General features: G+C 45.6%; 1 protein-coding gene across 1 annotated transcript; it reads right to left on the bottom strand.

Moving 5' to 3' along the window:
• Window positions 1–557: 557 nt before the first annotated feature.
• MYOCD (myocardin) lies at window positions 558–82,990 on the bottom strand. Its single transcript, XM_036342133.1, has 14 exons — window positions 82,659–82,990; window positions 51,246–51,311; window positions 41,793–41,848; window positions 40,363–40,438; window positions 37,727–37,888; window positions 26,382–26,557; window positions 24,468–24,593; window positions 19,622–19,866; window positions 18,083–18,236; window positions 9,548–10,474; window positions 7,128–7,271; window positions 6,008–6,136; window positions 3,847–3,904; window positions 558–1,284 (listed from the first exon to the last, which is right to left on the bottom strand). The coding sequence occupies exons 1-14, from the start codon at window positions 82,711–82,713 to the stop codon at window positions 713–715; spliced, it is 2,946 nt and encodes a 981-aa protein (XP_036198026.1). The 5' UTR covers window positions 82,714–82,990; the 3' UTR covers window positions 558–712.
• Between the last annotated feature and the right edge of the window lie 38,906 nt (window positions 82,991–121,896).

Raw genomic sequence — 121,896 nt, 5'->3', positions numbered from 1 at the left:
TGCAACAATGGCGGGTCAGTTTTTATCAGTGACCACACAGACTCCTGGGTAGGAGATTGGAGATCGTTCCAATGGAGCAGCTTTGTGGCCAAGGGACACTGAGTTGATTTTTCTCCCCTGGGAATGAATTGGTTCTGCCCCTCTATTCTGCCTCAAGAACTCTGTAACTGAAACTGGGCCTTACTTGTATTTTGAAAGACAGGAATGGAGCTATGAGAATCAGCCTCCATCACAGGTGTGTCTTCTATAACCTTTGATGGACTGACTTCCCTGAACTCCCAAGTTTACATTTTCTTTCCAATAAATTCACGAGAAAAGCTTACAAAGTGAGATTATGCCCCAACAATGTCTTAATTAAAAATGGGCTAGAAAATATATTGGTGTTTGAAAAGGTAGTGAAAGATTTTTTTTGGCATTCTTGATCTGAGAAAGCACATTTTAAGTGCATTGCTAAAATCAGTAACAGTCATTGAATGTTGGTAAGTATTACTATATATATATATATATATATATATATATATATATATATATATATATATATATATAAAGGACTCCTATTTGTGCTGTTGATAGTCATAGAAATCTCCACTGCTTCTTTTAAATTTCTTCCTCCTCTGCCTCCCCGTCTTCCTGCTCCTCCTTTTGGGTAATACAAGTATTTGTGGTTGTAGAATTCCTATTGGCCTTCCTTAGCATTTTTGCATCAGGCATTCTACCACTGCTGTAAGTGCAGGTCCATGGGGGAATTCAAATTCAGATCTGTGACATCCAGAAAATCGATGTTGAAGATGCTAGGCCCGCTGGTGCTGAGTGAGCTGAAGCTTGGTGTGGAACTTGGGGGAGTGAGGTCCAGCCACTCCATGGTTTCCCAGGGAGATTCAGTGAAGCTTAACTGCAGCCCACTGCTGTCCACAGAAGAAGGTGAAAACTGAGTGTGTATCGGGGAGAGGGGACCTGGCAAGATCTCGTGCGCATTGAAGAGGTCTTCTGCAGCCTTCCCAGAGAATCCATCCATTATGCCATCGAAAGAGGGCTCCTCACTCCCAATTTTTAGAAGGGCAACATCGCTCACCTTTCCCAAGGGGCTGTGGGAATTTAATAAGACTTCAAGGTGCTCATCACTGTCTGTGCCGTAGTGATCAAATGAGAGCTGGCCTCCTGAAGACGCTTGTTCAAAGGGAGCAGAAGGCTTGGGGAGGGCAGCAGTGGGGCTTCGGGAAGACCTAGGCATCTTTGGGACCTTTTGAAGACACGAATGATCCTCTCTGGCATCAGCTGGCATTTCTGTTGGTAAAACACAATGGGAACTGTCAAATCACCTCAAACAGAGCATGCCACACAACGCGAATGTTTGGAGTGAACGAGTTACACTCAGATGCAGGAGGTGGCTATGCTTCTCTGGTCGCTGCTCACTACCCTCTCTCATCCATAGGTGGCTCTATGCATCCCTATCCCCCTGACCCCGCCGGGTCTCTCCTCACATCCTTTCTTTCTGGAAATTTCACTTTGTGTTTATCAAATTCTCAAAGCGGGTTCCTTTATCTGCTCCTTCACTGACACCTGTCTGTCCCCTGAGGACAGTGCATCCTCTGTTACATCCTCAGTGTGGGCTCCTGTACTTCAGAGCAGAAGGTGAGTCTTCCTGCTGCCACTCTCTGATTGTTACTCCCCCACATTATAACTCCTGGCTTTCAGGGTCATGCTGCTCTCCCCACCATCCTACCCCACACAGGCCTCCTCATCTTCTGAAAACTCTATTCCCTAGTTCCGTGGTCGGCAAACTGTGGCTCGCGAGCCACATGCGGCTCTTTGGCCCCTAGAGTGTGGCTCTTCCACAAAATACCACATGCAGGCGTGCATACAGTGTGATTGAAACTTCATGGCCCATGCGCAGAAGTCAGTTTTTGGCCTGGGCGAGTCTATTTTGAAGAAGTACTGTTTATATTTGGCTCTGTTGACTAATGAGTTTGCTGACCACTGCCCTAGTTCATTGCTTTCCCCCCACTTTAACTCCTGTCATTCTCTGTAATTTCAGCATCCTCAGAAGTCACCCATTGTCCAGCTGACCTCTCAGTTCCTTGACATCGCCATCACCCTCAACTTCAGTGATTCCTTCATTTTCACTCTTTGGACACACCCTGGACCTTATCATTTCCAAAAACTTTATCCCTCTGAAAGCTCAATATCAAGCAAAATTTCCCACTCTCAATGCATCCCCTCCTAGTCCTCTAACTTACCCAACAACAACAATTTCTCAGCCACAAGGAGTCACTCTAATCTACACACATCACTATTTTATCACCATCCATCCACCCCTTCTAGTTTTCATTTCTTTTCTTTCCAATCCATATTATCTGGTCCACCATTATATATATGGCGGAACAACTGAACAACCGGTCACTATGATGTGCGCTGACCACCAGGGAGCACGCGCAGAACATGGTGGGTGTCGGCTGTGGTGGGATGGTGGAGCGGGGGTGCCAGACCAAGGTGGGGTGCCAGGCACTGTCATTGGGGTGAGCCTCTGGTGGTTACTGAAAATTCTTTGCTCCCATGTGCTGTGGTCACGCTCGGTGCTTGCACCTGCTGCTGGCGCCAGCCCCACTCGCGCCCGCTGCTGGAGCTGCCGTTCACACCTGCTGCTCATCTTTTCCTTCTCTCTTGCTACAATGGAGGAATTGCCTGTTCTCTTGCTTGTCAATCTCCCTCACCAGACTGCAAACTTCCCAAAGGTGGGGACTTGGTCCAGTGTAGCCTTGAGCCTGGACCCTCTTTCTCAAGTGTTGTTACTTGAGGGTTTTTTCTTTCTTTCTATCTACACTTTCTCCTATGTGACCTTATTCATTTGTATGGTTTCAAATTCTAAGTACATATTGTATAATTAAAAAAATAAATACATGACTTAAAAGGGGCAAAAAGAATATGTCGATAATTTTTATTGCTAGCTTGAAAAACATTCAAGCATGAATGGACCATCTAATGGGAGATTAATAATTGGATATCATTTTGAGTAGGTAGCACAAAACTTGTTTTATCTGCTCCATCCTTCTCACAGTGAAGATAGGGACATTGGGATTAGAACGGTAGAGAGAAATAGTATGAAACGAGGAAAGTTAGGGAACAGTTGGAACATGAAAACTGTTAAAATGATTGGCGGAAATGTTCCAAGGACAAAGGGACAATGGTGGAGAGCAGTCATCCACAATCCTTCCTTTGTCTGCTCCAAAGTGGACAGGAAGCTCGGATGGAGTGACCACTGTACCCATAGACCAATGGTTCTCAACCTTCCTCATGCCGCGACCCTTTAATACAGTTCCTCATGTTGTGGTGACCCCCAATTTCATTGTTACAAATTGAACATATTAAAGCATAGTGATTAATCAGAAAAGCAACATGTAATTATATATGTGTCTTCTGATGGTCTTAGGCGACCCCTGTGAAAGGGTCGTTCAACACCCAAAGGGGTCGCGACCCACAGGTTGAGAACCGCTGCCATAGACTTTTCAGTCCCATTTACAGTGAGCACCTGGGTTTATCTCCTAGGCAGTGGTCGGCAAACTGCGGCTTGGCAAACCGTGGCTCGCGAGCCACATGTGGCTCTTTGGCCCCTTGAGTGTGGCTCTTCCACAAAATACCGGCTCTTCCACAAAATACCAACCTCTGCGCATGGGCCACGAAGTTTCAGTCGCATTGTATGTGCATGCCCACACGTGGTATTTTGTGGAAGAGCTGCACTGAAGGACCCAAAGAGCCGCATGTGGCTCGCGAGCCACGGTTTTCCGACCACGGCCCTAGAGTACATGCAAGTGCAGAGTATCCTGATGGGCGGAACACGGGCAGTCTTACCTCCACTTTCAATGAGGACATCCAGGAGTTCGTCCATCTGCTGACTGCGAGTCATTTGCTATTATGAATTAACCAAAGGAGGACAGAGAAGTCAGAAGGAAATCATTAGAAGCAGCACCACATCTTTTTGAACTAGGTTTGACTAGTTATATTTTTAATTGTGGTAAAATACACAAAACATAAAATTTATCATCTTAACCATTCCTAAGTGTACAGTTCAGTGATATTTAGTACATTCACATTGTTGTGCAACGATCACCACTTTCCATCTCCAGAACTGCTCTCATCTTGCAAAAGTGAAACTCTGTCCCCATTAATCAACGACTCCCCATTCCATTCTCCTCCCTGGCCCTGGCAACCACCATTCTACTTTCTGTCCCTATGAATCTGACTACTCTAGATAGCTTCTATGGTGGATTCATATATAGTATTTTTCCTTTTGTGACTGGCTTATTTCACTTAGCGTAATGTCTTCAAGGCTCATCCATGTCAGAATTTCCCTCCTCATTAAGGCTGAATAATATTCATTGTATGTATATACCACATTTTATTTATCCATTCATCTATTGATGGACATCTTTTGGCTTTTGTGAATAATGCTACTATAAATATAGGTGTAACTGGTTTTTGGCCCCTTATCTCACTTTGAAGTGAATATGGCCTAAGAATGTGGCTCATATTTTCCTAGTTCCTCATTGCAATAGTCTGTGGAACTTGTCAACACTTGTAGGGACTGGACCCCTCCCTCTGGCTCATCGGCATTAAGTAGAGTCTTATTAATGGAAATCCACTTTGCTTGGCCTTTTTCTTTTCTTTCAAAACTGTGATATTTGCCGAAACTGGTTTGGCTCGGTGGATAGAGCATCGGCCTGCGGACTGAAGGGTCCCAGGTTCGATTCCGGTCAAGGGCATGTACCTCGGTTGCGGGCACATCCCCAGTGGGAGATGTGCAGGAGGCAGCTGATCGATGTTTCTCTCTCATCGATGTTTCTAACTCTCTATCTCTCTCCCTTCCTCTCTGTAAAAAATCAATAAAATATATTAAAAAAAAACTGTGATATTTACAGATACCAGGTTGATATTTACAGATACCAGGGAAAGGAAATGGGGAGAACTAAGACATCTATTGATCTCACTCCTCTGAGAGTCCAGTCCCAATAAACACAGGTGTCAATAATCAATACAAATGGGAGCACTGTTCCAAGAATGAGCCATTCTCCAGGCCAGGAGGCATTAGATGCCTACAGGATCTGGCAGGTAATGCAAATGGTCCCAGTGTGAAACAGGAGAGAAGGGTGGAGTGTTGAACCCATGCTATGGTTCAAGAAGGCAGTGGATACTGTGCCTCAGGTGACTGTTTTCTGAAAGAAATGGGGCCTCAGTATAGACACATCCCCTAATTTTTCCGAAATGAGAAAGCCTAGTTTTGCATAAAATCTCCTACATATTTAAAAAACTCTCTGAGCCAAGTAAAACCTAACTGTAGGCTGATGTGGATCTGTGAAATCCAGTATGCAGGAAGCGATGTAGATCTTTTCTGGATTGAGCACATATGAAGGGCTAGCTGATACTTCATCCAAACTCAAACCATTTGGAAAATAAGACCATTAATTGCTTTTCTTTTTGTACCTTTTCTTTTGAAAAATTTCAAACACAAATGAACCTCTGTTATTATCCAGCTCCATAACCATCAATATATTTGCAGGAATAGTGAATTTTGAAGCTAGGAAGAACCCTAGGAAGTGTCACACTGACCATTGCTCTCAGATATTGGAGGACCTATCTGCTGCCTGGACATTTGGTATTAGAACAGTAGAGGTAAGTGTTATATCATTTGGAATCATTACAAAGGAGATATTGGCCCTGTTTCATATAAGAGAAGTTGAGTACTTGCCCAGTCTTAGTGGCAGTGCAGCTGTCTGGTGGCCGAGCTGGCACTAAACCCAGTCATCTGGGTACCCAGACAAACCTCTTCTCTCTCTTGGCCTCACACAGCTTACATACACATCAGCACCTTTCTATAGTTAGCATCTAGACACTGTCCTTTCTGGTGGGAGGTACCAGATGCACTCAATACCAGAATCCACATGCATGAACCCATGTAAAACAAAGTGCAATTCAGCCAGCCTATTCTTCGATAAAGAACAAATCATGTGCTTACCTGCTTTACTGCATCTTCATAGGATGGAGGCTGTGTTATCTCTGCAACTGTTGAAGTTGACTTAGGAAATGTTGGGGATGGAATTGAAAACTTTGGTCCTGCTTTATCAGAAGACTGCAAACCAGCCATCTGTGTGAGTCAAATGCAGAAACAGACAATTCATGTGTCAGATCTGGTACTGATTCTGTAATGGAAACTACGGGCTAAATTTTGGAAAAATAGACTTAAGGGAAAGAAGAGAGTGAGGGCTAGGAAAACAAACCGAGTAGATTAACAATAGTATATATCACTATGGACTTATTGCTGGAGGCATTTTAGAATGGGAACCTCACAGATTCATTTCTCACTCCAAGGTGCACCCTCTTCTGTTAGGAGAAAGCAAGATGAGAAAAGGAAATAAAGTGAAAGAGTACAGTCCAATCCTAAGAAGTCCACCACCCCAGGAGTTTCCAGAGTAACTTATCCCCCAGCTGTTCCATTCATGGCTGGTGCCTTTGCAGAGAGCTGCAGGCACGACTGGGAGAATCTCTTGGAGACCAGCCTCGTGCACCGAGTGTGTCCTGTGGATAGGCCATTCCAGGGTCTCCGTCTCCAGGGCCCTGGCCCCAGCAGGCGGTACGCAGCACTTCTGTGTTGGCCATCACACTTGCTCCTTATCACCTCCCCCCTGCCCTTGGACTCCCCACATCCTGGGCCCTTCACATCCCTGACTCTTCCACCTGCTGGAATGCATCATCTCTTCCCTTTTTTGCAGGGCTATTGTACTGTGACCCCAACTTTCTGGATCCCTCTGATCCTTTCCACAGATCCATGTATTTCACTTTCTCCACCAGTATGTCCCACACTCCCCTATTTCAGCTTCACTGAAACCGGTTTGTTCACCACGGTGTCTCACAAACATACCAGGGTCATGTTATTCACCATGACTTCTGGAATAACGCTGGGAAATGACTTCTTGAAGTGCCTCCTAACTTGTATCAGTACATCCATTTCAGGCCTGTTTCTACCTAAAATGTCATTTATTTCTGCCATTGAACCTCATCATTGGGATGAAAAGGATCCACAGAAGAAAGAAGAGGCAAAGTCAATCCCAAGTCTAAACCTTTTCCCAGATGCCTACCTTTTGCTGTACACCTGGGCTTTGGGGACAAGGATTGCCCATAGCACCATGACTGCTGTCTGCCTGGGCTCCAGAGAAAGGGGGGTGGAGGCCAGAAGGCTGGGGGGAGAAGCTTGCAGGATGGCCCTCGTGTGCCCCTGAGTTCTGTAGAAAGAAAGAAGCACAAGTCAAGCGACCATCAGTGGCGTTCTTGAGAGCAGCCCTTGTTAACACCTGGCCCTGGTAAATTCCATTACCAAAGTCTCAGTTCTGGCTTTTATGTATCACCTACTGCTCAATACGTTCAGGGGCTCCTACAGATCAACAGCATAGGGTTCCACTTCTCCCCAACATTAGTGTTCAAGACTTTAGTCAAGTACTAGTTCCTTCTGCAAGTTTAAGTTCCACTAATCCCTTTATGAGCTCCCCTCAGCATGCCCTGTACATGCTACCTCCCTATTGTTTTTTTTTCCCGCTCATGGAATGCCTTTTTGCAAACTCTCCTTTTTGAATGCTATACAGTGGGACCTTGACTTACGAGTTTAATTTGTTCAGAGACCGAGCTCGTTGAGGAGCTCGTTAACTCAAATTACTCTGTCAACTCAATGCAAAAAATCAGCGGAGAGACAGCTGGTATCTCAAAAAACTCGTTAGTCGGGACACTCGTAAGTCAAGGCCCCACTGTACTTCCTTTTAAGTCTACCCCCTTCTCAAAGCCTTGCTGGACTTTTCTAGCCCTTCATGATCAATCTGCCACCCCTACCCCCACCGCAATGTCATAGACACAAGTCAGTAATGTTATTCTAGATTGCTCAATATCTTTTTATCAAGCAATCACTCATGCCTTCAAAGGGTGCTTTGGAAACTGTAAATCACTGTACAAATGTTGGTTCTTCTGGAGAGTATCGATATCGTTAGAACTGAATGTGCAGAGCTATGTAAAAAGAGCTGTGTTTACCATTGTTGCCCAGGACACTATGCATTCAATAAATCTTGTCATTGATGATGATAATGCATTTAAGTCCCAACTCCTCCCAAATGGGTGGGTATCATTGCTCCACTGGGTTTGCAAACATGTCTTCTCCTTACCCATGGCCACACCTCACACTCCCGGGGTAGAGAACAGTCAGTGTGAAAGGAGAATGTGCTTTAGAATCAGATAATCCCAGGTTCACCTCCCGGAGCCACACTCTCCCCAGCGGCAAATAAAGAATAACGAACCGGAGCCCAAAAGGTTGTTGTGACAATGAACAAGATTACTCATATACATATACATGTACATGTACGTGGCAGGAGTGCAATTAACGCCAGTTTTCTTCCTACTCCCTTTCTAACGCCAAAGTGCTCAGAATCTTTTCATGTGATCCAAGCATGTCAAACTTGCAGCCTGCCAGCCAGGAGTTTGACATGCTTGATGGAACCTTTTCTCAGATAGACTTAAAGCGATGTTCCTAATAATTCTTTGTCTTCATAGACAAAGTAAAGTCTTTGATGATCACCTTGGTCTAGCCTTTGAAACAGTTACTCTTCTGAGCTGTCTCCTATAATTCTGCTCTCATTCTACCCCAGGCACACTGGCTTTCCACCTGATGCTTGAACATTCCATGCACACTCGCTCCTCAGGGCCTTGGCACTTGCTGTTTCTCTTTTGTCTAGAATGCCTGCACCCCAAATATTCACAAGACTTTCTCCTTCACTTCTTGAAAGCTTTGCTCAAATGTCCCTGGCCCTTTTACTTAAGGTTGCAAGTTTCCAAACTCCTCACCCCCCCTTTTCTGCTTTCTCTCTATAAGATGTATCATCTTCTAATACATTATATATTTTATATATTTTTTAAATTTACTGTCTCCCCATGAGAATAGGGATTTTTTTTTTCTTTTTTTGGTTAGTTCAGCATTAGTCCCAGGAGACTGGAAGAGGGTCTGGGCTGGCACACAGTAAGTGCTCAGTAAATATTTGCACTCTGCAGACCAACCACAAAGAGACCAGTAAGGTCTGGTAACTTCCCTTTCGGCTCTTGGAATGAATTGGTTGGGCCTATGCTGAGGCGTGGTGCCAAGGAATCCTAAAACAGAGTTTGGCAATGTACAGCCCTGGAGCCAAACCTGATTTTGTAAATAAAGCTTTATTGGAACGCAGCCACGTGCACTTGTTTATACGTTGTCTGCAGCTGTTTTCAGGCTACAGGGGAGAGTTGAGTAGTTGTGACAGAGACCATAATGCCCCCAAAGCCAAACATATTTCTGATCCAGCGTTTTACAGAACCCGTGTGCCAGCCTCCGTCCCAGAGAAGCAAGTCCGCCTATTCTGAAGGCCCCAGAATCTTCGTGGCCGGGAGGTGCTGTTGGACTTGGAAAGTTCCAACACCAGCTCTTAGCTCTGCAAATCCACACCCCGCTTCCAGGAAGGGGGTGCAGCGGGCGTGGCCAAGGAGCTCTTACCTGTGCAGTACACACCTGGGTGCTGGCAGGTGAGGAGGCCCCGTGCCCTTCTCCCTGAGCACCAGCGGACGAAGGTAGGAAGTAATGGTTGTTCGGCGATGGGGGCAAGCTGATGTGCTGCGGGCTTTTCACGGCCCCGAGCGGCGAGTGCTGCGGCGAGCACTGCGGGCTGAGGAAGGTGGAGGGAAGCGCGGGGGCTTGGGCCGCGGGCTCCAGGCCGAGGCTGCCGCCCGGGGGCAGCAGGAGCGCAGCAGCGCCGTCCGCGCCGCCGGGTCTGTGCGCAGAGACCTGCCGGGCGGCGAAGGGGCAGCTGGAGGCCGCGTCCTCCTGCTTGATGGGCGCCCCCAGGAAGGGCGGCGGCTCCTGCTCGGCGGCGCCCTTGCTCCGCTTCTGCTTCTGCAGCTGCAGGCGCAGCTCCTCCACGTGCCGCTGCTCCTGCTGCAGCTTCCAGGTGAGCTCGTTGATCACCTTCTGCTTCTCCACCAGCATCTTGTCCTTCTCGGAGTCCAGGCCGTCCAGCTCGGGAGGGACGCTGCCGCCGCCGCTCAGGCTGCCCACCAGGCTGTCGTCGGGGCCCAGGCGCCCGGGGGACGGGTGCAGGCCGAAGGAGGGCGACGCGTCCTGGAAGGTGTCGGGCAGGGACCCGGCCAGCGACAGGTCGGAGGAGGCGGGCGAGATGGGGGGGCTGGAGCTGGTGCTGCCGAAGTGGTAGAAGCCGTTGGACAAGGCGCCGGCGGACGGGGAGGACTGGTAATGGGGCAGGGCGCCGGTGGGCGTGACGGGAAAGGTGACGGTGGTGATGTCCCCGAAGCTGGGCACGGGGCTCCCCGCGCAGTCCTGGAAGGGCCGCAGCCGGTCCATGAGCGCCGTCTTGGTGCCTGACACCGGCAGGCCTCGGAGCCGAAGCTGCTGTCTTAACTCCGACACCTGAAGAGAGCGGGGCCCGTTACTGTGCTGTTCATGACAGTGTTTTAAACGTGTATTATTATTACATTAACTTCAAACGATCACAAATGCAGTCTCACAGTGTCCACTTCTCGTTTTATTATTTCCGTCTCACTTCCTCCCCTGCACCCAATATACATCAGTTTTGCACAATTTTATTAATGCTCTTACAATGTGTCCTATCCCATGTTTTCATGGCTCCTGAATCATAGACCTATCCTGGAAATGTAGAGCCCACACGAACGACAGAGGCACCTCTGTGCTGCCCGCCAATCCCATCCTGGTCCTGTCCCCATTTTACAGATGAGAAGACTGAAACCTGCCCAAGTTCTGGCAACCAGTCATCCTGCAGCATGCTCACACTCCAGTGTGCGGCCTCCCACCTCCCCACCCGTCCTTGTGGGCGATTCTCAAACCTGAGCAGGTGCTAGAGCAGGGGTGGGCAAACTTTTTGACTCGAGGGCCACAATGGGTTCTTAAACTGGACCGGAGGGCCGGAACAAAAGCATGGATGGAGTGTTTGTGTGAACTAATATAAATTCAAAGTAAACATCATTACATAAAAGGGTACGGTCTTTTTTTTTTTAGTTTTATTCATTTCAAACGGGCCAGATCCGGCCCGCGGGCCATAGTTTGCCCACGGCTGTGCTAGAACCCAGATCTGTGGGTTCTTACACAGGTAGCTGGGCCCCTACACCAGTTTCTGGGTTCAGTGGCTCAGGGGTGGGGGCTGAGAGGTGCCTTTCTGACAAGTTCCCGGGACGCTGATGCCGCTGGTCCCGGCCCAGTGCTGGAGAACCGCGGCTGTACATTACACCCTGTCCTGAGTTTAACAGCTGGCGGATAGCAGTGCTCTACTGAGAGAGAGAGGTGTGGCAATAAGACCCCCAATTCAAATGCTGGCCCTGCTCTTCCTAGTTCAGTGGTCACCCTGTGCCCCAGCTCGCTCCGGCACAACAGAGACAATCCTACCACTTTATAGTCTCTCATGGGGACTGAGGTACCTTAAACAGTGGAAAGCACTGGGAAGAGTACTTTGCTCATGGCCAGGCATGTAGGGGCTGTTATTGTTATGTTGCCGCACATATAATTATTTCATCCCTGCACTTTTTCATGTTCATGAATTTTAACCATCAGATATCTAAAAAAATAGAAACTAAATAAATAATAATGAATGCAAATGATGGAATACTTTAGATCTATTAAAACTGATGCTATAAATATTTGTTGATATAAAAATAATTATTTATGGTATAGTATTACATTTAAAAGGTTTCAATTACTTCATTCTATTTTCTAAGAATTACATATATATACAGTATATATATATACTGTATATATATATATACATACACACATATATAATGTATATGAATATATATTTAAGCCTATGCTTGCAGATTATAATATCTGGATAAAGATGTGCTAAAATGTTAGCGATGGTTCTCTTTATCTGCATTTCCTAAGTAGTTCCCATAAGCATATTACTTTTATAAGTAAAACAGGAACCATATTAAATACCTAAATGTCAGTAATTCCATAAACAGCTAGAAGAATATGTACGAAAATATCCTTCTGATATTCTTTAGGGGAAGACCTTTTGAGCATAAAACCAAAGAAGCTAATCATAAAAAGTTGACCAAAAAAATTTGAAAACTCCTATCAGTCACTAAATGAAGATGCAAATGCAAATAGAATTTTAAGAAAAAATAGTTGCAGGAAAAATAATAAAGCATTAGTATGCTCTATGTGCCAAGTGTGTTTAACAACCCGAAGAGAAAGATGGACACCCAACATACAAATGGGCAATGGACATCATCCAACTCTTCACAAAAGAGAACATTTTTAAATGGCCAATAATGTATGCGTACCGTCATTAGTAGTCCAAGATTTGCAAACAAAATATACATATTTTTGTATTCATCTAATTGACAAAGAAATTTGCAATAGCAATTTGTGTTACTTAAATAGCGGCAAATATAAATGAATAAAATTTTTAAATTGGTGAGAGACATTATATGAGAGGCAATCAATAGGTTGCCTCCTGATTGGAGATTGAACCCACAACTTGGGTGTGTGCCCTGACCAGGAATCGAACCTACTACCTTTTGGTGTATGGGATGATGCTCCAACCAACTGAGCCACACTGGCCAAGGCTAAAAATGTTTTTTGGTTTGTGTTTGTTTATTTTGTTTTTAAGCTATTTTATACTTAACTAGATGCCCGATGCACGTGCATGGGAGCGGGGGGGGGCCCTTAGCCTGGCCTGCACCCTCTCACAATCCAGAACCACTGGCTCCTAACCACTCACCTGCCTGCCTGCCTGATCACCCCTAACCACTCACCTGCCTGCCTGCCTGATCACCCCTAACCACTCTGCCTGCCTGCCTCATCACCTCTAACCACTCATCTGCCTGCCTGATTGCCCCTAACCCACTCGCTGCCTACCTGATCGCTCCTAACTGCTCGCCTGCCTGCCTGATCAACCCTAACCACTCACCTGCCTGCCTTCCTGATCACCCCTAACCATTCTGCCTGCCTGCCTGATTGTCCCTAACTGCTCACCTGCTTGCCTGATTACCCCTAACTGCCTCCGCCTCGGTCCCCACCACTGTGGATTTGTTCGTAAGGATGTCTAGAGTTATGTCCAGAAGGTCGTTTGGCTGTCCAGTCTAATTAGCATATTATGCTTTTATTAGTATAGAATAGAGACCTGGTGCACGGAATTTGTGCATGGGAGGGGGTGTCCCTCGGCCCAGCCTGCACTCTCTCCCAATCCGGGACCTCTCAGACATCCCTCTCGCAATCCAGGACCGCTGGCTCCTAACCACTTGCCTGCCTGCCTACCTGGTCTCCCCTAACCACTCACCTGCCTGCCTGATGGCCCCTAACCACTCTGCCTGATGGCCCCTAACCACTCTGCCTGATTGCCCCTAACCACTCTGCCTTGGACCCCAATGCCGCAGCTTCATCGGGAAGGTCGTCCGGAAGGATGTCTAGAAGGACGTCCTGAAGGTTGTTTGGCTGTTCGGTCTAATTAGCATAATACGCTTTTACTATTATAGATATTCAGCTATTCTGAGTGTGGTCTGTGGACCAGCAGCACTTGCAGCATTGGGGAACATGTTAGAAATTCAAAATCTCAGGCCCCTCCCAGACCTACTGAATCGAAAGCTGCGTTTTACCCAGAGCCCCCATGACTCGTGTGCACACCCATGTCTGAGAAGTGCTAACACTGCTTCTGGGACTAGCGAGGCACAGTTGTTCAGGACAGAAAGTGGGCAATATGTAGCAAGAACTTCTAAAAATGGTAATATGTTTTGGTTCAGAAATTCCATTCCTATGTATTTAGCCTGGGGAGATATTTAGGTAAATTAATAAGTGTATGTACAAGTTATATTTTTAACAGTAAACATTTGGAAGCAAGTTAAATGTTTAACAGAGGAATCTTAACTAGGTGGTGAAATAATATACTGCTATTAAAAATGAAAGGATTTTTGACCATTAAGAGTTATAAAAATGTTCATATGTTAAACAAAAATGCATGTCAGAAATTTATGCTCACATAGTTATTTTAAAGCAAAATATGTCCATATGCATTTCAAGACTAGAAGGAAATAGAATCTGTTATGTGAGTCAACTGCCTTTTAAAATACTCTTTACTTCTCTATACACAAATTTATTTCACTAGTGAATAATATTATTTTACACTCAGCTAAAAGGTATTTTAAAAGGATTAAGACAATTTACACTGCCCCAAGCAATACATATGCTCCCCCCCACCCCCAGTCTTGCTAGCATTGCTTTTATTATTTTCTTTTAGATTTGCTTGTTGGAAAAAGTGCAAAGTGCCAACTCATTGTTTTAATTTTGAATTACTTACAATTAATGAGTTCTGCATTTATTTTTGGAATCTGTTCTGACACTGAATAATTTAAAGTACATTATCAAATAATGTAGCTCATATTCTAAAGTGAACTGGATGCTGGGTGAGTTCAGTTTACCTTACATTTCAGAATATTATGCTGTGTGGGCTTGCTTGGAACAAAGTTTTGTATACACCTCCTTCCTGCATTGATTGGTGTTTCAATCATTGATAACGTAAACCATTTATTATGGAAAATTTCAAACATACATGAAAGTAATAGAAAAGTATAATGAACCCCATATAACCATCAACCACTTTCAATAATTATCAACTCATGCCCAATCTTGTTTCATTTATACCCAAACCACTTCTTCCCCTATGTTTTCTGAATTATGTTGCAGGAAATCATATAATTTAATCTGTAAGAATTTGGTATCTATCTCTAAAGATAAGTACTTAAAAAAAACACAGATACAATACCATTATCACATCTAAAAAATATGAACCATTATTTCTTAGTCTCTATCAAATATTGCCCCAGTTTTTAAATTTCCCATTCACCTTCACATTCTTATTCTCTCTCTCTCTCCCACTAGTTTGTTAGAAACTGGATACAAAACAAACACAAAAAATGGACTGTGATATTACCTCTTGTAAGTTTTTAATGAGAAACTAAACTCTATTCTCTGCACTTTCCCCCTTAATTTCTATGTAGCAAAACATGAGCATTTATGGAAAATATCACCTCATTGCCTTACCTTTTCTGGTTATTTTAAAAAAAATGTTGGTATTGGTTTTAGAGAGGAGAGATAGGGAGAGGGAAAGAGAGAGAAAGAAACATCAATGTGAGAGAGAAACATCAATTGGTTGCCTCCAGTATGCCCCCGACTGGGCATCAAACCTGCAACCTAGGTAAGTGCCCTGACCGTGAATCAAACCAGTGACCTTTTGGTGCACAGGACAACACTCAGCCAACTGAGCTACACTGGCCAGGTTCTGATTACTTTTTTGGAGGGTCACCTTCATGAATTCCTCTTATTTCTTCCTTTCCCAAAGTGTGATTATATCATTTGCTTCCCTTATTCCTCTTCTCTCCTTCCTTTCTCCCTGTTCCATTCTCCTCGCCACTCTTTCCATTTTGCTCTCCTTCTATCTCATCCACTCTTCCAGTTTCAACCCTCCCCACTATGAAAACAATCCCCAAATTTCTGTCCCTATGCCCAACAACACAGCTGAACCCAACCAACTTGGTATATTTCTAACAGAAACTGCCGGTACCGGAGACTCAGCTTTCCCAGACTGAATAAACTTGCCCATGTCCCCTCATATCACCTCCCCAAACTAACTTCCCAGTTTGCCACCTGTGCAAATTCTCCCATTCACCCAGTTAAGTTTTCTTTCTCTCCTCTCTCCCACACCCCATGGTCAAGTCCAGTCTTCTGTCTGTCCCTTCCTTTCTTTCCATGCTCATCTGAAGTGGCAAAGCCTTTGAAATCAGTCCCTTAAGTTCAGATCCCAGTTTTGTCATCCATTATTTAATCTCTTCAAGATTTTGATTTTTACATTCCCATTTAAAATGTATGTCGTGGGGTAAAATTTAAAGCAAATCTACGTAGCATGGCTGACTGACAGCTTATATTAAAAAATGCTAGTCGCCACTGTCATCGCCATCATCTCCTAATGCCTGTGCTAATTACTGGGACTGTGACCAGCCGGTGACCCTGAGAACAGAGCTTGGGGGCCCCGAGGGCTGGCACGTCATGTATGGACCATCTTTCTCTGGCCCAGGCATCTCTAGTCCTACCTGACCAGGCTCCCATCCAGTGCGAGACTCCTTTCAAAAGGAATCTTTGTTATTGTGGTAGAAAACATGTAATATAAAACTCACTATTCAGTCACTTCTCAGTGGCACCAGTACATCGACAATGTTGTGCAAATATCAGCAGGATCATCTCCAGAACCTTTCCGGGATCTCCAATTGAACCTCTGTCCCAGTGAAACCCTAACTCCCCATTCTCACCTGCTCCAGCCCCCAGTAACCCGCATCTACTTGCTGTCTCTATGAAGTTGACTACGTGAGGTACCTCATATACGTGGACTCATACAATATTTGTCTCTGTGTCTGGCTTATTTCACGGTGTAATGTTTCCCAGGTGAGGAAGCCTGCTTTGATCTCGATGGGTTTATGATCTGGGGAGTGGAAGGTGGTACCCTACGGCTCCGGAGAGCATTGTCATGCGCTTGGCATCCCCATCTAGGTTTATGGATGCCAAGTCCAAACCTGAGCACTTGTATTCCAAGTGGGAGGAATAGAGAACCTTTGATAGTAGGACTCAAGATACACATTATTTACTGGTGTTGGCACTTGGGGCAGCCATGGAATTTCCTTTAATTTGAAATAATCCCAATCCTATCTCGCCTCAAAGAAGATAATGACCAAGTACTGAACATGGGAATGAGGGTGGCAATGAGGACTGAGACAGGGCTGTGGCACTGGCCCAGTGAAGACTAGGGGACTTTTATGAATTTAGTCTTTTGGGAACCATGCTAAGTAAGATCCTTTGTGGGTAAACAGGTGTCATCATTGAGAGTGAGGAGGTGCTGCAGACAGCAGGTGTGCTGGCACAGCAGAGCAGCAAGGCACTGCACTCACCCTTTTCAGTTCTGTGTGAATCCCGGGTGAATGCATGTGCCGTGCTGAGGGTTCCTCTGAACCACACCAGGCTCAGCTCAAAGCTCAGGGGCATCTCAGTAACTGAGGGTCTGTGGTCAGTGACCAGAGCAAACTGCTAGCACATACATATCATGTCACGAATTGCTGCTACATTTCAGAAGGTCTCTGACTGGATTTCATAGACTAGTACATTGCTTTAAATTATATAATAGACATAGAGTTACCACCATTTTATCTTGTTAAATAAGGATTAGTATCCTTATTTAATAACTAGAAGCCCTCTCGCTTCTAGGGTCCCTTGGCGTGGCCTGCACCCTCTCGCAATCCAGTTTCAGCCTGATCCCCTCAGGCCTGATCCCCACAGGCCCGATCCAGACAGGAGGGAGCCCGATCCTGTGCATTGAGCATCTGTCCCCTGGTGGTCAGTGCATGCCATAGTGACCCGTCAACTGGTCATTCAGTTACTTAGGCTTTTATATATATAGATATTTCTTTTAATAAAAAGAAACAAAACTTTCTCAGAAACACTCAGCTTTCATCTACTACCATCATTTCCTACTGGAAAGTATCTTTCAGCATTCAAAACATTTGGAGAAAATAAGTACTTTGAATAAATATTAGTCAGATCTGTTGAACATGCATAGATTTATGAAAAGCCCTTTATATGGTTTTTATTTTCCTCATTTTACCAGAGATTGGTAAGAGATCATCATGGAATTGACCACTGGCTCAGAGCTCATATCAATCCCATAGCTACTCTTTGTGCTACGTTCTATCATGTATATACGATTCCATTGGATTTTCAGGATAAACCATTTATGCAAATGAGGAATTTGAGGTGCTAAAAATTAAGAAACTAACCCAAGGTTGCATAGCCAGTCAAGGTTGGGTATTTAACCATAGCAGTTAATACTCTGTCACCTACTGAGTCTCTCCCATATTCTTCTTCATCATGTTCTATACAAGAAATCAGTTGGTGAAAATGTTATTTTAAATGCACTGATGTATTTGTTTAAAAAAAGAAAAGAAAATCATGCCCTTCAGATACCTTCAGATCATCCAGGTTTGATGGAAGTGGGCCTGGCTTGAGAGAAGAGACACCGGTTTGTCCAGAAAAGCTGTTTTTGACAGGAGACAAAGGGGTACTGCTCAGTGGTGTTGAAGAAGAGTTTGGATTTCTGACCATCTGCTCATTTGGTTCCCTGAAAACAAACAAAAAAGAGGGACTTGAAATACAGTCAGGTCTATATATTGTGATATATAATAAATATATATTTGGTGTTCATACAATTTCTGGCTCATGGCTAAAACGCTTGGGATTTCCCAAGTGAGGAGAGTCACAGAGGTGTCTCTTGTTATGTTAATGAGGTGGCTTTTGGACTCTAAGGAGGGATGCTGGCTGCCAGGAGAATTCATCCTGTGATTAGAGGGTAGAAACTTTTGGTCCCACCACCTTCTCATTCCCTGACCTCCAGGCAGGGTGAGGGAATGGAGAGTGAATTCACTAATGGCCAATGATGTAATCAGCCCTGGCTTTGCCATGAAGCTTCCGTAAAAACCCAAAAGGTTGGGGGCCAGAATGTTTCTGGGTTGGTGACAATGTGGAGGTACTGGCAGAATAGCCGGCTTGGAGAGGGTTTGGAAGCTCTATGCCCCTCCCCACACCTTGCCCTATGCATCTCTTCCATCTGGCTGTTCCTCAGTTGTATTCTTTCATAATAAACCAGTGATCGAGTAAGTAAAATGTTTCTCTGAGTTCCATGAGCTGCTCTAGCATATTAATCAAACCCAAGGAGTAGGTTGTGGGAATCTCGGATCTATGGTTGGTTGACCAGAAGCCCATGTAACAACTTCTGGACAATTTCTGGCATCTTAAGAAGGTGAGAGCACCAGTCTTGGGGGCTGAGCCCTTACCTGTGGAATCTGATGCTATTTCCAGGTAGCTAGTGTCAGAATGAATGGGAATTGTTGGACACCCTGCTGGTGTTGGGTGATGTGGGGAAAACATCCCCCACGTACTAGAATTGGGTGACCAGAACCCTTAGGGGGTGACTTCTATTTAGATGAGATCACAAGTTAATTGTCTACAAGGATCAGGCAGGGTGAGGAAAACCACAGCAGGCTAGCTGGCAAGTGGCAAGTGACACTCAGGCTGAGTCTGGGGGAGACCGGAGGGAATGGTGGAGACTTTGGCATATGGGTGGGGCATATCCATGTGCGATTTAGCTGATGCAGTCCTGGGGAACAGAAGCAAGCCTGTGGAGCTTGGCTGTACTCAGCATAATGGCCAGCGTCATCCAAGGCCAAACAGGGAGACAGCTGAACGCCCACCCCAACTGCAGAGAAACCTCTCTGTTCCACTTGCAGTCTCACAGTGGTCACACCACCCTTTTCCCAGGGAGGCCTCTTATCAGGGGCATTGATGTCCTTGCTCCCTCCCGGCCTATGTTCCTGAAAAGGCGTGCCCAGTTTCCAAACATAACAGGTGAGGCACGATGCAGCATGGGCCTTGGCTGCGGGTGCTGGCCCCGTGCCCGGGCAGAGAGGAGCCACCCACCCTGTGCGCAGCCCGGGCTCTGGGACTCACTTGAGCTGAGTGGGGTGGATGCTGGTGTAGCCGAAGCGCTGCTGCTGCTGCTGGCTGAGGATCTGCAGCTGCAGGAACAGCTGCTGCTGCTGTAACAGCCGCGCATAGGCCGAGTCCATGGGCGGCGGCGACTTCTCCGCCTTCTGGTCCGGGGGGATGTACTGGTGGTACTTGAGCTTCTTCACCTTTGGCTTGGGGTCCTTGGGCTTCTTGTGGCGGTTCTTACTGTCGCTCAAGGACTTGGACTGCAAGAGGATGGAGACGAACATAGCTTTAGGTGATGGAGAGAATGACCGGTGTCATGGGAACACGTGAGGAGGTTCTGTCCAATAGATGTTCTCGAATCTCGGACATACAGACAGCAAAGCACGATGTGCAAAGAGACCCTGGGACACGGAGATGTCTAATGGACTGGAAGCACACCCCTCAGGTGGGAATCTTGAACCTTAGAAGTGGCTCCTGGAGCTTTTCCCTCCCACAGTAGAGTGAGAACACTTTCCTCATCTCAGACCAACTGCCGTCTAACACATTCTGATCTTGGGGCTGATTCATAGGAAAGTACTCTCCTATGTATATGTGGAATCACTGCTGGTTAAGCACCTAGCAAATTCACGTAGTAATGCCATACATGTAAGATGAAATTAACCTTGACTTTGAAAATCCAGAATGTGAAGTTTTGCTGCTTCAGGCTGAAAAGTAATATAGACTGTCCCTCCCACCACCATCCCTAATCCTGATATAAAATCAGGAAGTGGTACCCTCGGAATACTGTACTTACTATGGGGAGGGTTAGCCACGCCCTGGGACCCCCCAGAAGTTACCCTTTATAGAGCGTGATTTGGACACATAAAGAGAAGTTAAGCATACAGGCTAGGGAGTGAAGAGAAATTTCTGAAGGTGGTACAAGTACCTTACTACATCTTAGTTACCTCACCTCCAAGTTGGGGAAAATAGCCTCTATTTCCTGTTTCAGTGACCAATGTAAGGGTGATGAAAGACAATACTGAAGTAACAACAGGGCTAGAGGGCAGTGTGATTAGATCTATAATCTAAAATCAAAGGCCTCCAGGAAGCAATAGGTTCATACTGTGATCAGTTGAAAAATATAAATTTCAAACCTTGACTTTTTCCAGAAGGTTGAAGTGAAGAACATGGATATCATGACGGAAGATTCTTGAGAATTTGGGGAAAAGGTGGAGGGAACGTGTGGTACCAGCAGTGCCCAGAAGAGGGGGCTCCTGCATAGCTGGCAGGCCTGTTCTGAAGGGCAGCATCACCACTTTAACCACAAAACACACATCTGAAGGTGACCTACCCAGGGGAGCTGCCCACTTGCCTTCCTTTGACCAGCGCATCCCACCACCGAAGCCTCTGTTTTTTCAAGGAGGCATCTGGGAGACTAATGAATAATGAGCACGCGTCCTTCCCTGCTCGTTAATTGATTAGCATTCCAGTTAATGAATCAGTCTCACACTTGGAGGACTTCTCCGGGCCCCGCGGTCAGCTCTGCGCTGCTTGGCAGCTTCTGTTCCCACCTCAACTGAGACTTGCCTTGTCCCGGGAGCTTCAGCCCTGAGTCTTGCTAAGGATTTTCTCTCCAAGTTGCCTTACTTAGCACAGGGTCTGGGCCATCCAGAAGGTTCTAAAACCGAGCCATTTTCTCACTGAGCCACTGCACAGTGAGGGCAAAGACTACTGAGCACATGGAGCTCTGAATTCATGGACCTGTGCCGTTTCACACTCTTTCTGAGGCCAGGGGCTATTACAGCTGTGGGTTTGTTTTGCTGTTTCCTACCCAGAACTGCATGGCCAACCTAAGGGGAGAACAACCTAAGGCAGTGGTGCATCCAAGGTCCAGGGGCTTAAGACCCAGGCGCGAAGGTGTAAGGCAGGTGAGTGCAATGCGATAGGGAACAGTGTACCCTGTGGCCTGGAGCTTCCTCACTCAACCTGCACGCACACAGTGGGGCTGCCACACAACACAGCAGCCCCTGCCTGCGAGATGAAGTCAAACTCGGCAGCCACAGCAGGCTGGTGCCAACCTGCCTAGACCTGCCCTCTGCAGCAGCTCACCTGCCTCTTTTCCTTGTAATTTTCTGCTGTTTTGGAACTCTCTCCTCCACTTGCTGTATGACTCCAGTTCATCCTCTGAGTCCAGCCCAAACCTTAACTCACTGGGGAAGCTTTTCCTAACTCACAGCCATGTCTCCTATCTGTGAGTTTCATATGGCATGGCCACACCCCTGCTGAGGGGAGGGGACTGAAATCCAGCCCTCAGTCTGCTTCAGAGGTTGCTGGTCCTGAGGCGGGACTGTGGCTTCCTGGGGAAGGGGAACCTCTGCTTATCTATATATATAAAAGCCTAAGCGACCAAACGACCAAACAACCAGTTGACCGGTCGCTATGACGCGCACTGACCACCAGGGGACACTCAACACACAGGATCGGGCTCCCTCCTGTCTGGATTGGGCCTGCAGGGATGGAGCCAAAACTGGCTATCTGATGTCTTCCGAGGGGTCCCGGATTGCAAGAGGGCACAGACCAGGCCAAGGGACCCCACCGGGGCCTCTAGTATTGTGATAAAATACAAGTAACACAAAATCACCAAAGTCACCATTTGAAAATACACAATTCAGTGGCACTTAATACATTCACAATGTTGTGTGTGTCATCACTATCTAGCTCCAGAACATTTTCATTGCCCCCAAAGAAAGCCATACATACCACTGAGCATCACTCCCACCCCTCCCTCCTTCCTGCAGCCCCCGGGAGCCACTTCTGCTGTCTGTCTCTATGGCTTTGGCTATTCAGGATGTTTCATAGAAATGAAATCATACAATATGTAGTCTTTTGTGTTGGGCTTTTTCACTCAGAATAACACTTTCAAGGTTCATTCATGGTGTACCATGTATCAGCACTCATTTCTCTTGATGGCTGAATAATATTCCATTGTGTGGATATGCCACATGCTTGTCCATTCTTCAGCTGATGGACCTTTGGGTTAGTTTTAACTTTTCGCTATTGTGAGGAGTGTGCTATGAATATTCGTGTACAAGTTTTTGTTTGAACACCTACTTTCAGTTCTCTTGGGCAAATACCTAGCAGTGGAATTACTGGGTCACACAATAACTCAACCCTTAACTTATTGAGGGGCCACCACTGCTTTCCATAGTGGGTGGAAACCATTTTACATTATATAAATGTAATTTTCCACTGGCAACATATGAGAGTACCAGTCTCTACATCCTCACCAGCAGTTGCTTTTTTTCCGTTTTTACTATAGCATTCTGGTGGGCATGCTGCAGTATTTTGTTGTGGTTTTGGTTTGCATTTTTCTGATGACTAATGACATGTAACGCCTTTAATGTGATTATTGGCAATTTCCTTATCTTTGGAGAAATGTCTGGTCAAGTTCTTAGGGGCACATTTTCCTTACTTGCTCAAAGCACTGTGTTAGTGGTGCTGTGATACCCAACAGGCTCCTGGAGAGCAGGAACCCTGTGACTGCGCCCCCAGGGCCTGCGTGGAAAACACCTTCCTCTCCATAGGAGACTTTCCACTTCAGAGCAGTGCTGTGCATTCACATTGGCCTCCCAGGAGCCTTTCACAGTCAGCAGGGCAGAGGGGGTTCCCAGCGGGGTTGCCTCCTTCTTTGAGAAGCCCTCTAGGATCCTCTTAATTTAGAGATGATGAATATTCAACAAGGAGAAGTCACAGGCATTGACCAGTCAGAAGGGATGTGGGCTCTTATGTAAACCACAGGTGCAGTGCTGCCTGATCTGCTGGCTCTCAGTCCTGCTCTTTATTGAAATGGACCCGTCCTCCCTCAGGGCAACCTTCTCAGAGTGCACAGGCCTGAAGCTTTGCTAATTTGAACTATGGAATTTAAAATACTTTGGTGGAAATGTTCATACAATTTCTTTGTACACAACTTTGGAAATAATGTGAATCATTTCCTCCTTCCACCTGCGGTGAACACACTTCAGCAGCAGTCACATGACTGCAAAGCTGTTGAGCTGAGTGAATTGGAAGCGAGGTTTAAGTGCTGGGCAGCTGAAATGCCTGCCGTCCACTTCTGTGTACGCAGGGGTGGGGGCCACGGGCTGTTACTTTAACATGGATTCTAACTTGGTCTACAACCACTAGTAAAATAGTTCCTAAGAGTCATTTCAATATTCGTTAAGTGGCGGTCGCAGAGGTGAGAGACATGCTCCCAAAGCAATTAGGAGTTGCATGGGATAAACTGCTAGGAAGGCTAAATGACTCCCAGGTAGCTAAGGAGGAGAGCGCACTCTGGGAACGATGAGATACAACGCTGAGAACTGAAACCAACGATATGCTAAATGCTTGTAGTTCTTTGTCTACCATGAAGAACATCGCCCCTTTACCTGCACTTCCATAGGGAGCCTGGCTGGACCGAGGGAGGTCTTACTCGTGCAAGGCCTTCAGGTCGGCTTCCCTTGCATGAAGTTCAACGCCCCTCTGCTCATTTGATGGCGCTTACAAATTCTGTGTGTGTTACCACCAGCTGCGTCTACCTCTAGGATGAACTTAGGAAGTCTTTTAAGTCAGGAACAAACTAGTGGGCGCTGAGGCCAAAGAAATGCAAACGCATAGGATTCCCCTGCAGGGAAGCCCCACGCTGTGCTTGCGTAGAAAGCTGGATCTTGGTCCATGTACCCTGATGGCTCCACAGCTCACAGCTGTCATGCATGTGCCTAGCGGACTAAACCTATAACAGGGTCTGCATGGCTCTCCTCTTCCCAGACCTAGCTCAGAAAGCTCTGCTCAGCGCTGCTCTGTGAGCCAGAAGTCAGGGGGTTGCGTGGAGGCGGGCCCATCCTACCTTCACAGCAGCATGCCCGGGGTTGGTGGTGCTGAGGGTGCCGAGCCCCTGCTTCCCTGTGTCTGACTGGTTGCTGGGCTGTGAGACCGAGTCATTCATGTCATTTTCTGAGCCAGAAGTTAGATCCTGAAATCCAAATTGTAGCATTACTAGGATGTAAGGGTCAAAACTGTGACATAGACGTGTTAAAGTAGAGACCTGTCCCCTGTCCGTCCCCCCCACCCCCCACCCCCCGCCTCGCCCCACATAAACACACACATAGCTCTGCTGTGTGTTTTTTCAATCCTCACCTGAGGATATGTTTTTATTGATTTTAGAAAGAAAGGAAGGGAAAGAGAGATAGAGAGAAACATCTATGTAAGAGAAACATCAATCAGTTGCCTCCTGTACCCAACCTAGGTATGTGCCTTGACTGGGAATCAAACCCACAACCTTTTGGTGTACAGAACAATGCTCCAACTAACTGGGCCGCCCAGTCAGGGCTAGCTCTGCTGTTTTAATCCTAGCTTTATGTCCAAGTACACGTAAGACTACTTTCTCCAGGAGAAGAATATATGTATATTGCCAACCAATTGAGGATATTCTGAGGAGAGAAAAGGGTCATTATTAAGAATTATTCCACAAGACAGGTATAGAACCAGCCTAGTCTTGGCAAACTGGGATATCTGGTCACCCTGAGTGCGGGTTCCTCCTGCCTGTGACAAGGTCCACCTGTTGGGCTTGATAATGGGGTTGAAAAAGGGAGAGAGAGGATTGGGTGTAGCAACTGTGGGAGAGGCAGGACATAAATGAGATGACAGGGTGTTAGCAGATGGAGGAAAAGTGTGCGTGCATGTACGTATATGTGTGTATATTTATATCTGTGTGTATGTGTGCATATGTGTATGTGTTCTGGGTATAGCTGTATGTGTCTCTGTGTATACTTAGTGTACACATAGGTATATGTGTGTATATGCTTGGGTATGTATCTATGTGGATGTGTTCTGTGAATGTATATTTAATGTACATGTGTGTATGTGTCTGTGGTTGTCTGTATGCATATGTGCACTTGGTGTGTGTGTTTGTGTGGATACATCTGTGTGTTTATGTGTATTTGTGTGCATGTGTACATGTAGGGGTGCTGGGCGGGCTGAGGAAAATCCCACTAGGCCTGATGGCTTCTAGGGGTGGCAGCTGAGGGGCTGGAGGGTTGCAGTGTCCTGGAGACCACACACTGCTCAGCCCCAGAGCCTCAGCTCCTCCCCTGTGGGAGCAGCATCAGTGCTCCTGCCTGGGGGGCGGTGCTCCCTAACAGGCTACGCTCAGGAAGTGGCTGGAGTGGCCCTGGCGCAGTGAGTGCTTAATGGAATGCAGTGGCTGTTGTTAATAATCATCATTGTTCTTTATAAATGTGCTTTGAGCAGTATTTGCAATATACATTCTCCTCATGTTAAGAGCTTGTGGATTTGTCCAGAGGCGAGTGCTGTGCTTGGTTTGGGGCTGGAAGTGGCCTTGCAGCGGTTCTGCAGGTAGAAACCTGCTCAGGTAAAACCAACATGCCGCTCTGCTTTGTAACCGCAGCGCCGCCTCGTGGCTGCTCAGTGCATGGAAGGGCGACGTTGAAAGCAGCCCTGCTCTGGCACATTCTGTCCCTGCGACTGTGGTGGGTCATCTAATGGCAGAGAACCTCATTTTTACTTTGTGAAAATAGGGATAAAAGGTATCTACTTGGCAGAGCAGATGCTTTAAAAGCACGTCCCAGGGTACAGACCTCGGGTTCTCCTCCAGGTGTTCTGGAGGTTTCACCACCACACAGAGCGCTGGACCCGAGGGTGACACGCCATGCAGACGTGTCTCTGGACCTCGGAGGGGACCCACCTGGCAGTGTTATTTCCGGACTATGAAGAGACGACAGGCTGAGAAGCAGTTTGTTACCTGGATTGTCCCCGGAGGACCTGCCAAAGGGATCTCCGTAGCTTTGGTGTCTCGGGGGGATGCCGTTGGGCCCTGGGGGTCTTCGCTTCGAGTGTGGTCTGGAGAAAGCCCGTCACTGCTGCTGTCCTCGTCGAAGGCAAAGGCATCTGCGGATTTGGAGAAGTTCACCTGGTTCCCTGGGGCAGGGAAACCCAACACTGGTCAGAGGCGTGGGCACGTCACAGGGCTTGCTGCACCTGCTCAGTGTGTCACCCCATTAGGACTAGCGTCACCCCTTCAGGACTGTGTGCAGTTCAAGGTAATGGTGAAGGTACTTTCTACATGGTTTCATTTCCATCTATTGACTCAGTTGGGAACTTGTGTTTATAAAAGCAATGTGTTTGGCAGGGAAGAATGACTTGCATTATTGGTTAAACCTTATTTTCAGGTTTGTCCATTTCTGAACATTTTCTGTGGGAACCCATATCTTTTGAAATCGAATTAGGGGGGTGCTGAAGGAAAGAAAAGCAACCCCCCACCAGATGCAGCAGGAGGCCACTGGAGCGAGCAGGGAGAATGCCACCTCCCTGTCTCAAAATGAGAGACATGACTGAGACGACAGCGTGCCATCTGCATCCTCTTCAAATGTAACGCACAACACAGCACAGATGTTTAGCAAACTTCCTAACAGGACGAGCTAGAATAAGCTACTGAGTTTAAAGTCCAAATGTCAGAATTAGCTAATGTCCTGGGGTGGCCCACCCCACTAGTGCGTATCCATTTACAGAAGCATAAATGTGTCTCGGAAAAGTCGGGGTGATCCTTCCTTGTTTATTATTTGGATTTTCTTTTGACTCCTCATATCTCTGGGCCTATTTTGGAAAATCTCACGGGCTCACACAGGCAGAGCTGCCTCCTCCGCTGCCCACACGTCTCTGCGGGGCACAGGTACATTAGCTTGGGAAGAGGGTCTATCAGACCAGACGGCACTATAGCGACACCCTCACATGTCCCGCATGTCCCCGAATTGCTCAGTTTCATCTGGTTTACTATCCAGCTGCACAGTGTGGAATGCGCCGGGGCCACGTTGCCCATCTGACCCAAGTCCGGGCCAGCTCTTCCAAAGGAATTCGGGTTTATCTGGAAGTTGCCAGCCCGGCCTTCTGCAATCGCGCTGCCGAGAACTTTTGACTCCTGCTCCGCGCAGATAAGGGAGAGGAGCTCTCACCCACAGACGGGAAAGGCAATGAGGGGCTGGAAGTAATGGAACAAATGTGGCTTGGGGCTTGTCATCGCCACCACGGCTGGCATCTGTCACGGCCCCTCACTCAGACATCCTAGGGTCAAGTCAGGAAAGAGGCCAGACTAGGACAGGGCAGGTGGAAGCTGGCCTGTGGGGCCTGCCGGCCCGGCATGGCGTGGGGCCCATATGCTGCCCCAGGGAGTCGAGGAGCCTTCAGGAGAGTCATTATTGTTTTTCTACGGTTATAAAAGGAAGCTCTACTTATCATTGACATTCACACCGCAGGAAATGGCCACACTAATCCTACTTCCTATGAAGAACTCGTCTCTGCTTCTAGATTTAATCCTATATGTACAGCAGGATGTATATGCACAAATTTGAAACGCGTGTCATGCAGACAGGCCTGGGTGAACCATCTGCTCTGAAATTTGCTTTTCTCACCCCACACGTGTCCTGGAGACCCTTGCCTGTGAGCACAGACATCTTCCTCCATTAGAAATCAGTTTTTGTATCAGCTGCACAGTATCCCATTGTATTAATGGGAACCTTGATTTTTCAACTTTTATTTTCAAAAGTGCACTTTTTTAACTATAAAAAATTTGAAATTATAGGCAAGTACAGAGAATAATATAAAACATCTGTAGGTATCACCTGAAATAAATACATGCTATCATTTTCTCATATTTGCACTAAACAGGGGTATTTCATTGGGTGTTTGATAAACATCACCTTTTTCTTTGCGCCCAGGGGCCCACTGCCCCCTTTAGAACTCTGATCGCAAACACCTCCCTCTCTCTTTTAAGAGCTCAGAAGTAGCTCCGAGCCTTCCCGTCTTGGTCTTTCTCAGCGAACCCTGCACTCTGCACATGAAGCTGTGTTTGTCACTGTCATGTGATGTGAGAAAATGTTTCTACTCCTTTCTCAGGGGCCCATTGGCCTGAGCTCTTTCCAGGAAGGTCCTGCCACTTGTCTCCGGGAATCAGCTTCTAGACATTTCTTCACTTTAGAAACCACGTTTTCTTGGAAATTGCAAATGCTACTTATATTTGTGGAATTAGAAACTTTGAGGGAATTAGCCAAATTGCAAAGTTGTCCAAGTAGTGTCCCCTGTGGGTAGAAATGTTTTGAGAAAGGGGGTGGGGATAGAGAATGGTTCCTCTTCTTAGCCTCCGTCAACCTTACTTTTCAAGTGGAGTGATAGCAGGTGATAAGAAGAGTAGTTTGTATCAGTCATTCACTTGATAGTGCAGCAATAACAAAAACCATCAGCTTTCATTAGGCCGTGTGACGGGCCAGTAAGTCAGAGTAGGGGGCACATTTTCTCATCTCTGTTTTGAGGACCTTGCTAGGGCCAGTCTGTCCCAGTGTTTAGAGACCCACTGACTGGGGCCCAGCCAGCGTCTCTCCTCTCTCTGCAAACCTGGCCTGAGGACATCTCCATATTCCACAACATGTCGTACTTGAGTTTTTGAGACTTGAGGGGCCAATGTGACTTCTTGATTGTGAGAACGAAAAGGCGCCAGGTTCTGGGGAGGGTGCTCATGCTGGTTTCGTTGGGCCTGGTCTCAGAGAGGGCTGGAGGGCTGGAGGGGGCCCTGGGTTGCTACCAGTCAATCAGCATGGCCTTTGCATTCTAATGTGTACCATTTGGTGACCTCAGATTGAGGCACTAGAATGACATGGAAAAGTCTAGAAGTCAAGCATCTGGAATAAAGGAGTCAGTCACCTGTCCCATTCCCCCCAATTCCTCAGTTACTCTCTCCATTTCCAGGCTTCCCGCTTTAGGAGAAATCGGGAGAAAGAGAAGCATTCCCACACACGGTATGGTAGGGAGAAGGAGAGGCATGCGAAGGAGGTTATTCTTGTGTTGCCACGGGACACAGTGGAAATGTCAGGGACGAGACTGGGGAATGCTGGTGGGCAGAGGAAGGAGGGAGCAGTCCAAGACTCCCGGAGGAGGCAGGATTCAGCCAAGCCCGAATGACTGTCAGCTGTGGACAGGCCACAGAAAGGGGGTGGCGGCAATAAAGGGGAGCGAGGAAGGGAAGTGATGGGCAGAGATTCGCGGAGTCTGGTGGGAAGGGGAGGAAGACACTCTCCCAGCCAGGGGAGAGGCTTATTTGGGGACCAGTCCCTGGAGAGGCACAGCTTCTACGCATCTGCTTTACCAAGTGACAGGGATCACTACAGAGGTTCCTCCGCTTGCACCAGTGAATTCACCGTTAGCACACGCAACCACATGCAGGTACACCTGGATGCAAAACCAGGGTGAAGGCCAAGGCCGCAAATATGGCTCCTGTCTGGTATCTAAAAGCACAAAGTGCCGGCTTGGAATATGCCGACAGACACGTGAGGACCACTCAGGGGCCGTCAGGTCAGGAGACATGCATTGGCCCTGGCCCATCACCACCCCCGGCTACAGGTGGATGAAGTGGTGATGCCAGGGCAGACCACGAGAGAAAGGGCACAGAGCCCTCACACTGCACTCTCAGCTCGGACTCTGCGGATGAAGAAAACCTCGACAGCGGAGGGGCGGCGGAGAGCACAGGGCCGGCTGCCCCCCCAAGATGATGCACGAGGGGCTTGGCATGGTCCGTAGGAAGTGGGGCTCTGCGGTCAAACAGACTTGGTTTGTTTCTCGGTTCTACCACTTCAGTGGCAAAGTGACGGTTGGCGGTTATTTGACCCGGCGGAGCCTCCGTATCCCCATCTATAAAACGGGGATAATAACAATCGCTACCTTTCAGGGTTTTGAGGATGCAAATGGCACGGCATGTGTGGAGCACGTTGTGCGTTACTTGCATGGTCCCTGCAAGTGCTCAGTAGTTTCTAGCTAGCTGCTGTTACTGTTGGTGTTGTTTTTGTGAGGCGTCTCTCGTCTCAAGTTTACTATCATCCAAACAAGAGAGACCACCCAGGAGGCGGTGTCCCTGTGGTCAGCTTCGCAAGGGTCAGCGTAGCTCCAGGGAGAACTGGTGTGTCTGAGTGGATGGTCAGGCTGGGAAGGCAGAGCCAGGCCTTCCCCGGAGCAGGGTGTCGCAGGAAGGGGTGTCACATCACCCCTCTCCTTCCTGGTCAGGCCAGACTCCTGTGGAGCGGGACGGAGGTCGGCTTATCTGGCTGCCTCAGGAACAACCAAGTCTATCAGCTTCGTGCCGTGGCCCTGGGCCTCTGCGCCAGCCTCCCCCCTGCCCAGCTCCTGGAGTGCTGTGCACTGGCTATTGTCCCTGGACACACTTGGGACCAGCGATGACAAGGACCTGCTTTGGGAAGCCCTGATATCATTCCCCAGCTATGCCCTCGGGCTGGCTCTGGGCGCTGGCCCCTGGGGATCTTGGCCTGGTGACTCTTAGCTCTCCCTCCCCCTCTTGGAAGTGATTAGATGAATGAGTCAGTTGTACTTTCCTCCGCATAAACATTTAAAATTCCAAGATTAGAGTGAGATAATGGGAGTCCTAGTTACCTTTCTGCTGGGCCCACACGGAGGGCTGAGACCACGCAGTGGAATGTGAAAATGGGCCCAGCGTCTTATCTACTCGCAAAGCTGAGCGGGCACTGCCGGAGCTATTTTAATTCCCGACAGGCCATCTCCTAACCTCCTCCTGGAAGGGGCTCAAGCCAAATCCATTTCCCCAGGGAGCAGGCTGTGACGCGGAGGTAGATAGGGTTTCAATGTGGCTCTTGCCTGAGCTATTTCGATACTGGAGATACCGCGTCTGCAGAAGACGGAGCACAGTACATTGCCCAGCAGAGACAGACCACCTCTCGCTCTGGAAGGGGATCGGGTGCCCTTACTATGGAGATAGAGCCAGTGGATGTTTGAAGGAATAAGGCTTCCTTCCCTCAGATTCCTGGCTACAAATTTGCCGTGAGGTCTCCAGACATATACTGATCCAGGGCTACATGGATTGGGACAGTTAACTTGCTTTCAAGCACTTGACTGAGCTCTTAGGACTAATTCTCTAGAGACCAGATCACCAGGAGTATAGAGACCATATAGAGATCGTTAGCACTGTCTCTCCTTCCCCTGCTCAGGGCCCCACCCTTTCACACCTCTCTCTCTTCTAGAAACCTCCCTCCAGCTGCAGGGCATCTCCTGCCCACTGTCAAGGAGGCCTGTGGTCACTTCAGTGGGCGGCAAAGGCCAACACCAGGACAGCCGCCTTCTCTCAGTGCCAATAACTGTCCTTTTTGCCACTCCCACCCCTACCCCCTGCCATAGCTACTGGTCCCTGATTCTCCCTTCCCACCCTTTTCCCAGGATCTTCCTCAAAAGAGTCTTTTTCATGTGTGTCTCAGTGTGTTTCTTTCTTTTTTTAAAAAAATATGTTTTTTAATTGATTTCAGAGAGAGGAAGGGAGAGGGAGAGAGGGATAAAAACATCAATGATGAGAGAGACAGACTCTGTGGATGACCAGGAATCGAACTGTGACCTCCTGGTTCATAGGTCAATGCTTAAGCATTTAGCAACACCGGCTGGGCTCAGTGTGTTTCTCACCCCCCCCCCCCAAATAATTTTCCCTTTAAAAATTATTTCTCATTATGGAATGATAGAGTTTGCCCATGAGAAAGATATCCTAAAGCAAACCTTTCCTTTTCATGCCAAAGCAAATGACTGTCTATCTGTCTTATTGTCTATTTGCTTTACAAGTGAATGATAAGAGAGTGTCAAGACTTCCAGAGTCTCAGATGACTGGATACTTAGTAAATATGATTTTTCATTTTGTTTCACTATGAAGCCTGAGCCTTGGGGACACAGGTGAGTGAAGACTAGCATGGGGTCCTTTAGAAAAGTACGTGACAGTGTGAATGGGTGACTTCTGGACCAGCCCTGTGGACCAGGAGCGTTGCTTCCTGAGTTAAAGGGATATGGTGATAGAAAACAAAAAACAAAACTCATCAACCTTGGATAATGAGGCTGTAAATTCTGAACCCTGGGTTTGCTTTTTAAAGAAGAAGCTGAAAAGCTGATCAGGCATTCAGGCGGGAAGCCTGGCTTGGTCCAAGGACAAGGTGAGAGTCCTTGGGGAGGAGGCGTTTGTCTATTGGAGCAGAGCACCAGGGCCCTTCTGTCCTTGGGACAGCTGGGAAAGCAGCTGGGCTTCTGTTTCACTCAAGCAGAAACCAGGCCTTTGGACAATCAACAGCTTTCTTGGTAGCTAAGGCATGCTCCTGTCACGTGAGGAAAATACTCAGATGACTAGAGAGAGAATTAACAAGCTTGGAGTAAGCCTTCCCCGCCCCCCCCCCCCCACACACACACCCCACCCCTCCGGGCACTCCACACTGAGGGATCCCTGAGTAACAATGACCACGCATAAGCTGAACAAGGCCATGCTAAAATCCAGCATATAATTTCTGTTCTCAGAAACCATCACCCCTACGTAACATTATATTTGTGTTATTCAGTATTCTGGCCCGAGAGAGGGTGGCTCTTAGTGGTTTTCTCTGAAAGAAAAGCAGGGAGTCAGGTGTATGCTCTGAGATGTGGCCCCTCCTCCTGTGGAAGTCAAATCAGCAAGCTCCCTATTCCTCCTCCTCATGTCATTCTCCTCAGGCAAGCCTACCTTTCCTCCCGCTGGGACCTGTGAAATTCTACCTGACTCAGAAGATACACTTGCAGGCCGGAAGTGGGGTTGCTAGCTGGCTCCAGAAAGCAGAGGAAAGTGTTGGGGAAGACTCGCTGCTGTCATTCAGCTGACTGCAAGAGGGGTTGAAAACGGGGAGTGAGAAGACAGATCCCAGAGCGAGAACTGGTTCTCTGTTGGGAAAGGTTCTAGATGATTTTATCTTAGGGTTGGAGAATAGTTGGCCTTTAATAAAACCTGGAGGGAGTGAGAGAGTGACCGAGCATTTCGCTCAGAGCTTGGCAGAAACACAGAAACACAGCTGCAGAGAGAGCTGGAAAATGTAAACACATCCGGAAAGGCACGTGGAGGGGGGAAGTGGGGACACGGACACCAGGAGAACGATACACAGCAAACCTCAACCCCGAGTCACCGCTTTATCAGGGGAGATGATCTGATCGTGAGAAGTGACAGAAAGGTAGGTGGGCTGGACCATCATCACCATGAGAAGTGCTATTCAAAGTGTTGTCTCTGCAGCTGGTCTTGGAGCAACTCCCTCTCTTTATGACATGTCACCTGATGACATCACCTTGCTCACACGCACATTGAAAGGTACCACTAACGAGGCTGATGCCTGGTTGATAACAGGTGCTCAGTCCCCATCGCTTTCCCTGGATTAGGTCACACTAAATCCTCCACCTCTTTCTGTAGCCATTCCTCTCTTTACTCTTCAGAGAATCACTGCCTCTATCCCAAATATTGCACGAGGACCTCACCTGAGCCCTCTTCCTGTTTTATACACCATCCATACCCGCAACCACCCTCTACCGGGCACTCCTAATTCTTTGTACCCTGCACTACTTCTATTTTTTTTTGCAGCATTTATCATCTTTTATTGTGTTATGTAACTATTTCTTGTTTTTGTTTATTGTCTATGTCTCCCCACTAGACTATAAGCTGTTAGAGCAGAAGTCTGTATGTTTTGTTTACTGAGATACCCCAAGCACTTAGGATTGTGCCTGACACAAAGAAGATGCTCCATAAATATTAAGAAATAAGTGAATAAAAAGGCAATCTTATCTAGTCCATCTGTTTAAATTACCATATACACTAAAGTCTCCCAAGTCCATAGCTTTAGACTAGTGGTTGGCAAACTGTGGCCCCTTGAGTGTGGCTCTTCCACAAAATGCCACGTGCGGGCACGCACATACAGTGCGATCGAATCTTCATGGCCACACTCGAGGGGCCAAAGAGCCGCATGTGGCTCGCGAGCCGCAGTTTGCCGACCACTGCTCTAGACCAATACTTTCTTCTGAATTCTAGTTTGATAGCTCCCACTGCTTACGTAATCCCTGCCTATTGAGTTCTCCCGAGCCTTTCAAACCCAAGAATTCTTCATCCCTCCTCAAATCTGCTCTTCCACTCATGGTCCCCATCTTGATAAATGGCTGCCAGTTACCCAATTGACTAAAAGAGAAGCCTCGGTGTCATCTTTGACTCTTTCCTTTGTCCAAAGTGGTATCTTCTACTGACCATCTAATCATGCAAAACCAACGACCTCTCAGACCCTCTTTTCCAGCCCTGCAGCCATGACTCTTGTTCAGGCCCTCAGCTCCCATCCAACAAGCCAAACAGCCTCCTAATGGAGCTCTTTAACTCCATTTCACTTCTGCTGAGGCCCCTTCACTGCAAAGCTACTATCACAGACAGAGGCGGATGACTAGAGACATTCCCATTTATGATAGAAACAAACTAAAATGTTATCAACAACATAATAAAAAGCATAACATATAGGTAACAGTGTAATACTGCTATTGAAACACCGGCAATGCAGAAGTAATAATAATTTTCTACTATGTACTATAGTAATAATTATTAAATTATTTAATAAAAATATTTTTGTACAATATAGAGTAATATAAGTTATATGTGCTTTATATGATCATACATATAATTTTACAAATGATATGCATCTATATATGATGTAACTATTTTATATACAATAAAATACACTTAATTATAGAATATTATACTTTATAACATAAAATTTACACAAAATTCGTAATTTATAAATTTAAATATATAATATATAATTTCTAAATAAAACAAAAATTATATATAATTTATGTTATAAATATTCTGTACATAATTTTAACAATTATATTAATTACATAAGATATTAATAAAGCCAGAGTGTTGCTTTTCAAGTAGCAACCAGTGCATCAAGGCAGAAAAAAATGTGATTGTCTACTAGACAATCTAAAGTAAAATGAGAAACTATTCAAACTATTAAAAAAATCTTCAAAATTATAAAATAAATATGCAAAATCAATAGGTTTCTCATATGTCAGAAATAATTGACTTTACTTAAAGAAAAATATTTAGGAAAATAAAAGAAGACTTGAATAGGTAGAGAGAGACTGTATTTTTGCTTCAGAATTAATATATTTTAAACATATGAATTCACCAAAAATTAATCTATTAATTTACTGTAGTCCCAAATAAAATTCTAACAAGACTGAAGTTGGCATGTGATAAACTGATTGTAAATTGAACCCAGCATATACTTGTGAGAGTAGCCAAGAAAAATGAGAAAGATCAGACCAATGTAAAGAAACTTGTGAAGACAGATACTAAAGCAAATTGTAAAATATATCAATAAAACTGTGTAAAACTAAAGTTAGATCTTTCTCTTAAACCATGCACTTAAAATAATTTCATATGCACTAAGGATTGAAATTTAAAAATAAAGTACATAAATGTTAGAAGACAATAACTATATTCTTGAGCTAAAATGTTTTCAATAAATGCATTCAGAAACCATAAAGGAAAAGATTAATAAATCTAACTATATAGAAATTGAAAATTGCTATAGGTAAAATACACACACACACACACACACACACACACACACACACCAAGGACACACTGGTAGAGGATGTGCAATATCTATGACTGATGGGAGATTAGCATTTCCCCCTACTACATAAATAGCTTTTACATAGCAGTATGGGAAGAAAATGCCTGGTAGAAAAAAAGAGGAGTAACCATGAATTGACAATGACACAAAATCACGTAGAAAAATATAATCTCACCATAAACCAAAGAATGCAAGTTAAAATGAGATCTTTTGCCTGCCATATAAGAATCAATAATAAGTTTGCATGCATGGACTAGAATGTTCAAAGAAATGATAAGAGATGCCTGTTGGAGAACATTTCCTAGACCTTATCAGAATAAAGATGGAGAGAGTGTGTGGTTGAGTGGGCTAGTCCAAATTCAAAGGCACAGGATAATTAGCATGAAGGGAGCGAGGATAGATGATGGTAAATCGCAATGGTATGTTTAGGGGCACTGATAGGTTTGCATATTGTCTCTCCCAGAGTTGATATTTTCGTATTTACAGGTTCTAAATACAAAATTCATGTGGCCTTTGAATGGCTGGGTGAGAGCAAGATTTTAGAATGTGAGTAACAGAATGACCAGAATGGCAGAATGACCAGAATGACTGGTCAACCAGTCGCTATGACACACACTGACCACCTGGGGGCAGATGCTCAATGCAGGAGCTTTCCCCGGTGGTCAGTGTACTACCACAGTGGGAGCGCCACTCAGCTGACTGGGATGAGCGTCACTCCCACAGCGGACTGATCCCGCAGGCCATGCCTCCCACCAGTGCATGAATCCTGTGTACCAGGCCTCTAGTAAGTGTAATAATAGGCTTCATGTCTAATAAAATGTCTTTACACATACTTTTGACAAAGTGTGGAAACATTTAAATGTGTATTGCTTATTAAACATTTAATCCTTAGAGCTCTTGGTGGACATAATTGGAAGAAAGTAAATTACTCTAACTTTTCATGGTAAATGCTCCTTTCTTCCTTCTAGTTTTCCCAAGTTTCACCCCAACACCTCTATGAATGGGTTCAGTATCCTCAGGCTATTTGGGTCCATTTGCTCTAACTGGTTCAAAAAAATCTACAAAATGATTTTATACGGTTTATGATAGAATTAGAGTTTGTGTCTCCTCCTTAAGTTATTTGCACTTCAATTTTTTTTGGCACATGTGAGGGTTGTCAAAGAGTTTTCACATGCTTCTATGACCTGAACTTTGCTCCAAGGGCCTAGGAGTGGGGTGGGAATTGTGGTCTTCATCTGAGAGAGGTGAGGTAACTTAGGGAAACCCCAACACACAGCAGGCGAACTGGGCTTAGGACCGAGGCCTTCTCATTGGGGTCCAGTGCCCTTCCCACTCTACTGGTCCACTTTCCTCTACAAGAGGAGGCCAAAGATGGCCATGATGGAACCTTGTAGAGAAGATGTTTTGAGGATTACATCATGTCAGGTTCTCAACCTGCTCACCTAGAACAACATTCATCTATGTCTACCTCACCTTGGAAAGTGAGTGGATGGGAATTTGTTCCCCACTCTCAGCACCTCTGGTTATGGGGAACATTCTGGACAGCATCCCATGGCCCTCAACCCTGGGCCCAGCATGTCAGGGCCACGGCTCCCCCCGATCCTAGGGCACAGGGAAAGCATGACCGTTCTACTACCTTTGATGGCTTCTTTCACAGTAGAATCCACAGGGAGTATGTTCTTCTCCACCAGCTCCAGCGGCCCCGGCCGGAGAGCAATTTTTTCGTTGAGATCATCTGCAAGTCGGGCTCTTTTCAGCTTCATTTGAGCAGCGGGAAGGGACCTCTCTGCCGTGGAGGCTAAGCGGGGAAGGGAAGGAAAAGGATCAGCTCTCCAATGCCATGTTATTTTTGATTTGTTGCATTTGTAACCAAACATTGTGTCATCTGGTGCTCTACCATCCTAATAATTTTTTAATGCAGTTATCATTATTTCACATGGATTAGCAACAAAAACTAGCCACTTTCAAAGAAAGACAAATAGTGAGTCGGGCACACAGAAAAGTTAGAGAAACTTGCCTTGTAAGAATTTTTTTTAAAAATGTGCAGTTTGGTGATTCTGTAAGCAAGTAGTACATGGGTCTACATTGCTTACTGACCCTAAGCTACAACCTCTGGATGCACATCCTGTGTGTATGCTGGTACAGGCTGAGCCTGCAGAAAATGTTACCTATTCTTTTTTAAAAAAATATATGTATATTTATTGATTTCAGAGAGGAAGGGATAGGGAGAGAGAGATAGAAACATCAATGATGAGAGAGAATCATTGGTTGGCCGCCTCTTGCATGCCCCAGACTGGGGATCAAGCCCAAAACTCAGGCATGTGCCCTGACTGGGAATTGAACCGTGACCTCCTGGTTTATAGGTCAACGCTCAACCACTGAACCATGCCAGTCAGGCCATGACCTATTCTTATAATTATATATTCTTAAGACTTTTATACTTATCAGTTGTGATGTTAATTTAAATGTCCAGGTCAGTTGTAAAAGAAAAAAGATTCATTTAAAACAATTATCTAATTAAACATTTAGAGAGATCTTGACAATGGAATTTATCCAACAAGCAATTTGTGATCATTTGGAGGGTGAGAAAGGTCACTAACAGAGCCCTAAGCTACCCCATGTTCCCTTGTCAGTTAGGCCCTGACTTACTTCTGTGAACAAACTTGGAGGAGGATCTAGCCAGCCAGGTGTTGCTATAATGCTGAACTGTAAGCTAAGATTCCTTAAGACTTTACAACTTTACTCTCAACTTGGCACATTTAGAAGGTGAGATGTTTACAGACAAGCCTCAAGCCCATTGTTCTATTATTTCCATCCTACTAGGCCAGGCCGTGTCTGATCTAGCAATCTTCACCCAGCAGAGATGTCTAATTGTGGCAGCAGGCCAGGCTCATCGAAGCTCTACCTGCAAAGCCCTTGATGTGAGAGATGGAAACTCCCCAGTTAGAATCTTAGATTAACAACTGGGTGTCATTTTTAATTATTTATATTTATTGTTAGGGCTATATTTCCCCACCACAGTATCTGACTGTAAATACAGCTCATGTATATGGGTTTTCTTCCCTGAATTGGATTACAAATGTAGTTTTGTTTTTTGTTTTTCACTACACATCATCTTGTAGACCTTTTCTCCTTAGATCATTATCCTTTTAAAGCCTTCTTTGTGGTGGCTGCGCGGTATTTAATCATATGGCTGATGAGTAATTTATTCAGCCCCTCCTTCATTGTTATACAGTTCACCGTTTGCCATGTCTCACTCTCTGAAGTAATTCCACAGTGAACACCATTGTACATCAATCTCTGTATGTCCGGTTATTTTTTCTGGATAAATTACAGGCATACACGTTTTATTGTGCTTTGCTTATTGAACTTCACAGATGTTGCATTTTTACAAATTGAAGGAAAGACCTTCCACCACCAAAAAGCTTACAACTCACTTACTTTATTGTGGTACTTGCTTGACTGTGGTGGTCTGGAACCCCACCTGAAATATTGCTGAGGTATAACTGCACTAGAAACTTCCTACTGGGCTCAAGGGTAGACACATTGTAAAGGAACTTGATGTATGTATGTTAACATTCCCTATGTACTCAGAAGTGGCACAGCTAAGATTAGACCACAAGTGTGAGACCTTCCTAGCCATTATACGGCGTCCCCATTTGATTGTTTAAATGGCCTAGAGCTGTGGTCGGCAAACTGTGGCTCAGAAGCCACATGCGGCTCTTTGGCCCCTTGAGTGTGGCTCTTCCTAAGCCTTAGGAGTGCCCTAATTAAGTTAATAACAATGTACCTACCAATATAGTTTAAGTTTAAAAAATTTGGCTCTCAAAAGAAATTTCAATCGTTGTACTGTTGATATTTGGCTCTGTTGACTAATGAGTTTGCTGACCACTGGCCTAGAGCAGTGGTTCTCAACCTTGGCTGCACATTAGTATCAGCGGGGAATCTTTTTAAAATCCTGATTTCTGGGCCTCATCCTCCGGAAATTCTGTTTCTTTGTTATGGGGTGGGGCCACAACATTAGTAACAAAGAAACAGAATTTCCAGAGGATGAGGCCCAGAAATCAGGATTTTAAAAAGATTCCCAGCTGATTCTAATGTGCAGCCAAGGTTGAGAACCACTGACCTAGAGTGACTAGGTGACTTCTCAAAAGTATCAGTTTCCAATGTCAGGGGACACTTTCCACGAGGTCTTAGCAACCGTGCAGAGACAAAGGGCTCTGGCAGAATGGCCCGGCCCTGAGCGGGCATCTGGTCTTCGCGCAGCCTTACCCTGGAGTATGTGCATAGCAGCTGAGTGGGCGCGGTCGGGCCTGCTTCTGACCTTGCGCTGCAGGGCGTCTTCTGTCTGCAGGCACAAGCAAAACACACTGTCACCACCAAACAGGGCCCCGCCGCCTGGTTCTAACTGCAAAAGAAACCTGAGCTTCCTTAAAGGGGAGAGCAGTCTTTCTAGGACACATGGAACATGCAAATAGTCCTGGTCTACGTTTTCACACAAAAACACTTACAAAAGTCTCTTTAATGGATTTCAGGATGAAAGATAAAGAGGTAAAAAGCTTGAGTCCCCATCAGGGCTACACAGTGAAAGGCCAGGCAGGTACATGTTAATAAATATGAATGAAGCTGCACTGCTTCTATTATAGTGAACCCTGCACTCTTCCACTGCCTTGGAAACCGGCCACAACATTCATCAGGGTTAGAGTTGGCACCTAATCTGAGTCCACCCCCATGACAACAGATGCCCTCCTCCTGTTAGCCACCCAGCTTCTCTCTGAGGCCCAACCTGAGTTGGAAGGACACTTAGGAACAGACTATTTGCTGAGCCCTCGGTGATAGGCTGTCTGTGGGGTGGCGCGGGCTGTGGCAGGGCCACACTGGGCCTCGGCTCTGACTTCTAGCTCTTAGTTGTTAATCCCACTACATTGGATCTCCTATCTGGCCCCTGAGAGGCGTCTGAAGACAAGTTGAGTTCTGATTTTAAATACAAACAAAGCCTGGTTCCTCTCCAGAGAGTGGGGACCACCGCCTGTCACAAGCACCTTTGAGGGGTCACAGCTCGGCTCCTTTCTCCACCCAGACCAGCAGCCAGGCTGAGGCTCAGAGACGCCAGGAGACATCTCCCGGCAGTTCCTCCCCTGCAGAGCGCTGGCGCTTGCTAAGTTGTACTTACATTATCCATAAGTTCAGGTGGCAGAGATGTGCTATGAAGGTGCAGAATATACACAAATTTCCCCCCCAAATGCCACAAAACCCAGAAACAGAAATAAACTCAGTGCCCTTTGCCTTAAGTAACTGCAAATAAGGTCTGTGTCCACAGCCCGACCTCACCACTGAGCTGCCTTAAAAACACCTGATTGTTGCTGAGACAGGGCTATAATGAGAGGCACGGCCACGGCGAACCAACTCTGACTCCTACTGTAAAGTCTCTGACTTCTGCTGCAGCCTTTCAGTGATCCCCACATCAGAAAGACTGGGGGCATTTTTTCAAGCTAAAAAGTAACATTTTTAAAGCTGATGTAGCTGACCCCACTTCCAGTTTTCCGTTCATAACAGGAAGATTCCATATGGCATGCGGGCAGGGCGCTGGCAAACGGGCTGAGTTTCTTGGAGAAATTCTACCTGCTCTAGGCGAGGCTGAGCATTCAGAGACCCAGCCCTGGAGTCTAAGTTCAGGAAGAGGGCAGTTGGCAGGCAGTTACCTGGTCACTGTCCGAATGCTTTCTTTGTTCATGGAACACAGTTGGACCTCTCAGTGCTGAAACAGAAAGACGCAGACGTGAGCAGGGCGGCTTAGGGGCTCTGAGCATTTCTCAGGGTTGGCTGGTGCGCTGGCCGAGCTGTGCACAGTATGGACGTGGGCGCCTTACAGGCCACAAGCAATGGAGGAGGAAAGGCCTGAGGACACAGCTTCCCTAAAGCCACAGGACACAGAGGAAGGTGGGATTTCGGCCTAAAACAGTAGGAGCAGCACAGGCAGAGGCGACAGGAAGAGACATGGTGGCAACAGGGCATTCGGGTTCCTGAGGAAGTACAGGGGCCTATGGGAAGTTGGGGACAGGAGTCACGCTCTGGTTTGAGGGGCAGGAGGAGGCTGGGGTAAGTAACACCCTCTTTGACTTTGTTCTGCCCTTGACTGCAAAAGACTGGGCGGAAGCTGTGGTCTGTGGGAAGGGGTCCCATATCGTAAGAAGGGATGGGTACCTTGGATGTGGTGTGTGGCTCGTTGGTAGGAACATGCAACGAAGAGTGTTGATTTGAGAAGAACGGAATCAGACTTTGAGGGCTGGAAGGGATCTTGGAGATAATGAAACACAACTCCAACCCTGACCAGAGTGGGGAAACTGAGGCCCACAGAAATTGGTTGACTTGCCCTGGGTCACACTGTTCGGGCTAGAAGCCTAGGCCCTCTGACAACCTGACTTCTTTCAAGGTGTGTCAGATATTAGCAAGCAGTGGCACAGGCCAGTCACCGCACACAGCTGCTCTTGACGACCCGAGGGGACGCCAGCCTCCATCTCTCCACCTTGCCCTGGTTTTCCTACGATCTCACGGCTCCCCCTCCTGATGATTTGCCCAGGCCTTTCGACTCAGCACAGAAGTAGACCATCATTCGGCAGAATTCTCCATTTTTTCTTTTATTAGTTTTTCTAATCCCCTGGAATAACCTCCACCAGGAGCTACAAACAGCGCTTTTCATGCTAAGTGATGAGATTGGTCAGAGATTATAGAATTGCACTGAGTATCTTTGTGTGTAAGTCTGAACAAGTGGACTCACAGTTCTAATATTCCTTGCACAGGTGGCCACCATTAAGCTGCAGGCAATGACATATTCTCCCAAATTTTGGCCAGAAAAAACTTGGAAGAGCATACTAAATTTGAGCAATTTTCAAAAGGGTGTGCTGGACAGTAAGCCATCTCTTCGGAGTCCTGGTGGCTGGTGGACTGTGTTACCCTCTATTGAGGACACTGCTTGAAAGGTACTAAGCACACTCTCTCTAAACCCTGCTGTCTCACTCCAGCATTGACAATGTTATCCAAAGGAACATGCAGAATAGTCCCAGCTGTTTGCCTTGTGCCAAGTATACTGGACTAGCCCCTTCTCATACTTTGAGCAGATTAAGAGGCTTCCCTTCTTATAGAAAAAAATTAAATGTGTTGCTTGAATATCACTTTTCCTATTGCTCTAACACCAGTCTCTCTTGGCTGCTTTCACTCTTTCAATGGGCTTCTTCGCAAAACCTGCCATTTCAAATGCCCCTGCCCCTTCCCTCCTTTTGTGCCCACTCAGTGGCTCTGAGACATCATCTGGAGAAATGTGCTGCGATTCGTATTGATGGAGTTCTGAAAGCAACTCCCATTTCCCTAGGCAACCAGATCCTACACATCTGCTTAGAGTCCAGTGGACCCTGGTGGATCTCACAGTCTGAACTGATAGGTCTTCACCTGCATCCTACACGCTGGTGTTCACCGAAGTAGGTGTTATGTACTGTTGTGGTTTAGTCACTTCTGACCCAGAAGAGGAATCGATCTCAGTGTGGCCTGGTTAAGTGGTTGAAAAGAACAGCACCTCCTTTTCCTTAAGAAGCACCCCTAAGGGAACACTATGACTGCATCTTGAGATTGGTTGTAATTGGGCTTAAGACTTAGGAGGAATTTATCTGGTTCTCTTGTCCCTGAGGCTGTTCACATTCTAAGGGAGTTTATTCATTGTTCTAAGAAACATTGCGTTTCCTGTATCTTAGCTTGTCAAGCTATAATTCATTACTTCTTGGTGTTAACAGCTCCCCCGTGAAATGATTCATACAGTCCAGATCCGTTGCCAGGGGCACAAAAGTCTTCTGGAACCTTCTAACACAAGGTGAGAGAAGGTAAGTCCATTCAGCAAGGACTCAGGAGGAAGCCAAAGGGGTCGACACACTGCATTTTACAACATGCTCTTCTCCTCAGGGCTCAAGGCAAGCTACATGATGCATTGGCTTGAGGTCACACTGTGGACAGCCACCCTGCCATGGCCCTGCCGCAGACACTGGCCTATTCTGGGCTCCAGAGAATGTGGGTTTAGCCTCCTCCCCTGAGGGCCAGCAGAGGCCACAATGGACCCCCCACCCCAAGTTCAGTTTTTGGAAAACACACAGAGGACTCTGCTGCTGCCAACCCTGGGAGTGTCAAACAGCAACATTTTGTATCTAAGGGGCCCTGACATTTCAGATCGACGAGGAATTTTAATTTCTAAATTAAAAAAAGCAATCAAATTAAAATTCTTTGTAAATTCACTCATGCACTCATCACATTCCCCCCTAGAGGAAGATAATCGTTTCTCACAAGAGAATTCACATTCTCACCTCAGAGTCGGCTACAACTAGCCTGGGTCAGCTGTGTGCATAAACCCTGCTCTCTCAGGAAAAGATCCCAGGCCTCCTGGAGCCCTGCTCTGCACTCTAACCTCCTATCTTCATCGGGGGCCCGGTAAAAGCAGAAAATAGATCTTGGGGCACTTTAATCCATTGAGGAGAGGGGCCAGCACAGGGGAGGGGCCTGGTGTTGGTGGCAGCTCTGACAGCTGTGCCTGAAGCAGGACCTGCCTTCTCTCACCAGCCGCTCACTCCCCGGCTAAGGGGGAGAGAACACAGCTCTTTGCGTATTTCTGATAAAGATCAAGAGGCAGAATCAAAGAGCCAGAGACCTGGGGCAGCAACTGGAACTCCAAGTGGTTCTCAAAGTGTGGCCCCCCAGCCAGCATTCTCAGCATCACCTGGAAACTTGCCAAGAATGCCAATCCTTGGCCCCACCCGAGACCTCAGGACCCCAAATTCCAGAGGTTTGGGAGCAGGGGGCTGTGTTTTAACAAGCCCTGTGGGTGATTCCGATGCACACATTGAGAACGGCTGCTCTGGAGTTTATAAGGCAGTGGGTCCTGATCTAGGGTCCCTAGGAGTTCAGAAGGGAGTGATGGTTTCTAGGGGTGATGGTCAATATTTCAGAAAGCTGAAGGAGAAGGGTGTGTTGCCCAGAGGAAAAGCCTGCCCAAGCAAATGGAACTATCACTTTTCACTGCTGCTGCCTAGACTCACAGCAACTTGGTTCAGTAATGGGTGTCCTCATGGAAATCATTGGTTGGTAAGTTTATGTGACAGTAATTAATCAAAGACAGACATAAGGGTTAATTCATGTATGTAGAGTTCTTTGGGAGGAAGATGAAATGAATTCAAACATTTGATCTATGGTAGGGATAGGTTTGCTTAAAGAAGTCTGGATGACTAAATTATTAGAAACCATCAATTTAGGCTCTATCGGGGCTTTGCATCTATTTTTGATGTGGCTTTGAACAAGTTTATGGTCTTCCTGTGTTCTCAGTTTCCCATTTATAAAATGGGTTTAGTAATGTTCTCTTTGCCTCACTCTTAAAGACAAATTAGATCATGAGTATTTTTATTCCAAGTAGCTGTGTGTTATCACTATGCCATGCAGAGATGATAACACTTTGGAAATTATAGGCTCTCTTTAGGTTGGCAATATTGCCAATCCAGTACCCAAATGGGAGTCTCAGGGGTCTTCCCAGTGTAGCTTGGCTGTACTTAAGACCTGGCTCGAGCACCTGGACAAGTTGAAGGAGCATAGGTGGAAATTTTGGAATTTGTCAGGAGAAGGGTACAAAGACAAATTCAAACTTTGCCAGTAATTACTGGTTTACTTATTTCTAAGGATCAAGAAACCAGAAAATTGAAGGAAAAGGGGGGCGGGGGGCAGAAGGGATTTAGGATTGTTTACCCAAATGGGGTGGCCACGAAAATCCAGGGTGCCTTTTCCTATCTCTGCATTTGAGATGTTAGAAAGAAGGGAAGAGGCAGACAGACTGAAACCCTTGTGCCGTGTTCTGCTCAAACAGCCAACAGTGTGTGGTAGGTGCCGTGGGGATAAGCCAAGTCAAATGGATGCACTGAGAAAAGGAAGAAAGGCTTTGCCCACTCAACGTCTCAGAACTATCAGGAAGCTGCATGTGGTGCGGGCACAGGGACTGCCCAGTCATCCTTCTTGCTATGCAGGAGGAGTATCACAGAACTCAGGGATTTACCAAGGCTTTGCAGTAAGTATGTGGCTGCTGTGGCTTGGATTAGTCTGCAAAACAAATAAAGGCAGCACCATTCATAGACAGCTCATCGCATCTTTAAATTCATTTACATTGACCAGATCACGGAGCCAAGCTGCCCAGACATCTCGCTCCGAGCAGCGGCGGCTTGCTCGGAGTCTCCGTGGAGAGTCACAGCCGCTCTGGGCCCCAGCCCTCCACCATCCATCTCAGTTCTCTCATCTCCTTCTCTGTGTTCCAGGACAGTCAACTAAATGTTCTCTCCTCTCTCCCCGGGATTCATATAGATTAGCTCCACTTTTATAGCAGCGGGAAAGAGAAAGAGAAAGTAATTGATTTCCTTCAATCCTCCCAGATACCCACTCCCACGTAGTGACGTAATGTTGTCCAATATTGTTAATGGGGACAATTAAGTAGGGGTGATTTGGGGCCCCTTCTAGATTGTAAGCACTTAGAAACACAACTTATGTCGGACTCTTCTGGGCTCCACAGGGCCTTCCTCACAGCAGATAGTCAAAATATTTACAGACTTGGTCTTGATCCTTGATAGCACCTAATCCATATAGCTGATCACCCTTCTGCACCAAGGCTTCAGAAATGGTTGGAATAAAATTGTGTCATCCAAGATTCTACCCAGGAAGCAATGCTCAAGGAAAAAATAAATTGTAGCTAAGACAATGTGCACGAGAGATGATGCACAGGTCCCTAGGTCTACAAGGGAAGGAGGTGGGCTCTGTCCTACAGCCAAGAGATAGAGAACCTTGATGTCCTCTTGCAGCCCTGGGCCTGAACAGGAGGGGCAGTGGAGCCATCCCCTGTGAGTTCTAGTTGATAGCGACAAAGTCAGCAACTTGCAATCTCCATCTTGAGATGCAAAGATAAGATTTTGGAGATACATCCAAACAATAAATTCTTAAATATTTCTAAGTTAACTTCAAGAAGATTATTTCACTAAGATGTTATGTCTATTCTGAAAGTGTGAATTCCACAACTGAATATTTAATGTAAAAGCAATCTTAGGATCTGGCTTAGGTCCATGCTCCCGGCCTGAGAACCCTTTTCCTACTGTTTAAAGTTATTCTAGGGGCTCAGTGCTGGCCTCAGAACCCTGCCCTGCTTCACGGAAACTCAAGGAGCAATGCCTTTAAATCCATTCAAAGCACCTGAAAGGGAAAACCCTAACCCTATAATGCCCACAAGTAAGAAATACGTAAATGCTTAATGAAGTGATTAAGGGGGATCATACAAGAGGATTTGTTTCTAATTGATGTGGACTCTCTGTACTCCTAGGCAAACTCAAACCCTGCAAGACGCATGGCCAAGGACAAGGGAAAAATAAATTAAATCCATTTGGACTAGTCTCACTAGTCAACTGAAAATTACACATGGTCTGGTTCATTGGAGCCAGTAGGGGAGAAGCCTTACAATGTAACCGTCGGTTTGGCATGGAGTTGAAGTGAGACCTGCTACAGCTAAGGCAGTGGAATTTTTCACTCTGTCTTGGTCACGGGGAGGCAGAGATGATGATGTAGACCCTGGAGCCATTTCAAAAACCACCAGTTTGTCCTTGTCATATATACAGCCTCTGCCCCCAAATTTATACACACACTGTGAATAATTATAAAGGCAGTGTTTATTAAAATACATTTCATTTTCAAAATTGAGCTACCAGCTGTTAAAATGTGTATACATTTTGGGGATATATAGTATATATATGCAACTGCTTTATAGTAGACACTTAAATGCTCTAAAAGCTCAAGTGATTCCTTTTGAATAGTTGAAAACAAAGCCTCGTGTAGGGGTCAGAAGACACAGGTTCTGGCCTCAGTTCTGCCACAGTACACAATATGAGGGGTGCATTCTTCCACTGGACAAGCCCTTGAGATGTAACCTAATGTCAAACTCAAGACTCATTCTGCCAAAGGGTAGCAGATGTTTCTGTTGAGCAGCTAAAAGCAGTAGTGCCATATAATAACAATGTAGAATGATTAATTCATTTGGTCATCAGCTTTCTACTTAGGCAATTTGTGATGTTTTAAAATTGGGGGAAGATTGCAAATATTTAAATCTTTACTGATAAAGTAAAATTTTTATTAATAATTTTATTGTGCATGCACTTCAATTCTCACAATTCAAATTTGCAGAAATTAGAACCACTCTGGGACTGGATTTTGGGACATTTGAAAAATTTCTTAGGCCTCCTCAACCTCAGTTTTATGAATATTAAAGACAATGGGATGTGGACTAGGTCAGGGGTTTTAAACTGTTCTGAAGAGGATCAGCTCTCTGGGGAGGATGACCAGGGTGTCTAGAAGGGAAGGGGACGGCCGAGTAAATGGGGCAGAGGCCCCTATGCTGTTTCAGCCAGCACATACATACACAATTAAAAAAATTGGAGATCATAGAAACAGATAATCTCTAGGGATTATCAGCTTTTCTTCCCTCCATTCTCCCCCTTTCCTCCCACCTTTACTTTTTTGTTCTGTTTCAAAATTCAAAGAAAATAATGGAGAAATAAAAACCCTCTTGTGAGCGTAAGGAGTTCCACCTTGAACTATACCATGTGTATTTCTCCTCACTCTCTCCTAACATCTTGAGTTTCCCTGAGGACTGTCTTGCTCCCTGGTGTGCCCTGTGTGCCTGGCACAGCATCTGCATCGACTCATTAGAAATGTGTTGAATTTGATTAGATCGAAAAGCCCCTGGGACTGTGGGTCCTCTTTCCTTCACCCCACGGGTGGCTCACACACCTGCCCTCAGGTGCCTGAGTAAACACACTGCGTTAGGTGGCAGTTTAATCTCCAGGTGGGTGGAAGAGGCGGGCCCTCTCCTCCCTTCCCCAATCTCTGGGCAGGTGAAGATCCCTCCTGCCTGGGGTAGCTTTCTGAGAAGACCCAAGTGCTGATGGTTTCTCCGGGCTGGGCCTGCAGTATGCGCCTGCTGTGGGATGGGCATTGTCCACGGAGAATCCACACCCTTGGAAAGCAGGGTGGAGAGGAGGTGGCTGAAGACTAAGGAAAATGATGATGTTGCATTAACCTTCCTCATTTTGCTGAATTAAAAAGAAAACCATTTCTTTACTCATAGGACACATTCCAGTAATTATCTTAACGATGCGATGGACTATGGGCGCAATATTTCTGTCACACAGCATTTCCTAAATTTGTACACTATCTGATTCTGGACATCCTGGAGGACAATATGCTCTATCCATCCCCACTGGACCCTACTACAGTAATGACATTTGCTCTTCCCAATTTACATAGAGGCAGTATTTAAAAATGTAATATAGATGCCAAACCGGTTTGGTTCAGTGGATAGAGCATCAGCCTGCAGACTGAAGGGTCCCAGGTTAGATTCTGGTCAAGGGCATGTACCTTGGTTGCGGGCACATCCCCAGTAGGGGGCATGCAGGAGGCAGCTGATCGATCTCTCTCATCGATGTTTCTAACTCTCTATCCCTCTCCCTTCTTCTCTATAAAAATATCAATAAAATATTTTTAAAAAAGAAAAATAAAATTTAAAAAAATGTAATATAGGGTTTTTATTGATTCCCAGATATTTAATCCTATTAAACTAAAAATACAAAAAAAGAGAGTTTGTTCTCATCCAAAGGCGAGCTGTGAGACCCTGGCTCAGGGTTCAGCACATGGGTGGCTCTATCAGTCACTGTGGACAGCTGGAGCTGACCAATGGTGCGGGGTCCCTCCACTCCCGTGAGGGGAAGATTACTTCAACATGATTCAAATCGGTGGCTCCTCTTAGACGCAAGGGCCCCTGCTATATGTAGCCTGTGGTCCGCTGAAAGGGTCCTGGGGGACCTACACTTGTTTACAGTCTTAGGGAATAATTCTTTGAGATAATGTGAAACACATGAGCTTCTATACATTAGAGGCAGGATTCCTGGAAAGACAGGTCTAGTCAGCTGTGAGTGACGCTGGATTCCATGGCTCTGACCTAAAGTCCACAGGCCTTTGGTCTCTCCTGTCTTGAGCAGGCCCACAGGCGGTCTGGCCAACGCACAGGCCACACTCAGATTTGCTCCTTCAGTTTCTCATCACAATTGTCCATGTTGTGCAAGCAGCTTTTAAATGGGAGGCCGAGCTGTTTCTTTTGTGTTCAGAAAACTTCTAAAAATCTTGTTCTACGATAAGCTCACCTGCTGTGTACTGTTGGTGGGGTTTAGCCATCAACAAAGAGCTACGTTTGAAACACAAAGGAAAAGGCCTGGGAAACTCTTAGTTCTGTTTGGCTCTGAATCACAGAAATATACTTGCACATTGCAGACCTTCATCATAGGGCTGTGGTACTACTGACTGCCGCTCACTTCATTCAGGACAAACTTCCACAATTCTCAACTCAGCTCTGAAGTACTAGTCATGCTGGGGCCTGGGTTTCTGCAAGAGTGGTTATAAATCTCAATTTTTAAATTCGTTGGGGCAGGAAGTTAGAAACTATGACCTAAAGAAGCTTAAACTGTGATTTCCTTCATCCAGGGCACCCTTTCTGCCATTTCTATAGAAAACCAAAATTGGCTCTAATTGCAACATTGGTAGAAAATTTCAACTATGTTTTCTAAGAGATGAAAATCCTTTTTCTTTGACCTAAATCATGGCCAACAATTCAATATTATACTACTTATGCTAGACGGGTATGGCTACTCAGTAATTCAGAAAGAAAGCTCTTGACAATATTCAATTAATTGTGGATAAATGTATCCCAAACAGACGTGAACCCGAAGAGGTGAGAAAAAGATGATGTAATTAATGCTTCTGGGAGAATAGTGATCATACCCCTTTTAAAAGTAAGAAAAGGGTGAGGGATGCCCTTAGTGAATTGTGTTTACCCTAAAACCAAAACCACCACCATAACATTTTAGGGAACTACCCACCTTGTGGGTGAGTAGCATTTGGGGCAAAGCATCCAAAGTCTGTATTTCTGATGATTCAGATTCTACAAAGATCCATGGGCTTAGACTACATGCCTCTGAGGTGCTTTCCAGCTCCCACATCCCGTGGTCCCCTGGTAGTAAGTACATCAGTACCCCCGGGACGCGGCTACTCACGTGGTATGAAGCCCTGGCTAGCCAGTTGCTCCTGGGCCCTTCTCTGCTGAAGTCGTAACTGCAAAACTTAGAAAAGAAGCGTTAGTGTGTGAGTTGGGCCAATAACCACTTGTATGTACATCACAGCTCTCCTGTCTTGCATAGCTCTTCTCTCTGTTTCTAGAACAGTTGTGGAAATGTGTAAGGCCCATCAGAGAGAAGGGCAAGAGCCGCTGAGAGGGCTGCAGGGCCTTCCCATAAGTGGGCAACCACCTAGTGGTCGGCAAACTGTGGCTCGGAAGCCACATGCGGCTCTTTGGCCCCTTGAGTGTGGCTCTTCCTAAGTCTTAGGAGGACCCTAATTAAGTTAATAACAATGTACCTAGCTATATAGTTTAAGTTTAAAAAATTTGGCTCTCAAAAGAAATTTCAATTGTTGTACTGTTGATATTTGGCTCTGTTGACTAATGAGTTTGCCGACCACTGACCTAAGGTGAGAACACTCATCTCCTCTCTGAAGTGAGTGCTATTTTTACAGCACCATGTGCCCTTCTGTCCCTACTGTGCCACGTGGAAGACAAATACCATCGAATTCCTCTGGGAATTTTCCTATAATTTCAAGAGGAGGAGACAGTAAAGAAAGCATAGGCTTTGGAGTCTCAGTGGGTTAAATTCCACCTCTACCCCTGCGCAGGTGAGGGGCTCAGTCTAAAAGGCCTGTTAGTTGGGGTACCAAAGCAAGAGGCCAACCTCTACTGTGCCCTCCCCACCTGGGACCATCAGGTGGGAGCAGCACATATGGCCTCTTGGGCACCGCAGGAATCAGCTCTCAGATTGTTGGCAGTAACCAAGAGGGTTTAGGATCCTTCACTGTCATCCTGCGCCTCTCTCCCAACCCCTGGAATCAGATCCAAGCACAGTGTCAGCAACACGTCTTTTCCCTGCAGGCGAGGCTCACCTGTGCATCACACAGTCTAACAGGTCTCCACAAGGCACATTGCGAGGGCACCATTCAGAATTTCCTAACCTGGGAGGAATGTCAGCACCATGAAAGGCTCCAGACTTGAAGGTTAAAGTGTAAACGAATGCAACAGGTCTTTCTCGGAGACAGCAAGAGAGAATTGACTAACTAAAAAGAAACCAAACCACCTCACACACATTACGATGGATACTACATCGAAAAAAGATCAAAGTAAAACTTAGTTCACTAAAATAAACAAAGTCAAATGAATGGCTGAATATCAGGATTAATACAGTTAAAAACGAATTAGTAAGTCAGGATATTGAACTAAACTGTTCTCTTAGAATGCAACACAGAGGAATAAAGGGGCAGAGAGTAAAATCAATACCTACTCAATGTGAAACATTGCAAAATACAGAGAAGCTCCCAGGAAAAAATGCTTATTGCTGAACTAGAGAGAACTATTATTAACCTGGGATTTGTGTACTTGAGGCCCTTTTCTCTACATGTTTCTATGGAATCATATAAGTTTTCCCTCATTACTGCTTCCACTATTAGGGATATATCACAGACGTATTCCCATGTGATTCAATACCTTTCAAAACATACTATTTTGGTGGCTTCCTAGTATTTTATTTTATTTTTTAGTTATTTTACAATTATTAAACCAAATGCCCATTATTGGACATTTAGTTTGTTTCTAATATTTTAGCATGAAAAACAGCAGTGGACATTCTTTGTGGTTAATTCTGGCCCAGTCCTCAACATTACCAACAGATGCCCTCCTCCAAGTGGAATTGTCACACCTGAAGTGTCAGATTGAAGGCCTGTGGTCAGAAGGCAAACAGTTCTCTTCAAGGTTGTTCTGATTCTCTTCTCACTGTGAAGTGGCCGGCTGCCCACTGCCCTTGGCCTTGCTGATCTCATAGCCTGAAGGCTGCTGCACTGCTCTCCACTGGTGGCTCGGCTGCTAGTAGTGCAGTGCTGCATGCCTAAGGGAGGGGCCAGAGTGCAGTGGCCATTTGTGTCCCCAAACCCTGTTGGCAAAACTTCACTGATCCATTGTGGCTAAAAATAACTGAGCAGAGGGTTGCTTTTTGGCTCAGGCCTTCCTCCCACCCAGTTCTAACGACCTACAAATGGCAGGTGTTCCTGGAGCTTTCGCTTCACTTCCCTCGAGGCCATCTGGTCATCTCTGGGCAGGGAAGGAACGTGAGTGCTTGGTGCCTTTTCCACGTCATCCCAATATGTTCCTTCATGGACCTGACATTTGGGTGTCAATCTTTGTTAGCTTCTAGAACCAAGACTTTTTTTTCTAATCTATCTTTCCATTCTTTTGTCAGAGTTTTAAGTCATATGTTTGTGTTCGAGTTGCCTCTTTCCTCAGGATTCTGATTTTCTCACTGGCCTGGCTACCCTTGCTCAGTACTACATTAGCTCAGTTATTCTAGACTCGTGATAGATTTTCATGTCTGGTAGACAGAATCTCATATTAGCCTTTTTTATAGATGCTTCTTGTTTTTTTAAAAATATATTTTTATTGATTTCAGAGAGGAAGAGAAAGGGAGAGAAAGATAGAAATATCAATTATGAGAGATAATCATTGATTGGCTGCCTCCTGCATGCCCCCTCCTGGGGATCAAGCCTGCAACCCGGGCATGTGCCCTTGACTGGAATCGAACCGGGGACCATTCAGTCTGCGGGCCAATGCTCTACCCATTGAGCCAAACTGGCTAGGGTTCTATAGATGCTTCTTGACTACTCCAGCCTGCCACCCCCGCCTACCACCCCTCAAAGGAACTCAGGGCCAGCAGAGCAAGTTCCACCACCACCCCAAGCACTACCTCCCATAAGAAGAGGGGATATGTTCCTTTAACAATCATAAGTATAAACCCCATTAAGTCAGAGAAGCAGCCCCCTGCTTACTGATTATTAAAGAGTAAATAGAAACTTCTGGATCAACTATACTGAAGGGCCATGAACAGGTTCCCTGCATGCAGCCGGGGCTGGCACTGGGTGCCCAACTCAAGAATGGGCGTTAGAATGTCTACATCACTGGGTTGCAACTGGAACGTGCCACTTGCTGGTGCCCAGGAGAGGAAGAGCCACCGAAGTACCAGGGGCAACTGTGCGAGTCTCTAGAGTTTCAGGTTGAGGAGGGGGCAGATATCAGGATTGATGGACATTGTCCCATTTCCTTACCACACAGACAGCCCCTCTGCCACATGCCCGAGGGGGTGGCAGACCCTCCTGAGGCAGAAGGAAAGCAGCTTAATGAGGTGAAGGTGCTGGGGATGGACAGCGTAGACTCAACTTTGACTTCAAGCTGTATAACCTTTGCAAGCCACCATGTCTATAGTCCTAGCCTTCTTGTCTGTGCAGAGTAATGTTACTATTAATCATAAATCACAGTAACCATTTCGCAGGATTATTGGGAACCACTTTCCAAATTATGCAAGGCTAACAAATCCCTTTCTGTTTTATATCGATAATGGTTGCTTCGGGAGAAAGCCCACCCGTTTGATACTGGTTATAGAATCTGAAAAAGAAAAGGGGCTGCAGAGGGAGTAGCAACGTGTAACTTAAAAAGCCACTGCTGCCTTAACCATTAGCCACGGCCAGGACTTCTGTCCCTGGGGGGAGGTGCTGCAAATTGGGGAGGGACCCGTAGCAATCTTGTAGGAAGAGGCACTGAGGGCACAGTGACACGCGGTATGCAGAGGAGGCGGGAAAGGCAGGACAGAAACAGGAGCGGATGGAAGAAGCTGAGTCGGTCACTCATCCGGATGGCGTCTTTCATCTCCGGTTCACGTCTTTTACGTCTTCCCTCAGTCTCCGTGGCACTGACGGAGTTGAAAGTGCCAGTCTTTGGGTTACAGGTTTTCATACAAATCATCTCACTGAAACCTCTCACACGTCCCACAAAGTGTGTGAACTATTAGTCACCTTACAGCTCATCAGACCCAGAGGGTGTAAATAGCTCACAAGGCCCTAGAGTTAGAAGCGAGGGAAGCGAATTTCAAACCCATGACACTGGACTCTCAAATGCTGCCTCTGGGTGCAAATTCCAAATGGAACTATTTGATGATGAAAGGGTAACTTTGGCCATGGCATACCTTGTGTTTGAAAGGAACCCATTTAAGTGTGTGTGGGGGTCCCTTTCACGAAGAATCAGGAGTCACCGGGGCACGAGGAACACTTCAGGCTACCTCCCTCGTAGGTAACTCAATATAAGGGACACTCGGCTCAGCATCACTGCCCACAGTGTCTCCATAGCAACAGCCATGTCGGGTACCATTCTCTTTCTGGCAGCTGGGTGACTGTTAGTAAGTGACATAGGTTATAAGCCCAGTCGAGTATCTGGGCAGGAGGAGGCTCTGAATGCTCCCAGGCTCTGACGGTATCGCGGAGCTGTTGCCATGGTTTTGGTGAGAAGTATTGCTTTTCTGAGGATTGCAAAACACTTTATGTTCCAAACCCATGCTCGCTCATTCCTGACAGAGTGGAAAATGCGTCTTCTTGGCTGAAATGTTCCTCTTGAGTCCAGCCCAAAGATGACATTTTTAGGAAAGTTTGAGAGGAATCCTGTGGCTGTTACTGAGTCACGATAGAGTGGAAATGGATCTTTTCTATTTAAAGAGTTTGTGCTACTGTTTGAAAATGTCACATTGCTAGGGAACCATGGAAATGGAAAACTTTCCGTTTGCCATCCACAGAGAAAGATCATTACTGAATGTGAAACAGTGGCGTTGGAGAGAAGTCCTGTTACCTGTCTAACCGAAGCTGTAGGTTGATGGAATTTAATTTAAGGTTACTGGTCTGAATAAGCTTCGTTCTCTAAAAGGGGATGGCTCATCGGGAACACAGCACGTGTAGTTCTAGACCTCACTCTGCTCCTACATAGCTGTTACTTCAGACAGGTCCAGGAGCTCTCGACCTCAGTTTCAATAGAAACCCAAGAGATAGAGTAGATGAGGTTGATTGGATCAGTATTTCCCAGTTTGCCTGAGAGTCACCTGGGCCCCGAAAACCACCACCATCGTTTGGTCCCTTTCCTGGAGACCACAGTCCAGCCCATCTAGGGCGTATTGAACATATATTTTAACAAACATCCCAGGAAATTGTGAGGGAAATGTAGATTTCAGAAATAGAAACAAGCAAGGATATGATGTGCAGAATTGAGACCACATTTTACGACTGTGTTGTACCTTGCTTTTTTTATCGGCAACATATTATAACTTTTTGTGTGGGTGTGTATTTATAGACCCTCATTTTTAATGACTACCAAGTATTTCATCCTGTTCAAACATCTTTTTAACCAACCCCCTTTTGCTGTACATTTCATTTCTTGCGTCATTTTGTATTCCTACTATATGCCATTTCGCTTTACCCTATTACCAGATGATGCTGTTAAAGAAGAAAAAAGCTTTTCTAATTTAATAAGTAATAAAGGTATCTCATTGTATTAATCAAAGATGTTTTCATGGATTAATTGACTATCACTATCTTTTCTGTGTGAACTAACTGATAACATTGTTTTGAAAAAAATTTCCATTGAATTTTTTAGTATAGATTTGGGAGAGCTATTTTTATTTGAATTGTATTTAGTACAATCATCTATGTTGTAAATACCCTCTCATTTAGTTTGCCATTCAGTGTTGTTTGTGAGAATTTTTGGCACTTAACATTTTTATGTGCAATCCTTTAAAAAATTATTTTATTTCTATCTTTGGTGTATACTTGGGAGAAACCCATATCCAGATTATATATTCATTTAAATGTACTTATTATACTTTTATGTGTTTAGTTTCTTCATTTGACTTTGCAATACATCTGAAATTAATTTTATATATAGTATTAGAAAAGACTTTAATTATTTTTTAAAATTCTTAACTAATTATTCTAACAATTTCTATAGCAAATGGATTTTAGATATTATATGACATAAATATATCCTCATAATACTTTGAATCTGTTTTTACTTTTTCTTTAGATTCTGACCTTAATATTTATTTTGTCTAGTGGCAGGCTGGGTTGATACTTGACCTAAATATGTACTTTGTGAGACATGAGAGTCTAATTGGAATACTCTGAACCCCTCAGTTACACAATCTTAGTTTACACTCCCCAGACCAAGCCTTCAGGATGATTTCTAAATAATTCCCAAATTTCAAAGGAAAAAAAAGTAGAAAGTAGCTTTTACCCGACAGAGGCAACATGTCAAATTAAGATAGCACTTTGCCCTGGCCGGTGTGGCTCAGTTGGTTAGCGTATCATCCCATACACTGAAAGGCAGTAGGTTTGATTTCCAGTCAGGGTACAGACTGGTACCCTAGGTTTTGGGTTTGATCCCTGGTCAGGGTGCACATGGGAGGCAACTGATCTATATTTCTTTCATATTGATGTTTTTCTCTCTCTTCTTCTCTCTCTAAAATCAATAAACATATCCTTGGGTGAGGGGAGAGAGAGAGAGAGAGAGAGAGAGAGAGAGAGAGAGAGAGAGAGAGAATGGCGGAGAGGTAGAAAGAGGAAGTAAAGGGAACGAAACTAGGAAAAATGGTTTAATTTCCTTAGTGTGTGTGTGTGTATGTGTGTGTGTATGTGTGTGTGTGTGTGTGTGTGTGTGTGTGTGTGAATATCTACTTCAGAGATGGCTATTAACTCATATGTATTTAATAGGAAAGAAAAGATGCATTATTCCAGGTCCTGCCCCAGGAGGGAAGCAAGAAATAGGTCAATTGTTCTGGAAAAACTCTGAATTAATAAGGCGACACTTTGGCCCACATCATGAGCTGCCTCCCTGGACCCAGCATGGAGGTGATTATAATTCTAAAAAAGAAAGAAATAAGGAAAGGAGGAAAGAAAGAAAGAGAGAAAGGAAGGAAGGAAGGAAGGAAGGAAGGAAGGAAGGAAGGAAGGAAGGAAGGAAGAAAGGAAGGAAGAAAGGAAGAAAGGGGAAAGGAAAAGAAGAAAATAAGAGAAACCTACTTATACACGAAAGACTTGCTCTAAGAATTTCAGAATGAATCTGGCTATTTGGTCAACTGTTTAGATAATGTGGAAGTAGCATCTCCGGCAGAGGGGGTGGAGGCGGCAGGACTACTCAGCTGGGCTATCTGGCCTGCTCTATGAGCCTGGCTATCGCCCATCCACACCTCAGCTTGCGCTGTACAGATAAAGCCGGCAGGTCCAACGGAAACCCAGCAATCTCTCCTAGTGCTGCTCAAGGTGGAGAGGAACTGCCCTTCCTCCCTTTGCTGTAGGAGACTTTCCAATGCGTCTAGCAATATTATTGCCCCAAACAATAACACTGGGTATCTTAGTGGTCCCTGACTGTGGTAATTGTTAGTTCTTGTTTTTGTTTTTTTTTTAATCTAGACCACTACATGGGCCCATAAAGTTTTCTCATGCAAAGAATCTCAAAGAAGTTACTAGGATCTGTGTGTTAAGCTTCTATGGGTTCATCCAAATAAATTATCATTGCTAAGAGCATCATCCTTACCCATTACTTCTCCCATGTTGCCATAATACACTGCCTTCTTAAGACCAAATAAAAAGCTTCTGCACAGCAAAACAAACCATCAAAAAATAACAAGAATCCACTGCATGGGAGAACATATTTGCTAACGATACATCCAATAAGAAGTTAACCTCCAAAATTTACAGGGAACTCATACACCTTAACAAAAGGAAGACAAACAACCCAATTAAAAAATGGGCAAAGGACCTAAACAGACACTTCTCCAAAATGGACAAACAAAAGGCCAAGAGACATGAAAAAATGCTCAAAGTCACAAATCATCTGAGAGATACAAATCAAAATGACAATGAGATACCACCTCACACCTGTCAGAATGGCTATCATCAACAAATCAACAAATGACAAATGTTTGCAAAGATGTGGAGTTGAGGGAACCATACACTGCTGGTGGGAATGCAGACTGGTGCAGCCACTGTGGAAAATAGTATGGAGTTTGCTCAAAAAATTAAAAATGGAACTCCCATTTGACCCAGTGATCCCACTTCTAGGAATATATCCCAAGAAATCAGAAACATCCATCAGAAAGAATATATGCAGCACTATGTGCATAGCAGCACAATTTACAATAGCTAAGATTTGGGAACAGCCTAAGTGCCCATTAACAGATGAGTGGATTATAAAGCTGTGGTACATCTACACAGTGGAATACCACGCAGCTGTAAAAAAAGAAAACTCTTACCATTTGCAACAGCATGAATGGAACTAGAAAGCATTATGCTAAGTAAAGTCAGTCAGAGAAAGATAACTATCACATGATCTCACTCATATGTGGAATTTAATGAAAAACATAAACTAATGAACAAAAACAGACCCAGAGACATGGAGACATTGATCCGACTGTAAAATCTTAGAGGGAATGCAGAGGATGGAGGGAGGGAGGGAGCGGTCAACAATGAACTCATGTGCATAACCCATGGACACAGACAGTAGAGTCGTGAGGGCTTGGCGGGGGGGGGGGGGGGGGGGGGGGGAAGTAGGGTTGGAGAGGGCAATGGGGGAAAATAAGGGACATATGTAATACTTTCAACAATAAAGATTTATTTTACAAAAATAAAAAAGACCATATTATCCATATTTGATTAATTTTCTATTCTACCCTCCCTCCACTCAACTGTGTTTTTTGTTGTTGTTGTTTTTAATCCTTCATTTTTATTAAGTAAACTAGAGGCTGGGTGCTCAAAATTTGTTCATGGGTAGGGTCCCTAGGCCTGGTCGGCAATCAGGGCCGATCAGGTTCCCCGCCTCCCCACCTCCTCGCCTCCTCCTTCTCTCTCTCTATCAGTGCCCTTCCACCACCACTGGTTGCCCACCATGTTCTGTGCTGCCCTCTGGTGGTTAGTGCACATCATAGTGAGTGATCAAACTCCCATTCTCCCGGTCGAACTCCCGAGGGGACACTTTGCATATTAGCCATACACACACACACACACACACACACACACACACACACACACACACACTGAGTGGCCAGATTATTATGACCACCTGACGTTTGTAGGCAAATTAGCTATAATTTTGTGCTGAAGTTGCTAGAGGGCCAGACCATTATAAATAGGGAAGCAGGTTGTTTACCACTAAGTAGAGTGATTTTTTTTCTGAATATATAGGTAAACAGTACGATTTAATAGCCTTTGAATGTGGAATATATATATATATATATATATATATATATATATATATATATATTCCCCTTAGCCTTATTTGGCCTGCAGTCTGTATAACCTACTTGTCACAACCTCTATGGTCATACTTTCTAAAGGTCTAAAGATATTTTTTTCCTGAATTACAAATTAATGTGTACTTAAACTTTACCAAGGTCATAAAATAATTTATGTTCGCTATGTATGTAGTAAATCATATTCGGGGGGAATAAATGAATGTAAAATTATATAAAAGTAGTCATTGATAAAGCAAATAAACAATGTATCCTCATAGTAACCAACCATATATTCACCACCTATAGAGTCATCCTCCTCTCTTTCTTCTCAGGTTCCACGAATTCTAGTCCCTCCAGGAACAGCTCTGCCTTGATGACGTGGGAGGTGAAAATAACCTTCCTTGATTCTATGAAGTGAACCTAAATGTCATGTTCCAACAACACCACAAAAATAATAATACAAGGAATTCATCTCTCTGGGCTCCATCCCCCTTACCCATGAGGGAAGGACTAAGTTAGAATTAGATGCTTTCAAACTTTTTTTAAAAAGCACTGGAAATATTTTTTAACTGAAACTTTACATGGAAGGAAAAAGCAATAGCAAAGGGGTGAGTGATAAAAGCAGAACCTCTTATAAAATGTCAAAGCAGTGTTTGAAAATCATTAGGTTGGGTGGGCCCTAAATCCCTTCCAACTTAAGTATATTACTTTTATGCTTTAAATGTGAAAAAATCTCAAACTTCCTAAAAGATACTGTGTAGGAACAGACGGGGTGATTTTACCCAGGAGCAAGGGCTGGGCGTGGATTACAGTGCCATTGCACTAATGTGGCCCCGTTTTCCCAACTCATCCTGATCCTTTGAGCATTCCTTGTGGGAGTGCGAAGCTGTAAGAATGCAGCAAAGTTTCCAATTCCAGCAGAGGAATCAGCCCTTTAACAGCAGATGGTGGTGGGCTTTCACTACTGCTGCAGCACTTCTTTCAATGGACTCTCGGCTACTATGGAATCTTCTGTACTCTGCCTAGCAACCAGTACCCTTGGTAACTACAAGAGCAGTCATTCCATCAGACCCATAATGCTGCTTGTACTCTCATTGCTTTATACTTTTTCCATGTTCTGCCTATACACTAAGCTCTATGTCTACATGTAAAATTTTAATAATTTTTAAAATGTTGGATGATCAGACGCTAAAGTTCAGAATGTCATTGAAAGTCAAAGTGAATTGTATTTAAAAGTAACCCGCATCTGTATTCAATTTCTGCTTTGCACATAGGCAAAATCCTTAGATGCCTATACAAGGTCGGGAGACCTGGCCTTGCTCGCTCCTCTCACTAAATAGCTCTGTGATCTTGGTCCAGACATTTCACCCTTTCAGGCTTCAGTTTCCTCCTTCATAAAACAAGGAAGATGAACTGATGATCTTGGAGCTCCTTGGAGTGCTAACATTCCGTGACACTTGGCTGCGTTTTTAACCAAGGGCTTTCTTTGTACATCTCAAACTCAGGCCTCCGAGATTTTTCTGAATCTCTAGAGTTTTCCCCAAGAGATTGCAATATTTCTTGAAATACTTATTATTATGTTCAAAATGCTACAGGAAAAGGCTACAAGATTGCAAAGCAGGAGCCCACCAAGGGTTCTAAAAGTCAGTTATGAAATGTAGGGTCCAAAAATGACCCCCTAGAAGAAAATGTGAACTAGACTCGCTACTACTTTAGTGAATGACTCAGAAATCTTTAGAATGTTCATGGTCACCAGGCCAGTCAGGATCATGCATTTTTTGACCAGGTCAGCCTCTCAGAAAGCATCTAGCAGTTCCTCACTGCTTGCTGAGGCAACTCTAGATTGTGAGGCTGATACTGAGTAATTTAGGGTATGACTAATCCAGTGGGGGAAGAGAACACATACACATTTGAGTTAGATAAAAATGTTAGCAATCCGTGATGAAAGAATGCAGATACGTAGAAGGAGAACTGGACCTTTAAATCAAATTAAGAACTGGACCTTTAATCAAGTAGAAGAGCTGTGTCTTTAAACTTTCAAGTGAGAATCCTATGGTAGATAAAGGGCATTCTTGACCAAAGAAAGAACATGCATAAAAACCTGAAGATGCATAAACACCATCTGTCCCATGCGTGGTTGAACCCTGTCCTGTCACCATCTGAAATTTTAATCATTTCTGAACAAGCAGCCTGCATTGGCATTTTACATTGGGCCCCACAAAATATGTAAGGTCCCCCAGAATATTGTCTTGGTCAAAGAAAGGGATTCTATTGTGGAGTGGTAAGAGTTAATACTGGGAAAGAAGGTGGGGATTCAATGAGAAAAGGCCTTGAATGCCACGCTGAAGTGTTTTGGCCTTGAAAGAGGGCAGTTGGAGCATGTTTGAGCAGCAGAGTAATATGGTAACACTGAGATTTTAGGATGAATTCTTCATGTGCTAACATGAATGGGGATGACCTACTGGTTTGAAGACTCTTATCATGATCATGGATAAGACAAGAAAGTCCACTTGGACATAGTGGGAATAAAGAGGAGAGGGAAGATATGAGAAACAAGCGAGGAAAATCACTAGGTGTTGATAATAAATGAGAGAGAGAGAGAGAGAGAGAGAGAGAGAGAGAGAGAGAGAGAGAGAGAGAGAGAGAATGGAATGGAGCACGGATGAGAGCCAGGGAGAGTGGTCAAGTCCCCAATTCCAGCTTGTTTTCCTCCAGGCCCCAACCACATTCCTGTCACTGAGCTGCATGACACACCTGGTGTCTTTACAGTAAGTGCTCTTTTTCACTTATGCTTGTTCAAGATTTCTATTATTTGATTCTCTGTTACTTGCAAACACACAGGCTCCCTACTGATGGGCGTTGTGGAGGGGCATCCAGTGGAGGTGGAACGCTATTAGCCAAGGAAGCAAAGCCCTGAGATCTACGCTTAAATCCTGTTCTGCCGAAGACTCCTAGGTGTGTGGACTTCGAGTCTGGATGGCCGAAACATACACACCAGAGAAAGACATGGGCATACCCAGGGACCGTGTTAAGCACGTCATGGTAAGCATTGTGGATGGCTGTTTGTGTGGCCTCCTCTCTGTCGCGTGCCAGGGAAGCCACTAGTTCTGATCACAATGGTGTGTCAGCCAGCAGAAAGCTCTTCCTCAGAAAGGGCAGTAGTATCTGCACATCATTTAGTCCTTGAATTGCTTTTCATTGAATCCTACCCTGGGTTTAGCTGGATTGACCTTCACCTACAAACCCTGACCTTGACAGTATTGCCTCAAAGACCCTGTCAGCGACAGGCCGTTAAGAAGCGATTGGCCAGTGGATGATCTGGAAAGTAAAAGGCAGGACCATGATTGGAGGTTTTAGATCCTTCCCAGAATTGAAAGCCGATCCGTGGGACATGAATTTATAGCCATAACTCTCCTCTTCTTGCCCAAAGGGTGGCCGGCCCACAAAATTCTTTATCTGCCTGGCATTACCTGACTCCGGGAGAAAGCCACCCTGCATAGGAGTAGCCTGAGTCACTCATAGGTCTGACGTGTTTGTCCTTGGGGTCCACAGGCATCAAACCACCTGGGAAAGAGGAGCTAGGCCACCGCGGATACAAAGCTGGGAAGGTGGCCCATAGGCCTCGGCGTCTACACTGTTTCTGCCCCAGTCCTGGCCACGCTTCCCAAACAAGGCTGAGGACCAGGAGTTTTTCTGTGTGTAGCAATGGTGCCCGAGAACATGCTGCTCCTGGCCTCTGGGTCCAGGTACCAATAATAACCATTCCCCGGCCAGCCACTGCCCTCTACACCGACCACGGCCAAATGGCTGCAGTGACCAAGAATGACAGGCCCAACTATCTACCCATCTATTGCTGGGAACACCAGAGAAGAGGAAACGCAGATGATGATCAGCTCACAAAGAAGGATCGCTCGTGGTCTGCAGGCAGAGGAGCCGGAGAGGCCCTCACAGATGAGCAGGCAGGCGCGGAAGGGGCAGGGCCCAGGCACACACTGTTCTTTCTTCATCCTAAGGGATGCTCCGACTCAGCCTCCTTTAAGAAGACTGAGAAGCATTCATTCAGGCCGGCTTCTAGCACTGGGCATTTGGAGGGTAAAGTCCAGAGTATTCCAATCCAAAAGGCCCTAGCTCAGAATGACCGCGCGGCAGTTACTTCGATGACAAAGCTTCGTGCACGGCCCGAAGTTGTTTTAAAAAGATGTCTGTTCACACAAACACTGTGAAGCTATTCTTTCCCTAAGCACCACACTCTCAGTTTGTCAAAACATTTGAAGAAGACTAATTCATGCCTCAAAAGGAATTCTCTCTCACTCACAGCGCTTCCAGGTTTGTGAGCTGAAGGCTTTTCTATTACAGGATCTCAAGACACTAGGAAGAGGCACACGGACCTCAAGTGGAAATGCCTCGGGGCTTACCAGGTCACCACGGGTAGAATCAAGACTGATGTCTGTGCTCTCCGAGAGGACAGGATAGGAGGTGAGTCAGAGGGCTCCAGCCAGCTCCCACCAACCCAGGTGCCCACGAGAAGCAGGATAGGGTGATGGTTGAGAACATGGGTTCTCAAGCCAGAGGTTCATGAGTTCAAGCCCCAACTTTGCTGTTGATTAATCGTGAAATTCTCTTCACCACTGGATGCTTCGGTTTCTCCATCTAGGAGGGCCGGGGCAACAGTACCAGCCTTCAGGACTGTTGTGAGGATTCAATTAATTTCATGAGCTTAGAGTGCGCCCAGCCACACATAATTCTCAGGATGCTGGGGGCAGTGGCGCCCCTCCCAAGGCTGCCTGTGTGGGGGGCAGGGGGACAGGCGGCAGGCGGCCACCTTGTCATCAGAACCGCCCCAGGAGGGTAGCTGTTCAGCTGCAGAGATTTTTTCTTCCATCTCAAACAGGTCCCTGGAGTACAGAACAGAAACTCGGCAACTGACATAAACAGTTTCAAACACTAATCTCAGAAGACAAATCGCTCCATTTGGGCATTGAGATTCCTCTCCGAGGCTTCCCCGCTTGTTTATTGTTCCGTGGCGAGGAGCCACAAGTGAATTAAGAAGACAGCGCTCGCCCAGCGATGGCGGGAGGGGCCTTCGGGGAAGGAACCTACCATCTGACCTGCTTTCCTTGAAAGCTATTGCGGGGGGCGGTCCTTGAGGAAAGGGACTGATTTATGCCTCCTCGTGTCCAGCTGCTCACTGAGAGAGGTCAGCGGATCAGGGGCCAGGAGATCTAGGTTCTAGTCCTGCTCTGCCTGTGTGTGTGTGTGTGTGTGTGTGTGTGTGTGTGTGTCTGTCTGGTTAATTTCAGCCCTTTCTGAAGCTCAGTTTTTTATCCTTGTAAAAAAGGTATCATTATAAGGCACCATTATACTGGTACCCAAGTGGGTAATTGCAGAGATCAAACTAAGACTCCTCTAGCAGTGATAAATTGCTATACTAATATTAATGAAGTTAATGTAGGTACTCAGTGAATAACTGGATGAGAATTCGAAACAAAGGGGAAGTAGAACTTGGAACAAAGGGTAACTTCTATGAGGGCAAGGAAAAAGTATTATTCCCATATTAAGAGGAAATTTTTCTTTCCATATTGTTGCAGTCCTTGAATGTAGATGAAGTTCTTTTGAGATTCTAAGTTGAGCCTGTGGTGTTCCATGCTAGCATTTAGAGTGCATATTGCCTCTTCTGATTATAAAGCAAATGTATGTTCATTATACAAAATTTGCAAAATGGGCAAAAGTTTCAGGATAGAAAGTGAAATTAATGGTAATTCAAGTCTGTAGAAATGACCAACCCCTGCTAATACTTTGCCATCTTTCTTCCAACTCACAAAGATCTACATATATATAAAAATATGTACTCTTCAATTTCTCAAGAATTTGGATTGTATTATCTATGCAATTCTGAAGACTTCTTTTTGCATTGTACACCTATTTCCACCTCAATAGATGTTCTTTGAAAGTACCATTTAACATGCATGTTATATTCCATTTCCAATGTATTCATTCTCCTTTTCTCAAACATTTTAAGTTCTTCCTTCAATTTTTTGTAGTATATATAAGACTACAAAGAACAATTTTCTTTGAACCTTCTTATGATATACCAGGGGCCCAATGCACCAATTCGTGCATCTTGAAAGGAACTGTGGACCTCGAGGCTGTGGTAGGCACAGGGGAGGGTCTCGGCCCATCCTCTACACCCCCGCCTGGCCCCTCCCACCGCGACCCTCAGTTCCCTGTCTGCTGGCAGCCCTGCTCCTGCCCCCGCTGAGTGATTGGGGCCAGCGCCAGCAGTGGGTACAAGTGCTGTCCCAATCGCCCATCAGGGGCAGGGGGAAGTGGAGAAGCCCTCAGGGGCAATCAGGGCCAGCAGCCGCTGCTCACACCCATGGATGGCGCTGAGCGATCTGGCACCAGCAGGAAGTGCAAGCGGCAGCTCTGGCACCAGCTGTGGGTGCGAGCGGGCTGGTGCTGGCATGGGTGCGAGCAGTGGCTCTGGCACCAGCACCAGGAGTGGGTGCGAATGGGGTCATCACCGCTATGTTTCGCGCATGGCCCTGGTGGGCCATTGTTCCATTGTTCGGCCTATTTGCATATTAGCCTTTTATTATATAGGATGGTATATATGTAGAGAGATACAGTAGGCATATATATATGTGTATTTATGATACATTATACACTCACACTTATATATTCTACTATTGTATTGCCATCTATATATATATAAAAGCCTAGCGTTTAGAATGCTGGAATGCCTGGAACAACTAGAACTACCAATTTCTATGATGCGCGCTGACCACCAGGGGTAAGATGCTCAATGCAAGAGCTGCCCCCTGGTGGTCAGTGTGCTCCCACAGTCAACATCCTGCAGCTGGCCAACTTCCCCTGGTCCCTCCCCCTGTCTGGCAGGCCCTGGCTGGCCGCTGGCAGCCGGCAGTAAGGCCCCGGCCAGCAGCCAGAAGGAAAGCCCCGATCAGCCCTGATCACTGGCCAGGCCTAGGGATCCCACTCGTGCATGAATTTTGTGCACCAGGCCTCTAGTTAATATATACTACTATTATATATATATAAACATATTGATATATAATATATATGTGAATATACATATGAAAATACTATAATACCTTTCATTAATATACTTTTACTGTATTTTAAATTTTGGGAAAATAGTTAATGTACATATATTGAAATTTTTTAAAAATGTTAGAAGATAATCTTGGATGTACTGTGTTTTACAGGCTTTGAAGCAATCAAACATAATACTTAAGAATAGTGTCTATTTCTGGGGCAGTCCTGGTATCAGGCTCTAATCCACATGTTAAGACCAGAACCCCATGCAGGGGCTGGTGCTCCATTAAGCAAGGATTGCTTTGCAATATCCAGGCCTCATTCTGTTCTCCTCTCCTAGCCAATATTGTATGAACTGGATGCATTTTCACTTCTTCTTCTGATCCAGTTCCTTCAGTGTTGAAGTCAGTGCAGATGGCTACTACATGCAAAGAGAGCTTTAAGCAGAGAGACCGTTTTGTGAGAGGGTCCCTGGTTTCAAAGCTGGGCATAGACCTATTTTTGCACCAGTTGTGATTATGTGAATACAGACCCCTCAGAAAGAACATGTAATAAATTTGGTTCTGGGGGCCCAGAGACCAGAATTCTGGTTCTAAATCTACTGGGTGACCTTGGACAAATTTCTTAATGTCCTTGACCTTCAGTTTCCTCATCTGTATAACCAGCTTTGCCATCTCAGAGTTGGTGTGAAAATAAAAGCAAAGTGACCAATATGCCTTATTTATTTTGGTGGGAAAAGTTTAATGTACCATAAAAATAAAATGTGTTAAAGGCACCAGGGACATAAGTGGAGGAATAGAATTTTTTGGCATCATGGTGAGAGTTGGAGGGACAGATTTCTCACAGACAGAAGTGTTGGCAGAGCCCTCCCCGACAGAGTTGGCAGGCGGGTGCCAAATCTGAGTCTCCATCAACCTGGCTTTCACTGTTCACCTCATCTTGGTAATTCCTGAAGATCTGACCCCATCCACCTTGCTGGTCCATCCAAGCCACTTCCAGTGGCTTTTCATACAAATGGCCTGTCTTAGCTAATGCTGCAGACTTTCCTAAAATCTCTCAAACAAACAGCACTTGGCCTCAGCATGTCCCATACCTCTTGATAAATTGCTCCAGGCCTGGTACAAGTGGCAGCCAGCCTTGGTTCAAAGCTTGGCTTCTTCTGGGTACCTCCAAGCCCAGCACAAGTAGCAGCCATCTGCAGACTGCTTTGTAGTTCATGCCAGGTAGCACCAGGCACAGGCAGTGGCTGACCTGGGCCTGTACCTCTAAGAAGGTCCCAGAGCCACCTCATGCAGTAGACAGCTTTAGACCACACTGAAGTACCCACTCAATCACCTTCACAACTGACACACTCAAGCAGGCACCAGCGTTCCACTGAAGCCAGTTCTGGTCTGTGGGGTTGCCCAGTGCATAGCTGATCCTCCATAATGATATCAATCAGTCCTTTCAGCCAATAGACCTGGGGAAAAATTCCTTCCATTAAGGTACCAACAGCAATCAAGGCTCAACTACAACAAGAGGATACACACAGCCCACAGGTGGGGAGGGGCATACCTGGAGCACCCAGATTGGATGACAGGGAGGCTGTGCCAAAGAGGATTCCTACAACATCTGGCCACTCTACTAAGCCTGGGAGATATAGCAGCGCTACCTAATAGAGAGAAATAAACACAGGGAAGCAGCCAAGAGAAGAGACAAAGAAACATGTCCCAAATTAAAGAACAAAACAAAACTACAGAAAAAGAACTAAACAAAATAGAGATAAGCAATTTACCAGATGCAAAGTTCAAAACTTTGGTTATAAGGATGCTCAATGAACTTAGGGGAATAGTAGATGAACTTACTGAGAATTTCAACAAAGAAATAGGAAACACAAAAATGGAACTAGAAAACATAAAAAAGAACCAGTCAGCCTGACTGGTTTGGCTCAGTGGATAGAGCGTCAGCCTGCGGACCAAAGGGTCCCGGGTTCGATTCTGGTCAAGGGCATGTACCTTGGTTGTGGGCACATCCCCAGTAGGGGGTGTGCAGGAGGTGGCTGATCGATGTTTCTCGCTCATCGATGTTTCTAACTCTCTATCCCTCTCCCTTCCTCTCTGTAAAAAATCAATAAAATATATTTAAAAAAAAGAGAACTAGTCAGAAATGAAGAATACAATAACTGAAATGAAGAATACATTATAAGGAATCAATAGTGGAGTAGATGAAGCAGAGGATCATATCAGAGATTTGGAAGATAAGGGCACAGAAAACATCCAATAGAACAACAAAAAGAAAAAAGTATCTAAAAAGAACAATGAGAATAGTTTAAGGAGGCTGTGGGACAACTTTAAACATACATCATTCTCATTATGGGGGTGCCAAAAGGAGAAGAAGGACAGCAAGGAATTGAAAACCTATGTGAAAAAGTAGTAATAAAAAACTTCCCTAACCTGGTGAAGAAAATAGAGATTCAAGTCCAAGAAATGCAGAGAGTCCCAAACAAGATAAACCCAAAGAGGCCCATACCAAGACATCATAATTAAAATGCCAAAGGTTAAAGACAAAGAGAGAGTCTTAAAAGCAGCAAAGGAAAAGCAGTTAGTTACCTACAAGGGAGCTCCCATAAGACTCAGCTGATTTCTCAACAGAAACTTTGCAGGTTAGAAGGGATTGACATGAAATATTCAAAGTTTTGAAAAGCAAGAATCTACCAAAATATTCTACTCAGCAAAACTATCATTTAGAGTTAAAGGACAGATACAGAGATCCCCAGATAAAAATAACCTAAAGGAATTCATCACTAGCAAGCCAGTATTGCAAGAAATGTTAAAGTGTCTTCCTTAAGAAGAAGAAAAGAAGATGAAAAATATGAACAATAAAATGTCAATAATCCTTTACATGCAAATGGATTAAATGCTTCAATCAAAAGACATACAGTGGCTGAATGAATAACAAAACAAGATCCTTACATATGCTGTCTACAAGATACTCACTTCAGATTGAAAGATACACACAGACTGCAAGTAAAGGGATGGAGAAAGGTACTTCATGAAAATGGAAACAAACAAACAAAGCTGGGGTAGCAATATTTCTACCAGGCAAAATACACTTTAAAACAAAGGCTATAATGAAAGACAAAGAAGGACCCAGCAATTTTTCTGGGTATTTATCCAAAGAAACCCAAAACATTAAATTGAAAAGACATATACATCCCTATGTTCACTGCAGCATTATTTACAATAACAAGCCATAGAAGCAACCTAAGTGTACATCAATAGGTGAATATAAAGAAGTACTGCACATATACAATGGAATATGACTCAGCCATAAGAGGAGTGAAATCTTGCCATCTGCAACAACATGGATGGACCCAGAGGTATTGTGCTGAGTGAAGTATGTCAGACAGAGCAAGAGAAATGCCATGTGATTTCACTTATATGTGGAATCTAAAAAGCAAAATAAATAAACAGGCAGGACAGACGCAGTCTCACAGATACAGAAACATTTTGATGGTTGCCAGATGGGAGGAGACTTGGGGGATGGGTGAAAGGATTAAGAGTACAAACTGGTAGTCATAGACTATTCATGGAGATATAAAGAAAAGCACAGGGAATATAGCCAATAACATTATAATAACTATATATGCTATTAGATGGGTAATAGGTGTTAAGGGTGATCACTTCACAAGTTACATTTATGTCTAATCACTGGGTTGTGCACCTGATACTCATGTAACATTGTAGGTCAACTGTAATTTAAAATTTAAAATTTATTTAAAAATAAAGAAAGGATAATTCAGCAGACTGTTCCACTAGCTGTCTGATCCCCAAACTCTGTTTCCTCTGGGGAGAGCTTTCCCCTTTGGCTTTACTTTTGGACAGAACAGTATTTTCAGTGATAAGGTTATGGGATTCGGGCCTCTCAGTAGAGCAACAAGAACAGCCATGAGCCTGTGCTGATCATTATAGCCACTGGCAACCTCGCAAGTGTCCCTGCCAAGGCCTGGGGCTCACTTAGAAGCCCATAAAGACCTGAGCTGGACCACAGCCCCTCTCTCCAGGATGAAGAGAGTAAAATTTCCTTTCTCAAAAGTTGTTTTGAAAGGGAGAAAATAAGTGATAATATGTATAAATCACTTAGTGAATTCAGTGTAAATTCTATAACGATAATCATTATACTCATCACTCAGATGCAGCCTGGGATAAAAAAGAAAGAGCAACAAATCTTAAGAGATGATCATGAGAGGTTAGTTGTTCATTTAAAAGTAATATGATATTTTATAATAACATTTAAATTATTTTTAAAAAGTATAATTAACACTAAACATAGCTATTTCAGAAATACAGGGTGGGCAAAAGTAGGCTTACAGTTGTGAGTACATGAAACATAGGTTATCCTTGTATTCTAATTTATTAATTACTGTATTATTTCCACTCAAACAACTGTAAACTTACTTTTGCCCCACCCTGTTTCTATTAACAGAGAGTAGAACAGTGGCTGCCCAAGCCTGGGGGTGGGGGAAATAGAGAGAGGTTGATGAAGGGTGCAAGCTTTCAATTATAGGATGAATAAGGTCTGAGGATCTAATGTCTAACATGGATACTATAGTTGATAACACCTTTTCGCATAATTAAAATTTGCTAAGATACTGGAACTTGCGTTGTCGTCCTCCCCCCAAAAAAGTGAACATGTGAAGTGATGGGTGTGTTAATAACCTTGACGATGGGGAATCCTTTCACACTGTCTGCCTACTCATCATGCTGTATGCTTTAAATATACTGCAGCTTTATTTGTTAATGAGACCTCAATAAAGCTGAAAAGTAAAATAAATATCTAGTCATTAGTATTAGGAGTAAAGCAGACAAATATTATAAGTGGGTCAGAATTGTGTGTATATTCATATTTATAGATTTATGTGTGTATGTATGAATCTAATGTCTAATTAATTATTAACCTTTAATAATAATGGTACCTTTTCATATAAGCAATAAAATATATGATGAAAGTTTGTAGAGAAAATTTACTATCCATTTGGAAATAAATGAATTTAGCGATTTTATAATATATCTTAAAATAAATTCCATATGGATTAAAGGGCTAAAGAAATCTATAAAATATGAGAAGAAATCAGAGGATAATTATATAACCTTAGAGTGGGGCAAACCTTCCCAAGTATTTCACCAAGGTCAGAGTAGAAATAAAAATTGGCATATTTGGTCACTTAAAAAATTTAAAATGTTATATGGGAAAAAATCATCAAAATAATTAAAAGACAAACAGATTGAAAGAAAATACTTGAAATGAGAATGCCAACGTTACTTAAAGGAGTTCTATAAATGATAAGATTAAAAGTACACAACCTAAGAGAAATATAATTCAATGGGGAAACATAATAAGTCCATGAAATATACTCAACTCATTAACATTCAAGAAAATGCAAATTAAAAGAGCAAGATACCATGTTTTTTAAAAAAACATCAGATTATCAAATTTTAAAATATTGATAACATCAAGTATTGGCCAAGTGTTTGTAAATATCCTGTTGGCCAGCACATGGGTAAAGGCTTCCAGGATACAATTTGACAGTCTCTATGGAATTTTAAATGAGCCTCACCCACAGCCAAGAAATTCAGAGCATCTGATCTAAATAAGCACTTGTCTATCCAAGGATTTTCATTGCATCGTAGTTTATAATGCAAAAACTAAAGGTGGAAACAGCATAAATATTCATTAGTAAGTTCTACTGTTGGGACAAGTGCTCACAGCCCATGGAAACAGAATTATGGCTAAGCTTTGTCCATTGTAAGTGCTCCAGAAACACTATTATCACGACGGATCATAAAGACTCACATTCATTATCCCCACACTTGGATGTTTACTCTAAACAATGAGCACCCGATAAAAACAATCCAGGGAAGACAAAGGTCATGTGCATAAACATTTTCATGTTAGTGTTTCTTATAAAAATTATAATGGGCTAAATTTTCCAATACAAGTAGACTATATACAGGTTAGTAATTTATGATACACACACTTGGTGAACTTTTAATACAGTTTTTAAAACAAGAATTATGCTGCTACGTAGCAGCTGGAAAAACTGCTTAGGATTTTATACTGACTGATAAAAAGGCTGATTGTAAATTTATGCATACACTAGGAGATAACTTTGTAAAAATCTTTATGCATCTGGGCAAATATCTCTACAAAATAGCAGAGATATTAAAAGCATTGAGGAGATTATTATTGTTCTAGTGAAGTTGAGTAGCATTTTCTGGATTTGGCCTGTTTTGGAGCTTTATACTGCCCTGTCTGCAGCTTGAGTACCAAAAATTCCAGGAGGAACTTGACTTCAGCTTGAGAAACCAGCTGGACCAGTGGTGAGGAGAACAAAGTTGAATGACTTCCTGAAGGAAGAGTGTTTCTGGAAACAGGAAAGTCAGAACAGCTTATGGGGTATTTTCCAGTCATTTCACCCTGGGGCTACTTGACTATCTTGTCAGAGAAAAAAGCCTGATGATATTTTTGTACCACATAAGAGGCTGAGCGGAAGGAGACGCTGAGGAGGGGAGCTGGCTTCCATAGTAGTTCAAACTGGGGTGCCAGACCAGAGGTGCTAAGCAAGACATACTAAGTATTTGAGAGGTTGTGTATTCACTCACATTGCCACATATACCAAGTGATGGCTAAGTGCCATACATGAGGGAACCCAATAAATACATTTTACAGTTGTACAGTGGCTTCATTCACTGTTTCTATTGCTAGAATCTATTGTTTTCCTAATGATCTAAGGAGCCTGACTGCGGCCAACATCAACTGGAGTGACTGAGATGATGAGAGAAGCACTCCAATGGTCTCTGTAAGGAATGGGAGAGCTTATCTCCCCTCAACCCACAGGAGAAAAGAAGTTTGTTTTCTTAGTGGTTTGGAGGGCACCTTGCTGGGCCCTGAGACAATAAAAGTCAGGAATGACCCTTATTTATTCTCAATTTCAGAGAATAAACAATACATTTTATTTCAAGAGAATTTGGATAACCTGGTACTTTATCTAAGAATAATGATCGAAGTCTGGTTAAGGAATGCTGACTTACTAGCTATTCTGGATGACCTCAAAATAGAAATTAGTGCAAATTACCGACTTAAAAAAATAAGCAATCACGACCAGCTTAATAAAGCTGAAAGTGGAAGCACTAAAATTCTAAGGCTGCAAAACCATTACTTGGCTAATGGTTTTTGTTGTTTTTAACATTCTATTTATGTCCATCCAAACCTTTTAACTCCTCCGTGCTTCTCTCTTGCACAATTCACAAGCCACTGGTGAAATAATCCCTTTCCCCAAAGGGAACGGGACTCCTTTTCCATAAAACAAACCCCCCAGGAATTCCATGAAGGTCTTCCCCTCAGCAGCATGGACCACGTAGTCAGTATGGCAACACAGGCCCGGTGAGCGGAGTTGGCCTCCCCAAGGTCGTGGAGTCAGAGTGGGTGTGCTGAGGTCTCACTGTTGGTCTGTCTACGGGAGGTGAAGGATGAGACTGAGGAGCCAGGTGCCTGTCCAATACACTTGTGGGCTCCATCGTCCTGAGCTGGACAGAGATGCACGGTAAAGGGCTGGTCCCCATCTGCTGGGGGCACCGGGGAGCTCTAGCCAAGAGGGTGGGAAGAAGGGAGATGAATGTGCACTTGAGGCTCCAGCAGCTCCCTCCCGCTCAGCTTGGCTTTCTTATGTAAAACTCTAGCCCTGGGCTGGAGCATTCCTGCTTCTGCCATGCACTTCTGTTATTCCCAGTGTAACCCCATCAGGCTGGAATCCATTCCGTTTGCTTTAACCAACTTGACAAAACCTGCTGCAGTGCCTGTGTGTCATGCACTGCAGCAGATAAAAGGCGAGTGCCACACTTTCTGGTCTTAAGACACTTGTAATGTGCCCCGGGTACACAACATTCGATTAATCAGAATTCCTGGTCCACCCTGCACTGTAGCAGTGTTGTCACTGGCCCACAATGAACACTGCGTAATTGATTTGCCTAAGACTAAGCATGCAGGGAGCCACTTCCTGGCCACGAGCGCCACCAAGACCCCTCTTCTCGCCTCGGGCACACCAGTCTCTCATCTGCCCCTCCCACTCTACTGGTAACTACTCTTCTGGATTTTGCATTTATATCCACTCATCCCTTTTTTGTTATAGTTTTAAGGCCTAAACATGTATAGAAGTGTTATGTTGTTTATTTTTATTGTTTATGAATATTCTATGGGCACAGAATAAAATGTATTAATTCAACACATATTAAATGGTGCCTTCTCTCTGCCAATCACTGTCTGGGTGCTGGGAAATAAAGTAAAAACCAACGAACAAAGCAAAATTCCCACCCTCAGGGACAAATAACAAATAACCAAGTAAAATGTCTAGTGTGCCCAGTAATGACAAGAGCTACAGGTAAAAACAAGACAGGGAAAGCTCGGGGGGAGGTCGGGGCTCGGGCAGAGTAATGAAGGTGGTGAGGGAAGGCCACCTGGCATAGCAGTAAATCCAACCCTGTCGGACCTGAGGCGACAGTAGTGACCTCAAGGAGGTGGCCTGAGTCAGACCCTGAAGGCTCCTTTGGCTTTTAAAAAAGATTTTAAATCTCAGACCTAAAATACACTGATCTTTTAAGGTTCAGCTCACTGTGTTCCAGTGTGGGCCTCTGAAGGCAGTTTGCAGGAAGCATGCCCAGGGTCCTAGAGTCAGCTCTGATATTCCAGGTGAGGACAAGGAACGTGTATTATCTGCTCCCCAGTTGTACCCTCAGCTCCAAGCACAGTCTCCACTACAAGGGAGCCACGAGAGAAATGTGTTGAATAAATGAATGAATGAATGAATGACTATATCACTCTCACACAGCATTTTCAGGTTGCCTGTGAGCTCCTTGGGAACGGGGAGTAGGCTCCTCTGATGGATATTCGTAGCGCGGGGTATTGGTCCTGACGCCAATAAATACTGTGGAGGAGTGAGGGGTGAGCCAGTTACAAACAAGCAGCCAGGAAGGAAAACCATCGAGTTCTCACCTGGGTGAGGGGGAGAGCTTGCCAGCAGCATTCATCTAGAGATTAACCTCTTGGAATAAATCACTGTTGGGAACGGAGGGCTTCTCTGCTTGGAGCAGAATTTCCCACAATGAGGTTGTCCAGCCAAAGCTGCCCGAGGAGCTGCCATGGGAGTGAAACACAGCACGCTGGGCAGTCACTGCCTTTTAGGAGTTCATAGTACATATTAGAACTAGGAAAGCTTTGAAGAAATTCTGAAGTTAAAAAATACAATTTAATATTTTGTGTAGTCTGCCTCTCTCTTTTAAAACCTTTCCTGCTAAACAACTGTTGACGTGGTGGAATTAGTCTACGGATGGCCCTGGAGGAAACACTGGGACTACGGCTAATCACAGTGTGAGAAAAGCTCTGCAGAACGAAGTCTGCAGGACAGAGCCGTGTGGAGGTGTGGAAGTTGGGAATGCCATGTTGGAAGTTGCTGTCATAGGTAGAATAATGTCTCCCCCTCCCCCCGCCTGCCACACACACACACACACACACACACACACACACACACACAGCAAAGATACCCATGTCTTAATCCCTGCGACCCATGAATATGTCACCTTCTGTGGTCCTATGGGCTGCATTGTACCCCCTGCCCCCCCATTCCTGCTGAAGCCCTAACCCCACTCTATTTGGAGATGGGCCTCTGGGAGGTGATTAGTTTATATGAGGTCCTGAGGGGGGGCGGGCCTGTGATGTGATTAGTCTTCTTATGAGAAGAGAGTATTCCCTTCTCTTGCTCTCTCTCTATGCCATGTGAGGACACAGCAAGAAGGAGGCCTGCAAGCAGGCAGAGGGCTTTCACCAGAAGTGAGCCTGCTGCCACCCAGGGCTTGGACTTCCAGCCTCCGGAACTGCAAGGAAACACACTTCTGTTGTTTTGCCACCGGGCCAAGGGATTTTGTTAGAGCAGCCGGTGCTGATGAAGACCCGTGGCGTAGGGGATCAGTGCTGCAGATGGGTTTTGGGTCGCTGATCAGCTGACCTTAAAACAGGAGATGGCCCTTGATGAGCCCAGTGGAGTCAGAGCAGAAGAGTCAAGTCAGAGAGCCATTTAGAAGACAAGGAAGGTGCCATGAGCCAAAGGACACGGCAGCCTCTGCAGTCTAGAAAGACCAGGAAGCAGATTCTCCTTAGAGACCTGAAGGAACACAGCCCTGCCCACACCTGGGCCAGCGAGGCCCTTTTCAGACTCGACCTCCATACCTGTGACATAACACAGCTGTGCTGCTCCAAACCGCCAAGTTTGTAGTAATTTACTACAGAACAAATAGGAAACAAATGCAATTGCTGAGAAGGGGATTAGTGGTTGTCAGCAAAGGGGAAGTTCAGCTATGAACACGTTGTGCAGAAGCCCATGGTGACAATTTGCCCTTAGTTTCCTCCTATTCTGATTACATCCAGTAGAAATTCCTGAAAAATTTTGATGGAACAAGTTTTCCCAAACTTTAGAATAATTTCTACTGCTCATTTCAATAGCAAAATGGAATTGGGGACGCGTTAAGATATTTGTGCTTCAGTAGGCTTCACCCCCAAAAGCTGTCAGTGAAAGTTTGAAAAGAAGACTGAACCTGTGAGACAACTGAAGTGATTTTCTTGAATACCACCGTGTTATTTATGAAAATGGTAGGTATAAGTTATTCATTCATTCATTTAAGAAATCTATGTTAATTTCCCTGAGAATACAATAGCAGAAACCTCACCGTAATATGTTTGTAAAGCTTACACTCTACAAAACTTTACAAAAATCCTTAGGGCCATTCACTTGGAAAAATGCCAAACATTAGAGGAAGCCACTCCAGGGATGAACAGCCCAAATCCTCTATTTTGTAGATGACAAAAATGAGGCCTAAAGAGGTTAATTAAATGAGGTAAAGAAAAAAATGTATACCCCCATATCTATACCTATATCTTTACATAGTTAGTTTTATAGCCTCAGACAAATAATTAACCCAGAAGAGTGCCTTTTCCATAATACGGCACTAGGTTAAAATATTTGTCCCAGGTCATACAATGAATTCACGATGCAGGTAGTGCCAGCGCCTGAACTTCTCTTGAGATCATGGTGGAAATTTCTTCAATAGCGTCCATAGGGTCAGAACCTCGGGGCCAGCTGCTTAGTGCAGCGTCCTCTGTGTTTTTAACAGAAAACATTCCGTCTCGGAGATGTTAAGGATGCAGCTTAAAGCAGAAATAAGCAGTCCTTCCAGGTGACCTGGAGGGTGGAGGACAGAGAAACACAGAGAGGATGGCCTGTGGGGTCCTGAGATGTCCCTTGCTTTCCCTGGAAGGACAAACAGCAACGGAGGACTCTGCAGGCCGGTCAGGCCGGTGAAGCCTGTGGAGCTGGTGCGCTCCACCGCGCAGCACTGAGCTGAGGCCGCTCTGCCTCCCCAGCACCTGCTCTGCATGCTCCTTGGCTTCCTTCAGCTGCGGCCCCAAGTCCCGGAGCCCCTGAACCTGAACAGCCTGTCTGCTGGCTGCTCCTCCTCCTCCCTCTCCTCTTCCCTCTCCTCCTCCTCCTCTTCCTCCTCCTCCTCTCAGAAAGCGAAGGGAAGTTCTCATGTTCCTCCCTAATCCATGTGCTGCTGCACCCCCAGGACCCAGAGCTCAAGCTCATGGCACCAGCTCCTCATTCCGAGTTTCAGTCTGCTTTGGTGCCAAAAACGCAAGGTTTGCCATTTGGAGAGTCTTTTGGCACCGGAATCTCGAGGGCTTGATAGGATATTGGACGGGGCAGCAGAGGGTGTTGGTGAAACACGGCTGAGATTGTAGGTAGGGTTCCCAGAGAACACACAGAGTGCCTCGTTCAGTTTGGACTTCAGATAAAAGCATGCCCTCAATATCACAGTGGCTAAAATAATCGTTGTCTAATTGAAATTCAAGTGTAATTGGGCCCCTGTATTTTTATTTGCTAAATTTGACATCCCCAAGTTTGTGGGGGATAGAGGCATGCTCATGCAGGCACCCAAGTCTGCCTTTGTGTGAGCTGTTTGAATGGGAGAAGGAGAAAAAGAGAAAGAAATGAACGCGAAACAGTAGTTCTTTAGAAGCAAAATCCATTACTGGCCCTCTCCCTCTCCTTTTGATCTCTGTGCATGGTGTGTGTGTGTGTGTGTGTGTGTGTACATACATACATATAAGTCCTTGTGTTTTGTTGACACGAGGACCATGGCATTGAGGAAAATTGTTGACAGTGATACCGATTACAGTATCTTGATTGACAAAACAAGAGTGAGACTATAAACAGTAAAAATGTAGTGAGTTTAAAACTAATGCTATCTATTGCAGGCCTGCTTACCATAAGTACCCGGTGCTACACAGCCCAATCACAATTTTGCCTGTTCCCGATCTTTCTGTGTTTTCAGAGAACCATAAAATGTTACTAAGGCATCTGAGAAATCATCTAGTCCAACCTTGACATTTACAGACTAAATAACCAAGACTCAGAGAAAAAGTGACCAATATAGAATCCGGCAGCCGAACAACATTAATATTAGAACAATATTTTTTGAAGGTTTACTAAGCGCCAGGCATTTTCCTTAGTGGTTTACTTATATAATCACATTTAATCATCACAACAACCCTATCGTCCTCATTATTCAAATGAGGCAAGCCGAGGCAGAGGGAATCCTGTAGTTTATCTAAGGTTCAAGGCTAGGTCGCTAGTAAGTAAAGGTGCCCGCTAAAAATCCCAGCTAGTTTGGTTCTGGGCCCACACACTCAACGGCGAAACTGTGTGCCTCTCAGATAAGATGAGTTTATGTCATTAAGCATGTTCGTACATGGAGACTCTCACAGCTGCCTACTCCGGTGGCATGATTTTGTGCTGAATAACAAGGTCACTCGACTATCGAATATCGCTTCCAGGAAGCCGGCTGGATGCTGTTGCCACACGTGTCAACTTCAGAGTCAAAGCGGCTATCTGCTCACTTAAAACAAGCCCTAGAATACGGGGAGTCTTCTACGATCAGAGAGCAGATTAGTTTCATTTATTTTTTTGAACTAATTTTAATGAAATACGTAACATCAGGGTCTACTATCAAAGCAAACATTGGCAGTCAGAATTTTATGAGTTTACATTTTGAGTAGCTCATGAACGAAAAGAAGAGAAAAAGAAAAGAGAGGGAGAAGGAGAGAAATCAAAATAGAGAAGAAGCCTTCCTAATCCGTTGTTAGCCACAAAGTAAACCAAGTTCTCTCAGGCAGAGGCAGGCCCTTTTGTAAGCGTGCTGCCAGCCGGGCTTCTGGGGGGGGGGGGGGGGGGGGCGCGGTGCAGCTACAGTCATCATTATGTCCAGAGAGAATAGTCACCGTCCTCAACATGGCATTTACTTAGTTTTACGTTCTGCCCGTTTTTCTCCTCTGTCTTGCAGATTATCAACCCCTTGCATCTCAGATGTGCAACCGACTCCGTCCGAGTCCAGACCCCAGCGACCCTGTTTATCACAGGTGGAGGATTAAGCATGCCCGTGTCTGCTTTGATACCATGTTTCCCAAAGCGACCCTTCCTGGGACTCAAAAGCCTGTGCAAGCTTTAAGAAAAAAACGAGGCCGCAATTGGAGTTCTCAGGCGCTCCAGGGGGTACCCGGGAGACGCCAGGCCCCTACCGAGGCAGGCATGAGGCAGGCATTAGGAGCGGTGCAAACATCGCCTTCCCTCTGGTCTGCACTTTAGGAAGGAAGGGTTAGTCTGAGGAATCTGCTTTTGCAATTCTCTCCAGAACCTCACCAAACCCTTGAGACCCCTCCCCTGCCCCCCACAGGAACTGGCAAGGGTGCATTTGAAACGAATGTAGCTTTTCCCAAAACAAATCTGCATCCTCTTTTCTTCAGAAAGGTGGCAGTGTTGCCTTGCGGTTTTGACCAAATTACAAAGCAGTGCCAATGTCTCTAGCGGATTAACACATCAACCACCTCACCTTGTCATGGGAAGGAAGGAAGGAAAGGAAGGATGCAACCACCGCTGAACCCCATGGCTGGCAGATGAGTTTATACCATTAAGCCTGGCACAGAGCATTTTGGTTGGCCAAGCTCCTGAGTTTTCATCTCGTTTCAACAGCACAGAAACTAAGAAAATCTCCAGTGGACCCCACAGATGCCTAAAAGCCAGGAATCTCCAAGGAAGCCACAGAAAACCCTGCTTTTCCAGCATCCATTCTTCTCCTTGCTCACATATATATCCCAAGTGATACACTGAGTGGTCCTATCTAGAGGGCTAAGGAAAACTTAGCGAACCAGGCCAGCATCCTTCCGACACCTGCTCCACGGAAGGTTCACATCGGCGTCCTCATACAATAATTCATCTTCTAAGTAAAAGTTCTGCCATTTGTTGAGTGGCTTGTTACTGCTTTTACAAAACCAATATTCTACACAGAGTTATGGAGAAGAATTTAGGAAGGCAAGTGTCTGTGCCTGATTCCACACTCATACCTTCCCTGGGCGCCTGGACCAACCCTTGTGAGCAGCACTTAGAGTCCCCACCTCTCCCACTCACCTTGACTCAGCGTCCTGTGAGAAGTTTCTCCATGCGCCACTAACACAGATATTTGGGGGAAAAAAACTCTCCATTTATAAATATCGGATGGTTTGGGAAAAAATATTTGTGGCACTGGACTTTTTTCCCCCTCTACAGTGATGTCATTTGAAATGCTTGTTGTGCGCCAAATTGGCTATTTTTACTTCCCCCCAGTGACTTTTTTGGGAAATACATTTGTTTGGATTAGCTACGTTTTAAGTGATCCCTGTAATCTGATACACAGCATCAGGTTCATATTCTCAGCAATGTTAACTAATGTTATGCAGCCACAAACTCAAGATCCCTCATTTGATCATTTTCAAACTTGTTCCTTTTGGATATCCTGCCAAAGTTTCTATTCACAGATACAGAGAAAAATAAAATAAATAAAAGGAAAAGACTGGCCTTTTCACAAACAAAAACCACACTCAGCAACTCCAAGTACTTAAAACGGAAGACATTAAAGGCCCCCAAGGTCGAGTAACATTTTCACTTCCCAATGTGCTTTTAGGGGACAAGGTTGAAGCAGCCGCGTGTGCGCGCGCGCGCGCGCGCGCGCGGGCTCTGAGACATGTACTGGAAAGCCCTGTAGAGCTGAGAAGTGCAGGAGAGGAAAGTTTAGGAAGGAACGCTGGATGCCTCAGCCCTACCTGATCTGAACTTGCTCCTAATCAGCAAAGAGTGCTCAGCCCCCAGGAGGGTCATGTTGAGTCTCAGCGAGCCGCTGGTCCCGTGGCCAGACGCCCCCTGTTTTCCACCAGGAACCGGCTCCCAGGAGCCCAGCTGCGCGCAGCTAGCAACCCAGAATTCATCCAGCTCTCCGGGAGCTCTCCTGGGTAGGAGGACAGTGGCCGCCAGGGACCGAAACCAGTGTCCCCAGAGCGCTGGTGGCTCCCCCTCGCTGTGCGGGCTGTTAACTCCTAGGCGGCGGGACCCTCCTCCTCCTGCGTCTGGCCGCGAGCGGCGGCATCCCAGGCGTTCTCGGCTGATGTCATAGGCCGCGGGCGATCGAGGAGTATCACACCACGCCTTTATGAAGGTCCCACGTTTGCTATCTGATACTTTTTTACTACTGACAGGAGCTCGGCCAATCAGGAGCGGCGAGCGGGGACGAGGGACTAGGAGCAGCCAGAGGCGTCCCGGGAGCCGCTCTTAACTCTTTGCAGCTGGCCGAGCGGACGCAGGAGGGGCCCGGGTCCCACCCCGGCGAGGCGCAGAGGGAAGGGGCCAGGAGGACAGGAGGGAGGGCTGCGGGGCACCCGGGCTCACGGATGGCCACGGAGAGGGGCCTGGGCCGGGGTGGGGGACAGGGAGCCGCGGGGCTCTCCGGCCGCCGGGCTTTGGGGCTGCGCCTGGGAGGCGGGCGCGGCGGGAACCCGCCGGGAGGGACGCGCGCCTGCGGGACTCGCTGCGCCCCGCGCTTCTCACATAAGCCGGGCCACTTGCAGAGAAGCAGGGCTCCCAACAGACTGACGTCCCCACATTCTCTCCCCTTTGAGGGTCACAGGCACAGGCTTTACACATCTCGCAGCTCGAGGGTCAGACTTGGATGCACGTCCACGGAGAAAATGAAGAGCCTTTCGTTTTTCGGGGACCTGCGCTTTCTGGACAAACCTGACTCCATCGTCGGCTCAATCCGCGGGACACGGTGCGCGCCATCGGGGAGACGCACCAGTTGAACGCCCTTCTGTGCGCTGGGAGGGTGAGGTCCGAGGAAGGAAGGTACCTGGCGCAGGGGAGCGTCAGAGCTGGGGTTGGGAGCATGGCAAAGCTCCAGGGCGCTCCTAGGAGTGAGTCCCTCCTCAGGGCACAATCCGTTCCACACCAAAGACCGCCAGGTGTTCCAAGCTCATCAGCAAATGACACAAAGACCCTGCTTCCAAGAAGCGGCACAGAAAGATAAAACAAAACAAAAACAAACAAAACACACTAAAACACACACCCCAAGCCCCGCAGACTACCTACGTACGTAAAGTTGGGTGGGTTGCATTTATTTGCAACCTTAGCGCACGCGGGGCCTCCAGGTACCATCTGTTGCACTCGCGCCTGCCTAAGTCTCAGGAGACCCCGGGACCCTAACAGATCAGCTGGTGACAGATGGGGACCTGATGCCAGGCCAACTCCTGGAACAGCGTTTACTGCCCCGAGTTTGGGCCTCTGCCGGAACTCCCTGGCTCTGGAGTGCACGCGTGGGCTCTGACCAGCCTTCTGTATAAACAAGGTCTCTGGGAGAGAGAGACACCAGCCCCTGATGAGTCCGAAAGCAGGGGAGGCAGACAAGCCCACCCATGTCCCTTGGGAGCGCGCCTGGCCCTGCAGCCCGTCCAGAGGCAACAGCCCCATACAGAGTGCACTGCTCTCAGTCCTGCCCTCACAGGCCCGGTGGCTCCAAACAGTGAGGGTTTGTTATTCTGCGGTTTGGAGGTCAGAAGTCGGACCTGGGTCCCAGCGGGCTGGAATCCAGGTGTTTGCAGGGCTGGGTTCCTCAGGAGGACTTAGGACAATGGTTCTCAACCTTCTGGCCCTTTAAATACCGTTCCTCATGTGGTGACCCAACCATAAAATTATTTTCGCGGCTACTTCATAACTGTAATGTTGCTACTGTTATGAATCGTCATGTAAACATCTGATATGCAGGATGGTCTTAGGCGACCCCTGTGAAAGGGTCGTTCGACCGCCAAAGGGGTCGCGACCCACAGGTTGAGAACCGCTGACCTAGGAGAAAGTCATTTTCTCGCCTTCCAGCTTCTAGAGTCCGTCTGTGTCTTCTGTTCGATGCTCAACCAGCTGAGCCCCACCAGCCAGGGCCCCTTCCTCACCTGCAAAGCCAGCAGCGGTGGGTCAAGTTCTCACCCTGCGCTATGGCTCCGACCTCTCTCCTTCCTCCCCCTGCACACTGAAGGCCCCTGTGTGACCCTAGTGCAGGGTCAGCTGATTATCAACCTTAATCCCTCCCATCTGTCACCTTATTCCCCTTTGCCACGCACTTGAGCATCCTCACCGATTGCCGATTGCCGGGGTTAGGATGTAAACATGGGAAGGGGGGGCTTTGTTCTGCCTGCACACAGCATGGGACCCTTCTTGCTACCAGCATTCTGTCCTCAGTGGAGCCCCAGGCGCCTGGTCTTCCGTGAAAACAGGTCAAGTGGAGGGAGGTTTGGTGACGGGGAGGCACAGGAGCCTGAAGGAACCCTGCCAGCTCAGCTCGGAGATGGCCATGGCGGGGTGGGGGAGGGGTCTCTGTGCGGGAGAGATGCCGGGATAAGGAACATTGCTAAATTATCTGCGTAGAGGGAAAAAAAGCCTATTTTGAGCAACTTTAAAAACAAAAGAAAGCCAAGCAGATTTTTATCCTGAGGATTGTGGGGCCGAGAAGAAGGCAACTTGGCAAAGACCTGTTTTTTTTTTTTTAGTGAAAGTTGTGATAAAAACAGCTGAAGCCAGCATTGAACATAAGGGTCTGCATGACCTGGCTGAGTCGGACAGGAGTAAATTGTTTTTCCTCTGCAGGCCTGTGTGTGTGTGTCGGGGGCGGGCGGGGTGGGGGGACATAGTTTCTTTTCTGAGTGCGTTTGGGAAATGCTGGTAACCATAGTCCTCCTCAGTTTTCCCATCATGCTGTGGAGCTGCCCTCTGGGGAATATCATGTATATAAATATGCGCCTATAGGAGCTCATCCTTCTCCCTCTCTCTATGAAAGTATGTTTTTGTGGGAAAAACATTCGTGGAACTGGACGAGGATGCTCCCCGGGGGGCAGCTTGCCTGCTGTGCTGTGGGAGCAGGGCAGAGGCAGCGGCGTGCGCCAGGCTCTGGCCTGCACTTTGATCACCTGGGCAGTCACCTCAGCAGCTCTTCCCTGCCCTACTGCCCTCTGACCTCCTCTCTGAGGCCTAGAGGGAGCCGGGTGCGATGCAGAGGAGACACGGGAGCTCCTAGCATCAGGAAGAGCATCATTTGAATCTAGCTGCCCTGTGAGCTGGAGTGGGTTATTAAAGTCCTGCAGACATGCCGCACCGTCATGCAGAGTGGGCTTAGAACTGCTTTCAGAAGCGGGGGAAGTGTCAATGAAATAATACATGTGGAGTGCCCGGAGCAGCTCTTCGTGGCGTGTTTAAACTGCTCTCTATGCCTTCTTTTCACCTCCAGCTATCCCTGCTGGCTCCAAGCAATGCCGACACCTTCTCTTTTGCTATGACTTTCCTTCCCTTTGCCATCAGTTCTCTATGGCTGCCTAAGAAACTGCCAGCTTAGAGCAGCACACACACCCATCATCTGGCCGTTTCCATGGGTCAGGATTCTGGGCCCGACTTAGCCGGCCCTTTGCTCAGATCTCACAGGCTGCAGTCCAGGTGAGGCCTGGGGCAGTGGTGCCATCAGGGGCTAGCGTCCTCTTCCAAGCTCAGTTGTTGGCAGAATTCAGTTGCTTGCAGCTGCAGAGCCATCATGGCACGCTTCTCCAAGGCCGGCAGGCGGATCTCTCCCAGGGAAGTCTCTGTTGGGGCAAGTTGCTCAGCCAGGGACTGGACCCCTCTGGGTGCAGGAAATGGGAAGAACACACGGGTGGCAGCAGGTAGGTGGGACATGCTTTATTGCGAACAAAGCAGCCCCAAACTGGCTGGTCAGCGGCACCTTATCTACCTGCTCAAACGAAGGTGCCAATGAGGGACCCTCATGCTACATTAACATAAGCAGGTTCCATAGGGTGTGATTGCGCAGTTTCCATCATGCTACTGCTGAGTCATTGCCCTCTTGCATGCGGAGGGCAAAGGGGCCTTTCACACAGTCATGCTGCCGTGTCCTTGCCTGCACGCCTGCATATGGTAAGTAGGCCTTGAGCCTCTGGCATACCCAGGGCCCCCAGAGTCTCTCTTAAAGGACTCATCCCATTAGTCAGAGCCACCCAGGATTAGCTCCCTTTTGATTAACTCAAAGTTATACTAATTAGAAACTCTAAGGATACCTGCAAAACCTCTTCAGCCATATAATGCAACCTAATCGTGACAGTGTTTGTCACATTCACCAGCCACTCCGGGCTGAGGGATTAACAAGGGTGTAGCTCGTTGGGTTACTTTAGAATGCCGCCTTCCGCAGCTGTGATGCTTGGCCTCCCACCGCCTGGGAGCGATGTCTACAGGTGAGCCTGTAGCACAGCTCAGGTGGTCAGCTTGAACTCTGACCCCTATGGTCTTCCCTATGGGTCCGCATGAGGTCAGCTACCAGGTCGGAGAGCAGGGGTGGTGAGCAAAGGGACAGGCAGCAACCTCAGGCACTTCAGCTCTCCCCTTCTTAGCACAAGCCCCTCATGTCCCCCGCGGTCATCCCTGTCTTCTTGGTCTCACCCTCTTCTTGTCCTGAGTGCCCGTTCCTGGCACCGGCTCTCGTCTGTTTTCTCTTTTTCCTTTCACATGTTCAGGGGAGCGATTGTTCTCCTTTCATCCGATCATTGGAGATGTACTGAGGGATCTTTGCAAGTCACGTTGGCAAGTGCCCTGGTGGACATGCAGGTTTGCAAACTCATAAGACAGGACCAGGGTTAAGAGAAAATGTAGGGAGATGGTGTACGCAGCAAACTCAACAGATAGCTCATGGCTCGTCCAAATGGGCCGCCATGACCCAGCTCTAGCTGACTAGAGCCATTTGGGAGGGACAACACTTGTTGCCATTCCCTCCAGTTGTTCAAATGAAATGGAAATCCAGGTTATAGTGCCCAATGGATGGATTTTTAAAAATATGAGCAACTATCCATAATTTTTTAAAATATATTTTATTGATTTTTTTACAGAGAGGAAGGGAGAGGGATGAAAGCTAGAAACATCTGTCAGCTGCCTCCTGCACACTCCCCACTGGGCATGTGCCCGCAACCAAGGTACATGCCCCTGACCGGAATTGAACCTGGGACCCTTGTGTCTGCAGCCTGCTGCTCTATCCACGGAGCCAAACCAGTTAGGACACTATCCATAATTTTAAAGTAAGTTTTAAAACTGTGTGAGTCAACCAGGGCCAGCTCTCGGTTGTGAGACCTGAGTCTTATACTGTTTGGAGGCCTTTTAAAAAACAAGTGCAAAGTTAGAAATGTGATGGCAGTGTAATTGTTCCTATTGACTTGGATTGAGAAATGGAACTACAGCGACCTGGAGCACGGACAATTCATTTCCTGTCTCATGAGATCCTTCAGTCAACTGACCAGAGATGCTGACGCAGGAATGTTCTCAATTGCACTCTGGCTTCCTCGGTCCGCCTGGAACTCACTGGAACTCCCAGCACCCACAGTGAGCTAGTGGCGGGGGGCTTGAAGCTTAAGCGTCCTTAACTTTATGGTATAAAATCCGTCTCTGGGCTGAGGAAACGTGTGCGAGCTGAGGGAGACTCATGGCCCTGTTCTGCGGCCTCGGCTATGAAATCTGCGCTCTGATCTCCATGAAACTTCATCTAGACGCCGGAAGGGAGGGTGAAGTGTGCACTCCCAGGTTACCTGTTGAAGGAATCACCTCTTTAAGGAATGTGGCCTCAGCCTATCAATTTGTTTCCATTCCAGAAGTATTTTGTTAACAGCAGAATGTATTCTGGCCCTGGGGGTTTACAGAGATAAAAAAGATACAATCCTGGACCTCCAGGGGCTAAGAATATAGTGACAGACATCCACACACTCCCAGCAGACCAGAAATCCATGTCATTATTACTCCCACAATGAATCCCGCAGGGAAGTCATGTGAGCCAGTCGAATACAACCTGTGTTTGTTTGTGTGTGTTTTTTTAATGGTAGTGAATATAAAAGGGCTTTTGCCTAGTTTAAACAAAGACTTAGGTTAAACATGTATGAAGAAAGTGATTTCAGTTGAAAGTACCTGCCACAGCTCCTCCTCCCTGCCTCCCAGCAGTGCCTCTCGCCCTCTTTTCCTCTCTCTGCACTTCTCTGTGCTTGTTGCTGCTCACGAGAAGGGAGTGCAGTGGTTACTTGTGGTTTAAAGCCATCTGGTTGGGCCACACTTGCCAGAGGGAAGGGTCACTGTTAAAAGTTGTGCCTCCATGTATTCCCCCCTCGGATTCCGTGTGTCCTTGCTGTCCTTCCAGTGGGGAGGAGCAGGGGTCAGAAGTAGAGAATGTGCGTTCTGGTAGTGTTTGAATCAATCACACCAGCTGCCCCAGCTCCATTCCTGCCATTCTTGGTCTAGAGCAGTGGTCAGCAAACTGCGGCCCCTTTAGTGTGGCTCTTCCACAAAATACCACATGCAGGCGTGCACGTACAGTGTGATTGAAACTTCGTGGCCACACTCAAGGCACCAAAGAGCCGCGTGTGGTTCGCGAGCTGCAGTTTGCCGACCACTGGTCTAGAACAGTGGTTCTCAACCTTGGCTGCACGTTAGAAACACCTGGAAATCTTTTTAAAATCCTGATTTCTGGGCCTCATCCTCCGGAAATTCTGTTTCTTTGTTACTAATGTTGTGGCCCTGCCCCATCACAAAGAAACAGAATTTCCAGAGGATGAGGCCCAGAAATTAGGATTTTAAAAAGATTCCCAGCTGATTCTAATGTGCAGCCAAGGTTGAGAACCACTACTCTAGGCCAGTGGTCGGCAAACTCATAAGTCAACAGAGCCAAATATCAACAGGGATTACAAATTTCTGGAGGACTTTGGCTACGTCTTCCATTCTTTATAACTACACGCCCCTCTGGGGGATGGAGCCTGCAACTGGAATATAATAAAATGGGCAACCTTCCCGCTCAGGGAACCACGCCCAACCAACTGGGCCACACCAGCCAGGGCTACTTGTGATCTTCTGCAAGTAGATTACAAATTTCTGGAGGACTTTGGCTATGTCTTCCATTCTTTATAACTACTGAGGCATCTTACAGGTGCCTCTAAAGATGAATTGCAACAGGGGTGTGGGATGGTGCCTGGGGTGTAGGGACTGGTGTGTTCAGATTCATCCATTCAGGGCCTGCCACAGCAATATACACTTTCCAGAGGTGATGATGAAACCACTTCTGGTTCATAAAGTGTGAGCTGATGTGGGAGTTCGCTTTCTCTCTAAAGTGTATGTGTGTGTGTGTGTGTGTGTGTGTGTGTGTGTGTGTGTGAACTGGTCACATTCTGTATCCTAACCCCTCCCTTCACTCAGCACGCCTGCCCTCTCCCCCGCTCCCCAGAAAACAGAATGGAGGCCCATAAATCCCTGACCTGCTCCAGCTGACCTTACAAATCATGCGTGCCTTGGCTCATTAACCCGGGACGCCTATTATGGCTAAGGAATGGTGAGGCGCTACCCCAGCACAGGGGGGGCGGGCGCGGGGGAGGGCCACCCGGAATACCTAGTGGGCCCCAATTGCTCAAGAGCTTCCCAAACCCCTCTTCCCCTCCCCACCCCCCAGGGCTGAGTCAGAGAGGAGAGCGGTTAGTTGGAGAGGACACTGTCTGGGAAGTGTTTCTCGCTCTCTGAGAAGAGCGTGGCGCACTCAGGGTTAGAGAGCTTAGCTAAGATGACACCTGCTATTAAAATTAGTACATTCCGAGTGAGAATGTCCGAAAAGGGAGAATTCCAAGTGCTATTAAAACCAGCGTGATAACAGTAAAGAAAATTCACGGCAGGAGGCTTGTTAACCGACAATACTCTCACTGTCCCTGGAACCCAGTGTTCAGCAAAAGGTGACTTTAAAAAAATGCAGTTTAGCAAATGGCCAGGAGCCGATCAGACCCACTGAATGCTTCTGCAGCAAGATTCCTGTGTCTGAATAGGAATTGAACGGATATAACAGCTTTATAGGAACTGGCCCAGCACCTCTCGGACTTAAACCTGCGGGACATTGAGGCAGGGGTTGCAACCTTTGGTATGCCCCTTCTTGTAAGATTTGTTTTATTAAGATTTGTTTTAGACCAGTATTAGGTTCACAGCAAAACTGAGAGGAAGGCACAGAGAGTTCCTATATAATCCTGCCCCACACATGCGCAGCTTCCCGCTATCAACACCCCACAGAGAGATGCGTTTACTACACCTGATGAGCCCGCACCGATACTTCAAGATCCCCCAATTGGAGGTGATGCTAGGGCTTGTTCTTGGTGTCGGACAGTCTCTGGGTGTGGATAAATGTACAATGACATGGCTCCATCGTCAGGGCATCATACGGAAGGCTTTCACTGCCCTCAAATGCTCTGTGCTCCCCTACTCCTCCCTCCTCCCCCACAAGATTTTCTTGTCCGACAATCACACTGTTATCATGCGTCTTTTCTCCAATGCACATGTCCTTTTAGCCTGTTAAACCCTGTGGTGCCTAGTTCCCTCGTGATCCCCATAGCAACCCTGCGAGGTATTTAAGATGCTTTTCGACAGCCCAAGTAATGACGTCGGAGCGAGGATCACGGGTTCACTGGAACTTGTCCCCAGGGAGAGGCATGGCCGGGTCCATCTGACTCTTCTTCCACGACTTCTTGCAGCGTCTCCACGGACAGGTGACTCCGAGGCCTGCTCCGGTTTCCCCCTCCGGGACACACTGCCTACCACAGGTGTTTTTTTTACTCCACTGGGTGGTCAGTATTCATGTCAGGGAAAATTTAAACATCTCTACGTTGCTTCCTGGCACACGCAGTATTTTCTTACGGTACATTGCCAATTTCTGTTTTTCTTCTGGAAAATTCTTTATTACAAACTGACCTTGGTACTGACCCATGCCATAAAAAAATAAATAAAACCACAGACCCAGGATTTTGTTACATTATTATTTAAAGCCAGAGAATGGTTACTGTGTGTCTAAAGCTTTCAAGACATGAAGCTGGGGTAACTTTCAGTGTATTTGAGAGGAAATTTACTAAAAACGACCCAAGGAAAATCCTAGAAGATCCAATAAAACTTACATGCCGGCAGTGGGTTGGGTTTGGAGAGAAGGTGGCTGAAACATGGAGCTGTTGGTGTGATTCTTCCTCCCGTGCGGGGGGCAGCGGTAGCGCCATGGCTGGCGGAGGCAGAGGAGGGGGTGCTGGGGCCAGGTGCCTGAGTGTAACGCCTTGGCCCCACCTTTACGACCTGTGTGACCCTGGGCAAGTTACTCAACCGCTCTGTTCTCGTGCCTCTGTTTCCTCTACTGTAAGGTGAGGATGTCTGTTCAAAAAGTTCTATAGAGGATTCAGTGAGTAAATAAGTCAGTGGTTCTCAACCTTCTGGCCCTTTAAATACAGTTCCTCATGTTGTGACCCAACCATAAAATTATTTTCATTGCTACTTCATAACTGTAATGTTGCTACTGTTATGAAACGTAATGTAAATATCTGATATGCAGGATGGTCTTAGGTGACCCCTGTGAAAGGGTCATTTGACCGCCAAAGGGGTCGCGACCCACAGGTTGAGAACCGCTGAAATAAATACATGAAAAGCACTCAGGACAGAGCCTGGTCCCTAGGAAGTTCCCATCAGAGGAGATCCATGATGATGATGATCATGGTGGTGGTGATGGCAATAATGATGATCCCTCCACCGGGCAAAGCTGAAGGGCAGAGAAGCACCTGATATATTTCAAAGTGCTCTGCAAATGCTACATGGTACAGTGTTTGGGAAAGGATTATTTTCTGTGGTGGAAACAGCCAGGGCAATTCCAAGCAGTTTTGAAAAAGTCAGCATCCTTTAAACAGCCTCCAGTTGCATCAGACCTGGTTGTCCTCGCGTGAAACCAGTGCCCTGTGGCCGGATGAGGTGCTGCAGGTGGGGGAACCATCGCAGGGATGCCGCAGTCAGAAACAGTGATATTTGGTTTTGAGGCAGGTAGACTTTGAACGGTTTGTTTTTGCACTCGTTGAAAAGAAAAACACACAACAAAAACAGAAAGCAACCCTGTAAACTAATATCTCCTTGGGTAGAACTTTGTGAAGTTAGAACTAATAATGCCCAAGGTTTGGTGTCCTCTTTTGTTTTGTTTTTGCCATGTGGAATCTGATGATTGGCCATTTTGAAGGCATTATAGGGCCAAGTGTCAGATGCTGATACACACATCTATCATCAGAACATGCATATTGATGTATATGTATTTGTACATGCATTCATGTATGCAGCAAGATTAGCTGGTGTTAAGTAAATGCTTACTTTAGGCTAAAGATCTGAGTGGTTTTATTTTCGCATTTAATACTCACAATGGCCTTAGGAAGGAGGGACAAGTTTAGTCCCATCTTATAGATAGGGAACTGATCTGTCCCTAGACCAGGGCTTCCACCCCAGATGCCACATCTCGGGGACTTCTGTGCTTTGGAGTACCTCCCTTGACATTTCTAAGTCTTCTTGTGGTATCAGCTGTGCCATCTGGGCTACGTGCTCTGAGCCTAAGTCAGATAGGGTGGCACTCACTTCCTGATCTTGATTTCTCCCCTTTGGTTGTTCTCTAACCCTGTAGGCTGTGGTGGGGTCGACCAGATACCCGAAGGAGCTCCAGAACTGGAGCTGAATGGGTTGGCTGTCCTGGAGCCTCACGAGCAGCGCTGGTCCAGGAGGAAGCCTGCGGAGCTGATTACTTCCTCTGACGGTGAATTATTGGACTGCCACAGTGCGGCCACACTGGTTTGGAGCTACTCAAATTATTTATATCGACAGGAGTCCTGCACAAAGTATTTTCCCAAACCCCTGCTCTAAGCAGCCCTGTTTATAGAAGTGAAGCAATTGATCAAGATCATCCATCTGGCAAGTGGCAGGGCTGTTACCTGACCTCAGGTGTGTGTGAAGTGCTCACATTTTTGTTCTTTATTTTTGAAGATAATTAGGAGTTGGGATCCTTGTATATACATTTTGCAAAATAATCAATTCAATTCCCTCAACAATATTTATTAAGTCATTTTTGTGGAGAATGATCAAGCAACTCTTCCACAATTTTGTGTTGTTTGTGACCATCTTCCATGCTAGGCCTACCTTCGATAAGAATGTGAATTTAATAGTCTACCCAGGTTTATTTATGGGACATTGGAACTTCCTAGGATTGGAGCAATGGCTAAGGACTGGTATTGTGGGACCAGCCTTTAAGGCACTCATCAATGGTGGAGCCTGATCCTTGAAGAGACATTGGCGGATTTTTAGAAATAGCCTTCCACTCGTTAGTTGGAAATGATACCACATCTGGGAACACAACCAAAGCATTTCTGATGTCTGACAAAAGCATCACCAAAGGGAGAGAGGGAGAAAAACAACAACAATCCACAAACATTCATGACTGTGGAATTTTAAAATTACTGACGTTATTTGTTTATTAAAGATTGTAACTCACTTCAACATCACAAAGAATGAAACCCCTTTAACCAGATAACAAGCACAGCATGTTCTTTATGATGATGCCAACAATAAAACTAGAAGACTTTACTATTTGTTATTTATCGGGTTGACTGGAGAAATCATTTTTCTACATGATAGGCTTGAAAACTCTTTATTTTCTCTTTCCTGCTTATAACTAAAGGCAGCACAGAGATGGCGAGTTTACCTCCATGCGCTCTGCACCGTGAAAGCAACGTTAGTTGGCATTGGTGCAGAGTGGTTCCAGAGCTGGCAGCATTGACATTCTCTTTTTCCATTAGGCTTGCGGAAGGAGTTTTTTTGGCTCATGACAATGATATAACTTAAATTTTTTCCCAATGAATATCTTAAATTCATATATATATATTTTTTTTCATATATATATTTCATATATATATGTATGTATGTATATATATATATATATTTCATATCTTCAGCCACCATGCTAGACACAGCAGCATGCATTTCTTAGTTGGTGTAATAATCTCCTAAATATCCTCCCAGCTTTCACTCTTGCCCCTCTGAAGTTGATTCTCTACACAGAAGCCAGGTTAATCCTTTTAACATAAATTAGTCTAAAGTACTCCCTTACTTGGAACTCTCAAGTGACTTCCCAATGCCCTCAGAATTAAGCCAAACATTTTGTCATGGCTCCTCTGGATATCTTCTGATAGCTTCCTTCTCCTCCTTCTTCCTCTGACCTGCCCTTCACTGGAGGTGGTGCTCTGCGAGGTGATGGGGAGGATGACCAACAGGCCTGCATCAATAGGCTCCTTTGCCTGCTGACCTTTGGGTGTGTTCAGCCAATGGGGAGCTCTGGCATGGAGGAGGGGGAGGTGGGGGGGTGAGGCCAGGGCATTGGTTTCTCAGGTCCCCTGATCCTGCCTGCATCCTCTGTCCCTGTGGGTCCTGGTGACCACTCCCTCTTCCCACTGCAGCACTAGAAGCAATCAGGATGTCCTGTTGTTTCTGATCCCAGGGCTACTGTACTGTGCTTTGTGGCTTTCCTGCTGCACACATATCTTTGTGAATATTACTCCTCGTAAAATTTCAATTTGCCCAATTTTCATGTGCCATCTGTTCCTTGCTGTGCTTAAAGTTACCCAAGCCTGGCGTTTGCCTACCCCAGCCTCTCCTTGCTTACTGTCCTCCAGTCACACGGATCTCCCATGCTCAGCTCACTCGCTCCCTGTCTCTGCCTGGAACATCCTTCCCCCAGATCTTTGCACACCTGGACTCCATTCACATAAGTATCCGCTTCACAGAAAAGCCTTCTCTGACGTTCTTAGCTTAGGTAGCCCACTCCTCCCAAGACTTTTGATCAATTTCTATGTTTTGTTTTCTTAAAATGCCTTATCATCAACAGAATTTATCTCATTTAGTTATCTACTTGTCTTCTTCTTCTTTTTTTTTTTTTGCCTCCATGACTAGAATGTGATGTGGGATCTTGCCTCTGCTGTGTTCCTCTTTACCCCAGAGCCTAGAACTGTGCCTTGATCATAGTAGGTGTTCAATAAGTGGTTGCTCAGTGTTTATTCAATGAGTCCATTGGACCATCTCATTTCACAGACGAGGAAGCTGAGAGCTGTGGAAATGGACCTTGTCCTTACACAGGCACTTGAACCAGGAGTTGTGTGACCCAGGGGTGTCTTTTTCAGTTTTCAAGTTTCTGTCTCATTTGTCTCATGTCTGTTTTATAAAAAAGGGCCGCTCTTCCTTACTATCTATTTATTGGGTATATATCATTCATACAATGAGTAATTTCTTCAAAAGCATGGATTTTCTAACCTGCATTTCTCCCAATCTCTCTTTATTCTCTCTTTCTCTTTCGTTTGCATATCTTACCTCCCATGCCTTCTTATAGCTATGAACTACTGACTAAAGAGTAATGTTTAGACTCAGAGGGTGGCTTGGAAAAAACCATGCTAGCATTGGAGAGCAACTGGGAAAATCAAGACCAATTTTACTACAAATTGTAAAAATAATAATTAAGTAAAATAATAAGTAGGTTACCACATTTGATAGATGAGTACTCACCCTAGACCAAACACTATGCTAGTACGAGGAACTTCATATGCTTGTATATTCCTCAAGGCAATTCTGGGTTCTATATATCTTCCTCTTATTTTAGAGGAGAAGCTGAACGTCAAGGAAGTTCAAAGACTGCCTGAGGCTGTGGAAAAGGTGGCATAGATTCCAACACAGGCCTCAGAGGCTCCTGGAAAGTGACATTAGGGAGCTGCAGGCTATTCAGCTTCCAAAGTGAGTGAGTCAGAAGTAAGACCCTGACTGGGAGCTTGGTCAGAGTCTGGGTAATTGGCTATGGGTGAAGGAATGAAATTCAAGGAATAGAGAGCACAAAAGAGCCAATGTAAAGCTAGCGCAGTTGTTAGGTCCTGAGCCCCGCAGTCAGAGACAGGTCAGGCTTATCTCAAAGGTGATGCTTTCTGCTCTTTGATGTTCTGGCATCTTCTCTGTGTCTTTAAGAGTGTTCTTTGGAAATGACATGGAAAAAGCACGTGATATTCCAGAAGGGTCTTTCTCTCTGACTCCATGATAAGAGGAGACACTGGCTGGACTTTCACAAGGCAGAGATAAGTTGTGCTTGAAACATGGAGGCCAGCTTTGGAGGAGTAATACAGAAGCAATGCAAAAAGGACAGAGTTAGGGTGAAGGATGCAGAAGTTCAGAGGATCTGGTGGAAACAGAGGAGGCCAAGCTGAGGGAGTGCTGGTCCTTGATTGCCAAACAGGAGACTCCAGACCATCAAATGTCAATTCTTACTTGCAGCCCAAAGTTCAGCATTAAATATATTTCCTTGATGGAAGCCACCTGTAAATGCCCACTCTCTGCCCCAGAAGAGCTTCTCTCTGTTTCAGAAAAGGAATTAATGGCCAAAAAGAATGGTTAGGCTGGTATATCAAGGGGACCAAGGACAGGTAGAGGGAGTGTCTAGCCATGAAATATTAATTTCCATGCTTCAAGCATCCCAAATAAATTTATTAATTTATTATCATGCAGGGCTGTTGTGCAATTGACACTAAGAAAAAAATCCTTCTGCACTTTACTAAGTCTACTTTTGAGCCGCCCAATGTTTTCATCATAATATTTACTCCTGGGTAAATAGGCTAAATTCTCCGATTCTGATACAAAACAGAAAGATCAGAGGATGAAAATAAATAGATGACATGGCTGTTTAAAGATCATGTAAAATGTTTTTTAGCAGCGTAAATATTTGATTGTGAAACTTTCAATATGTTGTGTCTATTAACTAGTAATGTACAATATTTAAATAATTCCACCAGCTGAAGTGGGCCAGGGTCATTGGGGAGGACAGAGGGAAGGCCCAGCCTGGCTGGATGCCAACTCGCAGTCATAACCAACCCTGAGGCTGGCCCCAGACACTGTTCATTCATTCCATCTGGAGCTCTCTGGTCAGGACCAAACCACAGACAAGAGCAAAGGGTTAAAGGGAACATGCAGGGACATTTAAAATTCTCCTATCACTTTCCATCGCTAATTTCATCTGCACAGAAACTTTTATGTATTTTTTATATATTTGGACCTTTAGATATTCAATGCAGTCAATAGTCTTTGGTATGCTTTTATTTTTAAAATATATTTTATTGATTTTTTGCAGAGAGGAAGGGAGAGGGATAGAGAGTTAGAAACATCGATGAGAGAGAAACATCAATCAGCTGCTTCCTGCACGCCCCCTACTGGGGATGTGCCTGCAACCAAGGTACATGCCCTTGACAGGAATCGAACCTGGGACCCTTGAGTCCGCAGGCCGACGCTCTATTCACTGAGCCAAACTGGCTAGGGTGGCATGCTTTTTTTTTTTTAATTAAAAATATTTTTATTGATTTTAGAGAGGAAAGAAGAGGGAGAGAGATATAGAAACATCAATGATGAGAGAAATCATTGATTGGCTGCCTCCTGCATGCTCCACACTGGGGATTGAGCTGCAGCCTAGGCATGTGCTCTGACCGGGAATTGAACTGTGACCTTCTGGTTCATAGGTCAATGCTCAACCACTGAGCCATGCTGACTGAACTTGGGCATGCTTCTTTGATTTTTGTGTTTGGAGTTGGGGGAGCCGAGTGATGTTTTTGGAATACCATCCTGGACTTATGTGGAATAACTTGAAATTCCACCCAGCTTATTAATATTCCTAACTCTCTACATGTATAATCTGCAAAAACATTAGATATACGAGTATAGTCAGGAGGACTGAATTTGGGAGACCTTCCTAGCCATTTGATTGTGGACAGTTCTCTGAATCTCTCTGGGCCTCACTTTCATCATCTATAAAATGGGACTAATATGTTTCCTGGTTATTTTACTGGATGAATGTGAGGATCAAAATGGAAACAAGATAGAGCAATTAAAGGTATAAAAGTCCTATGCGCCCTAACTGGTTTGGCTCAGTGGATAGAGCATCGGTCTGCGGACTGAGGGGTCCCAGGTTCGATTCTGGTCAAGGGCATGTACCTTGGTTGTGGGCACATCCCCAGTAGGAGGTGTGCAGGAGGCAGCTGATCGATGTTTCTCTCCCATTGATGTTTCTAACTCTCTATCCCTCTCCCTTCCTCTCTGTAAAAAATCAATAAAATATATTTTTTAAAAAAGTCCTATAGAAGACTGTTCTAATTGAAGGAAGCATTGCATTCACTTTGTATCTGCTGCAACTGTCTGGCACATTTTAAATCTCTTTACAAGCTTGTTAACTGAATGAATGAGCACGATTGGCACCTAATTATTCCTCTCCTCTGAGTTCTCCAAGGAGTCAAAGAGGATGAACTTCCAAGAGTGAGGAGCCCCACTAATTAAGACCACAATAGGCCCTGGGCATTCTCAAGGGATACATGCTGCAATCTGCAGAGTCCCCAACCCCCTGAGCAATGTTGAAGAGAAGGGCAGAGCTCCACTGAGATGCAGAATACAATGTGCAGACGTGCTCACTCCTGGCTCGGCAACATCGCAAGGGGTGGAATTCTTAGGAAAAAGGCAAATTTGTGGACATTATGGATTCTATGGTGTCTCAAAAACAGTAAAAACCAGAAATCTTAAATCAACAAAAGACAAAGATTTGAAAACTTATTATTTTACATAATTGGGAAGAAAGTGATTTTGTAAAGCAGTGTGAATAATGCATTCATCATGATCCTCTGTGTTCATTTGTTTCACTGGGAGAATACTTGAGACAGCTCTTGGTCACATCTACACAACAGGTTGGCCTCCTTCCACACTTTTTGAACATTTCCCGATGTTTTATGAAGTAGCACAAAGGCATTCACATTGAGAAGCTCACATCTAACTGGTTTGAACAGACTGTATATTTTTTGTGTCTGAATTTAGAACTGACTTTACCACACTATGTGCACCCTTCTTTTACTCATCAGTCATTAAATATTTAGAGTACCTAATATGTGAAAAGTAGGAAAAATGCAACCTACTATGAGAAATAAAGTATAAGATATTAATTTGTACTTTTAAAGACCTTACCAACCTTTTGGTGGGGCAGGGGAATGTTAGGGGTCCGGGCCGAAAAGGTATGTGTACAACAGAGTGTAAACTAGAATGTAATTGCCTTATCAGTACTAGTATTGTTTGGTGATACTATCTGTACAGTGCTGAGCATGTGGTAGACTATAAGGAAACATTTGTTGAGAGAATGAATGAATGAATTAATGTATGAAACACCTATTTTATTAATTCTAAGAGGGACATTTTATTATCACCCAAAAAGCAACACTCCTTAAAAATCAATGGAATGTCATACTGTAATTGGCAGGGTTTTTTTTTTTAATTTCTTAGTGGTGCATAAAATAATGCTTTATCTTACCATCAACACTCAAATTTGGTGGAATCCTATATAATAAAAGCCTAATATGCAAATCGACCAAATGGTGGAATGACTGGTTGGGGAGACGGGGTTGGCCTAAGCTGTTAGTCAGACATCCCCCAAGGGCTCCTGGTCTGTGAGAGGGTGCAGGCTGGGCTAAGGGACCTCCCCAAGTGCACGAATTTTTTTCACCAGCCCTCTAGTATGATAAAAATGACACAAGGGAGGATTTATATAAGTATTAGAATACAGCACCTAATTCCTTGGACATCAGAAGAGGAAGTTTTTGTGTGTGGATCAAGCTAGCCTACATTTAAAAAGGAGAAAAGAAGTAATTTTTGGGACTGAGGGTGGGATCAGAAAGTCAACAGTCAACATGGGAATAGGTGGAAGGAGGCTTCAAGTGATAACAAAGAGATAGAGAGACAGAATGATTAAAACACATTCAGTGCTATTGAAAAGGTACCAGAAGGTATTCCTGGAGGGAAAAGTTCCTACGGAGAGTGTGCAGCATAAGCCTGTAAATAAAGGTAGGACCATGGCAGATTGTAGGGAGTTTTGAATAACAAGCTGGGATGTTTAGATTTTATCTTGTATATAAATTTTGAGCCAAAGATAACATAATAAAAATACTGTTCTGAGAGGATTAATCTGGGCAGGGTGGATTGAAGTGTGTAAAGCTGAAGACAGAGAGCAGTTAGGAGATCATCTTTATAATCCAGCAGAAACGCAATGAGAGACCATATTGGGATTGTAGAAATGAGAATGGAGAGGAAAGGCGGATATGAGAGAAGATGAATTGGTCAAAGATGTCTCTTAAATTTTATACAACTATTATTTATTTAACTCTTTCTATGCACCAGGCAACAGTGTGCTAAGTACTTGTAAGAATCATCTTACTTCGTAGTCAAACAGGACTTATTCTTATTCTTTTTTTCATTATTTTCTCATTATCTCTTATTATTTTCTACATTTTTAGCTGAGAAACAGTAACAATAACAGCAATAAACAGTGTCATTAGACACTTTTGCCTCATTTTTTTTTGGTTTAATGCTAGTATTTCTATCTCTGTATTTTCTGTTTGCTTTTGCAAGTTACATCTTTGTACATCATTTTATTTTATTTTTTATGTCATTTTGTTTTAGTTATTTATCTAATAAAAAAACAATTTGGATTTTCAATCTGATTCAATTCCAGAGTCTTTGAATGGGAGAGATTTAACCCATTAACCATTTATTGTGGTAAATTATTTGGTTAATATTACTTCTCTCATCTTGTTTTGTTTTCTGCTTTTCTGTGTTCCATAGTTCTTAATTTTATCTTTCTATTTTTCTTGCCTTTAGTGATTTTCAAATTCTATATATTATTCTTAGTCTTTGCATGTTACCATATCTCTTTTAAAACAAGTTGAACATATATTTTTCTATCAATGCCATGATCTTTCATTTACATGTTCCCTCTGTTCAGAACAACATTCCCCTTCTCATCACCTAGACATTCTCCAGAACTTAGTTAATTGGCACTTCTGTGGACCCTTCTCTGATTCTTTCAAACAAGAGTATAATTTAATCTCTGTACTCCCCCCACCTTCTAGTTTTTTGTTGTTGAAATGATCAAGAATATTAAATCCAGAAGATTTAATAGTCAGACTTAAATAATTTATTTTTTCATTTTACAGAATTTGTGACAAGAGTAATTCTTACATTTGCATTCAGTTTCAAAATCATTTAAACTCAAAATATGAAACATAACTCCAGTCCACATATTACTGTTCTTGTTACTCACCACCATTCATTTGTATGCAACCTTCTTCAATCTTGCATTCTCTCTTTCAATTTTATTTGCTTGCATTATGTGTTTCCATTTTCTGTACTTATTTTTGCAAAAATTCTTTCTCTGATCTATTTTGCAGGAATGTGTGCACTGGTGTAGTTTTAAAGTCTGCGTGTGAAAGAGCGTTTCTGTTTGTCGCAATGTTTTCTCATCTAAGATCTGGAGAGCTGACTTCTGTTTTTTAGTGTTGATATAGAATTGACTTTTTTTATTTGGTAGATAACTTAAAAAAAACGTTAGATGCTTAAGGGATTTCCCTCTTAATACTTGAATTTTAAAAATGTAAACAAGATATGTCTTGACATGCATCTTCGTTCAATTAACAGATGTGACACATGATGAAAAGACTCATGACATTCTTTGGTTCAGAAGTGATTTTACTTTAATTTAGTACTTTTATCATTGAATCTTTGAATACTTTAATCTTTCTTCTGGAACTCTTGTTCTACAAAAATATTAGACCTACTGGAACATTCCTCCTGAGCTTCTCATCTAAGTGCTCTTAGTAAACATATTTAGTTTTTCATTTTCTTGGCCCGAATGTCTAAATCTTTCTTAAGAAAATTTGTGATGAAGATAAAAGTTGATTTTGGTGCTTTTACACATTCCTTCTGTTATAGACGGAAATGAATCCTCCCAAAATTTATATGTTGAAGCCCTTATCCTCAGCACTTCAGAATGTGATTGTGTTTGGAGACGGGGCCTTTAAAGAGGTGATGAAATAAAAATGAGGCCATTACAGTGGGCCCTAATTCAATCTGACTGAAGTCCTGACAAGGAGAGGAGATTAGGGCACACAGGAGATATCAGGGACGCAGAGAGGAAAGACCAAGTGGAGACACAGAGAGAAGGCAGCTATCTACAAGCCAAAGAGAGAGTCTTTAAGAAAAAACAGCCCTCTCGACATTTGGGTCTTGGACTGCTAGCCTCCAGAACTGTGAGAAATAAATCTCGATTGTTTAAGCCCATCGGGGTATTTTGTTGTGGCAGCCCTGGCAGAATAATCCAATCCCTCTGCTGATCCCCACCATCTCGTAGTCCACCTTTCCCGTTGACCCCACTAGAATGGAACCAGGGCCTTTTCTAACTCCTTAGTGAATAGAATGGAATTCTGGGATGAAGCCACTTCCTCTCTGTTAGTTTACATGTTTCGTTGGAGGGGTTAAAGATCCCAGTTCCAAGGACCAGTCGCAGGGGTGGGCAAACTTTTTGACTCGAGGGCCACAATGGGTTCTTAAACTGGACCGGAGGGCCGGAACAAAAGCATGGATGGAGTGTTTGTGTGAACTAATATAAATTCAAAGTAAACATCATCACATAAAAGGGTACAGTCTTTTTTTTTTTAGTTTTATTCATTTCAAACGGGCCGGATCTGGCCCGCGGGCCGTAGTTTGCCCATGCCTGGTCAAGAGGGTCCTCCATTGCAGTGCAAAACTGCTGACCTCTCCCTTCCCTTTAGCTTCCTACACTCAGCCCTGCAGTTTTTGTCTATAGACAGAGCCAGGCAAAGGAGTGGATGCAGAAGTGTGAACATCACACATAAATGAGAATGCAAGATTAAGGGTGAATGAAAGATTAAGGGTGATAGGGTCAAAGATGAGGGACAGGTACAGTTATCAACAATAATAAAAGCATAATATGCTAATTAGACCAGACGTCCTTCTGGACATCCTTCTGGGAGGAAGCTGGGGCTAGAGTCCTGGGATCCAGGCAGCCACCAGTGGCTGCGAGGGAGGGATCAAAGCAGCTGCAGCTGTGAAGGCCTACTCTTGCACAAATTTCATGCATCGGGCCTCTAGTTTTAATATAAAAAACAAAGGAAGTTTTATTTGGCTGAAAGGAACTTCCTTCTTTCAAAATAGACTATTTAAGAGGAAGGTGAAATGGTGGGCTTAGAGCATCTCACAGAAATTCTGAAATTGGCATCTTTAATTCCAAAGACAGGCTCAGTTGTCTCAGCTTCTCATCCTATTCCCATCTAATTGCATCAAGTTTATGTCATTTGGGCCCAAAAGATCACTGGTGATGCTACTTCAATGTATTATAAAGAATGATAATTCAGTCCTATTGATTATATTTAGAAATTGAGAAAGCAGTTGCTTTTAAAAAATTTTTTATTGATTGATTTAAGAAAGAGAGGGGAGGAGAGGGAAGGAGAAAGGGGGGGGAGAGAGAGAGAGAAGAGAGAGAGACTTATTCTTCCACTTATGTATGTATTCATTGGTTGATTCTTGTATGTGCCCTGACCAGGGATCAAACCCAAAGCCTTGGTATATCGGGATGACTCTCCAACCAATTGAACTACCCCACCAGGCAGCAGTTGCTTTTTAAATAACTGGTGAATTGTGATTTTGCAGAAACATTTGTACTAAAAGATTCTTTAATGTGGCTAAATAAATATTTGTCCCACTAACTAATTCTTGTTTCAGTTTCCCAACATGGAGACTTTCTGAAGTCACATGATTCCCGGTTTGAGAGGAAAAGGCATTATGATTCATATACTGAGACTTCTTCCCATACATGCACAGTGATGGGACATTCATTCCTTCAACAAATGCTTACCAAAGAAGCCCTACTAGGCACTGAAGACACAAAGATGAATGAGATATAGCCTCAAGGCATAAAAACAATTCCGTACACTGCAACAGGTTCTAATAGCAGCTCTATCGTTACATACTGTTTATGCTGGAAGGAGGCATTTAACTTTCCTGGTAAGGCAACTTTCTTATCTGTGAAATGGGATTACTAAATTCTGTCTGACCATTCCTGAAGCATCATTCCTGAGTTATTCCTGAGTATCAACTAAGAGCAAGTAAGGGAGAGAGGTAAGGACCATGTTAATGGTAAACTATCTCTCAGGCCTTCTCAGGTGTCATCATAAAGACAGAAACATGGGTGTCCATTGGTTTGGCTCTTCTGGCCAGAATGGTCCTCCTGTTTGCACTGGACAATTTTGGTCACCTTGGTCTACTGGAGCCTGTGTACTCAGAAGAGGATGTTCTACAGATGCTTCACTTCCTGTTTCTCCCCCTCCCATGGTCCTGCCCAGCTGGGCCATAGCTCCTGTCATCCTCAACTAACAGTGGGGCAGAGAACACAGGTTTGAGTCTGAGGGGCAGGGAAGATAGGTCTTGTTCTTCTTTGCACGGCAATTTATGGATTTCTCTTCCATCTACTGCAGACATCTGAAAGAAAGAAAAGAGACCACCAGAGAACCACTAAGTCAATAAATTTAACAATAGATGTCTCAACAGAAGTCAGATTTACCCAGAAGGCTAGGCCAGGAGGGTCCCTTTCACCTCAACAAGACCACTCGTTTGCATTAACTGAATCTTTTCTCTATGCCAGCTGCTTCTGTGAGTTCCCACAGGAATTTAACTTTTCAGTTAAGGAAAAGCCAAGAGAGGGCAAGTGCCCCGAATCACTCTGGTCTGCCCGACTCGGAGCTTCAAGTCTGTTTATTCTACTCAAATTGCCTCACTATTGTTCACAAGCTCCTCATGAGTTTGCAGAAGTAGGGCACTCATGGAATCCCAGTTTCTGGGCCCAGAACCGATCGTTGCTCACCCACCATTTTCTGTCCCTCATCTTTTGGGTCCATACTTTGAATCATATGCAAACATCTTTTTTTAAATCTCCATTTCCAGCTATTCCTGAGTCTAGAACCGTCCAACATCAGAATCAGGGAGGAGAGTGAATATGGAAAAGAGCTGAAGTTAAGGGCTCAGGATTCCAAATGCCCATTCTCTGTTAACTTGCCTCGTGACCTTGGTGAAGACACGCACAAGCAACTCGTAGTTTCCTAAAACTGTGTTTGTGAAATGAGGAGGGTTGAGAGGGTTTCCCGTGCTAGGGTGTGGAGACTCCACGGAGCCCAGGTGTCCCGAGCCCGCCGGGGTCATCTCGCTGGCAGCTCTGTGGCTGCACACAGTCCCGCTGGCGGGCAGGAGGGGGCCGGGCTGGCACACTGCTTCATCACCTTTTGCTCGTTAGTTGGCAAATCCTCAGAGAATAAAAACGCCTTTTCGTGTCATTCTAATCAAAACACTTTGGAAGGGGTGTCTGGTGCCAAAAATTTATATTTATCCCAAGAAAAATTAGAAACTATTTTTGGATTATCTGCACATGACTGGCCTGCCTTACTGAGATAAACAGGAATTACTTGCGGGCGAACCCCGGTGCTGCCCAGAAAGTGCCTTCCCCTCCCTCCCACCGTTCTGCCCATGGAAACCCAGGTTCTGAGCGAGCCACTGCTCCTCCCTGGCAGACTAAGGGTGTGGGGTGCATGAAGATCTAGATCTGAAATCCGGCTCTGCTACTTCCCAGCTCTGTAGCTTTGGGCAGGTTACTTAACCTCTCTGAGCCTCAGTTTGCTCATCTGTACAATGGGGATAAGTAGCACCTAATTTCCAGGTGCTGCAGGGCTTAAATAGAGTAAAACTTTGTTATATGGTGGCCACTTCATAACTGCTCTGTCCCTCATCTCCCCAGATCTGTTTTTGCCCCTGAAAGGGCCTTAATCTAAATTTAAGGAGATGGCTGTGGAACTGGGTAAAACACCCACATTTACCTTAATCCTCTTGCGCTTTGGCCGGGACCCTCTAACTCAGTGGTTCTCAACCTTCTGGCCCTTTAAATACAGTTCCTCATGTTGTGACCCAACCATAAAATTATTTTCGTTGCTACTTCATAACTGTAATGTTGCCACTGTTATAAATCGTTATGTAAATATCTGATATGCAGGATGGTCTTAGGCGACCCCTGTGAAAGGGTCATTCGACCGCCAAAGGGGTTGCTACCCACAGGTTGAGAACCGCTGCTCTAACTCCAGGGAGGGAAGCAGCTGTGGGCAGGTGGCTGCAGAGCAGAAGACAAACATGCGTGCAGATGCGGGGAGCAGACAGAGGGGATGCAAAGTGCGGCTCAGTGGGAGGGCACATGCCAGCCCTAGGCATTCGGATACTAAAATGTCAAAGCACCGTACCAGCCCAGCACATGTGTAAGTGGCAGAAGGTGGCCCTGGGAGCTCCAGTTTGTCCAGAGGAACTTGCTGTTCATTCTTTCAAAAGCTGTTTCACAAACCCCGCCGTCCCTCCAAACCTGTGTGTTTCTTTACTCATGGTTCCTGCCTCTTCTGGCCCAGCCATTCCTTTCCAAGCATTTGCTAAGCACCTGCTTTGCACAAAACTTTGTGGAAGAGACAGAATTTTTTTTAAAAAAATACAAGAGTGATTGTAGTCATGGAAATTTAAAGCAAAGCATCTAGAAACCAGAGCAGCATTTCAAACTATGGAAATAGAGAGTAAAGAACTCACGCCTGGCTGGGCCCGGGTCAGGAGGCTGGTGCAGGAGACAGGAATGCCTCACGCTGGAGGTGTCACCTGAGACCCGATGGGTTTTGACAGGCGACCTGGGGGGAGCTGGGCTCATCCCACCAGAAGTCCGCGCTTCTGGGTTTTGCTTGTCTCTCAAGTGTATGTTTATTCTCTTTCCTCCTGGAATGTCAGAAACTTCTGGGAGGAGAGGACTGTATTCTCCATTTAGGTTTCCTTGACACTTCATGATACCTATCTCAGTTCTTGCTATTTAGGAATCTTGTTCTGGTCATTGAGAAAATGAGCTGCCAGATCCCTCTATCAGTGAGAAGCTAAGCGGCGCATTCATTCATTCGGGGAGCACAGATAAAATGAGGGAGATTGGTGCGGGCTGAGTGAGCCTGTGGGCTCCTGAGGCTGTGGCTGACATGATGTCTCCTGGTGATAATGGCGCATGGGGACTTCCTCCTGGGCTGAAAGGAGAAGAATGGCAGGCACAGCAGCCCCTAATTGTCTCTAATCACAGATGTTTAGAAACAGCCAAGAGGAAGACCTCACACGTCCCAGCTTTTACCAGGAAGCAGTGGGGCAGGGTATCAGCGGCCTCCGATAAGGAGTGTTGATTCCTCTGATTCCTCAGTAAAAGGATGCGCCCAGGCTGATTTGGCAAAACCAATGAAACAGGGTCTCATCCCTTTTCTCGGGGCTTCTGGCCACATTGTGACAGGCCTTGGTGCGTATTCCAGTCTGGGTAAGGGCCCCAGGAAAGGGGAAGGTGAGCCGGAGGGATGGATGATAGCACCTCCTGGGAACCTATTGTTTGCTAGACACTGCAGTAAATTTTTACCTGGATTAGCTCATTTACTCCTCACAGAAAGCCAGGAGTAACTGCCAGCCAGGCACTGCTGTTCTCGGTTTACCTGGGAGGGGAGGTGGATGCGGAGGCTGCAGGCTGTGGCTGGGATCACGCCCGCAGTACGTTATGGGCTGAGTTTCAGCCCACGCCCAGCCACCACGAAAGCCTCCTATTTACCAAGTTGTCTCCCTGTCCGGGGTCAGATCCTTAGGAAACACACTCTGACATTCTTAGGTGTGGGGATAGGAGGCTTACTGGGAACAGCCTGGGAATAATTGCTAGGCAGGAGTGAAAAGTGGGCAGGACTGAAGGGGAGAATTAAATTATGCGGCCATTGCGATAGAAGCCTGGGCAGATCCCTGTCAGCCAGGACCAGGTGGGCCGGTCTTGCTTTGGGGCAACATGTAAGGGGTGTCAGGAAACTCAGTAGTCAAGACAGATAATATTTTAAAGCAACATTTAAAAAATTTAAACTCATCGAAGAACGCATGGTGAACAAAACATGAAAAATGTAAATAAAGACAAAATCCAACCCTGAGCTTCCATGACTCATCTTGTACTCCTCACCCTCACCACCCTTGGAGCTCTGTCTTTATTTAAAACTTTGAATTTTTGCTTATTTTAAAAAATATATATTGCCTTAAAATTTTTTTCTGTCTCGCCGGGCTGGCAGGGCTCAGTGGTTGAGCGTCGACCTGTGCAACAGGAGGTCACGGTTTGATTACCAATAAGGGCACACGCCTGGGTTGTGGGCTCGATCCCCATTGTGGGACACACAGGAGGCAGCGATTCCCTCTCATCATTGGTGTTTCTATCTCTCCCTCTCCCTTCCTCTCTGAAATCACTAAAAATATATTGAAGAAATGTTTCTCTCTCTTAATTACTGAGATTTTTGGTGCCCCCTTAAATTTTGTACCTGGGTAGGGCAAGAGCTTCCTCACCCTAGTTCTGGCCCTGAATCCCAGGGGACTCTGAAGTTGTGATAGGCCTTCAGCATTGTCCTGCCTTGAGGCACTGAGGCTGGGCCTGTTATTCACCATCTCTGTGGACCAGTCACTGGGTAGATCTGCCCCTGGGAGATCATGTCATCTTAAGTAATTCTCTCTGGATGAGCACAGATCTCCTAATGTGATTCAGCTGAGAGCCAGCAGCCCCCAACACTCTCTGCAGCTGGGGTTCTGTGGGTCACATGGCTATATCCGCTACATTCCCCGTGCCGCTTGCCTCAACTCCTGGGCTGTACCCACTGCGTCCTCTGGACTAGAACTCTGAGGGAAGGGCATTTACTTAAAGTTGGATTGTCTACAAAATAAAGTTTGCCATTATAGTATGATTTTGTCAAGTTAGATGGTAGGGTTGGAAATGTCCATACATCTATTCAAGGAGGTATTTTGTGTTGCTGTTTCCATCTGCACAGGTTGCCACTATTGGGCTAGAATATCTGCTCCACAGAGTTTAGTGGCTTAGCTGAAACTCCCAGTTCTCACTAGCGATGAGATCAGAAGTGTCTGAATCCATCCAGCATCCACCTCCAACCATACCATGCACACCCCACTGATAACTAACTCAGTGTTCTCCGTGTGCACTCAGAGTAGGTTTCTATTGAACCCCAGGCACTGAGATCAAAGTTCAGGCATGTTCACCTTGCTGTGTGCTGCCTGGGGCTCCGTCAGAACAAAACTGAGGTGCCGAACTGATCAGAAATAGAAATGAATCAACAGTGGGTGTGGTCAGTGGACTGGAGAACTCGCTGGACTATTGGAACTGGCCTCTGCAGGAGTGTCAGTCCCAGGGGACAGGAGATAGGGTCACATAGATTAGAAGACTTAGGGTGAGTGGCTCAGCTGGACATTCAGAAATGCTTTATCGAGAGTCCGTGAGTGTGAGAGGAGAGGTGGGGAGTTCAGAGAAGGGATGAGGGGGCTGAACTCTGAATGGATTTGTGACAGGCAGCCCATGGAGTCTTTATCCAATGGGCTTCTATGATAGAGCTAGAGGCCTGGTGCATGAAATTTGTTCCAGGGAGGGGAGGGTCCTTCAGCCCGGCCTGTACCCTCTCCAATCTGGGACCCCTTGGGGAATGTCTGACTGCTGGTTTAGGCCTAATCCCACAGGGATCCCTGCAGGATTGGGCCTCAACCGGCAGTTGGACATCCCTCTCACAATCCAGAACCTCTGGCTCCTAACCACTTGCCTGCCTGCCTGCCTGATCACCCCTAGCCACCTCTACCTGCTGGCCTGATCGCCCCTAACTGCCCTTCCCTGCAGGCCTAATCGCCCTTTAACTGCTCCCCACTGTGGCCTGATTACCCCCTAACTGCTCCCCGCTGCCAGCCTGATCACTCCTAACCACCTCTGCCTTGGCCCCTGCCACAGTGGCTTTGTCCAGAAGGACGTCCGGAAGATGTCCTGTCTAATTAGCATATTACCCTTTTATTAGTATAGATACTACACACTGGGCAGCTTAGAAGCAATAGGAATCCGTTTCTTACAGTTCTGGGGGCTGAGAAGCCCCATGTCAAAGCACCAGCTGATATTTGGTGAAGGCCTGCTTCCTGGCTCATAGTTCCCGTCTCCTGGCTGCATCCTCACAGGGGGATGGGCTGAGGGAGCTCCCTGGGGTCTCTTTTCTAAGGGAACTAGTTGCATGCATGAGGCTCCACCCTCATGCCCTAGTCACCCCCCAAAGGCCCTAATTTCAAATACCATCACATATGAATTGTGAGGGGATATAAGCAGTCAGTCTATAGCACGTGGTCAGGAGAGCTCAGGGTCCCCAATCCCTCAGTCACACCTGCCATCGAGCCGTCAGCCATGGAGCCTGGGTGCTGGGGTTCAAATTCTATTTCCCCCGCCCACTAGCTGTGTTGACTTTGGGAAAGTTACTAACCTCTCTGTGCTCCATGTCTTCAGAGAGGGCAATAACATGGGCCTGCGCACTGTTGTAATGATTAAAGCAAGTCACGTTTGCACACTTAGTGCCTGGCACAAAGTAAGTGCTGGTCATTCCCCCACATCTGCTCTCGCTCCCTTTCCCTCTGCTCTGCTCTGTTTACCCCCCTCCTTTCCTTTCTTTTCCTACTCTTTCTCTTTCCCTGGCTATTTCTCGTGGGATGCTGACATACATGTTTTGATTTATTATTTCAAATGTGGTGCCCTTTGTGCTTATTTAAAATCAGGTAAGGGGATGTCCCATATTCTTCTCTTCCAATTGCTCCTCTTTGGTAGCTTATGGTCCTTCAGTGAGACTTTCCCATGGCTGGATGGCAAGAAATAGAAAACCTGTTTCCCCCTTGACCTCTGTTCTCATTACCTCATCGTTAAGCCTCTAGTAGTTTTGTCTGGACCCTAGAGTTGCCTAGCTTAGACTGAATGCACCATGGCCAAGTACACAAGGATCCCTTCGGGCCATCACAGAGGTCTCTCCATTTCATGAGAAATATTGAATTCATTTTGAGATGACTTCAAGAGGGCGCAGAGATGTTCTTTTTTAAAAAGGTTATTTTTTGCCTGTGGAACACACCATTCCCACAAATGATGAGCCTCCTCCAAAACGCCGGTCTAGGCTGGCAAACTCAAAGCTCGCGAGACTATAGCCCTTTCCTCTCCCAGCCTTCCCTCTCTGATGACTGCCCAACATGGAGGAGGAGGTTTGTCAGCACTTGGGAGTAGGCTTAGAGAGATGCCAGTTTAAAACCTGCAAGTCAGCATTGAGAAGGGAGAATTAGGAAAACCCCAGGAAGACCAAACAGTTTTTGAAATCTAGTTACTGTTGAGGGTGGGGATCTGCAGTTGACAGAGAGCCATGTAACGCAGCTGGAGCAAAAACGACTTGTGAAAAGCAGGGCTACATTCAGAAAAGCCCAAGACTGGCAGTTTTCGGTCTATAATCAGGCCGAAGCATGAAACAGCCTCCACCAAAGGAAAGACACCCTTTGTTACTCAAGAGCCAAGTGATGCCCATTTACAGAATGTAATCGCAGCCCCAGAACGTGTCCAGAGAAAACTGACATAAATCAGCATTATTTATTTGAAAGCCTACATTCAGCAATTTCAGGCATTGCAATTAGCCCTGAGTTAAAGAAATACTGGTCTTATAGGAACAGAATTGGATCTGAAGGTAGCACAAAATTGCAAAGAGAGGTTTCATCAGTTTATCCAGTTGTCTGTCCATCCACTGGGAACTCCCTGGAATGTGCTGGTTGCACTGGTAGGGGATACATACCTGCAGAATCCCTTGGAGCCGCAGAGAATTCACGGACAAGTGGCAAAAATTGTGCAAATGATTACAACCTGATATAATGAAACAAGGTTCAGGCAGTACAACCTGGGCAATGACACCTGCGTAGAGGAGTTGGAAAGCTTTGCAGAGAAGACAGGCCTTGTGCTGGAAGATCGGGGCTAAGCAGGAGTTGACCAGGTCGGCAGCGCCACTCTCTCTACCTGGAAGGCCTCCTCTCTTTGTTCTCTGGCAGAGGTGGAGGCAGGAGACAGCCTTGGTGTCTGGCCCCGGGAGATCTGCAGTTTTAAGGACCACACACCTTTCTGAGAATCAGATGAGCATCCTGCAAATACACAAACACACACAAGTTGACATGGAATTTCTGGAGGTTCCTGAACCCATTTGTACATCAGGGGGTGTGCCTTTAGGCTTATGAATGAGAAAATACCAGGATGGAGACACTTTCCTGTTAATTACATCAGTACTCTGTCCACTGAAGAGAGTGTGAAATATGTGGACTCTAAAAAAAGAAAAAGTTGAACACCAGCAGGAAAGAGAAAAGTGGCTGCCAGGGCCTGGGTGGGAAATAGGGAGTGTGGTAAAAGGCTGCAAACTTTCAGTTACAAGATGAATAAGATCTAAGGATCTAATGAATAGCATGACAACTGTAGTTGACGAAGTATTGTATAACTATAGTTTGCTAAGAAAGTAGAACTTAAATGGTCTCACCAAAAAAAAAAAACAAACAAAAAAAATACAGGTAAACATGAGGTGTTTGATGTGTTACTTGATCTAAAGTAGGGAATTCTGTCATGATGTATAGAGATATCAAATCATCACACTGTTCACTTTTCTTTCAATTTTATTTGTCAATTATACCTCATTAAAGCTGGAAGGACCACTTATAGAAGCCACCAGCGCCTTATTGTTGAAGTTGGTTGTGATGGTTTCAGCCAATGGTTTTGTGACCAGCAGGCATTTTCTTCCACAGCATATAAATAACAGACACAGTTATTCTCAAGTCACTCCTTTATTTTCATCATGATGAATTTGGGTGTGAAAGAACCCTTTAAAGCAGCGGTTCTCAACCTGTGGGTCGTGACCCCTTTGGGGGTCAAACGACCCTTTCACAGGGGTCGCCTAAGACCATCAGAAAACACATATATAATTACATATTGTTTTTGTGATTAATCACTATGCTTTAATTATGTTCAATTTGTAGCAATGAAATTGGGGGTCACCACAACATGAGGAACTGTATTAAAGGGTCGTGGCATTAGGAAGGCTGAGAACCACTGCCTTAAAGTATTGCCTGTGGAAATGGAAAGAAATACTTAAAGCTGAAAGACCCACTTCACATCTTCGGTCAAGACCTCAGGCCTGGGGAACGGTGTCTGAGCACCGCCCCGCCCTGCTGGCGGGCCCTGCTCATAAATGTGTTGCACGGGAAGATGAACAATGTGTCCGAAACAGGACTGCCTCGTGTTGACAAAGCTGCCCCATCACGGGAGTGGGGATGACTGAACTTGAAATGGCAGATTTGAACCAATCATGGGCATCAGGCTTGCTGTGGAAATGTACCTTCCGGACAAGTCCTCCCCTTCAGTTTCCCTTCACTTCCACCCTCCCACCCAGCCTGGCGCCACTAAGCCACTGTGAGTAGGAAGACGCAGCCCTGGGACTCCCAGCATGAAGCTGCCGGCACTGGCCGTAGGTTCTCTAGAAGCCCAGGGTTCCCTCCTTGTGCTTCAGAAATGAACTCAGGACACCACACCATTATTAGGCGATAATGTGGGTTTTCTTTTCTTATTTTTTCCTGGGGAAAGCACCAGAGAGAGTCTTGTCTGGCATTTTAAAGATTCAACACTACTTATGATAGTTCCAGGAAAACAACATTCTTTTCAAACTTCCAGGTCATTTGTGATGTCCAATAGTGAGCAGACATACCCAAAGGCTTTTGCAGCCGGAAGTGCTGATTTGAGGCAGGTTGTCGCCTCTGGCGGACATGGAAGGCTCCCTGCAGCCCCTGTTGGTGACAGGACAGCTGGGGACCGTCTAAACCAGCAGCTCTTATCCTCCCTGTGCTAGGAATTGCCCTGTGACCAAACCCTGGCCAATGAGACAAAATGCAGCGCTGGACGAGACTCCCCGGCATCTAAGAGAGGGAACCACGTTTCCCTCCTCTCTCTCCCCTGGGAAGGCAGTAGTGATGAACAGCCGCCTGGCCGCCATCCAGGACGGGAGGTAACCTGCACCATGAAAGCACGTGCTCAAGGCAGTAGAGGGGACAGTAAGAGCTTAGGTCCCGACGACATTATGGTCACACCAGCCCGAAGCGTCCCCCTGGACTTTTTTTTTTAGGATCAGGCCACTATTCCGAGGGTTTTTTAGTCTTAGCAGCAAGTCCTGGCTCTCACTGATACCCACTGCTCTGCCGACAGAGGCCTGTCGCTGGGCCCAGGGGGAGGCGCACGCCCCCTGTCCGTGTGGAAGTGATCACCAGCGTCACCCTGCTGATTGGCAGCTGTCCCGGCACATCAGGCACTCCGTCGGGCTGTGGCATCGGGAGATCGGGGTCAGCCACCCGACGGAAAGTTCCAGTTGGCAGAGCTTAAGAATGGCTCCGACACTTCTGTAAGATCTGAGAGAACCTCCGAAGCTCTGCCTTTGATCTGCCCTGTGTCAAAAGCTCCAGGCCCGTTGAATAATGGAGCGAGGCAGGCGGGACTCCCCCCTCTGCTGTAAATATTCTAGACATGAGAAGCATAACCCGCTTTTCATCCAGTTATTGTCTGACTCTATGGCTATTTGAATTTTCTGTGTCAAAAGACAAACATAGAACATTAGGCCGAAGCTAGGTCTGTCTGCTACAAATGTAAAAAACATTTTTTTTCTCTTACCCTGAATGTTTTTCTAGTGACTCCTTTTGGAATGTTATTTTGAACTTACAAAGGTTCTTTTAAAAAAAAGAAAAACTTTGTGTATTTCTTTTAAGCATCCCTTGAGAAAGTCAGATTTAAACTTAGCCGATGCATTGGCTTTTTAAAAGCACTTTCTTAAAATAGTTGATGTAAATCTTGGTGGGAAATCTTTAGGTGCCCCGAATGGACGGAAATAGAAATGTTAATGGAAATGCCATTTGTGAAGACAGTAGTGACGGCTCCATTCAGATGGACTGAATCAGAAGAGACGGAACTTGCAAAGGATTCCAGGCTGAGTCGGGCTTCAGGGGCCCCCAGGAGGGGGAATGGGAAGCCAGGGGAGAAAGTAAGAAAGCTGCGATTATAAAACTGTTCGGACAGGGGAGACTCCTCAGCATGCGTGCTAACCTATTAGTAAAGCCACGGCTATTTTCTAGCTCTTTTTTTATGGAGCAACCTCATCTTTCAATGATGGCAAGTATTATTAAATGAATCACTCTGGCAGGGCTGCCGTGGCACGGCGTGACGTCAGCTGTTCTGCTGTAGGTCAGCAGGAGAGGGCAGCCACCGAGGTCCAAGCTGGGTGGAACCCAGTGGCGACGGCTGGGTGCCTGTCTTTACGATGAGGTTCTGATGTTTGTACACGTTGGCTGTGCCAGCACCGAGGTGGAGTAGGGGTCCACACGCCTACTCCAGACATCCCCCAAATCACCCCAAATAAAAGACAATGGCATGATTTGTGATGGCAGTTGAGATTGTTTTAGTCCTATTGTTAAGAGTGTTTAAACGTGTCCATAGAAATGCTGTTTTGAAATATGTCTTCTCCCACCCTCACTTTCTTGGCACTTCACCTCTCTCTTCAACCTGAGGACTCCCTTAGCCATAACCCTCCACCAGATGTTCCATGGCCACCAGAGTTCCCAGCAAGGGTCTTAGGACAGCACATTGCCATGCATCTTGCTAGGATCAGGAAGCCCCTCTGTGTTTAACGGCACCAGGCAGCCACGTAGCCCATGAATAAGTGTTATTGTTTAGAATCATAGACCCCTCCATAAGGCGGGCCATGTTGCTAATGGTGCACTCTAGTGAGGGACCGTAGCTGCCTGTCTGTTCTGTTTGCCATATTATTACTGTTCGCTTTCACTTGTAAACGTGTCCTAGTTTGCATGGTGAGTTATAGGAATACCCTCCATGCAGGGGACAAAGGGCCACCTGGCTTTGTGGTCCAGCTCAGAGGTTGGAGTGCAGCGTGGGTGTACCTGCGCCCGGCCAGCTGGCATTGGCCGCAGATGCTGGCTCTGCTCACAAAGGTGTGCTCATATCAGAGAGGTGGAGCACCGAGTGCAAGCTCTCTCCGATGGAGACTTCCCTCAGTGTTGCTGCCGATGTGGCCCCTCAGGCTCGGACAGGGGCCTCAGTTCAGGGCCGCCCAGTACACGCAGAGCTATGAAGGTTAGGTGTTCTTTCTAACACTGAGCTGAAGTCTTCCTCCTGGAGGGGCACAGGGAGTCCGTTCTTCCTCCTCCCTGATGACACTCAGGGACATTATTATGGGAGGTCAGAGGATGGAGAGATGCTATTGGACTGGAAGGTCAAGAGAAACTATTAGCTTCCGACCTTCCCGGTTCTCCCCGGAGGGCAGAGGAGAGGCGTGGCTCTGAGCTTCCTGCAGGGCCAGCAGCTGCTTTTCTGGCCCAGGTCTAGTGCTCAGTCTTAGCACTAAATGGGAAGTGAGGGCACAGGTCTGAGTCCAGCATCGATTTGGCTTACCTCTCAAACCCCAGGCGGGCTCACCTGCTGGGCATCTGGAACCTAGAAAGGCAGTTGCTATAACAGCCCCAGTCCCTTGTGTCCCTGGACTTAAACATTCAGGGCCCCTTGATGTACTTCAAAGTAGCTTTCCTGGGACCTTCTTCCGCAGCTGATTCCAAAGCCGCCTTCAGGCTCGCATTCTCTACCACCCATGCTGCCCCTGAGGCACGTGGTTCCTGTTTTCTGCATCTCTTCTGTCCTATGCTTTGGGCAATGACATTGGCCCTTCAACATTCAACACATATTTTTGAGGTTTGGGGGCTACCTGGTGAACAAGACAGGCACACGTGCACCCCCGGGAGCTTTCATTGAGGGGAGCAGGAGGGGTCAGGCCTGAGCAAGCATCTCTGGCTCCATCTTCATCGAGGTGAATTGAACTGAGAGATGGGGCAGTACTAACCTTGAATAAAATACTGCAAGCTTTTTTGTTTTACAACTTTCCCCCAAACTTTATTGAAATATAATTGACAATAACATGGTATGAATTTAGCTAAGTATGTATCACATATTGATTTGATACACTTAGATATTGCAAAATTATCACTATATCATTAGCCTAACACCTCTATCACGTCACATGATTATCATTTCTTTTTTTTGTGGTGAGAATATTTGAGATCTACTCTCTTAACAACTTTCAAGTGTACAATCCAGTATTGTTAACTAGAATCACATTCTGGACTTTGCCGGCACCAATTCATCTTATAACTGAAAATGTGTACCCTTTGTCCAATACTTCCTCATTTCTCCGAACCCCCAGCCTGGGAACCACCACATCACTCTCTCTGTCTACGAGCTCAGCTTTTTTAGATTCCACATGTGAGGTCATATAGTATTTGTCTTTCTCTGATATTTCACCTAGCAGAATGCTTTCAAAGCCCATCCATGTTATTGCAAATGGCAGGATTTCCTTCTTTTTCATAGCTGAATAGTATTTACAGGGGTGGGCAAAGGCAGGTTTATAGTTGTTTGTAGGGAACATGCTAATATACTAGGTGTCTGACCCTCCTACCAATCTCTATGATGCACACTGACCACCAGGGGGCAGATGCTCAACACAGGAGCTGCTGAGCTGCAGTGACTTGGCAGTGGTGGGTCTCAGGTGACGCACCCTGAAACCAGAGATGAGGGAGCCTAATTCCTCGTGAGGCCATGCGATTCCACCATTGGCCGTGGGTTATGTTGTTGCTGGGGCACTGTTGGCCCGAATCTGGTTTACTGCACACTTGTGTTTGCATTCCACACCCTGTAAGACAGCAACATTGAAGAGTGCCCTCTCATACTTCGGGACCCCTTGGGGGATGTTGGAGAGCCTGTTTCGGCCCGATCCCCGCAAGCCAGGCCAAGGGATCCCACATGCTGGAGGGACCCTGCTCACTCCATAGACTCTGGGGAGGGACCGCGGGAGGTTGGCTTTAGGGTGTGTCTGGCCCATCTTGCCTAGTCCCACCCTGCCGGCCACCTTCTAATTAATTTCCTTTCAATGTGCACGAATCCATGCACTGGGTCACTAGTAATACAATAATTAACACGTAATAATACAAGAACAAACTCTGTGTTTTGTGTATTCACAACTGTAGACCTACTTTTGCCCACCGTGTGTGTGTGTATGTGTGTGTGTGTATCACATTTTCTTTATCCATTCATCCATCAATGGACAGTTATTTCCATGTCTTAGCTATTGTAACCAATGATGCACTAAACATGGGGGTGCAGATATCTCTTTGAGATAATGATTTTATCTTCTTCAGGTAACACCTGGAAAGGGAGATTATTACGCTAAGTGAAATAAGCCAGTCAGAGAAAGACAAGTGTCGTATGAGCTCACTCATAAATGGAATCTAATGAACAGAATAAACTGATGAACAAAACAGAAGCATAGGAGAAGCAGAGGCAGGATGCATGGAGCAGCCTGACAGCTGTCAGAGGGGAGGCACAGGGAGGACTGGCTAAAGGAAGATGATGAGACTGGCCCAAGGACATATATCCATAACCCGCAGATACAGACGACAGTGAGGTGTTGGCCAGAGGGAAGAGGGTGGGGCTGGGCAAACGGGGAGGCAATGGGGACATCTGTAATAGTGTCAACAGTAAAAATAACATTTTAAAAAAGTGGGATTGCTTATGCTAGTGCTGTTTTTAATTTTTTGAGGCAGCTCCACACTGTTTTCCACAGTGGCTGCACCAGTCTGCATTCCCACCAGCATGTACGAGGGCTCCCTTCCCCCCACATCCTTACCAGCACTTATTTCTTGCCTTTTCCATGATAGCCATTCTAACAGGGGTGAGGTGATATCTCATTGTGATTCGGATTTGCATTTCCCTGATGATTCGTGATGCGGAGAATTGTTTTATGACCTTTAATTAATAGCAATTCTCAAAGGCAATTTTGATAAAAGAAAAAAAAACAAAACACATTCAACCAATCACCCTAACAACATCTACTTTTGTTATGTTAAACTCTTCGATCTTCCTGTTTCATTTCAGCAATACTGGACATACATACACTTACACATTCTGTGGGCGCAGACGGGCCTCTCCTATACACGAGGCTGGTATAACTTGTCTCCCACGCGCTGGGTGCCCAGGAACTCCGGGCTCATTCGAGAGACCCTTCAGCTCTTGGCCATTTGGTTCCTCCAGACTTTTTGCCCCTGGTTGAGATATTCAGCAGCTTGCACACCTCTGCCTAACTTGACAAAGAAAAAGCAAAGATAAGGAGGCTCTAATCCATTTGCTCAGATTCTTGGAGTGGATTCTGGACAGCACTGTTTGGGAACCCACTTCTGATATCACTGTCAAAGGTGTCAGCTGTCCAGAGACCTGCCAAGAGAAAATAACACCGAGATTAGCTAACTGCAGGCGGCCACCGTGAGCCCGCAAGGGCAGAGGCGGTGAGAGAAGCAGCGCCTCCCTGCCAGGTGTTGTGCGGGAATTGTGTTTTGCAGTTTCTCTGTAGTGCTGCACCCCACCAAGCCACCGGAGGCAACTGGCTCGGCCCTCGGACGCAGAGCCTTACACTTTCTACTTATTTCTCATAGCAGAGACGAAGCTCATGTTTTGTTGTCATGAACAACAGGAAGTGGAAGCAATCCATATTTTAGGAATTTTGTGCCCCAAATGCCAAAGAAATACTGCCCGGTGATGGCACCCTTAGAACAAGTACTTGGACTCCCATGGTCACAGCTTTAAAGGCGCTGCATGTGTTTGGCTATTTACCACCCCAATTCTAGGACCTTGCGGTTTTTATTTCCCTTCCCCTGGAATGCTGTTCCCTCACACTTGGCAGACGCTCTCATTCCACTCATGTCTCTGCTCAGAGAGTCATCTTCACACGGGGGCTTCCTGACTTTATCTTAAGCAGCCTCCCCTTCGCCCCATAACTCCCTCCTTTGCCACTGAAGGAGCCAACCACTAGCCGCGTGTGGCTACTGAGCACTTGCTATGTGACTAGTGCCCACTGAATTCTTATTTGTCTTGACCTTTCATTTACATTTGAAAACTAAAGTGGTATGAATGATTTTCCTGTTGGACAACTTTATTGTTAGAATGGACTACATTTCACTTGACTGAAAATGTAGTGTCAAAATGAAATATGCTGTAAGTGTAAAATCCACTTGGGTTTCAAAAAATTTTTAATGCATTTTGAAGATTTAATATAAAAATAATGCAAAATACCTCGATGTTTATATTCATCCCATGTTGACCATTTTTGTACATAATTGGCTTTATAAAATATATCATTCAGATTAATTTCACCACTTCCTTCTTACTTTTTAAATGTGACTACTAGGAAGTAAAAACATTTATTGGACAGCAATACTCTATTGCTATCTCTTCTTGCTACCTGACATTATGTATTTTAGTAAATTCTACATTGTACAGCATTAATATAGGTATTATTTATTGTTCGTTTCCTTCTCCAGAAAGCCTACTAGGGTCTTATATTTTCTTAAGACCAGAATTGGAATGCCTTCCTGAGACTAATGTAGAAGAAACAGCCTGAATTTGGCCCCCAGAAGTGAACAAATACTGACGGTAGCTGGGCATAAGTGAAGGTGAGCAATAACTAAAGGAAGTTTAGGAAAAAACAGAAGATTCCTTGAATTTTTTGTCCAAACCTTTTGTTTTATCGTGGAGGATTGAGGTTAAGTACTAGACTTTCTTCAGGACCCAATCCATCGGAAAATGTTGCTTTTTCACACTAGATGGATAGATGTGTGGTGAGATGATTCATAGACTGGAATCATCTAAGAGGACTGCAACATAATCACTGAAAATGGCCTCAGCAGTAACCCAAAACCAGGCCGCTCTGTGTGCAACCTGCCCATATATTTCATGGAAAAGTAGTGTTCTGATCTTCTTTTACTCTAAATTCACACATATCACATCCAAAAAACAAAACAAACAAAACCCCAAAAAACTGTTGTTGGAGTGATCGTTTAGCTAAAAGTGATAAAGAAGATGTTGCTGAGGCCATTCTGAAGGCCGCTGGAGAGAGGCCACAGGATCTGATGCTCAGCACTCACATAATACACGACCATCAGCAAATGCCACAGGGTCTGGCCTGAGCACAGAATTACGGACTTAAAAAATCTATTCCATGTTTGCATCCCATCCATTCATTCAACAGATCTGTTTTGCGTGTCTTCCGTATGTAAGGCATCGCTTTATCTGCTGGGAATATAGCAGTGAAAACGCCAGGTCCCTGCTCTCAAGGAAAGCAAGTAAAGGGGCCATCCTTAGAGGGTACAAGCCACAGCGAAGGCAGAAGCCCAGAGGCGAGAATGTTAATTGGGGTCCCGTGGGCTTTCGGACCCTGGGCT

Source organism: Myotis myotis, unplaced genomic scaffold (assembly GCF_014108235.1).
Source record: "Myotis myotis isolate mMyoMyo1 unplaced genomic scaffold, mMyoMyo1.p scaffold_m19_p_17, whole genome shotgun sequence".
NCBI lineage: Eukaryota > Metazoa > Chordata > Mammalia > Chiroptera > Vespertilionidae > Myotis > Myotis myotis.
The sequence above is the reverse complement of the archived record's forward strand: the minus strand, read 5'-3'. Positions and strand labels throughout refer to the sequence as shown.

Excerpts from the sequence above, each read along its gene's own strand:
- MYOCD (XM_036342133.1), bottom strand. The coding sequence starts at position 82,713 with ATGACCCTCCTGGGGGCTGAGCACTCTTTGCTGATTAGGAGCAAGTTC. Across the intron at positions 24,594-26,381 it reads GTCCTCCGGGGACAATCCAG|GATCTAACTTCTGGCTCAGA; the intron begins GTAACAAACTGC and ends TTTGGATTTCAG. Across the intron at positions 19,867-24,467 it reads CCGGGCATGCTGCTGTGAAG|TCCAAGTCCTTGAGCGACAG; the intron begins GTAGGATGGGCC and ends ATCCTCTTGCAG.